General features: G+C 40.6%; 3 protein-coding genes across 3 annotated transcripts; 1 reads left to right on the plus strand and 2 right to left on the minus strand.

Annotated features, from left to right (window-relative positions):
- Window positions 1–1315: 1315 nt before the first annotated feature.
- On the minus strand, window positions 1316–49436 carry LOC311495357 (integrin alpha-11-like). The gene is made up of 30 exons (XM_084554770.1): window positions 49045–49436; window positions 44559–44670; window positions 31677–31786; window positions 30190–30281; window positions 29040–29154; window positions 28831–28958; window positions 28298–28446; window positions 26488–26632; window positions 26210–26375; window positions 24135–24205; window positions 19956–20100; window positions 19304–19452; window positions 18824–18967; window positions 18099–18302; window positions 17163–17293; window positions 16439–16599; window positions 12714–12853; window positions 12503–12613; window positions 12234–12319; window positions 11946–12150; window positions 11753–11851; window positions 10928–11004; window positions 9989–10072; window positions 5808–5901; window positions 5333–5446; window positions 3820–3906; window positions 3608–3718; window positions 3287–3382; window positions 2365–2478; window positions 1316–1496 (listed from the first exon to the last, which is right to left on the minus strand). The coding sequence occupies exons 1-30, from the start codon at window positions 49091–49093 to the stop codon at window positions 1416–1418; spliced, it is 3570 nt and encodes a 1189-aa protein (XP_084410896.1). The 5' UTR covers window positions 49094–49436; the 3' UTR covers window positions 1316–1415.
- Window positions 49437–58256: 8820 nt separating this feature from the next.
- LOC311495256 (uncharacterized protein CFAP97D2) lies at window positions 58257–62867 on the minus strand. The gene is made up of 4 exons (XM_084554650.1): window positions 62569–62867; window positions 60677–60757; window positions 60069–60187; window positions 58257–58539 (listed from the first exon to the last, which is right to left on the minus strand). The coding sequence occupies exons 1-4, from the start codon at window positions 62659–62661 to the stop codon at window positions 58293–58295; spliced, it is 540 nt and encodes a 179-aa protein (XP_084410776.1). The 5' UTR covers window positions 62662–62867; the 3' UTR covers window positions 58257–58292.
- Window positions 62868–64769: 1902 nt separating this feature from the next.
- Window positions 64770–98660, plus strand: LOC311495062 (zinc finger protein 609-like). Its single transcript, XM_084554373.1, has 9 exons — window positions 64770–65180; window positions 78496–79361; window positions 87700–87928; window positions 89260–89347; window positions 89807–91949; window positions 93459–93840; window positions 94896–95249; window positions 96794–96872; window positions 97518–98660. The coding sequence occupies exons 2-8, from the start codon at window positions 78627–78629 to the stop codon at window positions 96865–96867; spliced, it is 4005 nt and encodes a 1334-aa protein (XP_084410499.1). The 5' UTR covers window positions 64770–65180; window positions 78496–78626; the 3' UTR covers window positions 96868–96872; window positions 97518–98660.
- The last annotated feature ends 8219 nt before the right edge of the window (window positions 98661–106879 follow it).

Here is a 106879-nt window from a genome sequence, read left to right on the forward strand (position 1 = left end):
ATTATAGCTGTAGTTCTGTAAGCCATTAGACAATAATTCATGATTGTTATAAATATTTCTGATACATTCACATTTTTTTATGTTTTTGTGTACTTACAGGGCACAATGTACTTTACAGACAATGGGACCAAAGGTTGCTTAAAGTAATTGGAATCACCTGTCCCATGACTGGACCTATAACTGTAAAACAGTTCATGAAAAATTGTTATTATTTACTCCAGTCAGCCATGATTGGCTCTCAGCACTGCCAGCCTTGTTCAGAGAACACTGGAGGTTTAGTCAGAAACACAAATTTTGAGAGGGGGAATTTGTTTAAAGCAAGTTTACTATCAAAAATCCACAAATGAGACCAGCTAAATGTGCAACCTTTATAGATTTCTAATGACTGCAGCCTCAGAAAGGCTGGGTCAAAATGCGGCAAAGCATTCCAACAAACTTAGAGATAACTTACACAAATCTTGTTTGCAATAAGTATCTTCTATTGTATGTAATGCACCAATGTAGGCTAAGAACCTCTAACAAGAGGAATTAGAAATCAAGATTCCATCATATTGAACTCTTTTTAGATTTATATGTTGAGAGTTTATTGATTTGTTTATCTGACCCAGTAGTTTCAGTTCCCAAATTCCTGAACTCCATTAACTAATTTTGTAAACTTTTCAAGATATACAATAACCTCACGTACATAGTTGGAATTTGTTTGACATGGAACATAAACTTTATTTTACTGTTAATGAAACTCACTAATTGTTTCAGTTTGAACACATGCACATAAATGCATGCATGCTATTACTAACATTTTGAAAATATATACAGTATTCAAACGTTGTGAAACACCAGGGTATCTATTTACACTGCATTATAATAATAACAGTTATTTTTAACTGTTACAAGTCTATAGACCAAATAAATGATTCAGATAATTAGGGGAAATTGAGGATTGCAGAGGTGTTCTGTTTTTAAAACGTTAAAGTGTTAGGTGTTAAGATACACTGGTGTGATAACATTTTAAATAAATGTAACTTCATCAGTCAGAATGTTAAAATGACTTTGGGGGTTGTGGCTGGTGCTGATGAACTTGTGTTGTTCATTGTTTATCAGCTGACTAAGTCTGCAGACAGACTCTCTTCGCCAAGTAGGCCATATGTGCGAAGCATAGCTGGCTTAGTTAGTGGTGGCTCTAACTGCTCGAGCAATTAGCTGGAAGGTGAGACATCAGTATCCCTGAGTGACAAGTTGGGGTTTGTGATGCATTCAGGAGTCATCACATGAAAGATGAAATGTACCATTTAACTCTAATTTTCTTAAGGGCTTTCCCAGTAAGGACTCCTACAGGTTCAACTCAGTCAGCAACTTCTTTTTATGACTTCACAAGTTGACGCGGATCCACTGAATGCAACACTGACACCTACATATTATAGCTCTTGCGCTGCCTTCCCATTGACCACAGGCTGCTCTTCCTCTTCCTGTCTTCTCCGTCTGTTGAAAAATCCCAACTGAGAGGAAAACAGACCAATATTTATGGCTAAACATCAACACCAACAAGAGAAGTATGAATAACTGTGCAATTGCAAGTGCAATTCAAACCCAAAACTGTGCCCACCCGAGTCAAGTATCTCCAAAAATGCAGTCCCGACAGACTGTGGTCTGAAGTGTTCTGAAGTTATTCTGCTTTGTTATTTTAACATTCAACAGCTAGCGAAGATTCTTATATTTATTATCAACACTAAATTGACAACTTTGTGAACTCTAATTTACAGTTTAAACTCTTCAAAATGTTCAAAATGTTCATATCTGATATTTATCTCATGTGATATCTTACAGCTCATTTGCACGAACCGAAAGACATGCATAATGTAGCTCGCAGGTTTAACACTCTTGGGAAAAATATAGTAGTGCTGTATACTGTAACAAGCTTCATACCATTTTCATAAGTAAGTTGAATCAAATTCGTATACTGGAGTGGATAAAACTGAATATAAAAGAAAGTGAAACTGCAGAAAGAGCAATAGGAAAAACACGATTAAAAGACAGCCACATTCTAGATGTTCCAGCTGGTTATCATAGCAAATGGTACATGTAGTATGCTATCGAAAGAAATATTTAAAGCCACAACACGAGGGGGAATGACTGTACAAGAGGTTGAATTTTTAAAAATACGTAGGATAATATTTGAAAAGGAGGCTTCAAAAAATCTTGTCAGTCTGAATGAAAATAAAATATAAAAAATGGGTGTTTTGATGTAGAATATGGCAAATAAAATAAAATAAAAAAGCAGAAGTGGGTGTGATATACGGTTGAAAGTTTTCCAACAGGCTTCAGTAAAAACTTTGCAGAAAAAGGAATGCGTGTGTGCGTATATACCTTCCATAAGGCCAGGACCAGCAAGGCTAGTAGCAGCAGGCCTCCCAGCGAGCTTCCCAGGATTATCCATATTGGGATGGAGTAATCCTCCTCTTTCCTCATATCCAGGATTATCTGATGCCAAAAAACACCGTCACATTTTCTACTGGTTTACAAAAATAAGTGATAAGATGAGGAGTAAATATCTGAATCCATTTAATGTCCCATGAATACTCTTTCATGAAGTTGTGTTTTTCAGGGAAAAATTCTTGCTGTATTAAGAAGATTTTACTTCTTTTTGATACATACAGTGGATTGTGGACAAAATGATGAATAAGTGAGGCCACTAAAATACAATACAGTATTTTGCATTCAATTTATAATACACGTTGGGAAACAGCATTAGAATCCAACATGAATAAGTTCAAAAAGGTCTGACATTTCTTTTGTCCATCCTTTGGCTGATAAAAGCTTAAGATTGTTGAACATGTGAGAGTTCGGGTGAGAGACGGCCGGGTACACCCTGGACAGGTCTCCAGTCTATCGCAGTGTTTACACAGAGAGACAGACAACCATTCACACTCACATGCACACCTATGGCCAATTTAGAATCACCAATGAACCTAACGACCATGTCACAGAAAGGCCCCAGTCGGCTTTGAATGCGGAATCTATGAAGTATGATTTAGAGTTTGTGTGTTACGGTGTTTCATGTGGTGTGGTGTCATCGGTGAAGCCCCGAACCTCCTATTGAGCGAAACAAACAGCCTAATTCAACAGTCTTGTAGTAAGTCCTGCTTTGTGTTCAGTTTTAGTCAAATTTTGTGGTGTTGTTGAGATGCACTGCTTTGTACTGAGAGGTCATATTTAGTTTTTGCATATTCAGGCAGACATCCTTGTTCATTACACCCTGAATCAGTCATGGCGGAGAAGAGAATTTTACCTGTCTGACAGGTCTGTCCTCCTGGAGGAATATAGGGCTGGACGCATCCAGCTGGATAGAGGCAGCAGTCAACAATTCCAGAGACTTGAAATTTACCTGAAAGTCGGGGTTTGTCAGGAGGTTAGCATGGGAACCACATGTTACAAATGCATCATGTGTTTTTGTAAGAATAACCAGAGCTTCTTGTCTGATGCTGGTCAAAAAGCGTGAAATTAAACAATGAAGTTGCTCAAGAAACCAATCTCTGACATCAGTTTCATCCATTCTTATTAATTTTATTGACGTTTAACTATAAGAAAAACTCCTTTTGGAGTGACTCACAGCAAGTAGAGCTGGGAGATGAAGTCTTCCTCTGAGCGTCACTTTTACCTCTCTGGAGGCTATAAGGCTCAGTCTGCAATGTACTGCCATGCTCACACTGTTGGTGTGGTTCTGAAAACACACATGTGCATGCACAGAATAAAAAATGCTGTTTTGTTTTATATAAACAGATTCTGGGTTTTCCTGACTGAAAGAAGCACCATCAGTCTTACCAGTTGTGACAGATGAGACAGGTCCTCTGGTGTAACAGGACTGGTTGTTGTAAGATGAGGCAGCATGCAGTGCGACCCAGCTACCTGCTAAGAGGAAGAGGACAGTAACCCTGTAACTGTGTTATATTCTTTCCATTTATCTTTACTATCTAGTCTTACTGTACATTTAATAAATTGTTATCATCTTGTTTCTCCTGCATCATACTTAAACATTTCAACAGATCTGAGGCTCTAAAATCTCCAGAAGAATTTAGAGGGATCTCTTTGCAGAAATGGAATTTAGTATACATAATTGTGATTTCCTTCGGCGATATCTGAGAATAATTGTGCTTTGGAATGTTTAGGATGAACCCCTAGTATCTACTTTAGTAATGGTTCCTCTTCCACAGAACCTACTGTGTTACACCAGCATGTATCAACAGTAACCTGATATAGACAAACCAAACAATTGGTCTAGAGATGCGACCTCCTTCATGCTTGGAAAGGGGTATTCAGTCCAACCTCACCACTAGATGGCATTACAGTTCTACATACTGAGAGTATTCTCACATTAATTTGGTTCTGTTACGGAAAGGAGGGAGACACAGTGGTGTAGTGGTTAGCACTGATGCCTCACAGCAAGCTATTTACAGAGAAGATTGAGGATGTTTGGCATGTACACTAACATCCTCACAGACTTCTACAGGTGCATCATCAAGAGCTTTCTGATTGGCTGCATCACAGCATGGTACAGGAAATGTTCCAGTCAAAGAAGGAAAGCACTACAGAAGGTGGTGGAAACAGCACAGTACATGACTGGAAACAGTCTCCCATCCAATTAGGACATTTCCCAGAAACGGTGCCTGCTGAAAGCATACAGCATAATCAGGAACCACAGCCATCCATCGACACGGACTGTTCTCCATGTTACTGTCTGGCAGACGGTAGAGGAGCTTGCTTGCACGCACAAAAAGACTGGATGATAGTTTTTACCATTAGGCCATCAGATTCCTCAACTCACAATAGACTATTCTCTGGACACTGAACACAAATCCTATCTAATAGTCCGCCACAATGTGTAATATGACTGCCACTTCCATTTGTGACTTTTGTAATATGGGCTTAGTATTTTTTTGTGCTACTAATGACTGAGCTGACCAGTTCTCTCGTCCACAGTATTTCATTGCTCTGCTGACCCTGCATTAATCCTGCGCATGACCAATAATCCTGAACCTGAATTTGAATCCGAATCTTGAAATTCATTGAAACTCATGCCAGTGGAACAATGATGAAAGCTTACTTGATCCTGTTTCGACCAAAGCCCAAAGAATTTGTAGTATTCCCACACACACCTATTTTGAATAGGAATTTTGTAATTGGAATTACCTATTACTCCCAGAAGTCAGATAGGACCCATTGTATATTGTCAAAGTATAAAGGAATTGAAATTTAAGACTTTCAGTTTTAACCTCCTACTTAAGGTATGAAATTAGATTTGTTTCTGTGCCAGGCTCCATTCACTTTTTTCTGTTACCTGTTCAATGCTGTAGTCTGTAATGTTCACCAGCTGGTTCCCCTTCAAGGTGACAGTCCAGATATCAGCCATGAACAGGATGTCCTGCACTGGAAAGATGCCCAGGTTTTGAATCTGTACATAAAGTAAAATATATCAATAACATCAAATGTTAGATATAATATCATAATTCATTTTTTTTTTTACTATTCTATTATTTTATTATTATTTCTATTATCTGCGTGTCGCAGTCATTTAACACAAAACCAACCAACTCACCATTTACTGTTATAACAGCTATTTGTTTTAAGGTGGAGATTCAAACTGATTTTAATTGATGCTTCCTGACTGATGTGTATGGGTGGCTATCATACAAAAGCTTGTAGTGTGCTCTAACTGAATGTTCAAACTGACAACAGTACAGTAAGGTGACATCTATACATTTTCTGGACATGGTGGGTAAATGATGATGTATCAATATGACTCTTTAACTTGCATAATAAGTTAAGTTGAAGGTGGAAGAGTTGTCTGGTTGATCCCGGGATGAAGAGGAGCCTGCTCTTATTTCAAAATGAGGAGGGTTAGGGTCTCTGTCAGGAGAAGAGAAAAAAAGAAGAATTCAAGGTGTGAAATATGTGTGAAATATACTTTTATGATTAACATACTCATAGACTCAATAAAGGCCCTAATATAACTACACTGCAGCACACAGAAACTCCTGTTAAACCTAAAACTGGTCTGGAACAGTAGTACCTCATGTTTTTGTCTTGTTTTCCGCCTTCATAATTGATTTATCCTTGCCTTTGTGCACCTCTCTCAGGTCTCAGTGTATAATGACACTCTCACTTGTAGTATGTCATTATCCCATCAGCCCTCCTTGTGTATATACACTGATCAGGCACCGGCCCAATATTGTGCAGGTCTCTCTTGTGCCTCCAAAACAGTTGTGACTCATCAGAGAATGGACATGGGCCTTCTGAGGGTGTCCTGTGGTGTCTGGTAACAGGATGTTGTTAGTGGGGGGCTTTGGGTTGAGGAGAGGGGCCTCTGTGGATCATCCCACAGATACTTGATCAGTTTGGAATCTAGTGAATTTGGAGGCCAGGTCAACACCTTGTGCTGGTATTCATGTTTTTTTAGTTGTTCCTAAACTGTTTTTGTGTGCGTGCCTCTATCAAGCTGCATCCTGCTGGGGATGGCTGCTGCCATCAAGGAGTGTCATTGCTATGGGGTGGGGGTGCCTGGTCTGGTCTAGGTGGGTGCTACATGTCTAAGTAACATCCACACGAATGCCAGGTCCAAACATTTTCCAGCACAACATGTGTTTGCTCCTGTCAGCGGTTTAATGTTCTGGCTGATGGGTGTATATTCCTCTCTCTGCCCTTGACCTTTGTCAGTTTGGCTGTGTTCCTTGCCATGTTCTCCCATTAATAGCCAGAAGGTAATTGGAGCACCACTTTTCCACAGGAAAAAAAAATAAAAAATAGGATACCACCAGGCTGAACAAAATCCTCTAACTGACTTTGAATTTTGAATTTCTAATTAAAATTTGACTAGTTTTGTTTTTTTTCCTGCATTTTCTGGCTCCCATTTTCTTCTATTGAATTATCTTTAGTTGGATTACTCTTATTATTATTTCGTGTTCTTCTATTGAATCATTCATCATTTATTCTTGGATTTACCTGCTTTACTACCCCAGTCTTCAGGTCTTGTAGCCTTTCACCCCTCTGTCTCAACTCTTGAAAATATAAGCATGGGGACTGCCAGCCAGCAACTTGCTGTTTCAAGTGTCACCGTATCTCACCCGTCACCCATTTTTACATTTTAAATCCTATTTAGGGAAATACACCATTTATTTTTGTTATTCTGATTTTGGGACTTCATTTCATGCTGTGGGCCTCAGGCCTGATGTTAATGTAAATAAGACTTATGCACCAGAAGACCTAATGCCATGCCTTTTATTTACATGTTGAGAGGGGTGGCTGATTAAGGGCGTATTCACACCAGGAAGGTCCGTTAGTTCACTTGCTTTGGTCCGGACCAATTTTTTTTTTCTTTTTTTTTTTTTAGTGCGGTTCGCTTTCACACTGTGATTAATTGCAACCGGACCAGAATTTATAAACAAAAACACATGTGCTAAGGTCGTTCAGCCATTGGCTGGTAAACGTATAGGCGGGGTAAAGAAGGAAGCCAAATGTCCCACGTAAATAGGCTACAATGGAGACTTTGCGTACTGTAGGTCTACTTGTTATTATGCTAGCAATATGGTTTATAAACTGAGCGCTGGAATCCCCTCTCTCTCATTTGTTTACTAAAAATCTTATATACTTCTGCATTTTTATGTGTTTTCTCCAGCATTTGAGATATCTGGACATCTGCCCAGATATCTAGGAGGCAGCGTGTCTCCTCAGAGCTCCAGGTTAAGCCACGGCTCATCTCTACCTAACCTACCTGCGTTTGTTTGCTTCACGTGTCTCTCTCTGTTGTGTGTGTCACTGGGCTATCCTACATTTCCAGAGGTGGAAAAAGTACTAAAATATCGTACTCAAGTAAAAGTACCAATACTTGGATGAAATATTACTCAAGTACAAATGAAATTACCCATCTGAAAAATTACTCAAGTAAAAGTAATAAGTAGCTAATTTAAAATGTATTTTAAGTAAAAGTTACTTAGTTACATTTAAAAAAAAAACCTGTAGAACGGGGCGGGGGATCTCTCCCATGTAGTGAAAATAGGACAAGGGGTCATACATCCAAAACTGTTTAGTTTTTAATTAAAGGACAATCTATACAAATGTATAAAAATCTATACAAATGTATACACATGTAATGACAACATAACACATGTCACACATGACATGTAAGACCCTTAGAAAGGTATAATGTGCAATTTTAGTTCTGACCATCCCATAAAACTTTTTCAAATAATCAACTGTCAATCAAACTGTCTCTGAACCGTTGTCACTCTTCTGATCCACCTCCATCTCGTTCTCAATCTCCTACAGAAAGACTTGCCGCTTGGTAGTGGTAGCCTACATGCTGACCATACGTCACTCACTACGTGGTTCCGGGCGCGATTTTTTTTTCGGTTTTCGTTAGTCAACGCTTTTTTTTTTTACTCAGTAACGGATGGGATTTGTAATGTAGCGAAATACAATACTTCACTCAAAACGTAATCAAGTAAAATTTAAATTACCGATTTTAAAAAATACAAAATACACAAAAAAACTATACTCAATACAGTAACGTGAGTAAATGTATTTCGTTACTTTCCACCTCTGTACATTTCCCATAACTAGTGCAGTGCCCGTCGGAAGTATGTATTCCTATAGTGGGAGCTGAAGAAGATTTTTCAGTTGTGACCATTGTCGTGACCCATGTCTCCTCCCCACAAAGACACCTGCCCAGTTTCAAATCAGCGTGCCACAGACAGACAGACAGACACAAACTCACCAAATAAGTTAAAAGAAATTCTTGATTTATAGATAGATGATCAAATCACTCATGTTTTGTCTGTAAACTGTAAAATAACGTTGAGTCTCCGTTGCCATGGTTACCATCTAGCGTTTGAGCCAGCGCAATAATTTAGAACTGTCATCAGGCAACTGGAAATATTAGAGCGGAGAAAATCTATTTTACCGATATATTTTAAATTTCTTATCCAAACAACGTCAAACGTAGCAGTGCACATCTTCGTGCCCGTAGCGAGACACCTGCCCAGTTTCAAATCAATCGGGCCAACGGTTCGCGACATATGCGTGCCACAGACAGACAGACACACAGACGCTTCTTGATAGATGCGCGAAAACTACGGGAGCTCGTCAAATCCAAAAAGGTAGATTTTTGCAACTTGGGTCGGATCGAGGTCGGGCTGCTTTCACACCATAAAGGAACCGCTCCAGGGTTCGGTAGGAACCGCTCCGAGACCACCTCCTCAGCTGGGTCTCGGTCCGCTTGTTTGGTCCGCACCAGAGTTCGAGTGATTGTATTCACACCAGTCAAAAAGGTCCGAACCAAGCAAGGAAACGAACTTGAGTTCGTTTTAATCGAACTAAACAAGGCAGGTGTGAATACACCCTAAGTAATTAAGCCCATACACCTCCCAAAGACACTTGTACTGCCACTAAAAGGTCAGTGGGAGTGCAGAGAGGCATAACATCACCCCAGCTCCAAGGTTAGATGACAATTCCTCTTCTCCAGGGTCAACTTTCCCTAAGCCACCCCTGGAGGAGCTGGACCATCAAAAATGTCCATTTGTCTTGTCAACGGGTCCTTCTAGCTCTTGAAGGCTCTGCGACACAAGTCTCCCAGCTGACCTTCAGGTGGTCACCGTCCTTGCTGCCACCCTCCTGTCCAGCCTCCTGATGGTCTGTGCCAGTACAGCCTTATGATGGTCTTCACCGCTGCCCCCAGACTCACTTATGGAACCTTCTGTCTCCTCTGCACACGGGCCCACCCCCCTCTGGGTTCCACACTCTGCCTCCTCCCTGACACCCTGAGCTATCTGGTTTCTGTGCATCAGGATTGTTTGTCCAAAGCCTCGGACTGCTCCCACTAATGAACCCTACTAAGAATAGCTCTTATCAAAAATGCACCATCAAACAGGCTCTACTACTTTCTACTGCATACATGCTAGAATATTATTTTTAAATCACAAAATGTTTTTGAGTCACCCACCTGGTGAAGAGAAGGTCAGTTTGATATTTCAAAGGGAGGAAGATGTTATTGATGTTGTCATCTGGGTATCCCTCTTCTCCGTCACTGATTGACACACAAATGTACACAGCAGTTGAAATGACACTGTATTGATCTTTCACAAAAAATGAGTCCTAAACACTTGTTGTGAGTTAGGTCATACTCACACCAGGTACGGTAGACTGGTCATGTATGACTGTCCCCTTTCCCACTACTCCAATGGCCTGCACTCATCTGTTCCTAAGTATGCTAATGTCATCAATACGAAACTTGTGAAGTCATGATTATTATTAGTGTTCAAGTTCTGTGCTTGAACATGGTTAACAATTACTTCAGATATTTACTTTTCTTAAAGTTGTCCAAGGCATGTAATGCTAAATAGGGCTTGAAATATTTTTTGAGCCCTACACTCAAATCTGATTTATGTACACCTAACACTTACCTTAAATGTGATCTCAACTTAATTCTAATATTTTTCCAAGTACTAAAGGTCTCTAGCCATGCAAGCAGGGTGTACAAAGGGTGCATTGTTTTAAATGTTTTGGTCAGCATGGACACGCTCATAATAAGAGTATTAAGCAGGTGCAATGTTTATCCAATGTGTGTTAGTCTGCCGGCATTTTGAAATTAGCAGTACACACAGAGTGAACTTGAGGTTAATGTAATGATGTTTTTAAGGTATTTGCTCATAAACCAATGTCAACAAATCTTGACTGATTGACCTGAAGCACCCGGGGAGCAATTTGGGGGTTAGGTACTTGCTCAAGGCACATTAGCTGTGGACACAGGGGGATAAGAACCTGTGTCCCTTTGGTCTCAAGCTGCTTCTCTATGTCCACCATTTTCCCAAAACGTCCTAATTCTTTAAGCCTGCCTTTTTGTTCCTAGCTGATGTCTGAGTCTGTCCCACTGGTGTCACACCTGGTAGTCACCATGATGACTTGCACGTGATCCAGAAAGACGGAGCGGCTGAACTCAAACTCCAGTCGGAAAGTTACCTAGACAGGAAGAGGTTTTGATCAAGCTCCATTCAGTAGCATTACTGTATTACAAATCTTGAATGCATGTCGTACGTTTTTGGATGTTCTTAAGGAGAATGTTTTAGGAGACAAAATCCAAACAGAAGTATGTGGTCTGTCACTCATCATCGTTGTTCTGCAGTTTTTCCTTCACAGTCTCAAAGCAGACTACAACTGTTCTTCACGAGTTTCCCTCTGGCTATGTTTCACCTGATCCAGCAGCCAAAGCCTCATAAAGAGCTGGTAATAATTTAGAGCACAGACTTCACTAGTAATCTGGAACTTATTCAGACAGGCACTGTGAAGCAGGCCCTTGGGGGGCCTTAGGATGCTCATTACAGTAATACATGATTTTAGTCAATGAGCATCACTGGAAGCATGTTCCTGCTCAGTTTAATCACTATCATTAGTCGGACTGTGTAACAACAGTATGACGGTCTCATAACAGCTCTTAATCTATCAGCAGTTTAAATTATGACAAAGTCTTATTCAGAACTTCTTATCTAAGTTAACTGAAAAGAGCCCTCTTAGAACTGACATGTGTTTCAAAAACAAGTTAGTGCTTCGACTGCATTCATGTCTTTTATCAGTTGTTAGTCTTTGTTTTCTAACAAACTCCTGCAATGACTTGTAGTTGTTTTTATTTATTTGTGTTGAATAAATCATGTGATGCACATACCTATTGACACCCCAAATCAGAAAGATGCTCCCTTCCCACTAAACCTACCTGGGACAGCGACTTCATGAATGGAGCACTGATGTTACAGCTCTTTTGACTGGCCAGTCTATCCTCCGAGTTGCACTCAATCTGGATATCAGATTGGTCCTGAGGGAGGGGACAGGGTGGTAGGGTTCCTGCTAAGTTACAAAACCACCTCAGACATCAACTTGATAAAACTGACAGCAGCAGTTTTCATTACCTTGACCAAGAGACTGGAGAAGAGCAGGTTGGGGGAGGTGGAGATATGGATGGCAGTTCTGTATGCATTCTCTCCTTGGTTCTCCAGTCGAGCAAACACAACCATCCTCCTCCGGCCAGACTCCACCACAAACATCTGGTCCTCACGTCTCCCCTGATGACTGCATAGTGAGATGCCAGCCCATTCCCTTGAGCTGCAGAACTGCCTTCAGGTAAACAAAGAAATGACTCTGAATCTGAGATTCTCTATACTTACAATGAGGGTGTTTACAAAGACAAGGTTACTTACTGAACATTTTTAAGATCAGTGTGACTGTGAAGGATTAGGTCAGGAACGCATTTATCTTCCTGCTCACATCCATTCCAGAAGTGAAGCTATGGCAACAAACAGGGATTATAACATTTCTCTTCAGTGAAGAAACTTTTTGAGAAACACAGACTAATGTGTTTTGTGAGGCTTTACGTATAATACAGTGTATGGTCATTTTGAGCTAATAAAGCTGAACAAACAGTATAAACATATTTCATTTGCCAAATTTGGCTTCACTGAACTCTCACCTCAGCTCTGAAGGTGCTTGGCCAGTCTGGGTCCAACACTGGCCCGTCGTCTAGGCTCTGCAATCCTGTCTCCAGGACAACCCCAATGGGACGTCCGTAATCTGCTGTCTCCTATTTGTGTGAGGAAAGCTTTTGTGATTAGGAACACATAGTGGGACATATTTGACTGATTTGTTATTGATTGTTGTCTTGATTTTGGGGTCGTTGTGACCTGGACAGAGAAGCCAAGGTGTTGACATTTCTGACTTCCAGTCTGCAGAAAAAGAGTTCTGGGCTGCTGTCGGTCCGATTCGTCTAGGACTGCCCGGGGGGGAAAACGCCTCTCATCCAATATCAGATTGTACCAAACAACTGAGGGATGCAGAGGATGACAAGGAAGAGGAGGAGGACTTAAAAGAGGCAAAACTGTTGAGCTTTATCCCACCTATATGCAGAAACTATGAGACTTTAAACTTTACTGATAAAGACAAGAAAAACTTTACAGGTCTTTCATAGCACATAAAAGAACGTAATGTCACACTGTGCTCATTATTACAAACTGCACTAGTTATGTTTCCAAATATTACAAAAGTTTTAAGGGCAAAATAACAAATGAATCAGTGTTTCCATGAACGAGTTTGCTTGTGTGTTTCCATGAACTGAACTTTTGGCATTTCCAGTCAGAGTTTTGAACACTCTTTGCAGCTTGACACACACATTCATCAGCAAAGATGTAACAGGAGCATTTAGATTAATGTGGAACTTTGGACCGGGAGTGCACAGACTGGGGTGAATAAAAGATTTCTGAATGTACACATCATCAGCAAAATGGAACCATAAGTCAATCTTTGTTTAACTGACTGGTATCAATTATGTTATCGATGAGTTATCAGGGTACAGTAAGATGTGCATTTAGGAAACACATACAACACCTTTATACTGCAAAAGTAAACCCCATTTAATGGGCTGATAACTTTTTTTTATTCATTAATGACATCATGCATTTCTTGCCTTCTTATTAGTTGTTGGTTATTGGTTACAGAGCAAATGCAGAGCACAGTCACATCTGTTTAACAACTGAAGTTGGGTTTTGATTTATGAGTGCTTAGAGAGCTGGGGAAAGCTGCTTTCAGTCCAGCAAAGCTCAGGTTCGAAACGCCACGTACACCTTCAAAAAGGAACTAGAGGTAAAATCTGGGTAAGTTATATATAAAACAAAAAGGAGCAGATTTTGTCAACCATGGCTCTTATCCTCTTTCTATTAAATCATGTTCATCTGATACTATGTAGCACACTGGCTTGTGTGTGTCTATGTGTGTGTGTGTGTGTGTGTATGTGAAAATAATCCAGTCCAGATGATCGGGAGAGATGTGGAGTGAAGAGAAAGAGAAAGGTATGAAGGTATGAAGGGATGGAGGGAGAAGCAGTGACACAGTTTAACGACAGCTGGCTAGTGTTAGCATGTAGCATTTTTTTCCATGCAGCTGGCCCAAACATATGCAGACAATTACACAGAGACACGACAACAGTGCAGATTTACAAAGCACTGTGGGAAATCTCTATGACAAGAAAAAGACCATTTACACAAACCAGGTATAACATTATCGTATACTCCAGTGGAAGCTGTCTGCTACTAAACAGTTGGAGGTTGCAGTGTGCAAAGACACAAAAATGTTTGTGTCAAATGTTATGAGAGTGTATTAAGTTTTATCAGTGCTTTAATGTATTTGAATCCAAATTTAAGTTCAAGTTGCCTAACACTGCTTGTCCAGATTGATGGTGGCATCAGGGTAAGAAGAGAGGCAGATGAAGTGATCCACCCATCATGCCTAGTGTCTACTGTACAAGCCTGTGGGGGCAGTGCTATGATCTGGGGTTGCTGCAGTTGCTCAGGTCTAGGTTCAGCAACATTATGTGTCCAAAGAATGAGGTCAGCTGACTACCTGAATATACTGAATGACCAGGTTATTCCATCAATGGATTTTTTCTTTCCTGATGGCACGGGCATATTCCAAGATGATAATGCCAGGATTCATGGGGCTCAAATTGTGAAAGAGTAGTTCAGGGAGCATGAGACATCATTTTCACACATGGATTGGCCACCACAGAGTCCAGACCTTAACCCCATTGAGAATCTTTGTTGAGAAAAGAAAGGCTACTGTCAGGTGGAGTTGAGATCTCAGTCATGCTGCCCAGCACAACAGGCTTGTAATGACTGAATTGACAGCTTAAAGATCATTGTGCTGTTAATTTATATTGTAAGGATGTCAATGATTAAAGAATTACTATTAATACATAATTAATATAATATTGTTATATGATTGCAATTAATTAAATTTTCATGATTGTTAAAAAATATTCTCTCTCAACATGTCCAGTTGAGAGAGATTAAGGAATTCAGTCACATAAGTCTCATGTGTCCTGTTTCAAACTGTTGTGTGTGAATATGTTAGTGTGTATATGTTCATTCATTTATTCATTCATTCATCTTCTGTAACCTTTTGTCCTCTGGAGGGTCATGAGGGGCTGGAGCCTATCCCAGATGTCATTGGCGAGTTCACCAGTCTATTGCAGGGCACAGACAACCATTCACACTCACACCTACGGCCAATTTAGAATCACTATTTAACAACATGGGTTTGGACAGTGGGAGGAAGTACCCGGAGAGAACCCGCGCATGCAAAGAGAACATGCAAACTCCACACAGAAAGGCCCCAGTCAGTCGATGGATGCGAACCCAGAACCTTCTTGCTGTGAGGTAACAGTGCTAACCACCACACCACTGTGTGTATAAGTTTTTATTTCACGTGTATGTGGAACTGAGTGAGAAAGGGGTGGTGGTTAATATAAAATAGGAGATTATATAAAAATGATCTCAGGGCATCGGGCTGAGGATTTCTTCTTGAGAACGGTATAGCTGAAGACATCTCCCATCCACACAAACTGACTCATATTGTGGACAGAAAAATAGGTATATGGAGTATCTCTTTCCACACAGCATCAAGCGGAGGATGAAGGACACTGTATTTCGAAGGACTCAGTCAAAAAGGATTACATGTATTTTTTTTTTAACGATTTTGTCTTCCTGGCAGTCAGAGTGGAGCAATCAGATATTACATTTAAACAGTTTTAACTACTTTTGATCTGTTGCTTTGCCCATGCTAAATTACTGCAATAAATATCTAACTGCAAATAAAGTATACGTGCTGAAGGTGTCACCAACAAGTACTAAAAAATTTCTGTGGTTGTAAAGAGTTAAGCTGATGGTGTGCATTACATCTTTTGAGCTCTGAAAGGTTATTTTAGTTGTAGTCCACTTTGAAAACATACCACTAGGGCTTATACCAAGCCATTAAAGTTTATCCAAGAGCCATGATCCTAGATCCATAAGAGGAGAGCTGTCATTGACTGATGTGGCTGGTGGCCATGTTCAGCTAAGGTGGGCCCCCCAGTTATACATAGTTGCCAGAGGTAGCGGAGAAGCCATCAGGAATAGAGGCAGTGAGAGGCCACAAGAGTCTTCTCAAGAACAGTCTTTCAAGGAACTCTACAGGATGAGACTCTGGGAGCCTAAAAGAGAGTGGACCCTTTAAATGCAGAGCTGGACAAATACAAGTTCTGTCACAAGGGCTTATAAAACCCTGGGGTACAAGACCCCTTAATGTTCAAAGTAAGTTACTGTATATTGCCATAAAACAATTTAATAAAAATTATTTTGTCATACTTAATATAAGTATTCACCTGGTAGTCTGTTAGTAGCTATTACTAAATGTCTTCCATTGTAGTTTTTGGTTTTCTGTGTGAATATATTTTGTAAACCTCTTTGTGTGCAGAGCTGGCCAGATGAGTGTGATCAGCGAATGAGATCTGACTGGATGATTCTCTGTGACTACCACTTCCGTTCAGTGGCTAGCCCAAATCCAAAATCAAGGATATGTTTATACGCCTTCCACTTACCAACATCTGCCTCGGTCTTTGTCCTGGATTCCAGACTCAGACAGACAGTGACAGACATGCAGGTGACCTCCTTCCTGCCTCGCTGACAGTCCTTGTTGAAAATGTTGACCTTCTCAGGTTCAAAAGTCAATTTGGCATGAATCCGTACCACACCACGAGACCTGTAGAAATGGGGCAAGTTGTTACCATGGCATTGCGTTTGTGTTCACTTGTAGTGCCTAAACTGTGGGGTTTCCAGTTATCATAAAGTACTATATTTTGTGGTGAATGCTTGCATAAAGCTAACTGGGGTTACTGGTTTTGGGTAAGGTAACTCTTCAGTTAAATAATAAAGTCAATGTCCTCCTAAGCAACAAGCCAGTGTAGCCCCATGCTGGAAGCTTTGTGAGTCTGTAACAAGATGGCAGTAGCAATGTTAATGTTTAGCAAGTATAATGTACTATCCTTTCTATTTATTAGGCCTAAGTACAGCTATGGATGACAAGAATGACAATAGCCATCAACCAAAAGTGGTCGAAATATTTGAATACAAAAATGTCAATCTTGCAGAAGCAATAGAGACAAAGCCAGAACGTCACCAGTGTCAGAGGGATTCATGAATGTCAGTACTAAAGTTAAATCAATACAGTTCTTGAATAATTTCAGTCAGTCTCAATGTAGTGGACTGTCAGTCCTACTTATGGAAAACAAGTATCCTTGTGTTACGTGCATGTTATGGTCTAACCAGATAATGACCGCAGCTCCCAGTGCTCCTACAGCGAGATCAACAAGGCCATCTCCATTGACATCCAAAACACCATGAAGACTTTGACCAAAATACTGCAGATGTGGAGAAAAACCAGCAGCAGACAGACGCTGGAGAAGCAAAGTGATTAATTATTAACACTCTCTGTCCCTGTTCAAATCTCCCAGAGAGAGAAACTGTTATGTTTCAACTGCTATGATGTCTAAGATGACCGATATAATGTGCAAATTGGGCAAACAGCAGTCTAGCTAGACATTGTTTCATTGCATTTAGCAACTCACTAGCCATTATTAACCTATATTACTGGAAAAGTTTCACCTTCAGCACTGCAAACTGGGTTCCAGGGTTTGAGCTGCAATCTCAACTTTGTGGAAGTTTCAAAAATAGTTAACACTAGGGCTGGAGATAAATAAGTGCAAGCCTGATAATAGTAGGTGTGCTTTTGATGAGCAAGAAAGACTTCACTGCTTATTAAGGGTTTCAATACATTCCTAGCAACCCACTTTTTGTAACATATCGGCACGCAATGCACTCTATACCGTTTATGCTTCTGAAACAGTGGTTACAATAGCAATCCATTGTTTAAAGACAGCAGCTGTTTGCACAATAGTCTACTGTGTCCTAAATGATGTAGGTTGATATAGAGCACAGAACTGAGATCCAAACATAAGAGGTTCCTTGAGAGAAGGTGGAGGCGCTTTCTAATGCCAGGCTAGAGCAGACATACTTATGCTGTTCATTTGTGATAGCATCACCCAGGACATTAATACCACTTGTGGAATGGGCCTTTGTTAAGTCAGTCAGTGAGAATAAACACTCAGAGTGTTGAGCATACTAATTACCACTCCTTGTCTTAATTCTCAGTGATTCTTTGTGTTATATTTTTTCCTGTTTTCATTCATCTGTTTGGCTTACCTGTCTGAACTGAAGCTGAAGGGTTTTGTCTTGGCCGTGAAAGACATAGATTGCTCCATGGTGATTGTCCTCCAGTGGTGCTCCTACCACAAGCTCCCTGAACCCGTCTCCGTTCATGTCAGATATCTGGGCCAGTGCTGAACCAAACCGAGAGTTCTCAGAGTGGTCTGACCCTTGCAGCACCCCCTGGAGGGGGAATGATGTCTAGAGAAATAACAATTTATTTAGTTTATTCATTCATTCATCTTCTGTAGGTGGTCAATGCAAGTCTGCTGGAGCGGGGTCTGCTGGAGCCTATCCCAGCTGTCATCCGGTGAGAGGCGGGGTACACCCTGGACAGGTCGCCAGTCTATCACAGGCCTAACACAGAGAGACAGACAACCATTCACACTCACATGCACAGCTACGGCCAATATAGAATCACCAATTAGCCTAACAAGCATTTGGATGGTGGGAGGAAGCTGGAGTACCTGGAGAGAACCCACGCAGACACAGGGAGAACATGCAAACTCCACACAGAAAGGCCCAGTCGCCCCCTGGATTCGAACCCGGGACCTTCTCACTGTGAGGCATAATTTCCCTCCAGCAAATACCAATGCATGTGCATCTTTCGCAAAGACATTAACATCTTGATACACTTCCAGTTTGAGGTATTTAGACTGTGGATACCCTGAGCACTAAAGCGAGCGGTGAGGATCTTGCCTTGCAACAGTATATGTGTATACCTGTGGTGTGACAGAGTAGATGTAAACCTTCCCTTTCTCCCAGCCTTCACTGTAGTACATGGGTGCTGCGACAAGAAGAAGGTCTGTCTGGCCATCATTGTCTATGTCCATTGATAACAACACACTGCCAAAATATGACCCAATCTGAAAAACAACAAGATAATATACTATATACTGTATATTTAATATGAGAACTGAAACAGAAAGTAATACACATTTTACTTTGCATTAGTTTTTGCTAAGTTAAATATAGTTCAGTCTCTTTCAGGAACAACTATCTTAACAAAACATTTTAAAGCACCATTGCAAAACACTGTAAAGCACCACACGAGCAACACGTATCCAGCACTGTGAAAGTTAGAACAAAGGGTGAAATCCGCTGTAACAATAAAACAAACCTACACTTCAAGTTTCTATAGTGTACACCCTTGCACTCAGTGTAAATCTTTGACTGTGTATGTATCTGTATGTGTGAAATACCTGCTCTCCCAGCAGTGACTGCAGGATGGTCAGGTTTCCAGTGTTCTTCAGGGTGAAAACTATGACTTTGCCTGTGTGGTTGAACCTCGGAGCTCCAGCCACATAGAGCTGAGAGCCACGGGATGTAATGAGTGAGCCCACTGAGTAACCTGAAACAAACAAACAAAAAAACAAAAACAGAACTGATTTGTGTCAGTCACACACTCAGTCATTTCTTATTTGTTAAGTGGTTTGTCTTATTTTTAGCTGTTAACTAAGCTAAAAGATCTGGCATGTCAGTTATTTGGGCAGTCTGAGTGTCTAACTTCTTAGAGACCAGTAAGTTTAACTTATCACTGTTGCATTACAGCTCAATTTTCAATCACATTTTCCAAGGGGATAACTGTTTTTGACTTGATAGATTTTCTTTATAGAATGTTGTCATCTATTCTAAAGCTAGAAGTCAAACTTAATAACTAAATAATCACCATGTCAATCATTATGTCCTACACTATTAGATTGTGAGGATTGTATAAGAATGACTGCACCCCTAAACAGCTCAGCACAGATAGTCTTTCAAGTTCTGTACATAGTAAATGAAAATACACAAAATGCAAAAATATGAAGTGATTAAACACAGGTTCTATACTATTACTTAAGACATTGTCATTACCCAGATAGGCTGCATGGTTCTTTAGCGCCTGTGGAAACTCATCCTGGTAGGAGGATTTTGGTGGGATAATTTTTCCATGTTTAGTTTCTTTCAGCACTGCACCATTCCAGTCATAGGCACCCACTGCTCCAAGTAGAACACCATCCTAAAAAGAAAGCATGGATTTAGTGTATCCCCTGTAAATGGATGACTAGTAATATTTTTGCCTGGTGAACCAGTAGTGATGTCACAATGTCTTTGTGTATACTGTAGTTCAGGGATTCCCAAAGTGTGGTCCTCTAGGGGGTGCACGAGATGAAAATTCTACACACTGTATATGTGCACCTAGCTGAGCCACCTGCGCTGCACTTGAAAATCCTCATAATCCTCTTTTTTATCTGTTCCTGAGCCTATGCTCTTTGTTATTTATGTTGTGGGTTGTTTATTTGTTTATTTGATCCAAGCCCATTTGTATATGGAGCCAGTAGGAAGTCAACCATAGTCTGGTTGTGCATCCTGTCTACAAACTCAAGTGGGAAGAAAGCTAACTCTGAGCCCAAAATTGCACAAGAGTGTGTATGAACCACTAAGATTCTTTTATTCAAACGAAAAAGGGACCATCTTGTAGTTTTACTTAATACAGCCACGGTTTACACATTCACTCAGATTTGGTGGTCATTTCTACACAAAATATAATTTACGTGGAAACAATCTTTTTCTCTTTTTGGTTCTCAAGAAATGCATGCTTGTGAAATAAAAAAGTCAGAATTTATGTACAGCATCTTTGTGCAGTGATTACCTTTTTAGTTCAAAATAATTAATGTTTATTTACCATTTAAAGCTGTCTTGTGTTTAAACATGTACGTGAATTAGTTAGTAATAGAGAATAATAAAATAAAATGCTGCAGCAAATAAGGTGGTAAGTGAAATAAATTCAGAAAGGAACATACAGTGAAACTCTTTTACTGACACATATTAGAGTGGGTTATTGGTGTTTAGTATAATAGATTAGCATTTAGCAAAATAAAATTGTCAAAATTAACACTCCACACATAACTCTGGCTGAAAAGCAGTAATTAACCCATATGCCCTAAAAAGATTTGATTGCATTAACATATTTTATGTAGTGCCAGATACTCCCTCTGGACGCCTTTGTGGTCAAAAATGCTCCATAGACTTCCATTCAAAACACATTTTTTAAAAGTTCCTGAAGAAATCCATGTCACAAGTTGTAACACAGCCAAAATGATCACCGAATGAAAAAAAAAAGATGAAAAAAAAAATGTACAGAGGAGGGCATAAGGGTTAAGCTAAATGTCTGAGTCCAGGTGTCGGTAATGAAAAACTGCTCGCAACTGGAACACAACGTTAAACTCAGTTGAACTGTCACATCACATGTGTGAGCAGCCAGTCACACACTCAGATAAACTCTGGCACCATAACGTTGAGCTATGAAAGTTATTAAATTGCTGAACCATCAACTGTACAGGCCACTGAGTTGAAGACCACAATGACCCGGTCTTTGGCAATAGCAGAACTCCAGACTGTCTTCCCTGCAGGATCTGAGCAACACATGGACTGACTCTGGATATTAACTGTCAAATGTCAAAACACTGCTTGTATAAACCTGTCGGAGACAGAACAGTGTTGCTGAGTGATTTTTTCCACAGTTAGATACACTGCCTGGGCAAAAAAAAATCGCCACCAAAAAAAGGTCACACACTCTTTCATTACGCTGGACCGCCTTTGATTACAACACGCATTTGCTGTGGCATTGTTTTGATGAGCTTCTGCAATGTCACAATATTTATTTCCATCCAGTGTTGCATTCATTTTTCAGATCTTGTATTGATGTTATTCTCCAGCACATCCCAAAGACTCTCAATTGGGTTAAAGTCTGAACTCTGTGGTGGCCAATCCATGTGTGTGTCTCATGCTCCCTGAACCAGTCTTTCACAATTTGAACCCCATGAATCCTGGCATTATCATCTTGGAATATGCCTGTGCCATCAGGGAAGAAAAAATCCATTGATGGAATAACCTGGTCATTCAGTATATTCAGGTAGTCAGCTGACCTCATTCTTTGGGCACATAATGTTGCTGAACCTAGACCTGAGCAACTGCAGCAACCCCAGACCACAGCACTGCCCCCACAGGCTTGTACAGTAGACACTAGGCATGATGGGTGCATCACTTCATCTGCCTCTCTTCTTACCCTGATGCCCCCATCAATCTGGAACAGGGTAAATCTGGACTCATCAGACCACATGACCTTCTTCCATTGTTCCAGAGTCCAGTCTTTACCCTCCCTAGCAAATTGAAGCCTTTTTTTTCGGTTAGCCTCACTGATTAGTGGTTTTCTTAAGGCTACACAGCTGTTCAGTCCCAATCCCTTGAGTTCCCTTCACATTGTACATGTGGAAATGCTCTTACTTTCACTATTAAACATAGCCCTGAGTTCTACTGTTTTTCTTCAACTTAATTTCACCAAACGTTTAAGTGATCGGCAATCACGATCAATCAGGACCACATTTCTTCCATGAAGAAAATGGTTCCCCACTATCCTTCCAGTTTTTAATAATGTGTTGGACAGTTCTTAACCCAGTTTTAGTAGTTTCTGCAATCTCCTTGGATGTTTTCTCTGCTTGATGCATGCCAATGATTTGACCCTTCTCAAACAGACTAACATCTTTTCCACCACCACAGGATTTGTCTTTGGACATGGTTGAGAAGCTACTTAGTGCATCAGTTGGGGTTAAATAACTTGTTGTCAGCTGAAGGATAATCGCCCATGCAGTAAATATCTAACAGGAGGCTCGTACCTATTGCTTAGTTAAATCCAGGTGACTGGATGTCGATAGACTGTCTATCGACACCCTGTGAGACAGGATCAGCTATCTAACTGTGGATCCAGTGTATTCACCAGTTTGGTGAGCAATACCTAAATACAACAATACAACATCAATGAGAAATACTCTTTATTTTGATGTCGTAGTAGTTATTATTAATAGTAATTGAACATATTAATATGCTACCCAAGGAAAATATAATAAATTGACTGTGTAGTTCAAACAAGAACTGTATAAGAGGAATGGCTGCACACATTAGGAGATCCTGACTGCCCCACAGGCTGCTTTTTGAGTGATAAGGTTTGGTATGGTAAGAACTGTGTGTGTGTGTGTGTATGTATTATTGTATTGTATGTATGTATATTGTAATATGTAATATGTACGTATATATTTGCATCATGCTTCCTGAAGGGGACTCTGATGACATTTTGCTCTGTCTTTCTGCATATTGTCTGTGAAGAATGATTCAGAAATGCAAGGGGATGTGGGTGTGTGTGTTTTTTGTGTGTGTGGGTCCATTTAAATCTGCTCTCCGATGAGTTCCTCCATTCAGGCTTATGAGTGATTTGCTGGCAGCCTCACATTCAGAAAAAAAACATCTGCTCTGTGTTACACATAGACAGTTTCCACCACTCAGGCTGGAATTCAGTGAAGAATGTTTTTCCATGGAGAAACAACAATATTTCTAGAAGCTGCTTTAGACACTTGTCAGAATCCGAGCCCCCCAGATATGTGAGGATGATACCAATAGCGTGTGTTTAAGTTTCTGTTGGCACTGTAGTCAGAACAGGAAGGTTTGTTCCTGTCTTGTTTTGATTTGAAGTATTTGTGATTTGCTTTTATGGATAGATTCCAGGAACTTCTGAGATCTCTGTCTAGAATAGGGCCCTATTAGAAACAGCTAACATACTGCGCAGGACCCTCAGGCTCCCAGGCTTCTGGTAGAGGACTCGAGCTAAAGCAAGGACTGGGACAGGGTTACTATGTTTACTATGTTGTCCCCTTTTGTGATTCATTGCAATCTCGGGCCATTCTGTTTGCTCCTCTCCTGGTCTTGGTGCTCAGAGATACTATATTTAAATGTATCTGAATTAAAATTAAAGCTGTTCTCTTTCACATATCTGTTTCTTTTGCCAGACAACCAAACAATTATGAAATAGTGATTGAAATGCAGCCTTTAAAACTAATGACAGCTGGGATAGGCTTTTTGTAAGTTGTAATTCTGTAATAATAGCAAATAAATAGTATCACAGACCAGTGTCACCAACACCAACACACTTCAGATTGCAGGAGCGTAAACTGCAAAATAGAACATTGTGTAGGAATGTACTTGTGAATGTGAGGCACTCACTTTGACTAAATGAGAGGAGAAACCGGCCTGAGCCATCTGCAGGTTGAACCCTTGACCCTGACTGCTGGTTCCTGCAAAAGAGACAAACAGAGAGTTTCACAAGGACGCTTGATCTTTGTACCACTCACATATCTTGTCACAGTTCAATGAATTTGAAATAGTCATTGGCAAAATGACTTGTATTTCTGAGTGTTGCTCTTTTCTACCAGTTGGTACTCAAAGCACTTTACAGTCACTATGACACATCTAGAGAAGCCAAACAAACAAATGAAACAGAAATATTAAGCATTTGTATTTGTTTATTCAAGAAAATTAATAATTTCAACATATTTTCATTCATTCATTTTCTATACCCGGTTATTCCTGTTAAGGGTCGCGGGGGTCTGCTGGAGCCTATCCCAGCTGTCATCGGGCGAGAGGCAGGGGTACACCCTGGACAGGTCGCCAGTCCATCGCAAATTTTAACATATTTATGAGGTGCAAAAGTAAGTGAACCACTTGCTTCAGGTCCTTCCACAACATTTCTATTGGATTAAGGTCAGGACTTTGACTTGGCCATTCCAAAACATTCATTTTGTTCTTCTTTAACCATTCTTTTGTAGAACAACTTGTGTTCTTGGGCTCGTTATCTTACTGCATGACCCGGTTTCTCTTCAGATTCAGCTCATGGACAGATATCTTGACATTTTCTTTTAGAATTCACTGGTAGAATTCAGAATGCATTGGTCCTTCAGTGATGACAAGCTGTCCTGGTCCAGATGCAGCTCAACAGGCCCAAACAAGAACATGTTTAATGGATGAGATGATGATGGAATGAAGTGTTGTTTCATCTCCAGATAGACAGATGGACTGAAATGTTCTTTTTTGAGAGCAGTGTCTTTGTCCTTGCCACTCTATCATAGATACCATGGTTGTTCAGTGTTCTCCTGATGGTGGATTCATGAACATTAACATTAGCCAATGTCCGCGTTCAGTGCACGGCACTGAACAAGTCTCATTACATTGACTGGAAACACTTCTGAACAGTCTCTAATTCAGCCTTGAAATTAACTTGTTAGCTTCCTAACTAACTTCCTAACTTGGTGCACTTATTTACCCCACAGATATGTAATATTGGCTCATTTTCCTGATTAAACAAATACAAAATCTGCCTAAGAAAGATAACTTCCTTTTGTCTACTTCCAGCAGTTGTGTGAAAATCCGCTGATGTTTTTAGTAATTTTCATGCAGAAATGTAGAAAGTTCTAAGGGGTGCAAATATTTTAAGCGACACTGAATACTACTGATCCCACTGGAAATCATCCCACTTTGGTACTGAGCTTATTTTTTTGTTTGTTTGTTTGTTTTATATATTTTTTCCAGGAAATATTATATAAACTGTACAAGTGTAACAACTGCTCGGCATAGATCAGAGGGTGGTATTTACTTAGTGCACTCTCAGCTAATCATGCCACAGTTCACAGCATACATGACTAGACCTTAAAAAACTGAAAGGCACTTTTTGCAGGAAATTAATTTGTTGTCAGGATTGTGCAGACTGGTACAACCTGTACATAGTTCAACAAATTTGCAGCCAAAATGATGACCAAATGAAAAAAAAAAAATTGAGTAAAATGTACAAAAATGCCAGAGGAGGGCATTTAAACAAATCTAATATCTGGGCAAAGTTTTGTTAAAATTTACATTTACATTTTAAGCAATTTTGTTTTCTTCCAAGTATTACCTGTAGGTTTACTATTTATTTAGAATTTTTTTTCGAATTAATAAGTCAGAAGACTGATGTGCCAAATGGATGTTGTTCTGAGACTTATTGTCAAAACAAAGTCGAAGACACATCATCTTCTCATCTGTACATGTTTTCATTTAAACAAGCAAAACCAGTTACAGGGTCAGGAAAATACTAAATGTTCAGAGCACTACTTATACTCATGGCTTCATTGCCAAAAATACATGAGCTTTAATGCTGAAGTAGTTTATACATTATAAGCCATAAAAACACAATAAGAACAATGTTTAGTTGTCAGCAAATAGCAAATTGTCAGAAAATAGTAGGTGTTAACAAGCTGAATGCTGACCTTCAAGAGAGAAAATCCTTTCCCCCAGAGCATCCACAATGTCCTTCAGTGCCGATTCATCTGTCACTTTAAAGAGGTGCTTCTCATCAGGATCACTGGCAATGAACTTGATTTCCTTTAGAAAGGCTTCAGGGTTGATTCCCCGACGGTTGTAATAACCGAGAACCTGAAGAAGATGCAGAGGGAACTGGATTTTAATCCTATTTTAATCTCAGTCAAAAATCTGAATGGGTTAGGAAGGTATTTTGGGGTTACAAGATAAGGATGGATGGACTCACAGCAATGGCGTACATGGTGATGTTTTCTCTCTCGCTGTCAGTAACAGCCTGCACCAGCTGTGGACTGTCATGAGATTCACCATCTGTAATCACAATCATCACCTTCTGAGCTCCTGGCCGGCCACCACGCTGGAAGGCTTTTGACCTGCTTGGCAAAATCAGATAATGTTAAACAGATTTAACAATTGCTTGCACTTCATTTATGACACAACACTGTTCACAGCAGGTTAATTATTTAAAAATGTAATGTCAACTGCCGTTTAAATGCCAAAAATAAATTAAATAAATTGAAATACATGAATTACGACGAATACATGAATATGAATAAAATGAAATGAAATGCAATACAGTTCAACATATTGTTTTCCATTATTTATAATTTTCAGCCACACAAGTAGACCTACTGTATTTAAAAAATTAATTTTAGTATAATTTCATAGATATTTTTACTACTTAACATTTACTTATAGAAATGTGGAATTTCTCTTCCGTATAATCCTGTTCCTAAAATCCACTAGTAGTTTTCCCTTTTGTTTCCCATTTATCATATAAGAAGGGATGGGGAAGTTCTAAGGAGCTAAATACCACTCTCTCATTGGCTGATATTAATGTTCATGAATCCACCATCAGGAGAATACTGAACAACCATAGTGTGCATTGAAGAGTAGTAAGGACAAAGACACTGCTCTCCAAAAAGAACATTTCTGCCCATCTACAGTTTGCTAAGCATCACATGATGTGACAGTCAGAAGCCTATTGGGAAAATGTTGCTTTTGACAGATGAGACCAACACAGAATAGTTTGGTTTAAATGAGAGTTGTCAGGTTTGGAGATGAAAACGTTGCATTCAAGCAGAAGAACCTTATCCTGTCTGTGTAACACAGGGGTGTCCTTGTTTGGACCTGTTTACTGCATCTGGGCCCGCTTGTCTTGCTATAATTCTCTAGAAGAAAATGTCAGGACATCTGTTTGTGAACTGAATCTTAAATGAAACTGGATCATGCAGCAAGACAAAGACACACAAGGCTTTCTACAAAAGAATGGTTATAATACTTAAAGCTGGATACGAAAGATTGGAGCAATCAGGACACATGTTCATACCAAGTCTAAAGAGGGCCTTAATTCTTTATAGGGCACTCAGTGAAATACGTGGAAACTTCTTTCAACCCCAGAGTGTTATTGTAGAGCATAAAAATACTTTTTTTTTACCTATGTGAATTTTCTGAATTTTTTTGAATTTTCATGTAGAAAATCAAGAACAATGAATTTACCATATATGGTTCCTTTACCTTACGTAGTAAACAAATGTAAACATGTGTTTAGACCAATAGAACATAAGTGCTGATTCAGGCACTTGTCAACATGCACACTATCACATTAGACAGCATTAGGCCACTTCTTCATGGAACCAAATACAGTAGTTATGTTCAGTATTCATAAAGAGGTGGACCTTGCTGTCCACATTTGACCCTGATTTACCTGAGAATGTTGCCTTGATCTTCTCTGATTCCCCCCCCCCCCCCCCCCCCCACACACACACACAGTCTAACACTTTTCTCACATTTTTGAATATATAAGCTGCACTGTCTGCTACACAAGGTTAAATGTTGCCATCTTCTACTATTTAGAGCCGATATACTTCTACTGTTTCTGCCTTTGCTGACTATGATGTGGTCATTTTGATTGTAGTTATTCATTTTGTACGTCAAAGTTCCAAATTGATAGTTTGGAATACTTTAAGAGACAGCAAGTAAGTTACTGTAATTTCTCATATATTTTTTAGATTTTTAATCATCATTTCAGGTCATACCGTGCCACATTGATGCCCAGTGCTGTCCTCGTCTCCTCTCCACCCCGTTGGTGGATGTTCCTGGCGGCCTCCACGACATCTTCTACTGTCTGGTAATCCCCTAAACCAAACTCATGGACCACTGTGGAGCCATACTGAACCACTCCCACCTGCAACCAAAACACAGCTTAGTCCAAATATGAAATACTGGTGGTATCCAGTGTTAGACACGTTACTTTTAAAAAGTAATTAGTTATAGTTATTAGTTACTTCTATTCAATTCACATGTCTTTCCAAAGTGTTTAAAATGCTTAATATTAGAAGGTTCTCTCTTACAAGCATGCCGGGATTAGCACTTAACATATAAATCCACTATATCATCTGATGGTTTTCACTGCAAGTTTAAAGTCAAATGAGCTTGGCAAATCCTTGTACAGGAAATGTTTACTTACATGGTGAATGATTAAGATAACCTACATTCAATAGATATTAATGGAGGAATATCTATTGTAGCCCCTTGAATTGATCTGGTCATACTTAAGTGAAAAACTAACCTGGGTCTGACCTGGGCCAATGTAGAACTTGTGTAAGATGTTTATGATGAAGTCCTGAACCTCATACCATGGGTAAATAGAGTTAGAACCGTCCAGAACTATCACAATGTCCATGAAGGTCTCACACCCTACAAGATTTGAGAAACAAGTTAGATACTAAATGGATGGATGAATGGACAGATGGAAGGATGGATGAGATGGATGATTACTCTGCAGGGCAGGTGCAATAATTTGGAGAAGTCTGAAGTTTCGGTTGACTCTGGAACAGATGCCTGTGCTGTACAAGGAGCTTCCACATTCATGAGACCAGAGTGGACCACATGTCTGAGGACACATTAACATAGAGGGACAAAGGGATTAAAAAGAGGGGTAATAATTTGGAACACTGCACAAATACACATATAATTATTATTTTCAGGTTGTGTTTAAAGTGTCATTATGCAATATTATTATAGCTTTTAAGCAACACTCAATCAACACCAGCTCTGACACTGCTGTATGTAACTTGGTTGAGCGGGTATGATCTCCTAGGCACTACATCACACACCATGGATCTTATGGAGTAACCTAAGTAGAGAAAAAGATAGAATGACCAGACAAGACTAGAGAGTGTCGCAAAATAAAAGGCTGCAGACAATGATCTGACCTTCTTGCTGTTGATATAGTCATAATGATTGATTTGTGTCATGTTATGCTTGACTTTTTTTCACCCTTGTTTGGTTCTTTGTCTCCAGTTTGCTTGGGTATGCCTAAGTCCACTACCACCTGCCTACAGCTGCCCAGGGATTCTGCTGTCTCTGACCAGTTGCAGTGTCTCCATTTGGGTCCAGTTTTGAGTTTAAAGGAAACCTAACATTTAATTCTCCGTGATAAGAAAACAACAAATTTTGTAGCTTGCAATATAAGTTCTGAAACTGGATTTGACTCTATAGCAGACTAGCTGGCAGTTTGGTATGGGAATTGGACTTTTCTAAAAAATAAAATAAAATAAAAAATACTTTATTGTCTGTTACACAAGGTTACAGAAAATTGTCTTTGATAATAATTACTATAATTTATTATCCTAAAGTTGGTAGCATATGTAGTAAAAAGTAACCAAACATTGTGTAAACTAGCTTTGGTTAGCTGAGAAACAGTCTTGCAGATGAGGATTTTGTGTTTACTGTATGAGCAGTTGGTGGCTGTGTTCCAGAACCTTTACCACAGTTTGGATTTGTTCAAACTTCAATTATTTCTGTAAAAACAAACTAATATGTTATAACTACAGTTACTGAAATGAATGGTAACAAAAAATAAAAAGAACTCAGTTTTCCAGTAATTGTTAATTTAAAAAAATGTAATTTCTGTTTTGTGACTTACCACAAAGCTGCTGTCTTTAGGGTTGGAGGTCAGCGTCATTCCCAGCCTCATCTTGTCTTTCCTCTCAGACACGTTGTGCAGAGAAAGTTTCCCTGATCAAAATCAAAACAAATGCTTCTCATTCATTATTCATTGTTAAATGTTATTAATTATCATTATTGATACAAATGATTTTGTTGTCATTTTAACAGTTTTCATTATCTCACAAATGAACAAAACATAAAAATAAAAAAGCTACCTTCTTGATTTTTGAAGACTTTGGTAAGTTTTAAAGCATATGTTACTTATACATAGCCCAGTGTTCATATAAAACATGTTTACAATGATCAAAAATATTGTAACAGAGCATGATGAAATCCCATTGCAAAAACGAAACTGAGCAATATATAGTGTCTTTTTCTACTTAATGAAACACACAGAAGAGAAGTTTAATGGCATACAATATGCAAATGCATTTAATGCAACACCAGTATTTGTTATAAAGCAAGTTTTCTTCGATTTTAAATACACTGACTCAAATATCAAATATGTAAATACACTGACTTTTTGTTCTTAAAATTCAAGTGCAACAGAGTGACAAGATTTGATATGTTCCATTCAATGTCAGTAGCTGGGCAAAGCCCACTACACAGTAGTGACATGTCAGCATTAAAGGGGAACTACTTTTTTATACAACCTGGACCTTATTTCTGGCATAAAATAAGATCGTTTATTCACCCATATAACTTTTGTGTAAATTGTAGTCAGTTGGGAGATCTGCGTATATCCATATAGTGAGAGTGATTGGGGCACCAAAACGCAGCCTCTAAATAACGCATTATCTGCCGCGAAACTTGTTCATTTCACCAATATTCTGTTATCGTATGCCTAGTGCTATTCCCCGTTGAGTCTGGAGTTACCTGTTATCATCATCCAGGATCTGTAGATTAATGATGTCTTCTGACCTGGATGGTGTCATCTCTGAGCGTGGCACGCAACCGCGACGGTCGGCTTGTTTACCCGTAATTTGCTACTGCTATGGTTCGTCCACAACCTCAGAATCAGAAAAATATTCAGCCAAATTGCAAAAAACTAGCAGTAGCAAAAATGCGTTACTTAAAGGCTGCGTTTGGGTGCCGCAGTCACTCCCACAATATGGATATATGTAGATCTAAATATCTCCCGAATGACTGCATACAGAAGTTATATGGGTGAGTAAACGATCGTATTTTATGCCAGAAATAAGGTCCAGGTTGTAAAAAACAGTAGTTCCCCTTTGAGAGGAACCAAACTGTAAAATTCTGAAAATTATAACTGAAACGTCAAAGAAACACAAGTCAAAAGGCTGAAACTGTAGTAGAATTTCTTAAAATCTTGTCATTAGTCTGTCGATGTGTCTGCTTTTGCTGTGATCTCTGTTTATAAAGTTTATACCCCCTCTTCAGCCTCAGTAAAGAACACCTGTTGTGATTTTGATGTATATGTAATATAACTGCCTTGTTTCTCACCTAAGTGGAGTCGGCTACAGTTTACAGAGTTTCTGGTATCCAGGGGACATTTGTACACATCTCCAGTTTGCTGCTTCCCAGTAGATTCAAAGGGAGCTCCAACCAACAACCTGGAATCAGAGACACACACAACACTGAGTTGGTCCTTGACCCACACTAAGGTAGTTTTCACAAGTATTGTTTGTTTGCTCTGGACCAAATAAATTGTGAACCAAAGTGAATTCTTCTTCTTATTGGTTGGATGTCTCTGGGGTGGAAAGGCAATAGCATCTGCATTCATTCTTTCATTCATCTTCTGTAACCACTTGTTCTGTGAAGGGTTGCAGGGGGGGCTTGGAGCCTATCCCAGCTGTCATCGGGCGAGAGGCGGGGTACACCCTGGACAGGTCGCCAGAGGGAGAACCCACGCAGACACAGGGGGAACATGCAAATTTCACACAGAAAGGCCCAGTCGGCAATAGCATTTGCTCATAATGTAAATATCTGAGCAATATACCTTCTCCCATTCAGCTTTTTGAAAAGTAGGCAGACTCCCTGTCTCATTTTAGGCTGGGCTTCAGTTGTTCCTTTTTAATAAAGCTTGTAGTTATAGCTGGGCCAGTTAACCCTCTACCATCCCTTAGTTAGGCTGCTCAGGCCTAGGCTGCTGGGGAACTTCCCATGATGCACTGAGCATTTATCCTCTGTTTTCTTCTCTCTTGCACTGAGCACCTATCCTCTAATTTCTCCCCTCTGGCTACCCATACACAAATGTGTGGTAACATTGTAGAGCATGTTAGCCGTGTCCCTCCTCCATCTTCCTTTTCCTTTAGCTCAAACTTGAGTACACCTGGTAGCTACTGTTACTACACAAAAAATGTTTGATACAGGACCATCTCATATCAAGGGTGAGTGCAGTTGTTTTGATTTACATGAACCAAACCAGAAATGTAAAAACCAAGACACACACAATCCAGGAATACGGGTAGGAACAACAGGTGTAGGTAACTCAACAGACAATTTGACAAGGGGAAAGACGGGGCTGTAAATACACAAGGACTGATGGAATAACAACAGGTGAACCTAAGGAAGGGAGGAGCACACAGACAAAAGACAAGGCAGGGCAGGTGAGAGCAGTCACAAAAATAAGGAAGATGAATAGAGGAAGGACAATATAAATGACAAATATGTAAATATATTCAATGTGCAAGAAGCAGCAATGTCCTCCATGTAAGAGACAGAACTGTTGACATAATAGAATACAATTCAGCAACAATTTCTTGCCATTACTTGCTCAAACCTTACATTACATTATTGAATGTGCACCATTACAAACTCACCTGTGTATGTGTGTGTGCGTTTGTGTGTGTGTGTGTGTATGTATGTATATATATATATGTGTGTATGTATGTATGTATATATATATACACACACACACACACACACAGAAAATTATTCAGTTTAGTGTGTCATTGCACTCTGAAATGAAAGCATAGAACAAACGAGCAATTTGAGTTGAAAAAGAAATCATGGAATCAATTTATAGACCAAAATGTATTCTAAACTTTTGACTCATCAAAGTAGCCACCTTTGGCAGATATACTAACAGCTGAACACACTTGTGGCATTCTTTCTACAATAGAAATCAAATATTCTTCAGAAAGTTCTTCCCAAGTCTGTTGCAGAAGTTCCCATAAATGTGTGGCACTTGTAGGTTGCTTGGCTTTCACTCTTCTGTCCAGTTCATCCCAAACCAGCTCGATGGGGTTTAAGTCTGGAGACTGTGCTGGCCACTCCATGTTTTCAAGCTTACCATCTTGTTCTTTTTTCCTGAGGTAGCTCTGGCATAGCTTGGACTTGTGTTTTGGGTCATTATCTTGCTGTAGGATGAACCTCTGACCAACTAGGCTCATACCAGAGGGTATTGCATGGCGCTGCAGAATGCTGTGGTAGCCGTTTTGGTTCAGGGTGCCTCTCACTCTGTACAAGTCACCGACCCTGGATCCAGCAAAACAGCCCCAGACCACCACACTTCCTCCTCCATGTTTGACAGTTGATGTCACACACTGTGGAACCATCCTCTCGCCTACTCGACGGCGTACAAAGATCCTGCGTGATGAACCGAAGATTTGAAATTTTGATTCATCAGTCCATAATACCTTCTTCCAGTCTTCAGTAGTCCAATGGCGGCGTTTCATGGCCCAGACGAGCCTCTTTGTCTTATTCTGACATCTCAGCAATGGCTTTCTTGCTGCAACTCGTCCTGTCAAACCTGCAGCTCGAAGTCTTCTCTTCACAATTGAAACTGAGACTTGCTTACTACGACCACTATTAAGCTGAGCTTGAAGCTGTTGTCCTGTGAGCCACCTATCACGCAAGCTGTTAACTCTCAGAAACTTGTCCTCTGATCCAGTGCCTTTTGATGGTGAAGAAAACTGTACTCACTGACACCTTGACTTTCTTTGCAATTTCCCTGTAGGAAAGACCTACATTTTAAGTGTTATGATGGTCTGTCTCTCTTCCATTGTTAATTGCCTTTTTCTCGCCATTTTTGTAGCAACACACTACTTTCTGCAGTACAGTACTGTTCACCTGATGCTCATGAGGGTCTGGTACCACAGTGTGTTCCAACACTGCTTTTATGCAGACAGAGGGGGTTGTAAGTAACCAAGAAAAGTTGGAACACCTGTAGGAATTAGTAGCACCAGCTTTCAAGGCTGATTCAGCTTTCATTACTGCAGAATATAATCTTTATTAAATGTAAATATTCATATATTTTATGTTATAATATAGGTGGTTACACAATATTCACATATTCATTTTTTTGTGGCATACCCTCTTGTACTCATAGGCCCTTTTCTTCTTTTTTTTTTGCCAACAGCTGCTGAAGCGATCAGTGGCGATCATGTTAAACACAGATGCTGTTGCAACAATGTAAAACAGAACGCAGGTTGTTAACCAGAGTAAACACCACCACATGTGATGGTTCTGGGAAAAAGACTGAGTCATAAACCAGAGGGACGCTAACCCTCAGTCTGCTAATGTGTTGACTATCCACATCAAACGGGTGAAAAGCAGAGATGAAACACCACATCCCCAATAGCAGACATACCCAGTCCACATCCTGCAGCCTGCAGCAGCACATAGGCGACAGACATCCCGCCCCTGAGCCCATGACATCCTTCTATCATGCTGGTCATTTCCTGAGCAGGTGCTGTAATTTAGCTTTTACATTTTAAAACCATGTCCCTTTTCCAGCCACTAACTGTTAAATTTTGGGATGTCCTAGCACACCCTTGTTCCCCCTATATATTAAATATATTATAAAGTGTTTAGAAACCCTACTTATCTATTATAGCATCCATACAAACATCTGAAACATGCTCCCCAGGATAATCTACTAAGAAAGTGCCTCAAGTGGCAAAAGATATTAGATGAGGGTAATGAGGTGGATGAGAAATATTGTGGAAGACTAGGATGAGTAGTATCATCAGTGGACAGCAGAAGTGGTGGATAGGAGAAATCCACAGATCCTCTGATCATGGCAGCACAAACACAGACCCTAAGCACCCGGACCATGAAGCAAGGGCCTGGAAGACCAGACCCAAGATGCAGACTGTGAAATGATGCTCCTGAGGCATTCTAGTACACAGTAGCAGGGTGTAAAATATAAGATGGGACAGAGTGCACTGTGTATGGTTTGAAACCTTTGTGGCAAGTCCATGCAGTCTCTCTGCTGCTGTCTGTGTTTGCTTCCCGTCAAAGGCAAAACTGCCAAAAGAGACATGTCACATTCCACAAGAGCCAAGTGCCAATAATCTTGGGCATTCATTCAATCAAGGTATACGCTAAACTACAATAAACCAAAAAACAAAAACTCTGTAATTCCTGTAATCTATGCTTTCAGTTACATGGTGTATTCTAGCATCTGTTTCATGTGACACTTTATTTACACTAAAAGAGTGCACTGATTGTAATTAACTAGGTCAACAGACAACAAAAGAGTATTCAATCTTCAGTACAACTGAAGTGCATTCTACACCATTTATTTGTCTGTCTGATATAGATTAGTACTTGCTATAGTGTTTTCCTGAATGTCATAAACACATCAACATCCACAAGACTGGTCAGTGTTGCACTATGATGGGCCCTGCGCTGCCTGCACATGTTAAACACATGTTGGTAGTGGTTGATCACACTTGACATAACTGCTGAATGTGTGAAGAAAAACACCTACCCCACACAGCGATTGCATACATGCTTGCAAGGCTCAGAAAAGATGTACCACAGGAGATGTGACCTCAGGTTTGACTGAGGTCAACACGGGTCGGCAGGTATGACCTCAAACACACCGCAACCGAGACACACACATACACATTTGAACATAGTTGTTTGCCTTAGCGTTATGTATGTTTTTCAAGGTAGATTTATTTATTTTTCTTAAAGTCTTAGTGAAGCAAGGAGGCAGCTTGCATCAGCGCAGCGGCTTGGTGTTCTCATTTAAACAACAAGGTTTTTGTTTTAGTTTTTTAGTTTTAGTTTTCTTTTCCCTTTCTGTGTTAGGTTCATTTGTTGAAGAACTCGATGATGCTACACGCAAGCAAAAAGCTGAACATTTTAATGTTGGAAGATGGTATCAAGTTTAAACCCTTATAGGCTGGACAACACACCAGGACCTTCCATCCTCCCCTCAAAGGGACTCCAGAGGAGGTGCAGGGAAAGGAAACAGAAGCCAGGTTTTCATAAAACCTTTATTGATCCATTACAACAGAAACATAATTCCAACCTATCACTAGGCAAAAGAAGGATTTTTTTTCTTGTCAAATAACAACCAACTCTTTTTTCTCTCCAAAGAACATTAAACACTCCCAATAGTCTATTTAGCACTGAAGGCCTGTATATTGTCCACCATCCTATAATGAGAGTGCTCCACCCTGAGTCAAGCCTTTAATAGTCCCTCCAGAACCAGTACTGGCTCCAGTGCCGGTACCCTGAGCCTGATTTCTGCACGTCAACCAAATGGTCAACTTAGCAGAAGCAGACAAATAGTTCACCAGTGTATGGACCTTGTTCTATTTTGCACAGTATTTAGGGCCAAAAATGTAGTTATTGCCCCATGTACAACCCTCCATTGGAGGTGCTGTCTGCTTGTTCACAGGCCACTTGTACAGAGACTGCCACCTGCCTTAAGGGGAAACATCTGGGCCAAAAAACTCAGACCACATCGAGTCCGTCATCCCTGCCAAAGAGTGCAAGTTCAAAACCCTCACACAGGTTTGATAGACTGCTGTTTTCCCTATTGCCTGAAATGTATCAAGATGAGGGGTTGTGAATGACAGAAACTGACCTCCTTCCTCCTGTCACTCCCCCACAGCTGGGGTGATAAACTGAAAACTAAACTATACTCACATTCATCTTCCCACTAGTCAGACAGAGTACAATTTTCTGCAAATCCCCTCAGGGGTTGTGGCAGGCCAGCACAGACCTCTTTCGCCAGTCGTATGTGTTATTAGCGTTTCGACTCAAGGCATCCTTGGATGTTTCTTCTATCTTCATCAGGTGGCCCGATTTTGTATAGCCTGCTATTCTTAAGCTGCCTCGGAGGCAGGCAGAATGTAGTGTTTGGGCCCTTATGAAGCTGTTGAAGAACAAGGGCCTGGAGTCCCATCAATGACACGCGTGTTCTCAAAAACCTGCTATGCCTGCAGGTCTGAACTATAGAAAGGAATCTATCCAGTAAAGTCCTCAGTTTTTAAGAGGACAAGCTGCTTGTCACAGCCCAGGTAACCAACTCTCCTTAGCAGCAGTCGAGCAAAAGGGACCACAGCCATAGAGCAACTTCTGTGCAGGCTGAAGAAATTTCTGACTGAATGACAGTCAGGCCCTTACCTCCCTTCTGCCACAGGAAGGCACAAGGCTGCTGTTCCAGTGCTGACCAGACAAAAAAAAGTCCAAAATGGCATTCATCCAAAATGACATTTCTTCATCAGACCTCTTGGTGGTCTCAATGTCAACAGTCTGTTCCACAGAACTGAGGCAACCAAGTTATTGGGAACCAGAACTCTTCCCCTATACAACAGCAGGGGCAGCATCTATTTCCATATAAACAACAGAGCACAGACCTTCTCCTTAACTCCCTCCCAATTATTTTGCTGCCAATCCTCACAGTGCAGAAACACTTCCAACACTTTCAGTCCCATCCTCCCCCAAGTCCTCCTGGCATATCAGACACTGACTGATTTCTCCATGACGCCATAAGGAATAAAGGTAAGGGTAGGCTAACGGCTAATCCACACAGACCAGCCCTATCAAAGTGTTTGCACAAGAGTAGATTTAGATATATGCACTTAATCTGTCCTGGGCTACATAGAGTTCTGTACAAATCACTGAAACCATTAAGATTTTTTCCATACCACAAACCATCTTGCACCTTTCCAGACAGGTGACATGACAGCCTATGGAAATGCCTGAAAGGACCCGAAGAAGGGACTAAGAGAGGCTATACACAGATGTCAACAACACATTGAGGGACACTTTGAAGACAATAACACTGTCAAATTTCTCCTTTAAAATAACACTTATGCAACCTGAGAAATGGGCTTCCGAATGGGTGGCTTGGGAATAAGAAACCATAACACATAGTTTCCAGACCCAGGAGAAGCCAAGACAAATGCAAATAGTTTCCAGATATTTACCTGAGACTTCAAAAGCAGGATGATGTTGTAATCCTGGAGGATTGCAAGGTATTTGTGATGTCTAAAAGGTTTCCACATAAAATAAGACAGCACGGAGAACTGTGATGTTGCACAATATCGTCTGTAATCATAGACTGTCAAACAAGGAAAACAGTATAAATCAAACATTTGATGAGCTGCTTTTAGTTCTACAAACTGGTGAATTAATCAAACCTCTTTTGTCTAGCAGACGTTTTGAGCAGTTTTGAACAGTTCAGTGTGCTTTATTGACTCCTCTGGTTACTAACAACCAAGGTTTAAGCATTAGACTCCTTTGATACATTCACACATATACATGTCACATATATATTTAAGGTGTCACTCAGATTAATTTGTAAATGAATGTAAATTCAATGGGGGAAGACATTTTAGTATATCATATTGGTCTGTTCAGCAATGTTTGTTGCTTTTGTGATTTTTTTTACATTTCTTATTTATGTGATTCTTTCTTGATTTATGTCAGATGTCTGATTTATCACATGTCATTACATGTATGACCGAGACTTGAGGCTCAGGTGAAGTGCAGCCGGCCAAGTGTTTATTCACCACAAAAATCATCACAAAAAAGACTTACATCACTGCAGCGCACTGGTAACATGATGCCACCTGAGTGGCAGCAAGGTGCACTGATTCCCTTTTATAGGCTGCCACTAATCCAACCTCAAACCCTAGCAATGAACAGGAGGACTCCTTCACCAGCTCTATAATACAATGCAAAGTACAAATGCATATATTTATTATCACAATCATATTTGCCATTATTTTTATTACTTTACTTACATGATGCATAATATTCAGTCCTAACAATTCCTATTTGGCATTTGGGCATATACTATCCCCCTCTTCAATTACACACTTGGTCTCTTCCAGAACTTTTAAAACGGTTTTCAGGGTGCCTTGGGACTATTTTAGACTGAGCAGAAGGAGATACAGCGAAGGTAAGAAGGGCATCATCCTATGGCATACATTTCCCCACTACACAAACCTGTATCTCAACCCTTAAGTTATAAGGTTACGAGTAGTGATGGAGAAACCAAAGCTTTCTGAACCACTGAACCAATATGATGCAATTGTAGGTTCAGTAAATTACAAGTACAATTAAATATGGCGACATCTGCTGGCCAACTGAAGGTTTTCACAGAACAATAAAGGGCCAGGCGTCATGAAACAGCAAGGCACTGTTGTGTGTGAACATTTTCATTGTTCTTTTAAAGACTTTAATGAAATGTGTTATAATGTGATTGCGCCATCATAAAATATTGTATGTAATTGAGATGTGCTTTTGGAAGATTGACAGAAATACAAAAATGTGTTTATTAGTGTTTGAGGTATTATTATTAATATGAAATTAAATGACCAGATCATTTCAGCTGAGGTAGACTTCAGTCCGTTTCTCTTCTTTGTTAATTCCTCTCTAGCTTTGGAGAAGATCGTTTCAGACACTACAGATAAGTATGTGCTGATGTGAGTTTATAACTGCGTGACAGTTTATCTAATATAATGCTAATCCTACCTGGTTGTCATCCAGTAATAGCAATCCAGTCCTGTATAGCAATAATGCACGCAAAGACTTTTGCAAACATTTTGACGCGACACTTCTGCTTTGAAAGATCGATACTGTGTCGAGCCATCTATTTCGAGCATAACATCTCTAGTTACAAGACATAGCACTATTAAACTGGAAATGAAATGTGCACGTGTTGATCCTGGTACTGCAAACTGTATTAGAAAAAACACATTCGCTAAAGTCAAATATTTAAAACTTCCTAAAATCAAAGATATAAGAAGTTTATTTTTCGTACTTTCTATCGAGCTTGCTTGCTAGCAAGTTGCCATTTTGCAGTAACACCGCTGACTACATCATGGGGTTGGTTGGATCCTTCATCTACTGACGACAGTGAAGCTTTTCTGAACTGTGTTGGAAATGGACAAAGAAGGAAAGGCATGTGAGCCCGTTATAAAGCCAATTGGCTACACTTTTGAACGAAGTGAACTGAGCAGTGGTACTGCTAGAAGTGGAAGGAGTGGTGGAGCCGGTGGTTTGGGGAGAAAAAAACTGAAATGAACTGACTGAAATATTAATGAAAAATGTGATCTGTATAAATCCTACTGCAGCTATTGTTTGTTTAGAATTTTGATTTGCTGGTATTATCAACATTTTGGTCGTGAATCAAACCAGTGAACTGTCATGGTCAATATGGACCAATCCAAAATGTTTACTGTCGTCTGATCGTGATTCATTTCCGGGGTGATTAACAAAAGCCTGCAGGGATTTCCTGGATGGATGGTCAGCACTTGGTTGTAATAAAATATTCTGCCCGTGGAGGAAGAAGCAAGACAAAATTGAGGACAATATGTGTGGATTGTCTAATGTTTGGAGTTGTGATACTGCTTTGGAAGATGTGGAGTCACGCTAAAAAATATTTATTCCGAGGTTGCTTTGGTTTCATCTGCTGTGGCTGAGTAATCAGTGTCAGGATTGATGTGAGTTTTATGTGAATCATTTTGGGACCAAGTGTTCCTTTCTAATTTCAAATTCAGATTCAGAAAACTTTATTTGTCCCCAGGGGGCAATTTATGACTGTCATTTTGGGTGTTGTATTTTCTAGCCAAACTTCCATCAGATGACCATATTGCAACAGTAATATTTAGGCTTGTGCTTGTCTGCTGGGATGAGAATTAGGCAACAGGTGTTCGTATGCTGCTGTTTGGAGAGACATACTCAAGTGGAAATTTATTGGAGTTGGTGATGTTTGTACCAAACAGTAGTGTTTCTAAACGAGACTATGGCTTATGACTTTTTGAACTTCTGTTTGTTGGCTAATACCCTACCTATTTCATCCCTGCCTGGTGCTGGCATGTTTTAGCACCCTGTCCCTGTGTCAGACTGATGCCTCTGTGCCACTCTTGTCACAGTAGGTTGGTGGGTCAGTGGAGTTATAGGCGGTGAAATTGTAAACAGACGGACCGGCTTCCGGCTTTAGTCTGTTGGTCCGGCGAAACAACTAACTTGTCTGAATGATTTCTCCTTAAGGTAGTAGTCCTTTAAAAATACTCACTGCACCCTCTGGCTTCTGTGCCATCATAGCGCATCAGTACTGTTCTCCGCATGTAGGTCAGAGTCCTGAGTTAGTGTTAGTGCAGCGAGCAGAGGGGCAGAGCAGGTAGAAAGGTGAGCTTCCTGACAGCCTGGTGGATGAAGCTCTCCTTGAGTCTGCTGGTCCTGGCCCTCCCTGTGTGACAGGTGGGTGGGATCACCTGAAATGCAGAGGGAATCAATGGTGCCTCTGTAGAATGTGCACATGATGGGGGCTGGCGTTCTGGCTTTCCTCAGTTTGCGCAGGAAGTAGAGGCGCTGTTGAGCTTTCTTTGCCAGTGATGCTGTGTTGGTAGTACAGCAGAGGTCCTCTGTGACGTGCACACCCAGGAACTTGGTGCTGCTCACCTTCTCCACAGCAGTACCGTAGAGGTCAGAGGAGCATGTTGGGTGTGTACTCTCCTGAAGTCCACAACAATCGCTTTTGTCTTCTCCACATTCAGAGAGAGATTGTTGTCTCCACACCACATAGCCAGGCAGCTCACCTCGCTCCTGCAGTTGGTCTCATCTCCGTTGCTGATGAGACTCGTGGGTAAGTAGAGTGAAGAGGAGGGGGCTCAGCATACATCCCTGGGGGGGTCCCTGCCATTTGCTTGTTTCACAATCTTTATATTTTACTAAATATATCTTTCACTATCTCACTGAATCTTTTTCACTTTGTCTTTCGCTATCTCTGTCTAATCGCTATCACTGTCTACCGCTATTGGAATCGCAAGCCAACCAACCCTGTGATGTCATTGTACGGCAAGATGGCGGTGCCTGTGCTAAAAGCAATAAAATGGCTGTCTTATTCTACAGTTTGTTTATCTGTTTATTTGATTGAGTGCTTCATTTCCCCTCTCAAACATTACTAAACCTTCTCAGCCGATGTGTATGTGTTTAAAGGACAGGCCCTCATCAGTAGCAGCTAAGAGACACTATCAAGAAACACACAACCAAAAACCACAACAAAACATATTCAGTCGGTGTGTGGTGAAGTTATTTCTTGCATCTTATGTTCAACAGTTTTATGAAATATAGCAATGAAGAGAACCTATGCTTGTGATTCCCAGGTTAATGCCTCAGTTAGTCCTGATAGTCATGATCTAAATTCTCTGCCTTACTGCTTCATTTAGAAATTTGCCTGGCAATCCTGGTTTATGATCTATGTTCTACACACCTTCCAGACATGACATTTCACCACATGACACAAGATGAGAGCAAACGCATGGCCAAGGTCTTGTCTCACTTTTAGTTTTATCTAATGTTATATCATCTTATCAGCTCTCATCTATTTAGTTTTGTTTTGTTTCTCTTGATCATATTTGATCCAATCTCAGCTAATCTTATTTGATATTATGGCAATGAAGGTAAGAAAAAACTTTACTGTTTTTTTCCTTTTCTTGTAAGCCTCTCCTATACAGCTTTGGTTGTAAGAAAATATTTAAACATTTCTAATTGTGCATTCCCTGGGAGCAGCAGACCTCATACCATCAGTGGTCGACAGAGTTTGTTATGCTTTGCTCTGAATGTGTGAACAGACAACTCATCTCATCTCTGCCTCAAGCCTCCTGCTTTGATCCAGCTGCTGAAGATCATCTTAACATCCTAAATAAGTTTAATGCAGGTTTAATATATACATATATACTCTAAATAGATTTTTCCACTCACTGTTGAGTATTTGCTGTAAATATGTTATTGTTTTACATTACATTTAGATCTTGTAAGTTGAAGATGTATTGTTGAGTGTCCACTAAAAGTAGATTGGAAACATGATGGACATGAAGGTTGAGAAACAATACATACATTTGGAGAAGACAAGATGCTCATGTGTATTTTTAAGAGAAAGGAATGAAATGTGATGCCATAGGATTAGAGCGATTGTACATTCTAAAATCTTAATTCACCCCAGAAAGGACTATACGTAATGCCATAGTCACTCCCCAGAAATGTACTGTATTAGAAAAGCTGTCATTCTAACATGGCCATGATATCTCAACATAATTTACTGTCACACAATCAATTATTAACAGGGCTTGAACAGTCTGGTATGCAGTACTGCCACTTCAAATTTTTACTGTCTCGTGTACTGGGACAGGTGTTCCCTCTCCTGTCATTTCATAATGGCAGTTAAACTACTTTACCCAAAAGGCACTAAATGTCACTTGCCTCTTCCTGTTCTTGCTTGCATCACATGACATCCCCTTGTTTGTTCTTGTGAAACTGTAATGTCACAACAATTTTGGATAAATGTGAGAAAGCTGAGGAATAAGAACATGTCTGTAACAATTGCCTCCAATCCCGGCCTGCTGTCTTCATTACAACACACACCAAAGTCAGTTTATAAAGTTTATGCAGCCTCAGGGAAAAGTGAACACTGAGCAAGGTGATGCTGGGGTACTTTAAGCACCAATGGGTATGAAAGCACTGCATAAATGCAACACCATTTCATTTAAGTGACACAATTTTTTGACTAAATTTATGTTGTGAAAATCAATTTTCTCTTAGTATAGTTTATTCACTGTATCGGGTCAGAATGTGTCATGTAATTATTTGCAGATACACAACAATAGGTGATTATGAAAGGGAAAACCGGCACTTTTTAAAACTTGGAGCAGAGCAAACAACACAGGAAAGGCAGAGACACATGGATTTGCTGGAATCATTTCCAATTCCAGGCCACAATAAATCCTTAAATTGAATTTCCTACCAGATATATAAAGAGACATTGTGAAGTCTGTCATCATCTGAAAGTATTTGGAAAATGCTGTCAAATGCTGTGTAAAAGTTGAAAATGATATTTATTTGGTTTTAAGTTTAAGATCTATTGTAAAAAACAAGAAACATGGCTTACAATTACATCACAAAGTGGTCACCTGGAATGTCTATTTGGAAATTATATATATAGAATAGCAAAGGCTAAACATTATACATTTCAACCTTACTCGTAAGTTAATCAACTTCAGTTCAATTTTAAGAGTTTGTTATTTCCGTAAACACTATTGGAGTTAGCACTAGCCTTAATTTCTCACAATTGTTATAAATGAAAGAATGTTAAGCAAACAGAAGTACTGTTAAAACAGGGATTCTCACCACTGACGTCCTCCAGCTTCGTGCTGTTGAACTGTATATCCAAACTGGGTGTCTTTAGAACCAGAGAAGATCTTAAAGTTCTTGGTATCAAAGTTGAAACAGAGCTGAAGGTCTGAAATACAGAAGAAGAGTTGATTTGATTCACTTTATATCTCAAGGGAAGGCTGACCAACATGCACTGCCCAGTATATAATCTGTCATTTCTACAGCCATGAGCAGGAAATAAACGTAACATTTTAAACACACATGGGCATCATTTCTTCTCTGAAAACCATTTCTCCACAATCAAGTTCTGTGTTCACATTCATATGAAAGTCATTGGTAATGGAAATTGTTTGTCTCCTGCAAATTACAAATGACATGTCATCACAAAAAAGAGCTCCTGTCGACCTACTAATAAGTGAAATGGCTGAACATTATTGTCTTTCCACTCAAATGTCTATCTTAGGATAAAAATGGATATGGGAGGTTCAAAACAACATGTGCACTAGCATAACAATTTTTATTTGCACATCGACCAAAACAGGCAGAGAAGATGGTGTTGCCCACTCCCAACAGGTCACTCTCTTGCACCAGGAGGAGGTGGACACCAATGTGTAGATGCTGTTCATAGACTATAGCTCAGCTTTCTAGGATCTGGGACTTAAAATAGCATTGTTTGACTTGATCCTGGACTTTCTGAAGAATTTCCTCTGGGTGTTGACAGTGGACAACTACACCTCTTCTCTTTTAGATATTTTAGAGATTTTTAGAGAGAGAGGTTTTAGAATGTTGCAGACCATATTAAATTCAGGCTTATCTTGTTGACAAGAACATCTCAATGCCCCATTTCAAAAGTATTGCTTCTACTGCCCAGTCTCTGAACTCCGCATTTGGGGTGGTACCGCCCCCACTAAGAAATGCTATTCTACAGTTGCTAACTATGGAAGACTCACAATATACTGTACTGACGCCAAGGTGCTATGTTCTCTGTACATCAGTTCTGTATCAAGGTTGCAATGTAAGTTTAACTGTCTGTCTTTTCACCAAACCTCAGGAATGTTCAGGTTAAGTCAATAACGTTATGTAATGTTACAGATACTGAAACACTTATGTGTAATATTTGATAAGGATATGACCTTTAATTCGCACATAAAGCAAGTAACCAGGACTGCCTTCCTTCACCTGCGTAATATCGTCACAATTAGGTACATCTTGACTTAGAGTGATGCTGAAAAACTAGTTCATGCATTTGTGTCTTCCAGGCTGGATTACTGTAATTCATTACTGTCTGGCTGTCCAAATAGCTCTTTAAAAAGCCTACAACTGATTCAAAATATTGCAGCAAGAGCACTGACAGAAATTAGCAAGTGAGACCATATTACTCCAGTTTTAGCTTCTCTTCATTGGCTCCCTAATCCAGAAAATAATTTTAAATCCTCCTCCTTACATACAAGGCCCTTTAAGGCCTAGCCCATGCTGTCTTAAAGACCTCAATTTACCATATTAACCCAACAGATCACTTCAGTCTTAAAAGCTGGCTCACTTGTGGTTCTTAAATTTTCATAAAGTAGAATGGGAGTTAGAGGATTCAGCTATCAGGCCTCTCTATTGTGGAACCAGCTCCCAGTTTGGGTTTGGGAGGCAGACACCCTCTCTACTTTTAAGGTTAGACTTAAGACTTTATTTTTTGATAAAGCTTATAGTTGGCTGGGCTGAATCATCCCTTAGTTATGCTGCTATAGGCCTAGGCTGCTGGTGGATGATGCACTGCTCTCTTCTCTCTCACACTGAGCTCCTGTCCTCTGATTTCTTTTCTCTGGCACCAAGCCCCAATCGTCTAATTTCTTCTGTTGATAGTTAACAGCTGAGTGCCCCTCTCTCTATCTCCCTTGTTATCCTCCTGACTACCAGTAGTTCAAATTTGTCCTCTGTGGAGGACCTGAATATCTCCCACTCACTGCATACTACTGAATTTACTCCTTTTTCTATCTAAAAACGACATTTTAGGGCTTTTCCATGATACCAAATGTGAAGGGGTGGGGCTTTGGTACCTTTCTCTTTTTCATTAAGGAATATGTCATCCATCAGTTATATGATATCTTAAAAATAAAAACCTACTGTTTTCAGTATTCTAATTACCTTACACATATTGGGGAATTTAAAAAAAAAAAATGTGATTGGACAATATTTTTTTTCTTTATTGACATTGATAAATACAATTGACTTGAATTGTCCCTAGCATTTTAGTGGTGTTTTGTAAGGCATGAAGAGGTGGCAGGCGAAGCTTGTTTGTTTATCTGACGTCATATTTCTGTGCCTTTTTTATAAATACTTCTGGAGATCCTGGCAAATTCGGCGACCCATTTATGTATTTGGCCAAAGCAATGTGATCATAAACCAGTCAAGTTTTCCACACAGATGCTACTTGATGATATTCAAGGACATTGTGAGTGTGACGTCAAAGGAATATGGCTGCCACATCTTATTCCTCTCATCTATGATTGAGGACACACGGATTCTACAATGGCTCACTATCTTTCTTGAGGTACAAAGTTGTACTAAAAGAAGGGATGGACCGGATTAAATAATACGTGTCAACTTCAACTTTCAACTGAAAATCAACTTTGCTTTATAGTGTTCTTATGCTGGTTGCTAATTTCCTGTCATAGAGTGCCATTACCCTTTGGCCGCAGCATGATTTTAGTATTTGACTGTGTTAGAGTATTTTCTCAGAGTGCTCCAGTTTGTCTCGTCCAGCTGTCTAAATGAGCATGAGCATGTGTGGAAAACTCATCAGACGGTGTGAAATTGTTTGCCAGCAAAGACAGCAGTGAGGATTTTGGCTGCAGAGTACAAAAAAAGATAAAAGACAATGGAAAAGAAAGTATTGTCATTGTTATTAAGATGTGTTTGTTTCCTCTCAGCTGAAAGGAATCTGCTCCTGTCTGAGCTGAGCCAAGGAGCAGCTCAATATATCAGAAATGTTGGCAAAATTCACACAGGGACTTGCCAGAGCAAGGATACAAGATCCAAATCCACGTCTGACAGTCTCCTATTGCTGTCTGAATGACTTGACTAATTTGGATGATCCTCTCTGTCAACGATGGCATATTTTATAAATTCTTTATGAAGCCGTTCAGACTTTGTGACTTTTTTTTGTTTTGATTATGTGTCCATTGGATGATTTTTCACTGTGTCTAGCAGCTCGTATAATTGAGACCAGATATTACCCCAGCAGCAGCTACTGCAAAAACGTATTATACAACATACTTTTTTTGTAGACGACAAAGGAATTTTGTGTTTTTCCAAAATCTACAAAATTAGGTTCAGTATTAGGAAATAAATAGCTCAGAAAAGTAGGAATGATTTAATGAACAGCAGCTTGTTGCCAAATGTCGTCTGTATCACTTCCTGCAGCAGGCAGGCAGATGACTGTACTGGGTCCAAATCACTGCAGCCCACTGATCACAACATAACCCTTCAACTCCCTGACAAGCAGCACAGACCAGATTAAAGGTTACAACCCTGACAGTCTGTGTAGCATCTTTTTGTATCATTCGTCAAACCTACTTAGAAAAGCTGACCACATAATAATCCTGCGGTTTTAGGTAATTACATTCGTATATATTATAGTTATTTTGCCATATTCAGTGCTTGTGAAGCTTCACAGCAGTTTTCAAATGGAAGGTTGTTTTTATTCAGCTATGTTCCATGAGACAATATATCTTATGCTTAAATACTCAGTTCACAGTGGGTGTAACAAATGAGCCCATCACATCTTATGCTGTATATTTTCCAAATTGAAATATGATACAAGGAGGATTCAGAATTTACCAGGACTATAATCCCACCTGTTTATATCCTGAGGTTAAGTCAAATGTTAAAAACAGTATGTAAAAAGTGTAGAACAAACACACAACGTCATGACTGATGTGTTGCTGCACAAGTTTAACGATCAGTATAAGAGCCTCAACATGCTGTAAAAATCAATTCCCCTCTTAGTTCAAGGAGAAATACTCATCACCTCACAGCGAGAACGATTACTGATCTGCAGGCTTCACCGCAGGGGAAGCACACAGATTCACTTGAGGGACCTGTGGGATCATGGTACTCCAGCTGAAATGTATGGTAACAACTTAATAAGAGGAAATAGGAAAGCGGTCTCTGAGTCACAAACGTGGTCAAATTTGTAAAGTTATGTTGCTCTACCAGCAGCAGGGGCATGGTGATGGAGATGTTACTACTCCTCCCTTAATTCAGCAATGTTTGGTACGTTTCTCTCTCTGTCCAACTTTTGGAGAATGAGTGGACTGGCACTGTAGCCCTGACTTGTGCTCTCAATACTTGTCATGTCAACAGGTGGTTTCTAAAAGGAACCTCAAAGCTTGAAATCTACATCTAGCCGACAGTTCATCTGCAGCACCTGTCTGCCATAAACACATTGATACTTTAAGTACTCTCACTCTCTGACCTATGCTGTGTAAGTTGCTGCTTGCTTGCTCACCTGGCAAAAGGCTGCAGGTCCACAGCAGCAGAAGATGGTGATAATCCATGAGTTTGCTTGATCAGAAATTACTCAAATAAACAGAGTGAGGGTGTACGGGTTGATTCTTAACTCTAGTGCCTTGATGTGTGAGAGGGACAGAGAGGAGGAGGAGAAGGAGGAGGAGGAGGAGTGTAGTAAATGCACCTCCTCCTGCCTTATGTGTCTGCTCTACACACACACACACACACACACACACACACACACACACACACACACACACAGAGCCTTTAACTTCACCTTCCCTTTTCAAAACCTTTAATGTCTCTGCTACAGCAAAAACAGGAAATGCCTCAATTTGTGACTGTGATTCCACAGAATGTGCAGAGGACCAGATGTGAACCAGTGTTCTCTAGGAGGACGTTATTAGGGAGTATGGAGATAATAAGTATATACTCAATAAATGCATTATGACACAGTATAGCTATGAATAAATTTAAAGCATAGTTTATACTTATAAACCAGTTCAACCCTTTCAGAAAGCACTCTGAAGTGTTTATTAAACTAAGTTGTTTAGTGCTTATAAGTATAATTACTGTCCAGACCAAATTTCAGAGGCAATGATATTTGAACAAAAAAGTGAAGTTGGTAGCAGGTGGTAGTGGTGTATGGTGAGCCAACTCTGACACCACAAACTGGGGATCACATCCAGACTGCAGGTTAGGCAACAAACCACTTATGTTAAAGTTAGGGAAATATTATATATGATTGATTATATAATATATCAAATGTTGAAAGTCATAGAGGACAAGACCACAATTTAGTTCAATTCAGAAACCACAACCTAACTGCTGCTGAATGCAGCAGGATGCAACACAGGCAAGAGGACTTGCTTAAGTTTCTTAAAAACTTTTTTACGTCTCACCCGAAAGATTTCTTCAGTTCTAACTGACTGCTGGGAGTTCCACTGCATTACATATCAGCATGGACTCATGATGAAGGACTTTGTCACCAATTCCCACTTGGATGATTTGGAATGGGACCTAATGCGAATGGAATCCGAGTGTTGTGGTAGAGGGTGCACGGGGTGGAAAACTGAGCCAAAATACAGTGAAGTGAAGGAAGGTAATGTGGCACAGGTGGAACTAATCACCCAGGCGGTAAACACACGTGGGCAGGAATCTCAGGCAAGGACATTTGAAGAGATGTGTATTTTCAAAACAAAACTAGAAATGAATAAAAAGAAACAAGGCAACTATGACTTTAAGAAGTAGGTCCGGATTAGAAGTTATTCATTAGAAACTATTAAAAATGTATGTTTTAACACACCTGTGATTTGTCATAGATATTCACACCAGTGAAACAAAAATTTCAGCACAGTATTTTGCTATTCTCTAATCTGATTCTTCTCAACAGCAAAAAGCCTGATGGCAGGGTATTTTAAACAGAGACATATCATGACATACATTATCTGTCAATGGTTGTTTTCAAAATATCAGAGAGCAAGAGCAAGCGTTTAAGAGCAGAGGTTCTGTCAGTGCACAGAAAATCTGTGCAAATAACAATAGATGAAAGTGAGGCCATACAGCACACCAGTGAGTGAGCAGAAACTATTAGAGTGTGAAGACTGGGTTTTAAAGGGAATGATTACAATCCAGAAACAACATAGTTTCTGCTGGCTGGTGTCATATGACCACAATGCTGTGCTGTGATCTGATTTCTTGGGTTCTGTTCAACAACACTGGCGTTTATTATTTTTCTGTTGTAAAACATTAACTGGCAGGGATTTTATATTATATGTATATTCTACAGTATATGTATATTAATAGTTGTTCAGTTAATATGTTGTTTTAAGTGTATTCTAAAAGTGACCAAGAATTCAAAACACAATTGAATTAAGCTGCAGATTGATTTCATATTTTTCTCAACACATGCTTTAGTTTTTGTCTGCACCAAGAAATAACTTGTTGGATTTTCAGCTGGTTAAATCACAAACCTTGATTTGTGTCAAAAAGCAAATTGTAACTTTTGTGTGGAATAAAAGTGGATATGTGTTATGATGTGCTGGTTCTTCATTCAGGTGGATTCTGTTACCCTTTAGAAGAGCCAGACCAGCTGTGTCCACATGTTTCCAGTTTTTATGCTAAACTAAACTAATCTCAACAACTTTTTATGCTAAACTAAACTAATCTCAACAACAAAAGGCTGTAGCTTCATATTGACCAACCATACATACAAGGGAAGAATATTACCAGATCATACAACTCACCAAGAAAGTGAATATATGTTTTCTTAAAATGTACAATTTAAGCTATAAATGTTTAACTTTGTTCAAACTAGCCCTATGTGCTCATCTTGGATTAATCCCTAGAATGTAACTGTGTCACCATGCTTCTTTCTTCCACAGTGTTATTCATTAACACAGAGACGTTCCCTCCCTGTCAATAAAAAGATACAGGGTGCTGCCACTCTGCTAGAAATAACAAGTGGGACCTCAGAGTCAAAACAAAAGAAATAAAGTGAAGCAGATGGTAAAATGGTAAAATGGTTTTTAAATCAGCCAGTCAGTGAACATGACATCATTTCACTCTCCACCATATAAAGTGCACGTACAAATAGGCATGAGATACAGAGTGTAGGACAAGTGTTACAACGTTTATAACACAACCATGATGAATAAGCACATCCCAAAATTTGGTACTGTTCCTTAAACTAAATTTTAGTGGAGTGCTCTCAATGCTGTGGTTTCAGTTCAGACGCTATGATCAGATCTGACTGGATGGATGAATTCTCAAGTGAGAGAAGCCAGCAATGACCAAGTCAGTTTGGAATTAGTCTGACATTACACTTTGTGGAAAAATAGAACTGAATGATACATTAATTATAAATGATGTTATTTAAAATGTATCTACTTGTATTGTCAATATATCTGCATTAAATTATAAATGTACAGTGAAAATGGGTGCAATATAAATTCCATAAGCCATATGACTTACACAGACTGAAAATAAAGGACAAAATGAACATGAGTCAATCCCACACTTACCATGACAACAAGATGACTCAAAACATCACAGCTAAGGAAATAAACTGCTCTGAGATCACTTCAACCACATAACAAGCACCACTAAACGACAACAAAGTTCTTTTTAAATTTCCTGACACTCAATAAGCTCAGCTAAACATTGGAAAGATGGCAACACATTCATCACAGGGAACACAAATACAAAGTTAATATGAAATCAAAATAGTCTTTTCATTTGGAGAACTTTACTCAAGAGAAACTTTCCTTCGGGTTGTTGTAGCATTCATTAATACACAGGATCTTGTGTATTAATGAATGCTAAAATCTATCTCCACATCAGGGGTCGCGTTAACTGAATATTTTCCGTCATTGACCGTTTTTTTAAATATCTGAAGGCCATCTGTCATTTTGACAAATTGCAATTCACACCCCTGACCACTTGGTGGCAAGTGACCTTATTAATTGGCTCTTGTCTCTAATCGCAGTTTGCGTTCCAAACATCGCAGAACTTTTGTCAGTGCACGATTTCCTAGTACACCGATTACACTGATGCACATGAGCTCGGCTAACCATAGACATATATATATGTCTATGCAGCTAACGGCTACCAAAATGGAATTTGCGTACCACCGAAGCATTTCAACCGTACGGTACCGTCTAAGAGCTGTTAGCGCGAGCAGTCCCGTTCCGAGTACGGACAAGACATGTCGGGAGCTCAAACTTTTTTTTTTTTTTTGTTCTGAAAAAGAACTTGAAGTTAATGAACATTAAATGAAAATTAAACGCTATTGAATATGTCATTATATTATCGTTCATTCATTCATCTTCTGTACCTGCTTATTCCTGTTAAGGGTCACGGGGGTCTGCTGGAGCCTATCCCAGCTGTCATCGGGCGAGAGGCAGGGTACACCCGGGACAGGTCGCCAGTCTATCGCAGGGATACTTGTGATACTTTTGTGTAAAAGTATCACACAAATATTACATTTTCCATTTGTTTTGTTGACTTTGGAACATTTAAACCAGTCCATCATGTTAAAAAAAACACGAGTTATACGCTTTTGATTTGTTCATCGCTGGCTTTTGTTTTTTTCTTGGTCTATGCCAGTATTGTCAGAGAAAGGCAAGCTATTAAAGTTAAACTGAAACTTTGCAAGGATCTTCTCTTTACTGCTGTCTGCCATGACGTCTTCTCATCTCTTTCTGATGTCTATTACAGTCTCACTGATTCCACATTCATTCCCATTGGGGGTCTAATCTTGGATCAGCTTTCCTCTGTGTCTGACAGCATTAATGAATCACATTGTTCTTTAATTCTCACCCAGTTAATGAAGGTTTTCAGTTTACGTGGCTAAACCCAAATGATCTTACCAGATCCCCTCCTTACAAATACACTCAGCAATAATCTGACTGCTGTTACATCTGTTACAAATCTGTTACAAGAGACAGCTTGCAAAATAAACTGGTTCATACAAGAGGGCAGAAGAACAATAAGAAAAAGTTTATTGTCATTAAAAGTTAAAGAAAGTGTACTATGCAATATAAAACAGGAGAGAATAACAGCAAAACCATCAAGCGTGAATGGCCCAAGAAATGAAGAACACTTGACTCTCCTATAGGCCTGTATAGACTGGAAAATTCGTACCTCTTCTCTGACTAATGTTAAATTCAGTTCACTTTTGTTTATATGGTGCCAGTAATTGTCTCAAGACACAATATTCTGTAACCACTATCGCATTAGGTATAAGTATCCTACTCCATGATGTGAAGCAGTAGATGCTAAACTGATGGACTAAATATGCTAATATAGTCTTCCATGTCACTGTTTTTGACGCAGACAAGTTTATCCTTTGCTGGTCAGGTTAACAGAGCTGGCACGACTGGGTCTGAGCATCTCCAAAACTGCAACTCTTATGGGGTGTTTCCGGTCTGCAGTGGTCATCTATCTATCACAGGTGGTCCAAGGATGAAACAGTGGTGCACCAGTGACAGGGTCATGGGTGGACTGATGCTGCACATGGAGAACGAAGGCTGGCCCGTGTGGTTTGAGCCAACAGACAGGCTACTGTAGCTTAAAATGCTGATGGAGTTAATGCTGTTTGTGATAGAAAGATCTCAGAATACACAGTGCATCGCAGTGTGATGCTTTGGGCAATGTTCTGCTGGGAAACCATGGGTCTTGCCATCTATGTAGATGTTACTTTGACAGGTACTACCTACTTAATCATTGTTACTCACCATGTACATCCATTCATGGAAACGATAATCCCTTATGGCTGTGGCCTCTTTCAGCAGGATAATGCACCTTGCCACAAAGTAAAAAGGATTCAGGAACAGTTTGAGGAGCACAACAAATTCCCCAGATCTCAATCCAACCGACCATCTCTAGGATGTGCTGGACAGACAAGTCTGATCTATGGAGGCCCCACCTCACAACTTACAGGACTCAAAGGATCTGCTGCTAACCTCTTGATGCCAGATACCACAGCACACCTTCAGGGGTCTAATGGAGTCAGGGTCAGGGCTGTTTTGGCAGCAAAGGGCAATATTAGGAAGGGTGTCATAATGTTATGCCAGTGTATATTGCTGAAAGAACTACGGTATTTTATGTGTCACACCTTTTTTACTTTGAAAGGAAGGAAACTCACTGAATATTTTTTGATATTTTACCATTTGGTCTGGTGCCTGGGGAGCAGGCCTAGTTTACAGTTCCAAACGCTAGCTAACTGTTCCCAGATGGCCTGCTGTCCTGGCCTAAAGAGTTTTCCAGTCAAGCTCGCCATGAGGACAGACGGATGGTGTTAAAGGGCTTTTCCACCGCACATATATTTACTTTTTGCAACTCACCAGGCCCTCCTCTTGATTAATTGGTTTACGATGATATTACTGCTTTTAGTAATATTTAGACTTGGAAACTATGCTGTATGGCACCCTATTTCTATTATACCTGTCTCACTACTGTAAAACTATACAAAAGAACATTGAACAAAATGGTAGTCCACACATATAAGGTGCTTTCCAACTCAGTGAGACACCAGACCTGGAAGCTGGAACTTCAGTCCAATCTAGTAAAACAGGGAAAGTGAGCTACACTTTAGACAGCACTCTTCCTTGTCTCACAAATGTCACAACTACTAGTTATCCTGGATTTTTGCTTGCCTCATAAAGATACACTGCATTTCCTTGCTGTGGTGGTAGAAGTGGCTAGTGAAAATAGCACTGTCTCTAGTTTGAATTCCTGGCAGAAATGCCCTTGAGCAAGGCATATAACCAGTAAACTGCTCCATGGACTCCTTACATGGCTGCCCACTGCTGTGTGCTCACTAACCTCTGTGTCGACGGGTTAAATGCAGAGAACTAAATTTTTGTATGTGGTTGTACTTGGCCAGTAAGGCATAGTTTATATTTTATATAATGTTTTTAAACTTTTTTTCTGCAATTGATCAGGGAATGGACATGGCCTTCTGAGGGTGTCCTGTGCTGTCTGGCAACAGAATGCTGTTAGTGGGGGCCTTTGAGTCCTGTGAGTTGAGGGGAGGGGCCTCTATGGATGATCCGACAGATACTTGATCAGTTTGGGATCTAGGGAATTTGGAGGCCAGGTCAACAATTTGTGCTGTTCCTCAGGTTTTTTTGAGTTTTCGTTTTTGTGTGTGTGCCTGCGTCAGGCTGCATCCTGCTGGGGATGGCTGCTGCCATCAAGGGGTGTCATTGCTATGGGGTGGGGGTGCCTGGTCTGGTCTAGGTGAGTGCTACATGTCTAAGTAACATTCACGTGAATGCCAGGTCCAAAAGTTTCCCAGCAGAGCATTGGATTGTCACAAGATGGTCAATGTTGTTTACTTCTAATGTCAATGGTTTTAATGTTGTGGCTGATTGGTGTATATAAATATATAAACCAGCCCCGTAAAATTTTGGCCACCAGAATAAGGCTTTTATTATACACAATGTTCATCCAGATTCTTTTAAGCAACAGTGAATTGTCAGTTTTAACACCTGGTGTAAATTAAAAGTGTCCAATGAGATATTGTTTCAATATTCAAAAACTGAGTTGGAAATAATAATAAATAAAACGTATTATTAACATAACCTATGTGACCATATTTATTAACTGAGTATTTATTGCAAATATTGTGGATAGCAAGCGATATATTATCTCAACCATTGAGGGTTTATTGGAGAAGATATGTCACACTGTAGAAATGCACATATACTGCCCCCCAGCGGACAAAACAATAAAGTATAGGAGCTACTAATTTGAATTTATCATTTAAAATGTTTAGCCAGGTTACACTGTATTCATTTTAACAGACTTCACAGGTACACTATGCTCAAAATAATATCTTAACTACATCAAAGTCATTAAGTTCTTTTGATGATTATTGTCACACAAAGGCATTGTGATACCGTGTGTATATGAGTAGTAGTGGCCTTTTAAGTCAGTAATCCACGAGTTTCTTCTTGAACTCTAAATCACATGAAAGTCATATACATGGCCAGTGTCTTCTTGGGGACAAGCAAACAAATGCAACGTTGCAAGTGATGGAGTGATTGACAGCCTCACCAATATGCCTAAAATATTGAACTTCTGTTACATCTTACATTACATCTGTTTGTAGACATGGCAGTTAGCCCTTTTGTTTGTTGTTGTTGAAATAAGCACCTTTAAATCTTTCCTTTAGTACACCATCTGCTTTCTCAACCAGACAAACATCACAGCAATCCTTCTTAGCCAGCATGTAAAGATTTTAACTGACAGCATTTGAGGTGCCACTATTTGAGGCTAATGGGACTGTCAACTGTTTTGCAGATATTTAGGGCTAAGGTTTGGGGTTCTTAATCTAGACTGAGGCCATGAAATGACACATGCACAAAATAAAGAATAAATGAAGGACATAGCGGCAATACAGGATATGAACTGGGCTCTTAATCATATGCCATCTCATGACACCAAGATGGTCAAGTTAAAATATTGATCTGATATGGTGCCGGTTGAAAATTCAGAGGATTACAAAAGTCAAAATAGTTTATCACAGTATTGCGTAGTTGCATCCAGTAATAGTGTATCCAAAAGTGGTGGACCCATGGAGGTTGAGCAACATGAGGACATTCACACAGCTGTTAAAATAACAACTGCAGAACACAATGGTTGTTTATATTGTCATGTACTTATAGGCAGTTACATAGATTGTACATTTGTCAAACAGAAACAGAAACTGTACACACAGAGATCTCACATAAGGCTCCACTCTGACGCATATTCTTACTTTAGGTTTGTTGCAAACATCAAGAGACCTTTCTTTGCACACCAGGAACAACCATGCATTAATATTGCACTGCAATCTATTTTGGAAATAAAACAAAACAAGACCAAATAATAAAACATGCTGTAAAATATATTTAAATACTAATAGCAACAGCTCTTTTTATTATTTATTAAGAGCATCTTGATGTTCATATGTTGAGCTACTGCAGATGCACACAGTTTGAATGGTCATTGTGGTTGGATCATTACCAGTTCCCTCATCTAATGAAAACTTCAGAGATAAACCATGCCCCATGGAGTATAACAGCCATGTTCCTCAATGACACATGGATGGTAACACAACTGTAACTGAAATATGTGAGCTTTTATGCCACAGAAGCCAAATATATTTAGATTGACTATGCATTTATTATTAAGGCAGTTGCTAGAAAATAAATTGTCTATTTGAGGACATATTTAGCGGCTCCTGGACGTTTGTGTTGCAGGATTCTCTGTTTTTCCTGTTATTGTTCGAGTTACTGCACCTTGCAGGCTGCTCACTGCCCTCCACGGCGGCAAACTTCACCTTCCTGTGCATTTTCTGCAGACACACAAACAGCACTCAGATCACTCATCTTCGGGGTTCATTCCGAAATAACAGTCAGTACAAGGGGTATTATCGCATGCACACCAGCACATTAGTCCAGCAGAGTAGAATAGAATGTTCTTTATTGTCTTTGCAGAACATAGGTTGTACAGTGCAACAAGATTTTGTTTACAGCTCTGCAAAATGCTCAGTGTAAACAGTAAAATATATATAAAATAAAATAGTATTCAAAAGGTAAAAATAAACAGTTGCAAAAAGAAAGGAATCTAAGCCAAAATGGAATGGAATTGAACGCAATGTAATATAAATATGAGTATAAATATGGCTATGGAAAATATGGAATATACAGTTATGTAAAATATTGTGCATCACTTATGTCTGTTATCTCTATTAAATCAACTTTCGGAAGTGTAACTCGCTGTACGTATGTATACTGTAGGTATATAAAGCAGACTCACCTGTTTGTCAGCTATCCCTCTGGGGTATCGAGAAATGTCATCCAGTCGATGTTCCGTCTTCTCCCAGTCATCCAGCCACAGTTGACGCCGGTACTCCGATTGGCGAGATGTGATTCTCTGGTAGATGGCCTGATTCTGATGGCTGATCGACTGAAGCTCCTGCTTCCTCTTGTTTGCATTTAGACTAAAGGAGACACAGAGGATGAGAACATAAAAGAAAAAGATTAATACACAGGGGACCATTGTTGCATATCATACCATTTTCTCGACCCCGGACCAACTTTCCAGCTCAAAAAAAATAATGGGTGGGAAGTTGGTTCAGCTTTAAGGCTAATTCAAAGCCATAAAAGTTTAAAGTGATGCTACAAATAAACTTTAATAAGGTAAAGCCTATGTTTTGAAAAACTGAATTCTAATAATCAAATACAAAATGGAGTTTAATTGACGGTCCACAAATGTGCATGAAAGACATAAGTCAACTGCACTGATCCAGAACTATGAGCGTTCACTGTATAGGACACATTGTTTTACTAACCAGGAGTGATTTTATAGATCTACTGGTTGTATGAGTTCTGTATTCTGCTCTGTGTAGCAGAATGACCCCAAACCTTAGCTGATTGTGGATGTTAAAGGCTAGTCTGAGGGCAGATAAATAGCAGAAAGTGCCATCACTATGACACAGCCCCGTCAGAATCAATAATTCAACACCAGAACAGTGCAGAGCTGGTCACATCAATTATTCAAAGGTCCGACATGGTTCACTGGTGTCACCATAGTAGTGTTAAAGACCACAGTGGCAGAAGGCTGAGGTTTCAACATGAGTCAAGAAAACCGCCGTGAATGTAACTTCATCAGAGATGAAGTAAAAAATATATTTTTTCTTTCGTTTTAAAAAAAATAAATAATCTTTTCTTTTTTTTTTCACTCTGTTTTATGTAATAATCTGTTTTGTTCCCATAGTAATTTAATCAGTAAGTTATGGGGTGATATATGCTCTCAATATGGAAACCTGCCCTGCAGCTACAAAGAAACAACATATATTCCACTGTTATCTTCATTCTTGACAAAACAATATTGATATGTTGGGCTATTGATTTGCCACGTTACCATGCCAGCTCTCCTAGCTGCCTTTGCCAATATAGCAACTCTGCTATTAATGGACAAAACATTAGTGGAACATTCTTCTGATGGATTGTTACCCAGACAGATGTTATCCACTGTGTGTAGGAGCAAAAACTCTCAAAGACATTCATATTACATGGAAAGATAGCAGAAATCGCAACAGATGTGTACAGGGCACACAATATGTCATGTAACAATGTCACAGAAAACATAACCTAGTGTTAATTCCTATATTGAAAGCAGGGGAGGCTGCTTAGTCATTAAATTACTACAAGAACACAAATTGTCTACATCCAAGGATATTAGAGGACAGGATTGATTGATGTGAAGCGATATAAGAAGAAATTATGTGTGCCATCACTATACAGGGCAAGACATGGCATAATATATGAGGAAGAGAAACTCTGGAAAATCAGAATGCACAAGAAAACCATAAAATAATATAATGTGACATGATAGGACAGTTCATGACGATGTAACTTTATGACTTACTTAGGAAGAAGTGAAAGGATGCAACATGACATGGTAAGGCAAGATGTCTGCAGATAATTTGTGTGGGTATCTTGATTCATTATTAACAAAACAGCTTACCTCCTCAGGTGGTACTGGTTCCTGTGGTCAACCAGGCCTTTAGAGCAAACGATGTCAGCCAGTTTGGAAGCTAGGAGGCGATTGTCTCTGTCAATGATGAACAGCCGCTCGTCTTGCAGCTGAACCACAGAAGCCAAGGTTTAAACACAGACCGGAGTCATTTCAGGTACTCATCAAGTGTTAGTTACAAGCAGTGACTCTGCAAGGGCGGCTGTGGCTCAGTAGGTAGAGCGGGTTGTCTACAAACCAGAGGGTTAGCGGTTCGATCCCTGGAATGTGGCACATGCCAAAGTGTGCTTGTGTGAGCGAATTGGTAGATGACTGTAAAGTGCTTTGAGTACCAACAGGTAGAAAAGAGCTATATAAAAAGCAAGACAATTTACAATTAAAGGGCAACATTTTAAACATGGAAAAACTTTAACTTTACTGACATTAAACTAATTTAAACCTATTAGTTCACTAACTGGAGAAAATACAGTAACATTTTGTATGGCATCTGCCAATTCTGACTCAATCATCATATCAAAGAAACTGATTTAAACTGTGTTAAACACACTTTACTGTGTGTGTGTGTGTGTGTGTGTGTGTGTGTGCGTGTGTCCACTGACCTGAAGTTTTTTCAGTTTGAGCTGGACATGAGCTGGTGTCTTGATGCCTTTGTTGTCCACGACCGGCAGGGCAGAGTTCACCTGCACAGGTTAACCCTGGTGAGTGAATGTACTGTGTTTTCCTAACCTGTGTATGGATTTTCCTGTGGTTAGTGCACCTGTATTTGTGTTTAAGTGTGTCCTTTCACATGAATGGACAATGCAATATGGCACTAATTATAAGATATATTTTAAGTTTTCATAAAACCATATAAACATTGTACATATGACCATAATGTATAAGTGTGCATTAACATCAGAAGTTCATAAAGTAATTTCCATTCCTAATTTCCAAGAGGCACTACCAACAATTATTGATTGTTAATCTGTGATATGTTGGTAGAAATATATTTTTAGATATAGTCAATAGATTTTTACTGCATGGAGTGTGTTTTTTTTATTTGTTGATTTGAAGATATGACTGATATGCTGATTATTATCAGAATTTCACCTGAGGTGTCTGGTAATCAAATAAATTATGTAACACTGCAATTCAATCGTTATGTTGTTGTTACTTGAACCTCCAGATACTCAATGTTGCAAAATTTACAGTTTGCTTAAGATACCCAACTTCCCAATATTGAGATTGCCAATACCACAATCAACCAAAGGCTCATGAAGGTGAAGTCACTAATATACAGTAGATTTGTTTTCTTTTAACGTTACATTAGCTAGGTGTGAAGCACTGTGTGGTTCAAATTAACATTAAACATCCAACAGCTAATGTGCGCTTAACTATCTGGTGACTTTTTGTTCTTTGGTGAAGTGACTGTGAGTGTTTAATTATGAGCATAAAAGAGTTCCAACAACTACAAAATATGTATGTTTGTATGTATGTTGTATGTTTCTTTTTCTGTATTTGATTTATACATTGAGTGCACAGTATGAGAAACTCACAGCAGTGTTTTACATGAAACCAAAACCACCATCTTTTTGTTAATTTCAGACTTTTACAATTACTATTCCTCCTTGTGGTTTGGTTAATATACATTTTTTTTAAATACTGTGGTGTGCCCAAGTATACAGTTAATTTTACTGGACAATTCACTTCTAGAAATGTATTTATAATTTGTACTCATGCATTGCATCATGTATTACATATGGGATCATCCCATACATGTCGTATTCATCTCAAACCACAGATATATCATAATCTCAACTTTTCTATTTCATCACATTCATTTAAACCCATTCATCTTCTGTAACCACTTATTCCTGTGAAGGGTCGCAGGGTCTGCTGGAGCCTATCCCAGCTGTCATCATGTGAGAGGCGGGGTACACCCCCTGGACAGGTCTCCAGTCTATTGCAGGGCTAACACAGAGAGACAGACAACCATTCACACTCACATTCACACCTTCGGCCAATTTAGAATCTAATGAGCATGTCTTTGGATGATGGGAGGAAGCCAGAGTACCCGGAGAGAACCCACGCAGACACAGGGAGAACATGCAAACTCCACACAGAAAGGCCCAGTTGGTCCATGGATTCGAACCCGGGACCTTCACGTTGTGAGGTATCAGTGCTAACCACCTTCCCACTGTGCTGCCTCATTTAAAGCCATAATTTCAAAATCCACAAATCTGTCCCTCCACTAACCCATCTGAAGTCTGTGTTTTTTTCACAGTCCATTAATCCTACACTGGTGTTTCATTTCCTACATATTATTAATCCATCCCCATCAATTGTAGCTACACTGATGCTTCATCTATAAACATTTATTCCCGTCATCCGTCTAGGCCACCAATTTTTGACAGAGACCGCAACTCGAATACACTCCTGTCCTTTAGCGACCAATAACCAACATATACAAATGACCAGCAGTGCCACATTCACCAGTCCTCCATCCTTTTACCTTTCTACGGTGGTTTTCGTAGTTGTTCTGGTCCCATCGCTGCTGCAGGTAACGGTTAGTGACCGATTTAAAAGGCTGATATGACCTGTGCATGTTGCAGCTCTGGTAAAAGCCACGCAGTCACTCATTTACAACTGTCCAACCCAGCCAGAATGTGCTTGTACTGTGTTTGCAGGGCTAGCAGATTGTCACCATGGAGATGTACCCTCCTTTGTCTCACTGAAGACAGGTAAGGTTCCTATTAATAATTACTGATGTTATCTTCTTGTTGAGAAAACATGCAGACAAACTCACACATCTGAGAATAACATATGCACAGTACATAGCTATTGAGTTCTATGCTTCAAAAACATGGAAGTACCCTGTCTTCTTAATTTTGTATGTCATAGACCTTGCACCAGACAAAAATCAATCACCAGTGTTATTAGTTGTTCTGAGTAGAGCTGGGACCAGCTTGTCACTGAAATAACAGTTGTGTTGAATGGACAGAACACATTGGCATTTATGGTTTTAATGTGCATTTAAAATTTAATATTAAAAACACTGTAACTTTAAAACAGTTATAGTGTTCACAAGTGGCCAGTTACACTAATACCAACTGTTGCCAACTTGAATTAAGTGTCTCTGAGCATTTGGTGCTTTGGTGCAGCACCTAGTGGCCACAGAAGATTATTCTAAGGAGAGGATGTGTGTACGGGGGTTCCTCCACACAGAGACTATAGCCCAGAAGCAGCAGGGAAATAATGACAACAGACAAGGTCACAGACAAACTATTGTCTGTGATCATGCTGAATCAAAACAGTTAAGTGAACAAATACTAATAAATCTACACTTAAACATTAGACAGTATTTATGTTCACAAAATTTGAATTACATAGTAATACCTGATTTGAAATACTAAAGCAGTCGTTCATTTATTCATTCATTCATTCATTCATCTTCTGTAGCCGCTTGTCCTGTGAAGGGTTGCTGTGGAGGGCTGGAGCCTATCCCAGCTGTCATCAGGCGAGAGACGGGGTACACCCTGGACAGGTCTCCAGTCTATCACAAGGCTAACACAGAGAGACAGACAACCATTCACACTCACACGCACACCTATGGCCAATATAGAATCACCAATGAACCTTTGTTCTTATCAGACAAACGTGGCTCGAGGCCTGTCCATGTTTGCATCATCTGGTGTCTCAACACAACCCATTTTACATGAATGTGCTCATAGACTGATTGGGTTCGGCTGAGTTAAAGGAGCGATAATCACCTTTGTAACACCGCTTATGCTTTATTATGGCTGTTTGGCCAGTGAAGCCAAGTGACCAAAATACTGGATAAGTCATTAAGCCAGTCTCTTCTATTTTGCCTATTTGGTTGTTTTGAGTGGCCTTCTTTGGTTCATCGTCCATTTTTTTCTCTTTTTTTTCCCAGTTTGGTGTTCTGATTTGAAAAACAGAGATTAAATCCCAATACAAAAGACTGCATCCAAGCGCATGATTAGTCTGTCCTTTTGTTAGTTTTTAGTTTTTTGAACAGCTGCAACAGGATGTAAGACTATCTGTGACTTTATTTATATTTCAGTAATCAATCAGTTTTGCCTTGACATAGCAGGGAAAACACAGGTGTTGAATTGCTATCACATTAAGCTGTCAGCTTCATTCATGGCTGTGACAATATCATCCATAATTAGCAACTTATAGTAGTAGTAGTCCAGTAGTCCAACCCAGATCATCTATAGCCACCTTTATCTGGGGGCAAAAAAAAGTATTACTCTGAGACAATGTAAATCTTAAATACTGCTTACAGTTTTTGCTTTAAGTGAGGCTCTTCATGTCAGCACAGTATTTAACAGATATGAGAGTAAACATCTAACTCACATTGTCAAGAAACCCATTTGTGAACGTGAATGTAGTGTTTGTTCACTTATTGCTTTTGAATAAAAACATCATCATCAGGAAGACGGAGTATAATAGCAGTCAAATGTTTTGGACACGGCATCTCATGCAGTGTTTTTTCTTTATTTGTATTATTTTCTACATTGTATATAAATTGCCTTCTAAAGACATCAAAACTATGAAGTACTGTAAGGAATTATGTACTACACAAAAAAGTGTTAAACAAGCAAGCCTCTGAGTTTAAATCTAAATAAACGCGTCAGTAATAGCGTCAATCCGTTGACTCCAGGTCCACTCAAATCCGGGAAACCGGCTCCAGATCCAGTGACTCCAGAAATCCAGTGTTCCAGGGTTTGGTTGTATTGTACCCAACAGCCATTTAGCCCCGCGGTGCTGTTTGTCTGTCTGTTGCTGTCTATGTGTCCGTTAACTGGAATACCGCGATCTGATACTCTGGGAATATCGGATCCAGTCATGGAATGTCTGGAGTCAGTTGGATTTTCATCCCGCTACGAGAACTGATTGCATAATGTGGATATTCCACGCTGTTTTCCAGTTTTCTCTGGGATATGATCGTGTGATGGCTGCGGTCCAGTGAACTAGGAGCACGTTGACTGCTCCGCCTGTTCAATCCACCACTTTGGAAGGTTGCCTGAATTGTTTCGATGGGGTTATCGGCACATATGGAGTGTACATGATACTGATTGGACAGGGATTCCGAACGGGGTAAGTTGAAACGTTAACGCGGCCGATCTTGTTGTGATTTGGATCCACTTTTTTCAAACGCGGGATAGCCTGCTAGCTATCCCGGTGCTAAGCTCATCAGGCTAGCTGTTGTCTTTGTCTGGAGAGACCGGGCAGCTAAGGGGCAGGCGTCAATCATCGGACACGTCCCCGTCTGACCTGTTTGTTTCCCTTTTACCCACCTGCAAAACTCCTCTCCATCCGCATTTATTTATTTATTTTCACAGTAACAAATACGTTTCACTATTTATCTAATCGGGGTATTTGGAAACTATTCCTAATAGCTACTAGCTAATATCCGTTTGGTATTTGTTTTACAGTTCGGTTAAATAAGCACCGGGGCGTTAGCATGTTTACAATTTACTGTATTATTTCGTAAATTCTTGATCTATAACGTCACATTGCCCCAGTCGTATTAATGCCCAACGTAACTGTAATCGAGGAAATCAATGATGCACATTATCAAAACAACGTACGTGTTCAAGTGGAATCTAATCACTTGTCCGATAATGGATACTGGGGAGGTTGACTGCGCCGCATCGGTAATTGTCTGTTAGCCTACAACTGGGACATTAGGTCAACAGTTATATAAACGATCTGTACAACGTTCTTGAATCTTAGAACGGGTTAGGTGGCTTTGTTCTAAACTGTACATGTCACTGAAGGAAATGTAAAACGGGCCGCTTACTTAAAATTTTCACGGAGAATATGGAATTCTCACAACCTGTGCTAAGCAACCTGCGTCCGATAATGGATCTCGTTAGCCTTTTAGCGGGCCACAGTGGGCCTCGATTTAGCTTCAAGTTGTACTCACTGCTTGTGCAATAAACAGTGTTTTGGGGTTTGAATTTAAAATGTTGTGTGTTTTATTGTTATTGTTCAGCTGAAGGCGCTGTAAGACGTTTGTAGTGTGCGTGTTAGCTTTGCGCTAAAAGTCAGTGATGTGGGGCCGACTCGTCAAGCATCGCTAGTTAGCCTCCCAATTCATTTAGCTAACGGCATCTTAGTGAGATAGCCTTGTTGGGTCGTATTTGGCAGGTTTATGGACATTATCAAATGGGCAGCGTAACCACACAGTTTCATAACGTTTTCAGTATTTCATTTATTTATTCACCTCTTGACTAAACGGGCAAATATCCAAAGGTTTCTGATAATGCTAACGTTAGGAATCTTTGCAGGCTAACCACATGAAGCAAATAACCCCTCAACCATATCTCCAGGTTCAGCCTTAATCGTAATTTGCAGCCAGTGAATACAAATGTTGTGGAGCTGCCGTTAGGAAAGCAATGTGTCCAAATGCCATGTTATGCAATGTTTTTGCTATTGCATAACATTAGCAAGTGAATGAAGCCTTCTAACATCACTCACTACTAAACTATCCTGGTTATAGTCTAATAATATGGTCGTTCAATTTAAATGCCTTACAAATAGTCAAGGTGAGTGGGTCAATTTATTTAGTCAAGCTAAATTATCAACTTTGTGTTTTGCATTGTTTTTATTCCATTGACACTAATTTAAGAGGATGAAAACAGACATCTGCACACACATGAACATAAAAGGAGACAACGAACAAGGCATGTTTATCTTTGTAGTAAATCCACTGACATACTGAGTCCTTGTTAATCCTTCACTCGTGCTCTGTTCAACCATATACCACTATGTTACTATACTAGGTAATTCATTGCTGTCTTATTCCAGACCTATAGATTTGTGAATGTGTAGCCTTCAGAGTAAATAAACTTAATTATGTACTTATATCTATTATATTGATGCAGTATAAATGAGGTTAGAGCAGCACCAGAGGGTTAGCAGCTCATGGACCACATGCCGAAGTGTCCTTGAGCAAGACACTGCACCCAGTGCTTGGCACTGTTGTGTTCTTGTGTGAACAAGGGGTAAATGTAATATTGTGGTGTTACGTGTATGGAGAATAATGGCAGCAATGGCTATGTATGATGAGGTACCTTCGCAGTTTCACCTGCTCTGAAGAAATTAAAAGAATGTGGTAAATCATAAAAGGAGCAGCATAGGAATGATGCATATGGTTTGTTATCACTAAACTTACCAGATGGCATAGTAAAGTACTCCCACCCTGTGTGCTGCTATAAAGTGTTGCACGTGGTCATGTTGACGTAAGAGTCCTAAGAAAAAAAAAAACTATTGGATTGTTCTTCAACCACTCCGAGTCATTTTATTGTAAACAAATTCAGTGCTCAGATGACATGGGGGGTGACGTCGCTGTTAGTCTGTCCATCACCACATAAAGCCTACTCAAACAATTTTATTGGCTCAGTAGGGCTTTGCTAGAGCGTAATTAGTTCCCAACAGAGTGGTTCCAGACCAACTTTCCACCACAAAAAATCTGGGTGGGGAAGTTGGTCTGTCTTTCACACTACACATGTTCATTGACCTATCCTGTCATGTGTGCGTTTTGAATTTCATCGTTTTGTGTACTTTTGTCACTTCCACTTCTCTTCTCAAACGATAGTTTGCTAAGCTGAACAGCCGGTCAGAGTGATCTGTCTGATTGACCTATTCCAACACAGATACAGCAAGCTAAACAGGATGAAAAGCAGCTGACAGGTCTGTCTACTGCTGATTGTGTTGGACATAGTTGGCTTTGTGTTTCACGCTCATTAAGTGAATGACTGATGTCTATCCTTAGTCATTTAGTGTTTGTTTCACACCTTACAGTTGCCGTGGTGAGGGAAAGGAATATCTCGATGACAAGGGTATTAAAGAAAATACAGCATGTAAATCAGCAATGCTGTATTTTCTTTAATACCCTTTGTTTGTTTAAAATGATGGTGATTTAAGAATTTTAGCTTGCATTTGTGGTTGTAGCAAAAACCGGTTCACTGATATAAATTTACTGAAATGTTCCTGAGTACATGCAGAGATTTTCACTGCACAATCCTTCATTGCCTCTTGAAGTCCTAAATCATGGCCATTGTTTGTGGTTTCAATCTTTTAATGTTATGATCCGTAGATAAAATAAAATTATGAAATTCTTTGGAATTTTAAACGTACAAGTTTAAACCTTATTCACACGGGCCTGGTTGTACCTGGGGACCTTTAGTAATCTGTAATAATTGTAGAAGTCACAGTGTGTATTAGCCATGCCCATAATTTGTAATTTAAAAATAATACTGCAAATTACTTACCCCATTTCTCCTAACACGGAAGTCCTGTGATAATACCAATCCAATGCAAGTTGGCATATCTGTGATTTGGTGAGTTTTGTTTAGTTTGTATTCCTTCAGAGTGGCGAACTCTTTGTCTTTTTTTTTCTGAAAGTCAGCCTCTGTGTAATTTTTCATAACCAGTCGTGAAACTGACTCATTGCCATTGGAACTAGTTAGTGGTAAAATGTGTGTGAAAAACAACAACAAACACCGAACGATTTTGTGAGACCCCGGTGATTTCAAAATTTTTCTGTGTCAAGGTGAATAAATATTCTATTTTCTACTGTATCTGAAAATATTCCAGACATGGTTATGAAGTTTATGGCATTAGATGATTTCTGTAGCAGAGAATGCAGGTTTTACCATCTGTTGGATCTTCTGGAGCCAAGGGGAGCTGCCCGCCTTAGCTACTTTAGCCTTGACAGCGATATTCTAGAGCAGGGGTTCCCAAACTTTTCACACCATGACCCACAAAATAACAGTGAGAGAGACCCACAACCCCTCACTGTCCCCTGAGATACATGAGTGGTGAACACATTAGTAAAAGGAGTTTAAGCGTAAAAACTAAAGTAACAAGTGAACACATAATATGATTTGTGTGTTCTTCTGACACCTACACTGTTGCATGCAAAACAGCTCGCCTAATGTGATGGATGGGCACTGTGCATGGAGCAAAGCAGATGCATTCTGGGTTTAATTTTGGAGACGGATGGAGATCATACTCCACGTTAAGTTGCAATCTTTATTTATTCTTTATGTAAGTCAGTGCTGAGAAAGTCTTTCCACATAAATGCGTAGAAAAAAATGGCATCAGAACATCCATAGCAGCCTTGGACAGCTGTTGGTATTCCCTCTTGCCTGAAATCCAGCGTCTTGGAATCAGACAGAACCTTTAAGGATCGATCAGTTGAAAGTCAAGTCAGCGTGTCCTCCAGATCAGACGTTGAATGATTCGCTGTGGTTACAGTCATCTTATTCAGCCATATTGTTCCGAAGCAGTTTCTTCTGGGAAATACTTGTTAAGGTGTTCCAGAAGTGCCTGAAGGTCAGTAATGATGGACTTTTTCATGCATTTTCCTCCGTGAATTTCTCCAGCTCAGAAGACATATCAGTTCGTCTCATTTCAACTTGCGCTGTCCAGCATTCCAGTAACCTTGTGAATGCCTGAATTCTATCATGCAGTGACATGATGCTTGTGTTTTCACAATGAAATGACATATTAAGCCCATTCAGTTTTTCAAATATATAAGACAAATATGCCAGTCAGGATCAGTGAGGTGCACAGCGAGCTCAAAAAGAAACAAGCTCACCTCATCCCACAGCTCATACAAGCGGCTCAGCATGTTCTCTCATAAAAGCCACCAGACCCTGATGATCTACTACTGCTACTGCTATTATGCTATCCCCCCTATTAAAATGACTGCACATAGAGTAAGATCATCAAATCAACTCTTGAAATTATTTTAAATCTCCATGGTCTAAAAAATTAAGAGCACAAACTTTGGATTTTAAACAGTGGCAGTAAGGTTGATTTTTATTAGTGAACAGTATAAATAGCTTGACATTACGTGAGTCCCGTAAGTTGTTGAGCTGTTTTCTACATTAAGGTTACGTTAAGGTTAAGTTAAATTGAGCAGTGTGTGGAAGTGGGTCTGGGGGAGGGGAGGGAAGGAGAGACAATCTAACTAACGGTGAGAGATGATTTCAGGAGCAATAGGAAAAACGGAGGTGCCACTTGTAAGCCTATTGCATTTAGTCCATTCTGTGCTTGCATTGCTCCTGCCACGCCTGTGCACACAGCAATGCACATGTTCCATAACTGAACCTCTTTTTTTAGTGTGGTCTCAAGTTTTGTGAATATGTCCTCCTTTGTAAACGTTCCTTCCAGTTGGGTGGAAAATAGCACCTCTAGGTTTGCATTCAGAACTGTATCTGACAAATACAAAGAGCTGGGCAGAGTTTGATACATCTGTAGATTCATCTGACTGTGAAGAATATCTCTCCTTCGTGACTCAATCAGCTGACACTTGATGTCCTGAGCCTTGTCTGTGATGCAGCGGGCAGTAGTCCCATCAGAGAGCAGCAGGTTCCCCCATTCGTGTGTCCTGTTCAATTAAATATGCCACTTCATATGAAGCATTTTGAGCTTTGGCAGGGATTGTCATTTGCTTAGTTAAGAGTTTCATTTGTCCCCTTAACCCTCTCTCCTTTCTGCGGAAAAAAATCAACGGATTTAGCAGCAAGGCTGCGATGCTTGGTGTTCAGTTGTCTTAGCATTTTCACAGGCTTTAGACTTCCACGTGCCCGAACCTCTGTGCACACTACAGACTGGGGATGTTGTACGTCAGGGCTATTCAATTAATTGGGAATTGGGGCCAGCTCATGAAACTGAGGCAAACTAAGGGGCCAGATAATAAAAGTAATCATGGTAACAAATAAAGAAATTACAACAAAAATACTGGAGGAATCAATGTATTCCATTTTGTAAATGCAGAACAACATATGCACAAAGGGTTGCCAACTCCCTGAAAAATGAATAAGGGACACCTCATTGGCAGGGTCAGCCGACCCGATTACCTTCACCCTTCCCGGTGTGGTGAATTTTTTTGTAGCTTTTTTGTGTGTGTGAAACGATTTTTTTAACTATTTGGCTCTAACCTGAATTGAATTAGATGCATATTTTTGAGTGATATGAACACATGGAAAACAAATTATTACTCAACAATTTATTTTTAATACAAAATGACAAAATGAACAGAAACCTGTCCTGCTTAACTTAAAACTGCATAAATTAATATAAAACAACAGAAAGCAGAACATTCCTCTTGTAATAGTGCAAACATAAAGTGTGAGGAAAAGTTGTTTGCTTTGTTGTCTTCCGGTATCTTCTTCTCAAGCGACAGTACCTCGACCAATGAGATGAGCGGGATTCCCGCTGTCAGCTCATTGGTCACAGAGCAGGAGACGGCCTGAATAAGTTTACTGTAAGTTTTCATATAAAGCACCCTGTTGTTCATTCATTCCATTAACAGTTTACACACTATTTTTGATCCTCACGGAAATATGGGACAAAGTGCGTCCCTTTTCAGCTCAATACGGGACGTGCTTTTGTTTCTAAATACGTTTTTCAAGGGACGGTTAGCAACCCTCTTTATATGGACAACTATTGAACTCACTTTTGTCCATTTTGAACATAAATCAGACACCTTAACAATCGGTCTAGGTCAACTACTCGTACAGCCGCTCGTAATGATGCGATGTCTTTGCTCATAACAAGATGTAAGCCCCGATATTTTGCCTCCGAGCGGCAGAGCTCGGTGGGAAAGTTGTGTTAAAGTTAGCATGCGTTGTGTTGAAATCATTGGTTGAAATGCCTTCTCAAATTATACTCCTTACACACGACGAGGCAATCGTTGCAGATTAAGGGCGCAGGATTCGCATCAAGGTCAATAAACACGTATTTCTCTGTCCATTTGTTGTTAAACTGCCTGTTCTCGGAGTCAACTTTTCTTTTTTGAAAGTAGAGAGACATTTTGTCTTGTTAGCCAACCTTCATGCTTGAAAGAAAAGTCAGAGCGGCCAGAGCCAGGCGTATGTACAGTCAATGGTCAGAGCGTTGCACTAGAGCTTGAATGGCGATCGGCGACTTTGATGGGTCATGTGCGCTCCCTCGAAATATAGGTCCAACTTAAATGTGTGCATACCACCTCCTACTGCACGAGAGAATGTACAATTGGCCATAGTCATGCGCTGTATCAGACTACCCATATGTAATAACTACACGACACTGTAAGGGCCGGTACAAAATTCCTCAGGGGCCAGTCCCGGCCCGGGGGACGCCAATTGAATAGCCCGGCTGTACGTCATTGAGGATGGTGCATGTGAATCCATACTGAATGAATCTCTCTCTATACTTGGGGGATTTTGAGGAGGGACCATCTGATTGTTGATGGCTATGCTGCATATTGATTTCCTGGGCTCCTCCCCTACTAGAGGTGGATGACTTTTCTAGCAGTTGTGCTCCTACGCCTTCCTCTGCTGGTCTGTCTGCTGGCTTCTCAGTTAGTCTTTCTGCTTTTCTTTTGTTGGTAGTAACCACTACTTCATCCTGATGAAAATGTCTTATACTACCGACACCTGAAACCATTGTAGGCTAGCTGCAAAAAAAAGTACCTGCTTGCGTGTGTCACTGTGGTGCGTAAAGTGATGTGTGATTGAAGTTTTCCGCTCATCTGTTGTGGGTGGGTGGGGGTGTGTGTGTGTATGCATGCATGCATGCATGTATGCATGTATATACACTGCCTTGCCAAAAGAAAAGTCGCTACCTGGATTTAACTAAGCAAATAGGTACGAGCCTCCCATTGGATAATTACTTCATGGGCGATTATCTTTCAGCTGGCAACAAGTTATTTAACCCCAACTGATGCAATGAGTAGCTTCTCATTTCTTAAACAACCATGTCGAAAGATCGTGGAAAAGATGTTAGTCTGTTTGATAAGGGTCAAATCATTGGCATGCATCGAGCAGAGAAAACGTCTAAAGAGATTGCTGAAACTACTAAAATTGGGTTAAGTACTGTCCAACGTATTATTATAAACCGGAAGGATAGTGGGGAACCATTGTCTTTAAGGAAGAAATGTGGAGGGAAAAAAATTCTGATTGGTCGTGATCTGTGATCACTTAAATGTTTGTTGAAATCAAATCAAAGAGAAACAACAGTAGACCTCAGGGCTATGTTTAATAGTGAAAGTAAGAGCATTACCACAATGTGAAGAGAACTCAAGGGATTGGGACTGAACAGCTGTGTAGCCTTAAGAAAACCACTAATCAGTAAGGCTAACTGGAAAAAAGGCTTCAATTTGCTAGGGAGCATAAAGATTGGACTCTGGAGCAATGGAAGAAGGTCATGTGGTCTGATGAGTCCAGATTTACCCTGTTCCAGAGTGATGGGCCCATCAGGATAAGAAGAGAGGCAGATGAAGTGATGCACCCATCATGCCTGGTGTCTACTGTACAAGCCTGTGGGGGCAGTGCTATGATCTGGGGTTGCTGCAGTTGGTCAGGTCTAGGTTCAGCAACATTATGTGCCCAAAGAATGAGGTCAGCTGACTACCTGAATATACTGAATGACCAGGTTATTCCATCAGTGGATTTTCTTCCCTGATGGCACAAGTAGGCACTAGGCATGATGGGTGTATCACTTCATCTGCCTCTCTTCTTATCCTAATGCGCCCATCACTCTGGAACAGGGTAAATCTGGACTCATCAGACCACATGACCTTCTTCCATTGTCCAATCTTTATGCTCCTTAGTAATATGATTCCTGGAAATCATCTCCCTACCCACCTTCACACTTGTTATAGACAGCACTGACAGGACAATTCCAGTCACGCGTATGGGATCTAGGAGAATAAGAAAAGCCTTTATGAATCTGCAGGGGTTTATTCGAAATCGGGTTGGGACTCAGATTGACCGATGCTGAATATTTAAAGGGTATCAGATCGGGGGGCAAAAAAAACTTGATCGGAATAACCCTAGTTAGTATGGCTGGGCCATATGCTGATTACCCAGCACTCAGAATATATAAGAATGGAGAAGGGCGTAATGTTTCTAAAATAATTTTACTACTTTTATCAGGTAACTGATAAGCGTAATTATTGTTGAATCTTTCAGTCGTCTTTGTTGAGTTTACAGCTTAAAGATTAGCTAAATTAAAGTTATACATGTTATATAGTGTACTTTTGTGCCAGTTCAAATAGAATCAGTTTTACCCAGAGCCAGTTTAGCAGCAGTCACTCGGCTGAAGCTGGCATTTTTCCAGCCTCATTTTCCTCATACAGTGTAGCACAGCCTGATGTAAATCATTAACATGCCTGACAACCTGTTAATAACCAGGGCCAGTATTCAACCTGTCTGGGACATGTAGTATATAGCCCAGCAGAGCCAGAATGTTTTTTTTTGCCAGCATTCCAGCTTGTCTGTGCTGAGTTGTGGAATTGAGCAGGCCAAGTTTCCGTCGAAACGGCCAAGATGATTTGTCCTTCTGTTGTTGAAAAGACTGTTTGGCTGAGCTTGTTCGGTCTCAAGTGCCTTTGGGAGGTCCTGCCAGTTCACTGCCTTTAATTAAGTGTGGCATTAGAGGCCGTTGAGCAGAAAGTCGGATCTGAGAACAGCTCTGTAGTTTAGATGTCGCCAGCTAATCCACTCAGTAATTTTTACACAAGCCTATTAGGAATTAGTGTGTTGGTTTGTACACCAGAGGGTCAGCAGTTGAACTCCTTGGAGTTGTTCAGAAATTAAGTTTCTCTGTTGCTGCAATGGATATCTGTCGTTTGATTCCAGACAAGCCTAATATGAAATCACTGCAGATTCAAAGAGGAAAAAGTGAGGCAAGTGTTACTGAGATCAGCACTAAAAGTAACATGAGATACCTTTTAAAAATAATGACAAAAAATTAATTTAAGAAATGGGACATGCTCATGAGAAATGGCAAAATTGAAAAATAAATAAATAAATAAATAAATTCCTTACGTAATCGCAACTCAACCTGGGTTACCAACACATTGATTTCATATTGGTCCTAAACAATGCGTTAACTTATTTGATGTAACTGATTCTGCAGTTGCAATCTACTTGCATGGAATACATTGATGCATAGCATTGTTTACTCTCATCCCCATTGATGGATGCTTCTTTTGCCAGACATTAGACAGAAACCGATGGAGTCCTGCTTTGAAACAAGCTCTGCAGATGACAAATATGCAGTTCCAGGCCAGAGACACCAACTTATTCAGCATCACACTCAGTAGTGGCGTATGAAGGGACCTGCGGGACCTAGGCGCCGTAACTTACGCACATAGCCGGTGCACTGGTGCAAGCCCTTTATATTTGTGCACTCGTCCATCTGGCTCGCTCTGTAGAAACACCACCCAAACGCTAGTCGGCGCTGTGTCTTTTTTGCCAGTCAGGTTAATTTTTGTTTCTACTTCTTGCTTCATTTTCTACTTCCTGCTTCACTTTCAACAATGGCGACTGAAACCTTCGCTGGAATTTTGCCGAACACGAGTCATCCAAACATTTGTATGTCCAAACCTTTCCTCGATGTGTTCCATATGTGTGATCAAAAACAATCAATTTGTTTTTATCTAACACATAATGGATACAGACACACTTCCAAGATACTGACCACCTACCATGGACCAGACCAAAATCACTGGTAGTCCAAATACTTTGGAGGTCGTTTGGAGGTTGGATGGCTCAGATTTCATTTTGTAAGTGTCATGATTTCACATTGAATGTACTACGATTAGGAAATGTTTAAGTAAAAGGTTGAATGATTAAAAGTAGTAACCAGTAAACTGGTATGTCGTGGTTGTGAGAAGGCTGTTTTTACAAGTCAAGACCACAAAAATTTGATGTTTTTGTCATGTGATCTGACTACATTCTCCCATTAATTTATCCATTCATTTCAACATGCTTTTCTCCAATAATAGCGCAATCCACCTATTCTTGTCCTCATCTTTGCCTTGTCTTAGAAGTCTATCTGCTGAACAAATTAATTTGTTTCTCTTTCCTATATGTTGTTGGCGTTCCATATTTGTTTTCAGTATTGTCTCAGTGTTGTTGGGGAATTCACTGTGTGTTTTTTCAGAGCATCTAAAGTCCTGTTATTAGACAGATTAGCTCTGTCCCCTCCTGTTTGACCACCTGGAGCCTCAGGCAGACGATAAGCATATGATAGGCAGACTGAATAGTCTGTGTTGAGACTCCTGTCAGTATGGGTTAAAGGTCGACCTGCTTGGTCTGGTCCAAAAGTAGAGCCAGCAAAGAATTCTTTTATACCACAAAATGATAAAGCTCCAACAAATGATTATACGATTATACTTCAGGAATTTTGGTCCTAGGACACAGTTTATTCTGATTGCAGAAAGTAGTTTGATATAACTTAATTAAGAATAGACATAGACATTTAAACATTATTAAGGTCCTAATTTCTCTCTGTTTGATTACTCCATCCTTTATTACTTAGATTAGTTGAGTATTTCTTCTGTTATTTGTTTTTAATTATATTGATTGATTTATATTGAAATTATATTGATTTATTTGGTCATGTTACTAAAGGATAATCTTATTTTTATGTGAAAACCTTGTCAACATATTTCAACATGAAATCTAACTTTAACCTCAACCTAGCAATCCTAGGGCTCGGTATTGTTTCTGATTTCCTGAATAGGTATGATTCAGATTCACATGCTCCCAGTTCAGTTCCATGTCAGTTCATTTAAGGATATGCTAGTTTCAAAATAATTTTATTTAAAATTAAAACTAATGTGGTCATTGGTTTCAGAGATTTGTGTTTTTTCCACAGTATTTTACCTCTAGTTGACGCATCTTGCACATTTGTGCAGCTCTTCTATATTGTCATATTGGTCATCTAGTCAACTTTCAGGCCTTATGGTGCTCTCTGGGTTGTAGCTTCCGTCATGTTTTGGATCTTCCTCACACGTAGACTAATCTTGTTGCACCGTGTCATGAGATCTATTGTGCGAATCACTCTCACGAGACCACAGAGATATTTCTAGTGCGACAATGCAGGTAATGGTTTGTATTTAAAAAAACAAACAAAAAAAAAACAATATAAAAATAAAAAAATTATGAATTGATATCAGATCTTTCGGATGAAGATCGATTTGTATCGTAAAGTCGACTTTTTAAAACATAGCCCTAAATATGGATGCCGCTATTCATAACATTGGTTCATTGGTATCATTGATTTATTTCATGTATTTACGTAGCTGATTACCCCAACACATTATTATAGACACTATTGTTGACACTTAAGGCTGCTAGTTACTTCGTGGGAAGTGAGAAATTTGTTCTTGCAGCCCTCGTTTTGGAGTTCTCGCAGCTTCTTCACGACACATCAGCCAGCCATATTTTCTCGTGTGGTGTCCGGCAACTATTCTGCGATTGGTTAGAAATGGGTTGTGGGCGTTGTTAATGCGAAAAAGCGGAAATGCTAGCGGCCATTATGTGAGCTCTCAGATGCTAATATTTGCAGTGTGACTGCTGATCTTTCCGTGGTAGAGATCGGCATACTGTGTGTGGGTGCATGCTGAATGAACCTCGTGATCTGACGGACACGGTCGTCAAAATGACTGGGTGACATCCAGCATCGTCTGTCTCCCACATCTCCCACAATGCTTAGCATGTGTGGCGTATGCTGAAGTGGGAGGGCTGTTGAGTTTTCTTGTGAAGTAAAATTACCTGGCCAGATCATAGCACTGCCCCCACAGGCTTGTACAGTAGACACTAGGCATGATGGGTGCATCACTTCATCTGCCTCTCTTCTTACCATGATGCGCAGGTTCCCCACTATCCTTCCCGTTTTTAATAATGGTTGGACAATTTTAGTAGTTTCTTCAGTCTCCTTAGGTGTTTTCTCTGCTTGATGCATGCCAATGATTTGACCCTTCTCAAACAGACGACCATCTTTTCCACGACCACGGGATGTGTCTTTCAGTATGGTTGTTTAAGAAATGAGAAGCTACTCATTGCATCAATTGGGGTTAAATAACTTGTTGAAAGATAACCGACCATGCGGTAATTATCCAAAAGGAGGCTCCTGCCTATTTGCTTAGTTAAATCCAGGTGGTGATTTTTTATTTTTTTTTTGGCCAGGCAGTGTATTTATGGAGGTATTTTTAAATGTGGTTAAACTGTCTTTTCAAGATAGGCCAAGTGTTACCCAGGGCTAACAGGGTTTTCCACGATGTGAAATGTTAAGGAAGGACAAGTCTTAAAATGACTTTATGAATATCATTTGTTATAAGCCTGCTACTCAGCCAATGGGAATTAACTGAAAAAATGCTGCAGTAAAAAAGTATTTCCAGTGACAACTTCTGAAATATGTGTAAACTCATTTGTCTTTCGTTTTAAAAATGCCATGAAGCAGCAGTGTGACAGAAATGCCTGTCCAGTGTGTGTGTGTGTGTGTGTGAACAACACAAAGAAGAGAAAACCTGTTAAATGTGTGAAGCAAAATTGCTTTTTTGTTTGTTTTGGTTTTTTGACGTGGTCTTCTTCGTCTAATCTGTTTGTCTTATTTACAGGAGGCGATGTGGGGAGCAAGGAGGAAGCGTGGGGTGCACCCCTGAGGAGGCATCCTGCGGCTGGTAGGAGCGCGGCCCTCCTGCGGCCCTCCTGTGGCCCTCCTGTGGCGCTCCGGGACGCTCCTACTAAGATGTCCCTCAGCAGCGGCCCTGCAGGCGGGAAAGGTGTGGACTCCAACGCGGTGGACGCGTATGACAGTGGTGATGAGTGGGATATCGGTGTTGGCAATCTAATTATTGACCTTGATGCCGATTTAGAGAAGGACAAACTAGAGATGTCAAGTAGTAAGGAGGGAGGGGGCATGGGTGCCCCTCCCAGCGCTGTGGCTGTTTTACCTGACAATATAAAGTTTGTTAGTCCTGTAGCTGCCACACAGGGCAAGGAGAGCAAATCTAAATCAAAGCGTAGTAAAAACTCTAAGGATAGTGTTAAGGTCCCAGTCTCAGATGGAGCGAAGAAGGAGGTTCAGGGCCGGGCACCTGGTGACCCGCCACCCCAGAACCTCAACTCTACTCCGACTAAGGGAACTGACAAGTCTAGTAAACCCTCCCGTATACTCCCTCCTGTGAAAAAGGACAAAGATGGGGTGTCTGGGAAAACTAAGAAGGAGAAAATGGATGTTGTGACCACAGGAGTGGTAAACACTGAGAAAGAGTCAGGGGCCCCTATCCTGACATTAGGGGCCCCTCGCAGTAGCCCATTTGAGGACCAACCAAACCCTGAGCTGGTCTCATCAGAGCAGCTTGGGAATATGACACTGGACTCAGGAGCAGGAATTGGCCAGAGTGTTACCATGACAACAGAGCAAGAGGAGGTGGACAACACTGATTGCCGAAATATGAAGAAAGTCCTCAGTGGTGAGAAGGTAAAAGGATGTAGTGTTTAGTTTTTTATCTAATTGAAATGTTTTAATTCTCTGTGCCTTGTTAAAGGACACACTTTGGCTCTAGTCTTTCAATAAAATGCTTTGCTTTTTTATGTTCCCTTTATTCATGTCAGTTTTGTGTGTTTGATTTGTGAAGATTAATTGTACTGCCAAAAAACGTATACCATGAGTGGGGCTTTGAATTTGAGTTCTCGAAGAGGAGATGACCATACCTAATTCTGCTGTTAACTCATGTGTCATCTGTGCTCTGTATGCAGATTGCTTAATCAGTTTAGATCCTCATTGCAAGGTTTTGGTTGCATGCTCCTAGACATACACCTGGACAGCTGTATGAAACCTGTATGGCCTTTATATCATTGTTGTGATAGCTTTGCTATTGTTGTTTTTTTAAAGTTTGTTCAAGCTCCTCAATGTTGAATTGAGTCTTTCCTGGCCAAAGAATTTTGTCTCCTATACCAATCAGAATCAGAATACTTTATTAATCCTTCAAGGAAATTGTTTTACCAAAGAATTTATACAAGTGGTGCAAAGATATCAGTGCTGTAATAAATGAGTTGTGTAGAGAATAAATTATCTTTCAGTATAGTGTAACTATGCTGTATGCACACTAGATAGATGCATAGATATCTCACTGTATGCTGTGTGGTTTATACAGTGATCAGCGATCAGGTATAACATTATGACCACCTCCTTAACATTGTGTTGGTCCCCATTTTGCTGCCAAAACAACCCTGATCCATCGAGGCATGGATTCCACTAGACCCCTAAAGATGTGCTGTGGTATCTGACACCAAGAAGTTGGCAGCAGATCATTTAAGTCCTGTAAGTTGTGAGGTGGGGCCTCTGTAGTTCGGACTTGTTTGTCCAGCACATCCCACAGATGCTCGATTGGATTGAGATCTGGGGAATTTGGATGCCGGGTCAACACCTCAAACTTGTTGCTGTGCTCCTCAAACCATTCCTTAACCCCTTTTGGTTTGTGGCAGGGTGCATTATCCTGCTGAAAGAGGCCACAGCCATCAGGGGATATTGTTTCCATGAAACGGTGTACATGATCTTTAACAATGCTTAGGCAGGTGGTACATGTCAAACATCTACATGGATGGCAGGACCCATCAGCAGAACATTGCCAAAGCATCATACTCCCTCCGCCGGCTTGCCTTCTTACCATAGTGCATCCTAGTGCTATATGTTCCCCCGGTCAGCGACTCACACGCACCTGGGCATGTATGTGATTCATTAGACCAGGCCACCTTCTTCCATTGGTCCAGTTCTGATGCTAACGTGCCCACGTCAGGGGTCAGCATGGGTATCCTGACTGGTCTCTGGATATGCAGCCCCATACTCAACAAACTGCTATGCATTATGTGTTCTGACATATTCATATCAGAACTTATGTTAACTCCTTAAGTAATTTGAGCTACAGTAGCTTTTTTGTTTTACAGTGGACCACCTTTGACGGATGAGCACTGCAGACCGGGAACACCCCATAAAAGCTGCAGTTTTGGAGATGCTCTGAGCCAGTCAGTCCCAGCCATCACAATTTGGCCCTTGTCAAATTCACTCAAATCGCTTGCCCATTTTTGCAGTTTTTACCACACCAACTTTGAGGACAAAATGTTCACTTACTGGCTATTGTATCCCGCCCACTAATAGGTGGTTATTCATTTCACAAGTCAGTGGTCATAATGTTATGTCTGATCGGTGTATATTTGGCTTTGCTGCATTGTCTAAGTTTTGCTGTGAACCAGGTCATTGGATGTGTAGAAAGTTATGTTGGGCATACACATACGTCACCGCACAGGATCTGATGTCTGATGTCACATATTGGGTGACTTTGTGTAGGTAAGTAGAGGCAGCCTCAAAAATCGCAGTCAAACTAGACCTGTAACTCTGGCTGTGTCTCGTTGGTTAATCTCCAGATAATCCCAAAGGTGCTCGGGAAAAGAGCGATTTGCTCCCTTTGATATGGCAGTTGTCTTGTGTTGATTTGTTGACTCTTGATAGACTGTGTGTTTGTGTGTGTGTGTGTGTGTGTCCTCGATCTGTGCAGTCATCTGAGTTGATGACTAGTTGTATAGCCCATGTGCAGATAGCACAGCATGCCAGGACAAACTCAGTGTTTTGTTTTTAAGCATCAGTTCGTATCGAAATGATTGTATCTCATCTCTGCAGAATTAATTGTAGGCCAAGATAGTGTCAACATATGTTTTGGCATTTTGTCACACAGAATTAAAGGGGCTAAACCCCAATAGGAGATAGACTGTAGAAAAAGGACAGTCTATGCCCCAGAGTCCCCTTCCTCCCTTTGGTCAAACTGACTGCGAGTTTGCATAGTCCGTGTCGTACTGAGAGTGGAGCCACGTTAAGGATGACCATACTTCGCTAGACACACTGGTGTTTTTGTTTGATTAATACTGTGCTTTGCTCTGCCTCCACCAGTTGCAAAGAAATGTTGTATTATACACTGCCCTTATGTTTTCATTTTTTTCTTAGTCTCACAGCCCTATGGGGCCAATTCACAGAGCAGTTATCAGTATCACCTCACAATCGTCATGATGTTGCATCCTTTAAAATAATGTTCACTACACTAACGTGTATGTTGCGTGGCTTGTGACCTATACTGCAGCCAGCCACCCACCAAGGGGGAGGGCTACTCAGGTGAGGTATATTGGCAAGTAAATGTAGGTAAATTGTGCTTGATATATAATGCTTTAAGAAAAAAAAAAAAAACGCATGCATCACAGCTTTCCATTAAACAGATTTAATTTGTTTTGTTACAAAAACAGCTGGCAGCTCATTCACAAAACAGCAGCTTCGGATTGCTTCTTAATCAGGATGATGGGTGAACAGTGTGAGTACAGGTAAAAGATGTGTAGTCGACGAGTTTTCAATTTGTAGCACAAATGTGTTTCTTGACTTTGTTGAATGCCTGCCTGTTTTTCCAGACCCATTAATCCTTCGACTTTAGTGAAGCACTCTATTATGAAGTCACCATCCGAGAAAGGTTTACAGTGTCCGGCAATGTGTTGAGGAGCTAAGAACTACCGATTGTGGTATTTTTCCTGTTTTTGTTGGCATGATTGTAGAGCTTGAGGACTAGCTGCCATTTGCTTAACTTTCTGCTCTCATTCAGCACCAGTGTAGGCCTGACATTTGGTTTCATAGTGTCGTGGCATATTATACTCTTTCATAACAGCAACAGTTTCATTGCATATCAAACACACGCACTTCTCCTTGTTTTCCGTGAAGAAATTTTCCCACTGTGTCTAAAATGATCTTGCGTTTCTTTGGTTCTGCAATTTTTAATCACCTGTGGCAAATTTCTTCTTTAATTAACCTTGTTTGGTGGAGAAGCTGCAACGTTCAAGAAACTAGCACCACCTACTGTTAAAACTAAATAGTACAATTTTCTCAAGTTATGGGCCATATTCCATGGGATGTGGTTTGAACACACCTGCAATAGGAGGAATGCGTCATGAGGTCGAGTTGGATGTGCAGGAAGGGTATTTCTGATTGGTGGGAAAATGAGATTAGAATTTAGGTTGCACCAAAACTGAAGAATAACCCGTCTGCCACACTGACACCAAAAGTGATGGGAGACGGTGTGCTTACCTTTGATACAACTTTACTCTAAAATTCTGAGAGAAATTCTTCTGAAGCTAAAATTGACCAAACTCCAATGTGGCATACTGAAGCTAATCACAAAGGTAGACTCTATGAAATAAACATTGTTAAGACAAATTAAATAATGATTCAATAGCGTCTGCCTCATTGTTGTCTTTTGATCGAAAATTCAAATGCATTAGCAGAACGGCAGTCTCAGTTTTTGCTGTCTTGCTTTTTACTGTTATTTGTACTGACAAACAATGAAGTCAGCTATAATGAACAGCTAATGACTAATCTTGCCATGTTAGGGGATGTCTGATTATGCCATCCAGCTGTTGAGGCAGCCACGCTGGATGAAAATATGTATGTGCACGGTTTTCCTTGACATCTGATGTAGTTCACACTTGTTTTTCTACAATGCAGACCTTCAGTCTCTGGAGTGTGATCTGAATGTTTTCCAGGAAACCAGAGTGAATGAGGGAAAGTTCTTTAGCTGGACAAAATAAATGAAAGCATCTCAAGCAACTAATGTCCCCCTTGACACCTTCAGTGTGCAACCAGGGTTCCTGGACGTTCACTGAGCAAAGCCAGGCACTTTTCTGAACCTGGCCACAGCTCCTCTTCAGACAGGAGAGGAGCCCAGTGGGTCATTGCAGCAAACTAGCAGCAGTTCATCAAGTGTGTAGAAATACTTCACTAAAGATGAAGGCCATTCTACTGTGACATGCAGAAGTCAGTCCTGAAATACAACAAATGTACTACTGCAATGCATACTCATATGAAAAGTCATCTGCTAATGCTAGCAGAGGAACGGTCCAAATCCTCTGGACAGGAGTCAATTAGACCTTAAGCTGCTATACACAGAAAAGAATTCGTAAATGTACCACAGTTTTTACTGACAAAATCGGTCGTAAGTCGTTTTACCCCATCCCTCATAATGTCTGCGTCATGTGCAGACTCATACCAATGTGCTGCTACATAAGTTGGCTTCAGTCAGTATCCCTCACAAACTTGAACCCTTGCTGAAGTAAAACTTCTGACTACGCTCTGACTCTGTATACTGTATATATCCCACTATGTTGTTGGCAGGGACCTTTGGCAAATAGGTATTTATCCTCTGGCTGGTAGTTAAATCCTGGTGGTATTGCATTATGGATAAGGTTATGAACATCCATAGTTTGCAGTGTACTGTATGTTTTAAAGGCTACTTCCATAAACAGGAACATGTTGTTTAGGTTGTGATTCTCACTGGTCTCGTCAGTCACCTTTATGTCATAGGTAATGTGTACATCCTGTGATGTGTTGGCCTGCTCTGTAACCTGTTCTAAAAACTGGAAATGGGGAATATTTTTGGGATGTTCTGATCAGTATTTTTGCAACAGATTGTGGGAAGTGATGTTGGCCGGTATTGATCACAGGGTTGGTCTGAAGCCGCTTCAAAACATACTTACTTTGACTAATTTCTATGTATGTAGTTCCAATAAGGGGTTAAGAATAACAATCATGTTTTTCATGTTGAACTGGACAGTTGATAAGTGGTAGTACAGCATACATATGTACAACACATAAAAGTAGAACAATTATAGTAGAATATGTTAAATTAAAAAAATGGAAAAAAGGAAAATGTGGCCAGAACACATTTGAAAATAAGTATACTGAATCCACAGAAATAAATCCAAGTAGGCCAGTAGAAGAAACAAAATAGTCTCATCTATTTACTCCTTTTAACTCCAGTAGGCTGTTTTAAGGAATCAAAAACTGTCTTCTTCTTGTCTACAATATATAATGTCTATAACCTGCTGTGCTGAAAAGTCTCTCACCATCTACATTTGTGCTTGGTGAACAGAGGTAGACTCATACTGCTTGGACCTGAAAAGGAAAAGCAGCTTCTGTCATTCTGTCAAAAAACAAGTGTCTGTCCACTTTGAATGATGACTGACTCCACCAGGTAGATGTTCATCTCTGATGATGCTTGGCAGCTGATGTCACCATACACAGCATGTAAGGAGCCACTAGTACTTTCTCTTTTCTTGCATCATCTGATCTGCTTTTCGGTCCGGCTGTTATTTAAGTGAAATATCGGCTGATGATAAATGAATGAGATTGATCCGAGCGCCGTTGGAATTCAAGATTTAAGACGTTTATTGTCGTATTCACAGCAAAGATTACACTGAGCAATGAAACTCTTCACACAACTAAAATCAACAACTAAACTAAAATAAAGGAAACAAACTTTAAGCATTGAAAATAAACAATAATGAAATAAGTGCTATGTACAAAATGGTAGAGTATAATCGGAATATAAGGTACAATTCAGTTTTGCAATACTGTCACAGTGGTAGGACATTCGGAATGTGCAAATATTGTTTACGTTGCACAAACCTGCAAAAAATATGTGCAAATGTCACATTGTCACTGATATGTGCAGATAAATGTTGAAATAGATAGATAGATAGATAGATAGATACTTTATTGATCCCGAAGGAAATTCAAGTTTTTTGAAATGTTCAGAATTGCAGTCAATCAATGATGGTTCAGTAGTCTGTTGGCCAATGGATAGGAACTGTTTTCTAGTCTGGTTGACCTTGCTCTCACACTCCTGCCGTATGGTGGAAGCTACACAAACAATGTGTATTGTGGGTGCGTGCGTTCCTTGATGATGTTTTGTGCACTCTTTGTGACTCTGGTGTTGTAAATGTCCTGTAGCAATGGGAAGACTGCTTCACAGATAAATTGTGCCTTTTAATGACACGCTCCCATATCACACTGTGGTGGAATTTGTCAGGATGCTCTCCACTGTGTATCTGTAAAAGTTGCTCCGGAGTTTGGAGGATAATCTTTTTCCTTAGAAAGAAGTGTCTATGTTGAGCCTTCTTGATGATCGGCCGCATGTTGTGAGTCCAGGTGAGTTCATTGCTGATGTGGATGCCAAGGAGTTTGAAGGACTTCACCTGCTCCACCTGAGGCCTGTTGATGTGTAGTGGAGCGTGCGGGTCTCTCCTCTTTCTCAGGTTGATAATCATCTCATTAGTCTTCTCAGCATTTAAGGAGGGATTATTTTCCTAGCACCAGGACACCATCCGAGCCACCTCTTCCCTGTAGCCTGCCTCTTCTTCGTCAGTGATAACTATAATCTTTCTTGTTGAGGGACCTTGAAAAGGAATGTGTCTTCTTTGTAATAAGTATCTCTCTAATAGACTGGAGGAAAAGGTACTTGTTTCTTAGCTTGTGGGTGTCTGAATCCGAGTTTCTTTTTTGTTTAAACACAGCAGCCAGTAATAGAGGTGTGAAACATCCCCTGTGCAACCAGAGGAAGTATTATGAACTGGCTCACATCCCTTTCTATAAGAGGAGTGTGAGAAAGAGTTGGTGGCTTCACCTGGCAGTCTTCATCAAACCGCTAAGCCCATGTTTCACCTGTGGACCACCCGCTCTGCCTACTGATCCTCAGTAAACATGGCAAATATTTACTTGTTTAACTTGTGTTATATCACAGTAGCCCAAAACAGAATGGAAAGACTACTTATACAATTCTATCTCTTTCCAGAGTTGGATATAAGCGTGCTGTGCTGTACTTATTAATTTATAAGCTTGGACCATACATTACAGATAGAACAGGTAGCATAGCTACAAAATACAATACAAATACAAAACCTTTTTATCTAGCAAATACAGACGTGTAACTTGAATTATATACTGTATTACTTTGTATTTGGACTAATTCACAAGGAGGATTAATTCCAGGAACTTCAGTTTTATTTTGCTAAATGGTAATCTATTACACACTCCACTGTACACTATGTAAATACACTGCCTGGCCAAAAAAAAAAGTCATCACCAAAAAAAGGTCACACACTAATATTTCGTTGGACCGCCTTTAGCTTTGATTACAGCATGCATTTGCTGTGGCATTTCTTCGATAAGCTTCTGCAATATCACAAGATTTATTTCCATCCAGTGTTGCATTCATTTTTCACCAAGATCTTGTATTGATGATGGGAGCGTCCACAGGATGTGCCTTTCGACATGGTTGTTTAAGAAATGAGAAGCTACTCATTGCATCAGTTGGGGTTAAATAACTTGTTTTCAGCTGAAAGATAATCACCCATGCAGTAATTATCCAATAGGAGGCTCCTACCTATTTGCTTAGCTAAATCCAGGTGGTGACTTATTTTTTTGGCCAGGCAGTCTGTGTATCAGTAAAAAGTCAGCAGAAGGCAATAATGTCAGGTAGTGTACAACAGCAACTTGAATGGGACTTATAGTTAGCTTACTTAACGTGATGGAGGCTGCATAAATGGCGGGCGAGGCACCTTCAAATGCTGTATTCTCGTGGCAGCTTGCTAGTTTTGGTAGGCTACTGTCAACAGTCTGAGATCACACCACCCCTTATCCAATCACATGACAGGGATGCACATTTTGAAAGACAGTCAGTCCGTACAAAGAGACCTTGTATTTTGAATGTCTGATAACATCTTATCATATCCAATAACATTCTAGTCCTGTCTTGTTAACAGAAAAAGCCACACATTTTGTCCTAATTTTGATATTTGTTTTAGCTCGTCAACATCTTATCTTATTCGCAGAAAAAACATGTTGAGTATTTTTCGCTGTCGTCCTTATTATCAATATTAACACTGCTTTTTATGCAATCCCATCAGTATTTGGTCAAAATGGCTCTCTCACACTGTTTCCCTTCCTCCTCCAGATGGAGTCTCCGGTCTCCGCTCCAGCTCCTCCTCCTCTACACCTCCTTGGTCCTGTTGCCAACAGCAGTGACATCTCGTCTCCCTGTGAGCAAATCATGGTTCGCATGCGGTCAGTTGCGGTGAACACAGCTGACGCTGCACTCGCAACCGAGCCAGAGTGTCTCGGACCCTGTGAGCCAGGCACCAGTGTCAACCTGGAGGGCATCGTGTGGCAAGAGACAGAGGATGGTGAGACTTACAACTACTTTCTAGAACTAACCAATGCTAATATTAGTAAGCTGTCAATACCTCAGGTTTTATTATACAGCGTCTGTTATGTTACATTGAGAACGTGAACCCACTGCAAAGATAGATTATGTTTACAGTGGCTCAGAATCATTCGCTGCCACCAACTCACTGGCAACTAATGGGAAATACTGAATAGGTTTTCTACCTATTGGTACTTAAAGCATTTTATTGTCATAGTCACACATCTACCCATTGGCTCATTATACCAGCAGGTAGAAAAGTCTAACGTTCTAAATATAATTTAATGGGTCCTGTACAGTAACATTTGGTGTATTAACAGTCATACTCCCACATTTACGCATTTGACCTAGGTGAACTGATTCCTCAACATTAGTTGGTGTTATTTTTGTATGAGTTAGTCTTTTAAACATATTTATAATTGCAGGGTCAATATTCTCCACATTTCTGAAACGGTTTTGCATCTCAAAGCTGTTTTGGCGCCATATACAGAACCTGAACTTTGTCAGCCACTGAACACCAAATAAGAATCAGACAAAACTCACTGTAATAGTCCAGACTGAAGCTGCTGTCTATTGTTTTATGGTTGAATCTTCTGCATGAGCACCTCAACAGGTGCTCATGCATAGCTGCTGTGCTACAATGGTGTGTGGTCTTACTTTTCTAAGCTTACTGGGACTCTCTTTAAAGAATTCCCACACTCAACAACGTCAACCTAGTCGTTGCAGCTCTAGCCAGATGCACACTGAGATATGCCTGTCACTTAAATCCCTTGTTAGTGGAAAATTCTGCTCAAATTTCATCTTAATTACTGATGTGACTTGACATAAGAATCTTGCAGTAACACTTTCACTGGGTTTCTTCTATTGCAGTACATGCAATATACTGTGGATATACTATACTGTATGTTCAGGTGCATCTGACGTTTACTCTTATTCAACACACAATACCGATACAGAGGCATGTGATTGGTTTTAAATTCATTGTGCAACAAAACGTTGTGCCCTAACCTACAGCTAATTGTAAAGAACTGCTCCCAGCCACTTCAAAAACAAGAAGTACTGCAACAGATTGTATGGCTCCCACGAATCCCTGATCTCAAATCATTGTGTGGATTACATAATGAGACACTGGTACAGTTTAAATCCAAGATCAGCAGATTGCTTATCGCAACCTACCTGCCAACTACCAGGAAAAGTGTGTACATGTGTACTTGGGATATTTGGTGCATTTTTGAGACCTTTATTGCATGTACCCAAAATCTTTTCACACATGTGTACATGTGTAGTTTAACTGTCTGTGTTTCTCTGTAGGAATGCTGGTTGTCAATGTCACCTGGAGGAACAAGACATATGTTGGGACCCTGCTAGACTGCACAAGACATGACTGGGCCCCACCAAGGTATATAAACAAATTTATAAAAACCTAAACAACTGGACAAGGAGATTGGCGTATTTTAAGCTAATCTAGTACATCATTCTAGGGGTTAAACAAAGGGTTCAGTCAGCTGAGGGAAACCTAGTCAGGAATGGTTAATCCATTTATATGTCACAACTTGCTGCAAACCAGCTAATGCTATTTTTCAGCAACGGAGAAGAGAAAAGGGGGAAGAGGAAAGGGGTCTTTTCTCTGGGAAAATGCGTAATATGCCTCTTTAAAGAGAGCACTTGACAAAACTATTTAAATTAGTTGGTTTCAACTTGAGATTTTTGTACCAACAGTATATGAGATAGAGAAAATACTGGAAACCATTGTGAGTGAAGAGCAAAGTGGGTCTAAACAGAGCGTCTGAAGTAATTAAACGAAATTTCTTCTTCAGTCCCTCTGCTTAAGTTCATTGATGTCTCTGTATGTTTTCAGGTTCTGTGAGTCTCCCACCAGTGATGTGGAGATGCGAAGTGGTCGTGGTCGGGGGAAAAGGATGCGTCCCAGCAGTAATACACCATTGAATGACAACAGCAATTCCTCAGACAACAAAGGCAGTAGCAGTAGCAGCAGCAAGACACGTAGTGCTGCTGCAAATAGCAAAGGTCGACGGGGAAGCCAGACGACCAGTTGTGCGGAAGATGCTAAGGCCAGCCCATCCTCAGCCAAGAGAAAGACCAAGCCTGCATCTGATATGGAACCCACCTCCAGCTCTGAGGACACCAAAGCTTCAAAGCGCATGAGAACCAACTCAACTGGTGCTGGGCCCCCACTTCTGGGAGGTAAAACTGACCCTCTTCCACCTCCACAGCTGGATCGAACCTGCCCCTCCCCTGTACTCATTGACTGCCCCCATCCCAACTGCAACAAGAAGTACAAGCATATCAATGGACTGAAATATCACCAGGCTCGTGCTCACAACGACCATGACATCCGATTGGACCAGGATGGGGACAGTGAACATGGGGACGACCCTGTCCTCCATTCTGACCCAGCCTCCTGCAATGGTGCTGCCATCTCCCCTGCCCGCTCGACTACACCAAAGGGAGCCCCCTCCCTCTCTTCTGGAAAGTTGATCTCAAAGGGGAAGAAGAAGACGGGGGAGGCCGAGCTTGAGATGACAGATGCTGGCGAGGAGGGGGCATGTTTGACTGATGAAGCCAGTAATGATGGGATGGACGACAGAAAGGCCAAAAAAGTGGGATCTGGGGGCAAACCTGATAAACTGACACAGAAAGGCTTGAAGCCAGGTCGTCCTGTGGCTCATGGCACCCCTGGAATCCCCTTGCCATACTCCCTGCAGACCTCCCCTGCTTTGGGCTCGGTGGTACAGTCCGTACCCAAGAGTCCCCAGCTGAAGAACATCCAACCTAAGCCTCCACCACTCGCTGAAGCCTCTGCCATCCCTACCATTGCCAAGGACAAGAAAAAGAAAGATAAGAAAAAGAGGGAGGGTGGGAGAGAGGGGGACAGTCCAAAGGCAATGTGTAAGACAGGGAGGCCAGAAGGGGAGGGGAAGAGCCCATATTCTGAGGCGTCGGATGCTTTGCTTAATGGTTCCACAGAAACTCAACAGAGCCGGTTGGCCAGCATCAAAGCTGAGGCCGACAAGGTGTACAGCTTCTCGGACAATGCCCCCAGCCCGTCCATTGGAGTGGCGAGCAGGATGGAGGCAGGCCTTGCTGTTCCCCTCCACCTGAACCAGAATGGAGCTGACAACACATCAGTCAAGACTAGCAGCCCCGCCTATTCTGACATCTCTGACGCAGGGGAGGACGGGGAGGGGAAGGCAGAGGGGGTGAAGGTCAAGCCAGAGCCTGACCTGGGACTCCGTGAAGGCGCGAAGAAGGCACTGTTTCCCCCTCAGGCTACCAGTAAGGAATCACCATACTACCCCAACTACGACTCTTACTACTCCCCTAGCTACTCCAACCCCAGCCCTGGAGCAGCCCCAACTCATGTCGAAGGAGCACAGGTAAAGGTTAAAAGGGAGGAAGAGTTAGAGGTGGGAGAGGAAAGCAAACTGAAGGTGGAGCCTCCAGAGGAGAGAAAGCCTGAGCCAGGACCTCAACAGCCATCAGTCATCCAGCAACGCTCCAACATGTATACCCAGCCTCTGTACTACAACCAATACTACGTCCCCCCCTACTCCTACACCCCGGATCAGGCATACCATGCCCATCTGTTGGCCACGAACCCTGCCTACCGCCAGCAGTATGAAGACAGGCAGCGCCAGGCTGACAAGAAGCCAGAGGGCAAGGAGCGTGAGATTTGTTTGAAAGAGGAGTGGAAGCAGAAATCCTCAGTGCCCCCCACTCTGTCTAGGGCTCCGAGCCTCACTGAACTGGGTTCTAAGGCTGGACTGAACCCAGCTAAGCCCAAAGAGTCCCCAGGGGCTTCAGAACAGGCCAAGTCTGTCATCATGGCAAAAGGAGAAGACCCCAAGGTTCCCGCTAGCCAGGCTGAAGGTCTGAAGATCAAGCTGAGTGAAGCAGGGGATCATGTTAAAGAGGAGGCCAAGTCTGGGATGGAATTGGGCAGGGCAGCAGGTGCAGAGCCTACAATGTGGTACAGACAGGTAACTACATTTTTATGTTGACTATCAACAGAGTGTGGTTATGTTGTGTTCCAGCTGCTCTCAGTAACAACTCCATTAAGGTTTTAATGTCTGTTCTTCAGCAGTCACGTGTTTAGTTTTATTTTAATTTTATTAAACTGTTACCAGGTAAATCCCATTGAGGTTATCTTTTCATTGTTAGGGCAGCATCATTACAACTTTTTAACAAGGCGGTACAACAAATACAATTGCCACAGTTGGGTTCACCAAATGGTGTATTCAGCTGTCGGAGGACACTGAACCATCAGACCACGTCTCTGTCATTTTTGCCGCTTCTTTTCTCTTATCACTATATCAACAAACACAGAAAACTAGTTTTAATGTATAGGAGTCAAATTGATCTTAAAATGATGTTATGTTCTTTATTTTAACTTAATTACCAATACATACACGTATTTATATGCATTCACAGTTTAGTTTCATGTTTGAAAGATGCAAAACTGCTCTAGCAAAAACAGACTTGGAAACTGTTTCCCCAGTCTCTGCAAGCTTTGACTTGCAACATGAGAGCTTCACAGGTAATATGACGTGTCTGAGTTGTGGAAATAAACACTATATTTATTCACACATCCTATTAGACCAATATGTCACTGTTTTTTGTGCCTCTTTATCCCTATTTGCATCCTAATTAGTATTACCTGGGAATGTCATGTGATTTAGACATTCCCCCCATACATCTGTGTTGTTTAGAAACTTTCACGCAGGATAAGTGTACTCTGTTTTGCTAAAATTTGTCAGAAGTAAATATAATACCTTTTACACCACTAAATTGATCAAATGTCTTGGACTGTCAGTATGTAAATCAGGTCCCTCTTTACCGATGAGACAAACATATTAATGCATCAGTAAATTAAATCCAATTTCATTAAAATGTGCTGCTGTGTATGTCATCCATCTCACCCTTTGACAGTTTGCTCTTCATGCTTTTTTGTGACATTCTCTTGAAGGTCCTGCAGTCCAAACTTTCATTTATAACAGCCGACACAGCACTGATAATTCTTGAGCAAAAAGAGAGCGTAAAGGCTGCTCAAAAACACTCCCCAAATCACAGAAATGGCGATTCAGACTGAACTGGTATTATTACAGGACCTCTCTGTTTGGAGAAATATTGTTGATAATTTGCTTTGTAATTTTTACATAGACAATTTGCATGAAATCAAGATCACAGTCAAACTCTGCAATTATTACCGTTACTTGAGGTCCCCAGGTAATACTAGTTCCATGTGAATTTAGAGAATGACCCAACATTTATCATCTGCAAGTAAACAATGCTCAAAAATGCTTTGGTGAAACGAAAAAGACCCTGATTGAGATGCTCTGTTCACCAAACAGTGGTAGCAGGGGGAGTGGTAGCAGATTGCATCCAGAAACTGTTACAAAGTTGAATCCTTTAGTTTGCATTAAAAGACTCGTCACCAGAGATCAACACAGTCAGTGGTCATCAGCTGCATTTCTTTTTCATCTCTGCAGGAGCCAGACTCGCGGTTATGGCCCTATGTCTACCCCAGCAAATACTCAGAGGCTCCCAAGTCACAGGAAGAGGACAGGTGGAAGGATGAGAGGGAGCGAGAACGAGACAGGAAAGGGAAGGAGGACCGTCCACGGCCCAAAGAGGGCCTCCAAAAAGAGGAGATGAAGGAGGGAGCTGAGGGCAGGACGCAATTGCCCCCAGAGGAACACAGAGGGGCAGGGAAGGAGGCACGCCCCACTCACATGCAGTTTCCCTCCCCCCTTGCCCAGCACCAGGGCTATATGCCCTATATGCATGGACCTTACGCCTACAGCCAGGGCTATGAACCCAGTCACCCTGGCTGCAGAGGCATTCCCTCGGTTATGATGCAGAACTACCCAGGTAAGGATCACTTCTGTTCAGGTCTTTATTTTCCCGCTGCATAAAAGCACAGAAACATGATTAATACTGAAATCATTGAATTAATTAACTGATTACTTGTTAAAAAAAAATGACAAAAAAATGAGACTTGAAACAAGGAAGAAGTTAAGAAAGCTAAGAAATACACTTACCAACAACTGTAATATTGTTTTACGTACACAGGGTATCCCTCTTCCTCTGACATTTCACACTACAAGATAAAAACTTCACTTGTGCTATCTTTGGTTTTGTTGTTGTTCTGGTGCTGGAAAAAAGGTGATAACGGTCTTGTAATAAACAAGTTCCAACATGTAAACCAACATATCAAAATGAAAAACAATTGCAGTTAAATATGTTGATCAGTGTGCCTTAAATGATAAGGTTTATGTTTGAACTTTACAGAGAGAAAGGCTTGCTGTTTCTAGTCATTATGACAAGCCAAGCCAAAGAGCTAACTCCAACCGTGTATTTAAAACCCAGACAAGACACTGTTATTGACTATCATTTGTCAAGGAAAAATTACCAATCACTAGTTCTCATATCACAAATATGAGGATTCTGCTTGTCTTCTGTTGTATACTTGGATTTTGGCATCTTGGGCTGCAGAAAACATTTTCCAATTTTTCATAATGGAAAATTAGTTTGCAGATCAACAAAGTGTTGTGTTTCTTTTTTTTGTTAGTGTTGCCATATTTTGACCGAAATATTGGTTTGATGTGTTAACAGAGATCTTTTAAATGCAGCTCAGTATGCTTTTATAACGAGTTACAAAGACACAGAAGCACTTCAGTGAAGGTGTCCTAGTGGTGACGTGTTTTTGACAAAAAGCAAACCCAAATGTGAAAGAGCAATAGGTGCAGAACCTAAAAGTTACCCAGGAAAAGAAAGTTACCCAGGAAAAGTTTAAATAGTATTGAATCTGCAGCGGGCAGCAGTTGTCAGAATCAGAGGATGGGTTTGATGGGCAAGAGTAGAAGTCTGTGTTTCTAATGATAATGTTCAGACGAGATTGAACGCTTTGAATTCTTTGTCGTCAGGCTCCTACCTGCCACCTGGTTATTCCTTCTCATATGGTGGGAAGGTTCCTGCAGGGGAGGATGGGGAGAAACCCTCCAGGTCCAGCCCGACAGTAAAACCACTGAGTGAGGCCAAAGCTCTTGACCTTCTGCAGCAGCATGCTAGCCAGTACAAAAGCAAATCCCCTTCCATCCAAGACAACAAGACCCCACATGAGCGAGACAGAGAGAGGGAGAGAGACAGGGAACGTGAGAGAGACCGGGAGAGAGACGGTGAACGGCCACGATCCTCACCTTCCCAGCGCATCCTGCCTTCCCATCATCACCTAGGATACCCGTTATTGTCAGGACAGTATGACCTGTCCTATCCCTCAGGTGAGATTTGCATGCTATGACAGTACCCCCTTATGTAGCTATTCATTCATTTTAAACATTGGAGCTCTGCTACCAATCTACTCATTCTACACCTTCTATGTAGCGAGGCTTAGAATGTTGATCTGCTTTTATGTGGATATTGGGCCAAACTACAGTTAAATTTAATGTTAGGCTTTATTACTGGAGTGGCTGCATATCCCCTATTATGATACTTGGCTAATCTACACAAGTTATTGGATACTGTATTTTTCTTAACAATGTTCATAGACCTTTGAGGTCTTCAGCTCTGCCTCTTTTGATGCCCAGCTTTATGTTATTGACGCAGTCTCAATTTACTGTCACACTGCCTTGAATGTAACATCAGCACAGAGAATACTAGTTGTCATGAGCAATCACTGAGGTTCACCACTATTCATGAACCCCCCAAGCAAGATAAAACACACTTAGCCTTGACCATGGATTATCTGGATGAAATGCAGCTATAGGAACTGAGTTCATCAAAAGGATACTTTTCCCTGCAGAAAGTGTTTCTGATGGAAACACATCTCTTGTGCCTCATTTCTCCAGCATCAAATGTGGCAAAATTGCTGTTTAGAAATGTTGGAACCGGTTATGTAGCCTCAGTAGTTCTGAAGTGCGTTTGTGCCTCTGCCTGACACAGACGCTGTAACCTACATACGTAGCTTGCGTGCCGTTTATTGTGCTGCGCTCATCAGTCTGACTCGCTCTGTAAAACGCCACACAAACACTAAATCAGCACTGTCTTTTTTTGCCAGCCAGGTTCATTTTTGTTTCTGCTTCCTGCTTTACTTTCAGCCAAAGCAACTGAAGCTTTCGCCGAAATTTCACCCAAGACAAGTCATACAAATGTGTACAAACCTCTCCTCGATGTGTTCGCTGTTAGGTTCTGTTTACGGTCTGGGCTGTCGCCGTAGCTACGGCGTCAAATTGACACAGACGCATAAACCGTGTTGTTGTGTCTGCAATGCAGGAGCTGAGGATGTTTGTATTTCTGTTTAAAGGGTAGTTTTTAACTTTCCCGATACAAGAGGACCATGTAGTAGTGTACGAGTTCGGTGGTTGGTCCAAATATAAGTGCATGTTGATTGGTTGAATACATCACTGCAGCGCTGGCAAGAGCCATTTGTAATTGTGTTAACATTTATTAAGTTGACTTTATGGATAAAGTATAAGATTGGCAATAGCTGACTAAAGTGTTGTAAAAGTCAAAGTCTGAAAACATAGTAAACGCAAAGACATAATTCATTCATTTTCTGTAACCACTTGTCCTCTGGAGGGACGCTGGGGGCGGGGCAGGGTACACCCTGGACAGGTCGCAGGGCTACACAAAGACATGGAAATTCAAAATACAATTTTAAATCACGCACAAAAGCACACACTTCACACTGAGTTAAACCAGATGATTTAAAAACAGGCAGTGTATTGGAGAGCATAACATGCAGAGGCAAGAATAGCGAAGGGCTTGTGGAGTTGAAACGTGTTAGCCATGTTGGATATTTTTGAACAATGTCTTTCTTTTCCAGGCCTCTCTTCGTCTGCCATTGTTGCCAGTCAGCAAGCATCAGCCCCATCCATGTACCCCCCCGCACGGAGGTGAGAATGGTAAGAGACATGCACTTTTCTATACTGCACTTTATTTTATTTCCAACACAACTCAAACTGTCTCTTGAACTAAGTAAGTCCACTCTTACTAAACAGATGTCTGGCCTGATCAAAAGTGCTCACTATGTTTCTGAAAAATATGTGATGCACTTGCTATCCATGATGTACTGAAATACACTTCACCTTCATCTGTTCTTCTCGTCTGCCTGTCCTAAGATTTGCTGGAGCTCATTCCAGTGTTACAATACAGCAGCACCACCTAGTGGTCATAAATCATGGTATATTTGTTTACAATGTAGAGAGGCACTATACTATAACTGCAGATGGTATGTTAATGTACACACTGAACCCTTTTGTGTGCACTTATACAGTAGATGTGTGCTCAAAATGTGCATAAAAACAAATGGAAGCACATTTATCCACAAATGCTTACATGCTCCATCTATAAGAGATAATCAACCTTTAAACCTCCAACCTCAGCAAAAAGTAGGGCCGGTTGTTTATGAAATAAAACAAGACACGTAAATGGAGAACAAAGTGTAAAGCTAACAGTAGAAGGTAACATGTGAATCTGTCTATTTAAAGTTTCATGTGCTCCTGTACAGCCGTTTTTTAAGACTGATAATGTCCCCTCACATTCTACAGGCACACCTGATTGGCTGATCACCACCCCTCTCGGTCATGTGACTGGATCACATGAAGAAGCATTTCTGTTGTAACATCAGTTTAATGGTGTTTTGTGTATGTTTGATATCTCTGCCTGGACACACAGTCGACCGATCTGCCTCTCACTGGAACGGAGCAGAGGGATTGAAGTCGTGATTCTACCGACCCTGCTCGTTCCGACTGAGCATGCAGCAGCAGTTTTGGCTCACAGACTAAAGGCAAAGTGAACCTTGTGGGTGGAGACGCAACGGGATGCTGGCGGTTGTTGGTGCTATTGTGACGTGAGGTGGAGCGGCTGTTTTGAAGACAGTTCTAGCTGCTACAGCAAGGCGGGTCTTCAATTTCGCACTGGTAGCAAGGACAGGACGGTTACATCCCATCTTTTGGAGCCAAGCCTTTAAATGCGTGTCATTTTATGGCACACAGTCGTATCACAGTTTTTTAATTTCATCCTCACATTTTGGCACCTCTGACCTCTCTGTGATCCAGCAGCTCAGGTTTGGACTCCACTGGACATCATCACACCTTAACCTTGATGTATCTCAGCTTCATGGAAAACAGAAAGAACACTATAAACAGAAGAGGACAGACCAATCAGAGGGCAGCATTTGGACTGATGCTGCATCCTCAGGCTGACTGACCAACAGGGAGGCAGTCAGGCGGCATCAGGCTCCTCCTCCTCAGTGTGTAGCTGTAATGTACTCTGTGTGTGTGTGAGAGAGAGAGTGCGTGTGTGTGTGTGTAAATACTGTACAGAGGAATTATTTTAAAGAGCCTGTTGGATGATGTTGGATTTCCTACTCTTCTTTTTGTCTGGTAGCCTCTGCCTCTGTTTTTCTACTGTTGTTGATCTGATATTAAACCTGTAGCTGGTGGAACGACGCTCAAGCTCAGTGTCTTCATTTATTACACTGCAAATACTAAGTACTGCTACGGCTGCTTGCTAGAAACTGGTGAATTAGCATTGCCCGATTTTGTTCTTTCACTGCCAGTGATAAGAAATGTTGCCATGCACACTTCTCCAGAATTCAGATTCAAAATTTAACTTTAGTCATACTGCCTATTGGACACGCATAGTAATTTACAATTTCCTCGCAGATACTCGGTAAGCATTTCAGTCCTACATAGGGAGCTTAGCATTTTGCTTTTATAGAATAATAAATAGTAATTAGTCACATAAACATTAGTAATTGGGCAAAAAAAAAAAAAAAAAGCTGTTTCAATACCTTAACTCACATGCTGGCAGCTGGGTGCATTTTTTTCACACTTTTTAGTCTTTATACACTAAACTCTGAATATATTTATTTAGAAAATAGTTAGTTGGTCGATAAGGACACACTGGTCAATTCAGTTCTGTTGTAAGTGCCAAATCATGACGTATGATTCAGAGATGTATGCAGAAGAGTAGGAAGAGAGACCATGACCCAAGACCCTAGCGTCAACATTGCACCAGCATAGTGTAGTCAGTGCATGTAAATTTCGGCATTCTTGTTACTTGCTAGACTCCCAGGTTAGATAAAAGTTTAGTTAAGAAAAAACACATCGCTTTAATAATCTGCGTTAATTTAAGGCTTTTCTTCCTTGCTAGTGCTTTACAATGTTTCTTCTTCACACGTGAAGACTGCACTACCATGCATGGTGCTTGACTTCCATTTGAAGCATCTATGATTTACTGTCTTTCCCAAGTGGAGCACGTGAAGGGGCAAATCGCTAAACCCCTCTACCCATTCTTCTCACTACTCCCACCTGGTCGCAGATGTGGATCCCTGGCCTTGAAACGTGCATGTTATGGCAGGAGTTTTGTCCCCTTTGCCATAGCAGCACTGAATAAAAAAAATGTATGACAGGAATATACGTGACTACAGACAGCTATAGGACTCTGTGCTCCTCTTGTACTTCTACAATGGTGCATTAACACCCAGGGGATACATGTAGACATTTACAGTTACAAAGAAATAAGTGGATGTTTAATGATGTTTAAATACTATCATCAATGTGGCATATACCATCTAAAACATGTCCAAGGAGAGGGGAGATGCATATCAGTCAGCCAGCTGGAAAGTAACTTTCCACAAAAACATTCTGTCATAAATTGGTGCCTCCTCTTGGTCTCTGGATTGTGCGAAGAAATCCAAGGAGATGTCATGATGAACACCACCTCTTTTAGTCTAATTGACAATTCCTTCTGATTGATTGGTCTGTTCTGATTGAGGTGGTTACAAGAGTGGAATATTTGTGTCCAGGTAAACAAAGCAGCAGTGTTCATAAGTGGGGAAAGAAAATAGGTTTAAACATACACAATCACTAGTTGAGTAGCAAAAGCACACGTTTTCCATCTGCATCCATAGCACTGCTGTGTAATATTGGGCAGATCAATACCCAGCCAAGTCTTAATTTGCAGTTATAATAAAGCCACATGCATACGATGCTAAAGGTCTTGGCTTACAGTTTCTGGGGATGATATCTCAAAAGTCAGTGTAAACCTGTTGTGAAATTGCTAACTTGCTTTGATGCATGGGGCGCTGTGGCTCAGTAGGTAGAGCGGCTTGACCACGAACCAGAGGGAGAGATGTGCGAATGGGTAGATGCGCCGGTGACTGTAAAAGTGCTTTGAGTACCAATAGGTAGAAAAACGCTATATAAAAGCAAGGCCATTTACCATTCACCGTGGTGACAGCGCAGATGTGGGCGAGCTAACTACTTGTTCCGAATTTTTTTTCATCATTGTTATTATTCCGTAGCAGGGATGTTCGAAGAAAGTTGTTTGATTAAAAACTGAAGTGTTTTGTAGTTTGAAACCATCCAAAGCATAGAGTCACATATACAGTCAGTCGGTGGATTATCTGGGTTGTGTCATCATTCGGGATTGCGCAAGCCTTGATTTGGTTGCCTATATAGCAACAAAATGCCCATTAATTAAATCTGTCCAGCTATAGCGTGTCCTGAGACGTTACACAGCATCATCGAAACACATTCATTTGATTCTTCACTTAGAAATACCAACATACTTATTTGTCTTCTCACATTATGTGCAAGGAAAAATATAATGAACAAGGAATGGACAGATTGCGACCCTCCAACAATAGCTGGCTGGCATTAGGTTATTTTTGACATTATTCCAATGGAATATTTGACCTGTAGGTCTAGATATAAGATGGTTGGATAAGATGTGCGTTAATGATTGGCCTGATCATGACTCCATGAGGCCAATAAATCTTTTTAAAGTAAATGGACAGAGAAAGACAGAGAGAGAGTTTAATTCAAAGTCAACACACACACACACACTAACAAGCGGTTTTTATTGCTTGCTTCATGCACTTTATGCTTGTGACCTTTTTGTTTATTAACCTAGTTTGGTCTCTGCGTTCTCCTTTTGTTTGAGCTGCGCACTAATTGTAACTCCCTCGCAGCAGACACGAGTGGCTTTCTTGCTACTGGTTTATTGAAGCTTCTCCTCAATCCACCGTGAAAACTAAACACACGGCGTTGATGGCGAAACAAAGTTCACTTAACATAAACTGCACGCAGAGCATGTGAAATAAACATGGCTGTATAATACCGAGGGAATAGTTTTAAGCGCTCTCCTTCTTAGTGTTCACAAAGTCCATATGACCAACATCAAAATATCACCGGAGCATACAAAGCCCGTGTCCTTCTTGCTCGCTGCTTGCTACTTGTCTTATTTTACGAGCAACTTAACGAGGCACTTTCAAAATAACATACTACTGCTACGAAATAAAATACTGCATGGTAATAAATGCAACTTACATACATTCTCAATTATGACATTGAATTAGAAAGAAAAACAAATTAGATAAAGTATCTAAACAATATGACTGCAACAACAGATACACTAATGATGATATATTGAGTATCTCTGGCCTGCAGTTGTGTGTTTCCTGTGGAGCTCTATACTACATCTGTTGTCGTGGTCTCATCAGCCTGCCCAGTCTTCATGGAATCCTGCAGTTATCCACTCCTACCTGAATGAACAATTCTCCAACCTGCCTATGATTCCTCTTACATTTTCAAACTGTCATGTAACATCATCAGTTTGTATCATAAGATTCCACATGTACACTTTAGTCAGATATGTGTATCTATGACAGATGTATGTTTATCTTGCTGTTCTCTTCTCTCTTTCTTCTGTCTGTACCCGGCTGGCCTTAGGCAGATGGGTCCCTCCATATGAGCTGGGTTCTGCTCAAGGTTTCTTCCTGTTAAAAGGGAGTTTTTCCTTGCCACCGTCGCCTTCAGGCTTGCTCTGGGGGTTTCAGGCCGGGTTTTTGTAAAGCGTCTTGAGACGATTTGTATTGTTACTGACGCTATATAAATAAAATTGAATTGAATTGAATTGAATAAGTTCAGTGACTTTTATAAGAGTAGTTTTTACTCTTATCAATGCTTCGTCTACCTGAGTGTGTCCCATTTAGTGTTAGATGGCGTCATCTAGTGGCAGACACCTCGAATTGCAAGAGTATTGTGTCATGCTTAATTTAGTGATCACTGGAGGAATTTCAGCCCATTCCTCAGTACAGAACCGTTTCTGTTCTGAGATGTCAGTTCTGAGGTGAGTTTCCTCACATGAACTGCTTGCATCAGTTCCTTCCACGACATTTCTACTGAAGTAAGGTCAGGACTTTGACTTGGCCGTTCCAAAACATTAATGTTGTTCTTCTTTATCGATTCTGCTGTAGAACGACCTCTGTGCTTGAGGTCGTTTTCTTGCTGCAATTAATTCAGAATTCACTGATCCATCAATGATGGGTAGTCATGCTGGTCCAGATGCTGCTAAACAGGCCCAGGCAAGGACATTATCACCCCCACCTTTTACAGACAGGATGAAGTTCTGATGCTGGAATGAAGTGTTGTTTCATTTCCAGACACGAGCCTCTCGTTTAAACCAAATGATTCCACTTCGATGTCACGTTTATCTGACTGCAGATGGGCAGACATTTTCTTTTTGTAGAGCAGTGTCTTTGTCCTTGCCCTTGTTCGGTGTTCCCTGGGTTCCTTTGTGACATCTCAGACTATTCTGCATCTTGCTTTTGAAGTGATCTTTGTTGGTCAACTAATTATGACAATTTCGATAACAATGTTGTTCTCCTCAAGTGAAAAAACAAACAAACGTTGATTAATCTGGATATAAATGTGATCTCTAGATGTTCACGTCTGTCCATTAACTCATTCGTGCCTCCTTAGAAGACTGCAAACGTTGCTGGAGGTTGGACTTTTCCTGGTTCCATTGTTTTAGTTGGTTTTCCAGGTCCACCTGCCCATTGAGTACGGCAGCCTTTATAGTTGATGTTGTCACCAGGTTCTCGGCTGCATAATGGAGGCTTTCTTCCTCACACTGGCGCTGTTGATCCTCTTTCTGTTTTTGCAAGACGGCCAGCGCTGCTTTAAGCCTGTTGGTTTCCTCCCCCTCTTGTTGCAGACGGCTCTCGGCTGCCTTCCTCTTTTCTTCCTCTGTCTTGACAGCTTCTTTGAGTTGTTGAACATACAGAGAACCATTTCCATGCATTGTCTCCTATTTGCAGAGCTCCTGACAAAGAACAGCCATGTCTTCTTTTGCCTCGTTTGCTTGAGTTGCGAGAAGTTGTTTCATCTGCTCTACCTGATTTAGTAGAGCAACCTTGTCTTGCTCCAGGGAAGAAATCCTCTTTGTCTTGTTGCCCAGAAACTCCAGCTCATAGATCTGAAGTACACCGTTGTTCTGGTTCCCGGCACTGGTGCACTCATGCTGGACAGCAGCCTGTGGTTTCTTGGTTGTGTTGGCAAGCAGAATTCAGAGAATTGGATGTACTTTATCCTCTGCAGGCTGCTGTGTGGGCAAGGTAGAATCTGTGGAAGGTGGTTTGGCAGCTGTAACAGGTACTTCTGGAGATTCCCTTTGGTGCACAGTAAAAGGTTCCACTTCAGGTGTTTGCTCAAGCTGTTTTCTTGGTGTGGCTCATTCTTCAGGTGCAGATATGACGGTGCAGAAAGTTGTAATTCAGCCTTTATGGCAGGCTGTGCAGGGATTTCTGCAGAATGTGCTTCAGAAGTTGCTGCAGGCACCTCTGGAGATGCAACAGGTAACTGGGTGGATGACTGAGACCATTTTAATTTTTACTGGTAAAGGAAAGTTAAAGAAAGGTAATCAGTAGCAAATCTCATTTGCAACACTTGCTACCTCCCTCTATATGTATGTACTGTACATTTCAAGAGCTAGTTTTAATTGTTAGCCAGCTATTTGAGAGATGTAGCTAATGCACTCACTTTCTATTACTAAGGTATGGCCCATTGGCATGCAATAAAGGAGTGCTCATGGCTATCATGACTGCTGGGTCAGAACAGTTCTATGTAAATATTCCAATGCGTTTCTGATCTGAAAAAAGAAAAAAGAAAAAAGAAAAAAGATAATAAATAAATAAATACAAATTTGATTTTGGATTCACAGTGGGATAAAAAATAAAATGAACCAATACGTGGGCCCACAGCGAGCAACAAGCTTTTATTTGAATTCTTCCCACTCAAACCACTTTATTTTGAAGGTCTTCCTGTCACTTCCTTAGTGACACGCTTCAATGGTGTGAACTTGACTCAGCTTGTACGGCAGGCTCCCGTTAGCTGCAACAGCTCCGCTGCGGCAGATGCTGACGGACGGACGGACGGACGGTGGACGGACCGACCGACTCTCTGATGAACATAAACCGACGTGACTGAAGACGACGGAATACTCGCAGGTAAAACGACAGGTGTTGTTGCATGGCCAGCAGTCAACACTGTGGCTATCATCACCGATGATGGTCTTGGTGCAGTAGTGGTACTGGTGTCTCTTGATGCTAGTGACTCATACACGTTGTGTACTGGAGTAATAATATTAGCACGATTTAGAAAGTGTAGGGGATAGAATTTGTGTTTGAGGAAGCAGTGTTAAATCTGTTGGACCACTGGGGGTTTAATCATTTAAAATCACTTCATCAGTTAACGAGTCACTCAGTAGCATACAGTGGAAATGATAGTATTTGTACTGTATTCAGATAATGGCACATCATTTATATTTTCTGCCACTTCATATAGCCTACCTGATGCCCTGCACCCCCACCCACCCACACACACGCACCCACCCACGCACACACACACCCACCCACACACACACATATATATATATATATTGAATGATATACACCTATCATAGTGCAGGTCTCCCTTGTGGCTCCAAATCAGTTGTGACTCATCAGAGAATGGACATGGGCCTTCTGAGGGTGTCCTGTGGTGTCTGGAAACAGAATGTTGTCACTGGGGGCCGTTGGGTCTTATGGGTTGAGGGGAGGGGCCTCTGTGGATCATTTGAGTTGTTCCTAAACCGTTTTTGTGGGTGTGCCTGTGTCAGGCTGCATCCTGCTGGGGATGGCTGCTGCCATCAAGGAGTGTCATTGCTATGGGGTGGGGGTACCTGGTCTGGTCTAGGTGGGTGCCACATGTCTAAGTAACATCCACATGAATGCCAGGTCCAAAGGTTTCCCAGCAGAGCATGCATTGTCACAGGATGGTTAATGTTATTTACTTCTCCTGTCAGTGGTCATAATGTTATGCCTGATCAGTGTATAATGATGGAGAGCAGCAGAGTTTCTGTGTCAGGCTGGAAGTTGTTCTCCCTCTTTGTAGCTGGCTGCTAACCAGGAGACACTGCATTCATTTGATGTAGTTCAGTCCTGTCACTGTGTGGCCTCCTCTCTGCTGCTGTAGTTAGCATGCAGCTCTCTGCCTTGTTTTCGCTCCAGCAGCTCTGAATGGAGCATCTCTGTTTTGGCTCGTTCTGCTGTGGATTCTCTGTTTCTTCGTGTGTGTTTAGTTCTCGAAGCAGTCCAGCACCACAAACAAAACACCTCTTTCAGTGTGTAGCTGCAGAGGAGCTGGGCGCACACAAATGACGCATTCAGTTTTAACTCTGAATCAGCTACTGCATGGAAGATGTTAGTAGTGATCGTGACTTAAAAAGTACACAACAAAAGTCAGTACCCTTGGGTGCGATATCACTAAACTGTGATACCGCCTTCACTTAATTACAACTTCAGTGCATCAGATCTGAGTATTTCATATCCCAGTGCCAAACTGGGAGAAAGTACTTCCTCCTGTTGTCATTGCAACAACATACCATAACAACAACTTTTGGACCTGGTAAAACCGATATACTAGTACATATTCCAAGCATGGCCACCTTAACTTCTGTTGTTGATAGTTTATCTAGTAACCACTAATGCAGTTGTGTTGTAACTCATCTTCTGTATTCTACCCTTGCCCTTGCCACACTACTAAACTACTGAATTAAATCTGATAATGTGGTTTCATAACATTCTTTATTCGAGTGCAGCAATGTTGCAACCTTAAATTAACATAATATCAATTACACTTCAACTGAAAAATAGTACAGCTGTTAGATAAGACAATTTAAAATCAGTTAACAATTTAATGACGTTGAACAGCAGTGTGCTCAGTTTTTATTGTACTTGAAAGTTAATTGATTCAGTTTGGATGTTGAGACAATATGAAAAGCGATTGTGGTTTTGTAGGAATATTATTTTCTTATTATTTGCATAAATGCAATCAGACAGGATGCTGCTGTGGTGGAGACGGCCTTCCATCAGGAGAAAGGCCAATCAACTGGTTTCACCCCCAGCAGCCAGACAAATCTATGTTGTATTACATGTCAGTTATTGTTCCAGGTTTTATGATTCAGATTAGAGGACTTGTGTGTAACTGTGTCATCCAGCATAAACTACTGGATATTATCAAACATCGTTTTACCTGCTGCTGCTGCTGCATCAAAGTTACCACTGAAGTCTGAAAAGGCTGACATGCTGTCTATATGACAACATAAAAGGGCTAGACAGGACATAAAGAGGGAAAGTTACATTTTTTGACCAATACCGCTTTAGTAGTTTAAACTTAAAACCGGTTTCATAAATGATGCAGAAAATAAACAGGGACAAGACAACAAGAGTGAATCCTAATATCATTCAGCTTGTGATCTGAACAAATGCCTCTTCTTTCCATCACCTAGCCAGCTGCCTCTGAAACCAAAAACTCAGGAGGGAATAAAATATTAACAACGTTTACAACGTATGATATGTTATCTGATTTCCGAAGGGTTTATGAAATGAATAACTGAGCTCCATGTGAGGCCTCTTTTGGGTGCATTGATCCTAGCCACTGGCTTCACTTACCAGTATCAATCAGTTCAATTAATAGAGCTGTTACAGAACACAATTTGCAGGGTGTCTGAACTCAGCATTAGGAAGGACGAAGTGGAGGATGTGGTTGTGGAGAGGAAATATGAGCTATCTCGCTTTACT

The sequence above is a fragment of the Chelon labrosus genome (genome assembly GCF_963514085.1).
Source record: "Chelon labrosus genome assembly, chromosome: 11".
In the NCBI taxonomy this organism is placed as follows: domain Eukaryota; kingdom Metazoa; phylum Chordata; class Actinopteri; order Mugiliformes; family Mugilidae; genus Chelon; species Chelon labrosus.

Coding starts and splice junctions, on each gene's coding strand:
- LOC311495256 (XM_084554650.1), bottom strand. CDS start 62,661: ATGCACAGGTCATATCAGCCTTTTAAATCGGTCACTAACCGTTACCTG. Junction 60,188..60,676: donor TCAAACTGAAAAAACTTCAG/GTCAGTGGACAC, acceptor TCTGTGGTTCAG/CTGCAAGACGAGCGGCTGTT. Junction 58,540..60,068: donor AACCAGTACCACCTGAGGAG/GTAAGCTGTTTT, acceptor TGTCTCCTTTAG/TCTAAATGCAAACAAGAGGA.
- LOC311495357 (XM_084554770.1), bottom strand. CDS start 49,093: ATGGATTATCACCATCTTCTGCTGCTGTGGACCTGCAGCCTTTTGCCA. Junction 26,376..26,487: donor TCACCATGTACGCCATTGCT/GTGAGTCCATCC, acceptor CATCTTCTTCAG/GTTCTCGGTTATTACAACCG. Junction 3,719..3,819: donor TGTCTCATCTGTCACAACTG/GTAAGACTGATG, acceptor GTGTGTTTTCAG/AACCACACCAACAGTGTGAG.
- LOC311495062 (XM_084554373.1), top strand. CDS start 78,627: ATGTCCCTCAGCAGCGGCCCTGCAGGCGGGAAAGGTGTGGACTCCAAC. Junction 79,362..87,699: donor AAGTCCTCAGTGGTGAGAAG/GTAAAAGGATGT, acceptor TTCCTCCTCCAG/ATGGAGTCTCCGGTCTCCGC. Junction 89,348..89,806: donor CATGACTGGGCCCCACCAAG/GTATATAAACAA, acceptor GTATGTTTTCAG/GTTCTGTGAGTCTCCCACCA.